The sequence below is a fragment of the Leptinotarsa decemlineata genome, unplaced genomic scaffold (assembly GCF_025532065.1).
Source record: "Leptinotarsa decemlineata unplaced genomic scaffold, Ldec_3_MD MMD2_tig00026361_RagTag_RagTag, whole genome shotgun sequence".
NCBI lineage: Eukaryota > Metazoa > Arthropoda > Insecta > Coleoptera > Chrysomelidae > Leptinotarsa > Leptinotarsa decemlineata.
This window is the reverse complement of record NW_027412704.1, coordinates 7,342,969-7,487,147: the sequence shown is the minus strand read 5'-3', so window position 1 is coordinate 7,487,147 and position 144,179 is coordinate 7,342,969. Positions and strand designations below refer to the sequence as shown.

The 144,179-nt window shown below is 34.6% G+C and overlaps 1 protein-coding gene across 2 annotated transcripts; it reads left to right on the top strand.

Annotated features, from left to right (window-relative positions):
- Positions 1-31,045: 31,045 nt before the first annotated feature.
- Cx (cephalothorax) lies at positions 31,046-138,864 on the top strand. Of its 2 annotated transcripts, none has more exons than XM_023162696.2 (3): positions 31,046-32,063; positions 130,992-131,331; positions 134,871-138,864. In XM_023162696.2, exons 1-2 carry the CDS (start codon positions 31,367-31,369, stop codon positions 131,294-131,296), a joined length of 1,002 nt encoding a protein of 333 aa, XP_023018464.1. In that variant the 5' UTR covers positions 31,046-31,366; the 3' UTR covers positions 131,297-131,331; positions 134,871-138,864. The 2 variants fall into 2 exon arrangements, with proteins under 2 accessions (XP_023018464.1, XP_023018463.1); XM_023162695.2 differs by having other exon boundaries at positions 31,047-32,063; positions 130,992-131,204.
- The last annotated feature ends 5,315 nt before the right edge of the window (positions 138,865-144,179 follow it).

Genomic DNA, 144,179 nt, shown 5'->3' with positions numbered 1-144,179 from the left:
AACAAAATATCACATTTTCACAATAAATGCTGAAAATGTTGTCCATTACATTCTAAACACTTCAAAATGTTTTTTTGTACGCGACTTGTGGTTGCTATGGAAAAAAGTCAGGTGGCGTGAGATCGGGTGATCTCGGTGGCCAATCCTACGGCCCTAAACGCCTAAACCAACGATCGTCGAAGAGTTCGTCAAGTTTCCTAGAAACTTCCTGGGTGGAATGAGCTGGCGCTCCGTCCGTGGAATGAGCTGGCGCTCCGTCCAGTTGAAATCACGAATTCCTATATTCCTCTAAAGGCAAATTTTCAAGAAAATCGGTTACAGTCGTCCTTTATATTTGGAGATATCTCTCTGCATGCAGTGTGTCTTCATAAATGAAAAAGCTAATTTTATTGTTTTTCAGAATACAGAAAACATTCAGGTCAAATTTTTCTTGAAAACCCATTTCTTTTGTAACATGAGGATTATGATCAGCCCAAAAATGTTTATTTCTTCTATTGAAAATACCATTCCTCGTAAATTTTGATTCGTCGCTCCAAATTATTTTTGACAAAATTTCCCGATCTTCCTGTGTATGAATCAAAAGGGATTCACAAAAATGCATTCTACGTTCGAAGTCTTCTGCTTTTAGAGCTTGAACTTTGGTAAATTTATACGGATGCTTTTCGTGATTTTTCAAAATTCGTTGTACTGAAGCATGTGATACACCTGAATCTTTTTCTGCACTGCGAATGGAAGCTTCTGGATATGCATAAAAATATGGCAAAACGTTAACAGTATTGTCCTCATTTGAAGTAACAGGTTTTGGTAATGTTGAAGGCGCTTTTAACATGGAGCCATAGTTAGGGGAATTATTTTGTAATCTTACAAACTTCCTCTCGTTCAGTGGTGTTAATTCAGGATACATTTGGTTGAATTTTCTACAAGTTCTGGCAATGATTTGATCACACTGTCCGTGTATAATAAATAATTTCATAAGAACTTCATTTATCAATTACTTATAAAAGTCACCAAACTGTCATAAGCTTGATAGATCCACGGCTAACTAGAAATCAAATTCTTTAAAAATTATTTTTTGTACAACTGTTTTTGAAAATTGCTTCGATAGAAACACTTCAATCAGAACACCTACCAAAAAATCATTTAGAAAAGTTCACACATGCAGTTCGTGCTATTGGTAATATTAAATCCCTGTGAAGTTACTGACTATGACGAAGTAGTATTCAGTCCAACTGTAGAAAGTCCTTCATGACTAACCAATAATCCTCCTTAAAATAACGTGAGTTGGCGTATGTAGTTGTAACATATGCCCTGTAATCCAAAGATTGTGTGTTCAAATCCCATGGACCCTAAATTTTTTTTTATTATCAGCAGTAGAGTTATACAAAAATATTTGTGTGATACATTTGTTAAAAGTGATTTTATTTTGCTCGTGAGTTTGCTCCACTTGCTGACGCTCGTTTTGCAATAATCCCCACTCACAAAATAAAATACCACTTTCAACACTTGTAGGTAAAACTATTTTTCCACAAAAATGGCTTTATTAAGAAAACTTGACGATTTAGGTATGGGGACATGTATATCATCTTGAAGCATTTTTCACCATCTTTCAATTTATCGAGTAATATACAGGGGGTTTCATTTGAAAAAAATGAACTTTCGACTACTTTTATGATATGATATGTATGATATGTAATCGATTTCTTGGTCTTGCTTGGTCTTGCTAGGAATTTTTGATGAAAGTGGCAACGCCGCAATGCTAAAAATATTTTAGATCGATAGAACAGGTAAGGAAATGTGAGAGGTTAAATTTTCAGAAAAATCATGGTTTGCGTTTTCCAAAAACGTCTAACCTACCATCGACCGTGAGTCACGCTGTATAGTGATTCGATCAAAAAGGGACTCGTTTCTTTTATTACTCTACTATTCAGGGAATAGACATCAAAGCAACTGGAATTTTTCAACTCATTGTTGGCATTGAAGAGTTCAGAGGTGGTCACCGGTTTGATGAAGAAAGATCCTGCTGGAGAAGGTTTGAGACTAGCTTCTAAAGATGATGGGCAAGCAATATTATTATTAGAAGGAAGTTGACTGATTATAGTTTAAGCTTTAGTGGTAAAAAACATATTGAATTCATGAAGTGTAATATCACCATAGGTTTTACGAGAGTAAATTTATTTTTTCAAGTTGATGAGTTTCCAGCTATATCTGACTTTATTATCTGAGACACTAAACAAACCTTTTCGATTCCAATTTATCTTCACGATATACATATTTAAGAACTTGTCAACTTGTCTATGATTAGAATAGTTAGCCAAGTCATAGATTGTTTTTATGGAATGAACTTGTGTCTCTTATTTTTTCTATGTCATCGTTGAACATGGGAGGATAGTGAGATAATGCACATACTGTGGATGACTGATGAGGGGTGGTCGTGGCAAAAGTTTATTTTGGTAACATATCATTAGAATTTCGTATAACTGTGAAAAAGTTACATATTTTCTGAAAATCATTAACTTGCAGCCATATTTCTAGATCCGAAACTTCGACATGACCTACCAAACAATTCTCATTCTCTTATCTCGCATGTCATTGACACTTATATACCCACTAAAATATGTCATATTGCTCAATTTCTCCAAATAAATCACTTGTGATAGGCAAGATGCCATAAATATCTCGGTCGTCTATTTTTAGTAGCGCATGATTAAGCATTTGAAATTATCAAGAATTGAAGTGTTGAAAGAGTTTATTTGGGCGTACATCTAAATATTATGATGAATACGAAGCTTCAACACACCGGATATTGATTGACAGAACTGTTGTGTTGGTATTATGACTGGATAATAATCCGATGCGGAACAGTATTTGGGAATTTATAATCAAACTTCAACGAATTATATGTATTTACAGTCAATTCTATCAATAAGATACTCAAATATCCGAAATTGAAAGACAAATCTGCCGAAATCACTTTCCCTCACACCAGAACTACGTTAATACATTTATCGAGGCACAATCTTCCACAATCTTCCACCAAATCTGCATACTTGAATATCTCTAAGGGCGTTTCCCAAGGCTCTGTTTTGGGGCCAATTTTATTTTTATTCTACACGAATGACATGAATAATATCGAATCTTCTGCCAGCTTTATTAGGTTCTTTTCATTTTTTACCCATATACCAATTTTTAGCTCTCTAGTTCAAAAATTTGACATTTGCCGATTTCTCAAATTTAGCCAAACCTCAACAAAGTTAGTGCTTTATGCCTAACTTATCTTTCCAACGCATTTTTATTACCAATTGCAATTCTAAATGCAACTTATTTCGCAAAAATTTAAAACACCAGAAAAAATTATGCCAAAAATGATGCAAAGTTGATACAGTTTTTAAAAACAGATAAATATTTCACTTTATTTCTACTTTTTGCAAAATAGCTTGATATATAAGCATAATTAAAAAACAATATCAATGAAAATTCAATAATTCATTCTTTACTGCACTTTTCAAACAGTTAAACTTTGATTTACTAATTACGAAAAATCAAATCGAAACATATGCCTAAACCATGTAATTACCAATAGGAATACAAAATAAAAAGTCACATTTCGGTGTGCCTTCCACCACGTTCAATGCAATCAATTGTCCTTTTTAAAACATCTTCAACTGCATTCTTTATACTACGGGGTTTCGTGCTTACAACACATTCTCGAATAAGTGCCTCTAAATGGTTTATATTTCGAAATGGTCTTTGCTTATACACCTTTTGTTTTGAGTAACCCCACAAGAAGGAATCTTGTAGGGTTATATCAGGAGATCTAGGCGGCCAAAAGTGTTCCATATTGCGACTGATTACTTTGCCCCTAAATATTTCCAAAAGACGCTCTTTAACCACCCTTGTAGTATGAATAAGTGCACCATCACACTGATACTACACAACATTTCTTACTTGAAGGGACATATTATCCAAAACTTCAGGTAGTTCGGTATTCACAAAGTGTAGGGAGTCCGCAGAATTTAAATTATGTCTAAAAAAGTATCGTTTGATATGCCATACCATACATTCGGTTTAAACGAATATTGATCTCGACAATCGATTGCGAAATGTGGGTTTTCTTTTGCCCACCACCTGCAGTTTTGCGAGCTCACAACGCCATTTGAAGAGAAGGTCCTTCATCTGTCCATAAAATTTGATAAGGAAAATTATAATTTTCTTCTTTTTCCCCTTGAAATCAAAAAGAAAAATACAAGCGCATATCGAAGTCCCTTTCTTTTAATGTATTGATAAATTTCGGTTTATAAGGCGTAAATTTATTTTTGTGTAAAATACGTCGTACACTTTCTCGGTTAACATCTGTTCTATCTGCAATATCTTGAATACTTGTTTTTTATGTTCTACGACATCTAAACATATTTCAAATTCCACTTCTTCAGTATGTCTAGAAGGCTTATGTGCTTTTCTAAAATTACTCTCAACCGAGCCAGTAGATTTAAACTTAGCTATTATCCTACTAACTGTTGACTGATGAATATTTCTTGCAGGATGTCTGGCATTGAAAATATCAGCTACTTGTCGGTGACCGGTATTCTCGCCGCATATTAAAACGATTTCAATTTCCTCTTGAAGATTCAGCATTTTTAACAACACACTAGACAACGAATAAACTGTTTTAAATCTGAAACTGATAAACACTATTTTGAGTTATTCAACAAATGTCATATGACAATAAAATATTTTGCTTATTCAGTTCAGTTCAATTGTTTCCACAGTACCCTCAGTTTAATTTCGTTGTAATTTTTCGTAATTAGTAAATCAAAGTTTAACTGTTTGAAAAGTGCAGTAAAGAATAAATTATTGACTTTTTATTGATATTGTTTTTTAATTATGCTTATGTATCAAGCTATTTCGCAAAAAGTAGAAATAAAGTAAAATATTTATCTGTTTTCAAAAACTGTATCAACTTTGCATCATTTTTGGCATAATTTTTTCTGGTATTTTAAATTTTTGCGAAATAAGTTGTATTTAGAATTGCAGTTGGTATTAAAAATGCGTTGGAAAGATAAGTTAGGCATATATATATATATATATATATATATATATATATATATATATATATATATATATATATATATATATATTATATAAGGTTGATGCAGGTTGATGCAGTCAAGCTGCTGGAAACTAGTTCCATGAAAATCAAAAAATAAATAGATAGAACTTTTTGATCATTCCCATATTGATTTCAATTTAAGAGCCACCGGTAAACAGCTGTTTCAGCCTATTGGTGGTTCCACCTATGTTTCGCTTGCGTTCACGCAGCTATTTTTATCAAGTACTTTCTAGGTTTTTTTCTCATTTTGTCTTCAATCGAGGACCGCCTGCCCGGTACTGACGATGCCCAACAGGCTGAAACAGCTGTCTACCGGTGGCTCTCAAATTGAAATCAATATGTGAATGATCAAAAAGTTCTATCTATTTATATATATATATATATATATATATATATATATATATATATATATATAGCTATGATTTACTCTTAGAAGAGTTCAACTATACATCACTTAAAAAACGCCGCCCAAATTAAAGACTTGATTTTCATGTATAAAATCATACATAATCGACTTTTCTAATTTACTTTTATCATTGAATTTTAACTTTTCTCGTGTAACTTCCAGGTCACATATAACTTTTCACATCGACTTACCTAACTCACAACACCACTTTCAATGTCCTTTGACAGTGTGTCTATGTGTAGAAGCTACAATAGTCTACAAAATATCGATATATTCTTCTTATCCTTATCTCAGTTCAGGAAAGCAATATATAATGCACTACATAACTGATGTAATATTACATGGTATGTAATGCTAATATAGATTCCGTTTTATGTTTTAATTTTTGTTTTTCAGGACTAATATAAGATTTTCATTTTGTATTAGGTATTCCTGTAATTGGGTCTCATGACTTGTATGTATTTTCTCAATAAATAAATGAATAAATAAATTGTATCTCTATAATTTGATTACTTTTTTGGAAGGGAGGAGTTATTCAAAATCAAAATCTGTCAAAAAGGAGGCTAAGGAAATTCATTGTGATAGATATTCCTAACGGAGACATCATTTGTTTAGGATTTAATTCAATAAAAATTATTCATCCCGTAAACTCCATGATGTAAATAAAGAATCATTTTCAATAATCACAAACTGTATACTGGACAAACGCAAATATGGGAGGTAATTTAAATTCAGTCAGTACCATCTAGTGGACTGATCAGGTGGTACTTACAAAATCACGGTAGATGTCTCTGTTTCTCTCATTGGAGGATACCTTAAAATGTAGTAGAAGTTTATACAAAGACCGTTATTAGATATATAGAATCGAATTGTTTCAAATAATTCCAACTGAGAAATTAATGATCCCTCCTATACCTAGATAGTGAAATAATTTGGTGCACTTTCACTAGTTCGGACTGCCATTGTCTACTATATAAAATGATTTGAAATCCCTGAAACAACTAAAAAAGAAGAATTGAAAATGAATAGCTGAAAATAACAATTATATTAACCAAAATAAACCTGAAATGAAATAATAGTGAAATAAAATACAAGTGAAAATAGAACAATTGAATAAATAAAACGCGGACTGCGATTCCAAGAATTGCATTTACCGGATACCCTGTGAGTGCGGAAAATCCTATATTGGTGAAACTAAGAGGCCATTGAATGTTCGCATTGCCGAGCACAAGAAACACACACAGCGAGGGGAAACCAGCAAATCAGGAATAGCAGACCATGTTTGGACCCATCAACACATCATCGAGTGGTCCCAAGCTGAGATCTTGCACAGAGAGGAACTTTGGTTTATGAGAAAATTCAATGAAGCCGCATACATGTTGTCCTACAACGTATTCAGCTAAGTCAGCGTAGAAATACACAATATATGGAAACCCATCATCAAGCGAAAAATGGCCAACTCCCGCCAAAACGGTCATCTCTCACGGAACCAGTGAAGCGTAAAATGGAAAGCGGGGATAAGTGAAAGTACTCGAACGACCTATAAATAGTCATCTCTCGGAGGAGTCAGTCCAGTCATCACCCGAAGATGATTGTAGATACTAACAATCGAAACAGGTTGAACTAACGTGACTTGGAATCTCTCCACTTTTTATTTTTATTTTATTTTTTCATTTCTTCATTTTTATTTATTTAATTGTTCTATTTTCACTTGTGTTTTATTTCACTATTATTTCATTTCAGGTTTATTTTGGTTAATATAATTGTTATTTTCAGCTATTGATTTTCTGTTCTTCTTTTTTAGTTGTTTCAGGGATTTCAAATCATTTTATATAGTTGTAGACAATGGAAGTCCGAACTAGTGAAATTCATCATGAAACATTGTCAATCACCTTCAAACAAATTTTAGTGCACTTTGAAATATGGAATCAATTTATGAAAAATTTTCAGAATGGATAACTGAAATTTGTGAATCACAAGTACACAATAACGTGGCAGAAGTGATTCCTTCAGAAAAGAAAATACAAATAATATAAATACTATAAATACAATATATAAACGAAATGTGTTCGGGAAATAAATGGATCATATGTAGTATCTCAGTATATACAGAGAAATTCAAATTGCAAAACAGCTAATATTAGAACATTCGATTTGCATGCAAATATAATTACAGTTTCTATTTATTCTTTTTATCAAATTCATTTTTTTCAATAAGAATAATTTTTGGTGAAGGAGCAATCTCTATCGGGCAGGTAGAAATTGATTGATCTTCATAATCTTCTATCACGTTCAAAAATGAAAGTTTCCATTTCAAATCGAACAACTCTTTAAACTAGTTATAATGACCATTGCTTCGAAATTCAAACAAGCAGAATTATCGTGGGGGTTGTCAATGTTCTAGAATTGTTGCTAATCTGAATGAAGGGTACGTTCAAAACTGAACCATATCTAGCGAATAAATAATGCTATATCATTATATTTTGAGGTTACCTTCAGAAGAAAGAAAAGATCCATATTGCGAAGTATCATTTTCCGTTGATCCTGTCGATCAAGATTTTAGACTCGAGTGAATCCAATTACAATCATTTGAAAAATATTTCAAAAGATAAATTTTGTGTACAACGTAGACAACCGGTCAACTCACTTTTTTCATGACGGTTTGAATAGTTACGATAATATGAAATATCACATGACGTATTTGTTGAACAACTGAAAACAATAGAATTTGGGAAATTTTAATTTCAGTTTGAAGAATGAGAAGACCAAAAATCTTTATGTTTTAGTTGATATAATAAATGTCAGATTTTTGGTTAGTATGATAAATTTATAAGGAAACATTTTCATTTTTTTGTTTCCGGATATTTGGTGGTCTCTGAGCAATACCAAAAATATATCAGGTTGTATCCTGTCTTGGTATTACTGAATAACAAAGTTTTCGTTGAAGAATGGAAATTTTTCAATGACATGAGTTATATTTTCACAAAGAGAAAAATATCTTGTGTATATTTTATCCATGTTATTAGACTAGATTGGTATGTTTGGAATAAAAATATTAAGTAAAATCAAATAAAATCTCATTGAATTAAAACCAATGTAGTTTCCTTACTTTTTGGCAACTCCATCTTGTGACCTTCAAAGATACATTTTGCGAAATGGGATGTCACATTAGGATGAGATCTTCCAGACAAGGACATCCCATAGACGTGATTTGAATACGCTTGTTAAATATCAGTCATCTTCTGTCGGCTCTTCTGTAATTTTATGCAATAATGCTGGGAACTTTAACTCGTTTGAAGGAGGACAAATGGGTTTAGATATTCTTGGAAGAAATCATTTCAACAATTATTCGCAAAACTGCCGCATTCTTGCACAATGCCAAATATTTCAAGGACCAATTTTGAACAGGCAATACTCATCAGTATCCGTCCAACTGATTGATGTGATATATTTTGTTGTACAGGTAACTTTCGTGTCAGTAGATTATGTCTAATTTTTGCGATAAGGATGGCTAAAATAAGTTTATGGCATTGAATTAGAGATTCATAGAAGCGGAAAGAGTCAGTTGGTTGAAACTGACGTCTCGTGGAAGACGCCAGTTTTCATTTTTGATTAATTTCATCAGAAACTAATACTTAGATAAAATTATGAGCAACGGATTATTCAAAAAACGACATTCACCTAAACAAAAGATGTATAGATATTTATACGCGACGAAGAGAGTATAGAAAAGTATACAGGGTGTTAATTAAGTATGTACCATAAATTTAACAGACCATTCTTTAGGTAATTTTAAGAGGAAATGTTCAAATGAACATGGGTCCGCAAATCCTTCGTTCTCAAGATACAGGGTGTTAAAATAAAAGTAAAAAAAAAGTTATTCGTAAATATCTTAAATATGCTTTACCTAATTTTGTCCAGTGGCGTCTCGAGCGGGATTTGAACGAATATTTTTGACTTAAAAATATACGCCACTGACTCTTGTGCCATTTTTATTATTTCTTTGGATTGAGCAATTAAACATTTTTTTCGTATCTTGCTTAGTTTTTCAGAAAAAAAAGTCGACCTAATTGCATATCCCTGGACCTCACAAGGAATAATATGGGAAATTAAATCTTTCTTTGGGATATTATTATTTTTACAATTTTTTATTACTGATTATGTAACAATAACAACAAATATTAAATAACATTAACATCTAGACTAACGAATTGCACTAAATAAAGTGTTGGAAATGGCTTCCTTCGGCTTCAATACAACCGTCTAGCCGCCGCATCATTGAATTTCGCACTCTTTTGAAAATACCTGGCGTATTTTTTATTATGTCACATGAATTAATGATTTTTTTCCGTGAATCCTCTTCACTTTGAATAGAAGTTTTGTATACCAAAGCTTTAAGGTGTCCCCAGAGAAAATAATCTAAAGGATTCATTACGGGCGAGCGAGGTGGCCATGGGTGTGGGCCTGCTTACCAATTCAGCGAGTATGGTAATTTTCATCCAAAAATTGCCCTGTCACTACAATAAAGTGTGGTGGAGCACCATCGTGCATGTACCACATACGGAATCTTTCCATGACTGGAATTTCTTCTAAAAGTCCAGGTAAAACAAATTCTAAAAACCTTCGGTATTCTTCTCCATTAAGTCTAGGTGGAAGGAAGTAAGGCCCAATGAGATGGTCACCGACAATTCTAACCCAAATAGATATTAAAAATAAAACTGTTCTTGAAAATTATTTTCTATCAAGGTGTGTGGATTGTTTTCGGCCCAAATGTGATTGATGTGGTAGTTAATAATTGAATTGCGAGAAAAACAAGCTTCATCTGTAAACAACATTCGACTTAGGAAACCTGGAATTCTTCTTATTTTACCGCGTAACGAATTAGAAAAAGCTAGTCTTACAGGCAAATCTCTGGGCAATAGAGCTTGCACAAGTTGCATGTGATAGGGATATAGCTGCTGGGCTCTAAAAATCTGCCACACTGTGACATGGGTAATATTCAGTACTTCAGCTATTTTTCGAGTACTGGTAAGAGCATTTACTTCAATCTCATTCAAAACAGCTTCTTCAATTTGACCTGTTCGTGCCGTTGCAGGTCTCCGAATGACAACCGTCGATCTTTTAAAGCTGCCTGTTTCAGAAAGTCGTGCATGGAGACGTACAAAAGTTCTTCTATTAGGCATTACACGCTGAGGAAATCTTTCATGGTAAATCCGTCTTGCAGCATTCGATTTTCCGTGAGCCATTCCATAACAGAAATGCATATCTGCCATTTCACTGTTAGTAAATTGAACCATGTTTTAGAAAAATGGTTCGAAAAATAACCACTTAACACACTTTTTATAACAATTATAAATCAAAATCTTATAAGGTTGACAACTACTGTCAAGTTGTTCATTAAATGCTGCAATCGTTGATTATTATTCATGGTATTTTCAGAAGAGTGCGAAATTCAATGATGCGGCGGTTAGACGGATGTATTGAAGCCGAAGGAGGCTATTTCCAACACTTAATTTAGTGCAATTCGTTAGTCTAGATGTTAATGTTATTTGATATGTGTTGTTATTGTTACATAATTAGTAATGAAAAATTGTAAAATAATAATTTCCAAAAGAAACATTTAATTCCCTATATTATTTCTTGTGAGGTCCAGGGATATGCAATTAGGGCGACTTTTTTTCTTAAAAACTGAGCAAGAAAAAAAAATTGTTTTTCTGATTGATCAATCCAAAGAAATAATAAAAATGGCATAAAAGTCAGTGGCGTACATTTTTAAGTAAAAATATTCGTTCAAATCCCGCTCGAGACGCCACTGGACTCAATGAATTGAATCACGTTCGGGCTAAATTAGCTCCTTAATGTTATGAATACCATTGCCAAATTACAACTTTTTTTTTTATTTTAACACCCTGTATCATGGGAACGAAGGATTTGCGGACCCATGTTTATATGAACATTTCGTCTTAAAATTACCTAAAAAATCGTCTGTTTAATTTATGGTAACACCCTGCATATTCATTTGTTGAATATATTTCCATAACTTTTCTGAGTGTCCAATCTTCCATCAACGGAGACCGGAAAAGAATCTGTGCAAGTGTAAAAAGAGGCAAACTGAGAAGTGAATTCCGAAAAGATACTGAGTGGAATAAAACTCCAATTATTCATTTCTTGTATTCATAAATTTGGGTAATAAAGTAAGATCAAATGTACGAGGAATGTAACATATAGTTGGGGCAACAAAATAATACACATGAGTCATCAAAAAACTACCCATACATACTTTTATATAGTTTGCTTTTCTTCTACAAGTGAAAAAAAGGACTAAACTATTACACAATGAAATCAGTAACTCATTCTTACTCCACAAATTTCACTTCATATATGCCTAAAGCATGAGTTCCTGTAATGTAGCTCAGCAGTAGCAAGAAAGAAGGAAGTTTCTTTTGTAGAATATCAGTATTGCCTCTGGAAATTTAATAACTTTTCTCTCGTATGCTCGACATAGAACACATATTACATTGATTTGATACTTTACCAGCCATTTAATTTATTTTTTTGCAGATACCACAACTAGAAATGAACAAGATATCGGTAAAGAAAAGGAATGAATAATCGTCACGAAGAATCAAAGGTCACGACTTACATAGAAGTTGGTATCTGATTATCCGAAGGTAAGGACAACGCGAATTTATCGATTTGAAATACCTGATTGTTATTTTGTTTTAGATTTCCGCTTCCTTGTGAAATTCAATAACATGAAGTTTCACGGCCTAAGTCAGGATTGAAGAGACCGTTTTGTCTGCAGCTTCGACAGACATCATCAGTGTGATATGGGATGACTGCGAGGATGAACGTTATAGCTCAAAGTCTTACAACGACTGACGTACTGCTGAATAATTTTGAAATATTTTATGATCAGTGAAAATAAATAAATCAAATCTTTTCTATGAGATTCATTTTGCAGTAGTACAATAAACAATACACGAATCTATACATTGATTAGAGTGACTGAATCCGTAACAACCCCCTGAATGTTGAAAAGAACTCATCCAAAGAAAAAATTATATTTCAAATTCCGCCGTAATTCAAAAAAAATTGAATATATACCTATGTCGTTTGCAATAATTTGTCTGGGTCCTCAATTAGAAGTAGTCAGCTTCGGTTATGTTAGGAGGAGATTTTCCTTATATTTAGATAAAGCCATGATTATTTGGCCTCCATGAATCATTAAATACTGGAAAAGAAGATACTTTGTTTGGTTCTCCAAATAGTTTGAGTTAATAAATAGATATCACTCGCAGTCAAATGAGAATTTCCAATATCAGTCCAAAATATATCAAAATAACTGAGAATCTTTTTAAAAAATTTTACAAAATTTTTCATATGTCTACTGAAGTTGGTAGAAAAATTCATTTGGTAAATGAAATTGCCTAAACCGTGTCAATGGATATAGGTCCAGCAAAAATAAAAAATAAATTTTTTTGTTTTTGTTTATATATTTATTCACCATTTGCGATACATGTGTTACTTCAAAAATTAATAATCAGATAATAATAATAACCAGTACCGTACTTTGTGGGACTCCACATTCTATTTGTTTCTGATTGCTAATCGTATTTGCAATTCGCACAACTTGCATTCTATTTCGAAGATAGCTTTCAAAAAGCTTTTGGCAGTTCCCATTATTTTCTAAAGTTTGCAAGAGTAGTTGATGATCGACAGTATCGAAAATCTTCGTTGGGTCTTTAAATAGATATAAAGAGGGTTTACCTTCCTGATATGAAATAACAATCACATGTTAAATAGTGCGTCACTCAATGCCATATACAAAGATATATACCACTCTTTGTTAAAATTGGTATAACCACTCTACCATAATTGTTTATATGCCACTGTATTATCTATGTGAGGACTCTCAGGACTATCGTACTTGAAGTAAATATAAACTACAACATCCATTTACCATTATCATTGTCGCAGAATCATTCAGGATCGATGGGTGTCTGGTTCTATAATGCTCTTGACGACAATATCAAATTTGCCCCTAGCTAAGCTGAAAAATCATCTTGTGCTACAAGCGCACTAATCCTTTGATGAATTTCTACAGAAATTAACTTCTCACAGATTGGTAAAAAAAATGAAAAAAGAAACAGCAGCTTTCAACATGTTTTCAAGTATAATGTTGCTACTAATTGTAATTTGTGCATACTTTTCTGTTCACAAGTACTTTCTTCTGTATACAAATACTGCTTCATTGACTCCGATAGTTCTAGTTCACAGTTGGTGCCTGAGGGAGCAGATGTCTGTCAACCCCAGCAAAACTGTGATAATCCCCTTCACCAGGAGGATAAAATTGGACAATCTAACGTCACATTCCCTCAGTGGTGAGGTCACTCCATATGGAACGAAGGTGAAATATCTTGGCATTTTCCTTGATGAAAAAACTCACCTTGAACCTGGAATGCTCACTTGAAAAAAGTTTTACACAAAACCAGACTGTCCCTATGGACATATCGAAGGATTTGTGGTAAAACTTGGGGTTTAGGTCTCAAACAAATCCATTGGATTCATGTGACGATTGTCAGACCAATGATCCCTCATAGTGTAATTGCCTGGTGGCCGGATGCTTTACAGGAACGGTCCAAGCGAAGCTCTCTGGCTTACGATATAACGCCACTTTCCCTCAATGGTGAGGTAATTCCATTGGGAAAGGAGGTGAAATATCTTGGCATTGTCCTTGATGAAAAACTCACTTGGAACGCTCACTTGGAAAAAGTTTTACATAAAGCCAGAATGTCCTTAAGGACATGTCGAAGGATTTGTAGTAAAATTAGGGGTTAAGGTCCCAAACAAATCCACTGGATTTATGTGATGATTGTCAGACCAATGATCATTTATGGTGGCGAAGCTCTCAGGCTTACAGAGACAAGCTTGTCTGGCCATCAGTGGTGCAATCAGTACCATACTGTTAGCGGTTATGGAGATCCTTCTAGATCTACCTCCTCTCCACATTTTTCTGAAGAGAGAAGCGATGTACTGCATATAGACTTGTGCACATTGCCAATTGCACAAATCAATTTAATGCAGAGTGTAACAGACTTTTGGTTGACACTGGAAGTCACAGCATTCTGGAATTGACCTCTGACTGTATGCCTCCAACTGTCAACTACGAACTGCCTTATGAAGTATTGTCCCCGAGTAGAAAGGACTGGCCTGGAAGCCAATGAGGTTACGGACTCCCTTGAAAAGGGATGCCAAGCGATGCCAATGACAGAACCTGTCATTGGCATCGTTTTAGGCTTTGCCAAACAAAGATTGAATACCTGGATGGCAAGATTTATGGACTTGTGGCAGAATCTTCCAGGATTGGCTCCATCCAAGGTGTTTTTTTACCCTTCGAAGCTTGATTCCAAACAGTTGTTGGACTACAGTAGGGATGAACTACGATGTCTAACAAACCTTCTTACAGGTCACTGTCATTTGAATCTTCATATACATAGACTCGGACTGTCGGAAGACAGTGTGTGTCGCCTGTGTTTGCAGAATGATGAAACAGCAGAGCACATACTTTGTGCCTGCCCCGCTGGGGACCGAAACAGGTTTTTGAACTTCTCTCTACTCTACTCTCTCTACTCTACTACATATAAACCTATGACCTGAATGACCACTCACCATACAAACTAATCGGCTTCGTTAAGAAGCTGGGTATATTTGGCCGAGTGTGAATAGGTGTGAGCCATAATAAACCCTTGCGGGTTTACCCGCAAGGGTTTATTGTGGCTCACAATCACTTGGTTATTTTCTTAAACAAACCTTTGATTTCGAAAATGCAGAGGCAATTTTGAAAAAGCAGACACAACTCAAAAACTGCAATAAGTATTAATAAAATTACTAGATTCGAAATTACATTAAAATTTCAATATTCAGTATTTACAGATTATTCAAAAATACTAACTAGGGCGGTAAGGATGCTCAATCATGTTGAATAAAATTTTTAAGTAGGTCTTGACAAACAAAATGCATGCTATGGTAGTGTCAAGTTGTTGATTCACTTGTCAAATTTTTTACAGTTATTGTTGCAATAATGTTGTCTCTTCAGGAAAGAATAGAAATAGTTTCAATATGTGGTGAGAATACACCATACCGGCAAGTAGCTAACATTTTTAATGAACGGCATCTAGGAAAAAATGTTCAACATACTACTATGTCAAGGATTCATGCCGTTCATTGAAAATGTCAGCTTCTTGACGGTATGGTGTATTCTCACCACATATTAAAACTATTTCTATTCTTTCCTGAAGAGACAACATTATTGCAACAATAACTGTTGAAAATTTGACAAGTAAATCAACAACTTGACACTATCATAGCATGCATTTTGTTTGTCAAGACCTACTTAAAAATTTTATTCAACGTGATTAAGCATCCTTACCGCCCTAGTTAGTGTTTATAAATAATCTGTAAATACTGAATATTGAAATTTTAATGTAATTTCAACTGTAGTCATTTTATTAATACTCATTGCAGTTTTTGAGTTGTGTCTGCTTTTTCAAAATTGAAGGTACTGACGTTTGTTTGAGAAAATAGAAGAAGAAGAAAATAGAAATAGAAGAAATAAGTAAAAATGTATCAGTTAAGTCAAACTCCATGATGAGTTTGTTATGTGCATATGAATTGATGACAATTTACCGAACTTGTTTTTTAAAATAAAGGGGATATCTGTCAAAAATAAGCAGAACGTTAACTCCATCCTAGTTGCATAAAATTTGGCATATGGATATGAAATTGCCGCAGACACAACTTTTTCAAGTAACTTTTTGTTAAATTCGATCTAGAAATGCACTTTTTCAATTTTTTTTAAGTTGAATTTGACAAACACTGAACGTCAGTGGGTCGCAGTTGGCCGCATTGTTTTAAGTTAAATTTGAAGCACAAACAAGTGCCGAAGTTAATATTCATTGAAACTTTTCGAAAAAAAAGTTTCTCATATGGTGCGCACTTTAATGGTGACACTGTATACTTGTGTACTTAAGTACTTAACAATTAAAAGGTTACATAAAATTTTTGATTGATTATACAGTATTAATTATTACTATTTAATAATTATAATTGAGGTGATTGAAAACGACTACACAATTACTATGAATACTAAATTGAAATTGTATCGTTAGATAATTTTAAAAAATGTAGTCATCAAAATAAGTGTGTGCAAAAGCCATTTATATGGTCAAAGTGAATTATAAATCCTAATTTGAACTGTTCTATAATGTTTAAATCTTAATTAAAAAGGTGTAATGGAAGCAAATTAATCATCTTTACACAACGTAGCTTTCATAATCAATGTACATGGAACATATAACCATAAAAATTTGAGGAAATATATGTTTTTGAATAGTAGATAGAACACGTGTAATTTTTTTTATTCCAATGACATAACTCACAAAGTGGTGACATAACAATTCCTATGAATACTAAATTGAAATTGTATCTTTAGATAATTAAAAAAAAAAATGTATTCATTAGAATAAGTGTGTGCGAAAGCCATTTAAGTATATGCTCAAAGCAAATTATGAATCATAATGTGAACTGTTCTATAATGTTGAAGTCTTAATTAACAAGGTGTAATGAACGGTGATCCTATTAATATTAATACTACTCATGACAACCAGAAAATGGGAGCAAATTAATCATATTTACACAATGCACCTTTCATAATCAATGTACATGCAACATATAGCCATAAAAATTTTGGGGAAATATATGTTTTTGAATAGTAAATAGAACACGTGTAAGTAATTTTTTTATTCAAATGACATAACAAACAAAGTGGATCAGTCGGGTAACCTACACAGGAATTTAATTGATTGACTAATTTTTGAAGTTGAAAATAACCCTGACACAAGGATTTTTTTAATTTATAGACAGAATCCCCTAAGATTTGACATGGTTCACGAAATGATACAAACACCATTCAATAATCGCATCTCTGTAAATACCTATTATTCCATAAGAGAAATCCATTAAATGAAATAATGATGCACAGAATTTTGGGTTACTTTTTGTCACAATATTACCTACATCAGCGATGAATTGACACAGTGGTTCAGTACCAGGATCTCGACCCAAGAGTCCTGAGTTCGAATCCGTCTTCGACTAGATATTTTTCTCGTGAAAATTCATTTATTTGGAGGTGGATTAATTCTGCAAAGGTAAAACACCACAACTTCCAGACCAGAAAAAAAATATTGACATGTCAATAATTATTCTTAACCTTGTCAACGGCGTTATGGTAGTTTTACTGTCAAATTAGCATTTACAGTATGATGTCATAAGATGGACCGTCGTATATCGTAGAAAATATGTTCATTGAAAACTGACAAAAGATGAATATTAACAATTGGAATAACATTATTTCCTTGCCTATATAAAGAAAATTATTCTAGGTCATTTCCCAATTTTTTTTATACTCTCAGAATTAACGACTTCAGAGAAATATCACACGCACTTCTTTATAAAAAAATCTTGAGGTTTTTTGTCACAGCAACAGAAAAGATGATGGGAACTTTTTTGACATCATCTCTTGTCTGAGAGAAATGCCAAGAAATGTTCAAAAACCGAAACACGCTATCTAGTTCTATCGACAAACTTGGGCACTCTAAGCATTATTAAACTATACAGCTAATCAAAATTTTGATCATCAATTTTGTGAAAGGAACATTGTATTTGTATGCAAAGTATTTTGTCTAATAAACGCAGACCATAATATACCGCTAAATAATTTATTTTATGATGAAAGGGTGTGCTTGAAAACATGATAAATATGAAATATAAAACGTGTCTCAAACTAATCCTAGATTTGAATTTGCCTCCTTTTGTGTGAGGCAGAGTTCTGTGAATCTAAAAAGTAGATGACAGTTTAAGGTTGGCTGCCATCAGAACCACACCGTCAGCGGCCATGGAGATCCTTCTAGACCTACCTCCACTCCACATTTTTCTGGAGAGAGAAGCTAGATAGACTACATATAGAATTGTGCACATTGCCAATTGTACAAGTCAATTTATTGTAGAGTGCAAGTGACTATTGGTTGACACTGGAAGTCACAGCATTCTGGAAATGACCTCTGACTTCATGCCTCCAACTGTCAACTACAAACTGCCTTATAAAGTTATCGATGGTCATCGTCGTTCATGTCAGGCTGGAGCCTTGCTCCCTTACCCTTTGGGCTGATTTTCGTCAGAGGGACGAATGGATCATGACTGATTTGTGAAAGCATGAAAGTCCTCAGACATCCATACCGCCCTTCGCGGTGTACCCCTACCTGGCTGGGGTGAGATGGATGAAGATATTATTCATCTGTTAACATAGGACATAGGGGCATCATTCGACAGAGTATCGGGGCCTTCTATATCGAGAGGGGTCGTCTACAGCGTAATCTATAGCTTCCCTGACTAACGAATTGTCGTGAGTTTCAGCGCAATCTAAAACTCGCCGATTCCTCGACTGGCGGATGGCTTCATTCCGCACGCACCACGGAGCATTCACAATCATCCGTAGAATTTTATTTTGTAAGGTCTCCAGGATGGAGATGTTAGTCGGAGCTGTTTGTCCCCAAACGCCTGAAGCGTACATGATGACAGACTTGAACATCGTGTTATAGATCGTGATTTTATTCTTTAGGCTCAACTTGGACTTTCTGGTAATCAAAGGATACAGGCTTACCACCCGACCCTGGATCTTTGCCTTCACGCTTAACAGGTGCGGGTTCCAGGTGAGCCTACGGTCTATTAGAAGACCGAGGTACTTGACCCGTGTCTGCCAGTAAATCTCCCTTCCAGAGATTCTCACTTTCATAGCCTGAAGAGATATACCTTCACATGCTCGGACCTCGGAAGGTCGCTGGTGTAATCGGAGTGAAGCGTGGGAGAGAGAACGGCCCCCTGTGGCACTCCAGCAAGGATCTCTCTGTTATCACTCAGAGAGCCCTCTACTCCAACATGAAATGTTCTGTCTTTCAGGAAAGACCCAATCCCCCGGATCAGGCCCCGAGGCAGGTCGAACGCGATTAGTATGTGTAGAAGGCCTTCATGCCAAACCCGGTTGGAGGCCTTCGAAATGTCTAATACGACTAGATGGACTTTTTTATTCCTATTTAGCTCTGCGATGGTATTTTCGACCAGTCTCAGAGCCTGCAACTCAATAGAATGCTCTCTCCTGAAACCGAATTGCTCGTCAGTCAGAACATTTCGGTCCTCAATTTCTTCGTTGAGCCTTTGAAGTACGACTCTTTCAGCCAGCTCAGCCGCCGACGAGAGCAGACTAATCGGGTGATAATTCTGCGGGAAAAGCCGGTTCTGCCCCTGTTTTGGGAGCATGACGACGACCGCACGTTTCCACCTTCTGGGGAAGTATCTTACAACCAGTGAGCTGTTTATGATAGACAGTAGGCTCTCAACGCAGTTTTCCGGGAACTTCTTCAATAACTTGTTTATTATTGAGTCAGCTCCCGGAGCTTTCTTGGCTTTTGCAGCCTTGATATAGCCCTTCAATTCTTCCACAGAAGCCGGACAAATGATTATAGAGTTGTGTTCCTGAGTAGAGAAGACTGGATCCTCCGGGAGAAGAAAATATTGAGGGCAGACAGTTGTTGGTTCACAGATGGATCAAAAACATCTTCCGGTTCCGGTTATATCAACCTGCCTAGGAACCTGTGAGACTGTATTTCAAGTGGAAAATTACGCTATTGACATCGCTTCGGGCTTTGCCAAACAAAGATTGAACACCTGAATGGCAAGAAGATTTATGGACTTCTGGCAGAATCTTCTGGGCTTGGCTCACTTCAAGACGTTCGATTCACCCTTCGAAGCTTGATACCAAACAGTTGTTAGACTACAGAAGCGATGAACTACGATGTCAAACAGGCCTCCTTACAGGTCACTGTCATTTGAATTCATATGCAGACACTCGGACTGTTGGAAGACAGTATGTGCCTCCTGGAAAATGGAAAATGATGAAACAGCAGAGCACGTACTTTGTGCCTGCCCCGCTGGGGACCAAATGAGGTTTTTAGAGTACGGCTTCATTGAGAAGCTGGGTTTATTTGGTCGAGTGTGAATAGGTGTGAGCCACAATAAACCTTTGCGCGTTGCGGTGGAGAGCCGATTAGATTAGTCCACTCACTTTGGACCTAACATAACCTAACCTAAGGTTGGTAGAAATGAAGCAGTATATTAGAGAACTACGCTTTTTTATTGTTGAACATGAACAATGAAGACTTTAGGTAAATTTCGTTCAAAATATGGGGAGGGTAATTGAAAACGCCGGACTTGAAGATGCTAAAATCACTCTTATCGTCCGTATTCAAATAACACTTCATTGTTATATTTTCACTAAACAGATTTACAAAAACGTAACAAGTGTTTCGCTACACTACAGCTCCTTCGGGCGTGTAAAGACAGGCCATTATATAACTAATAGTCCGGTAACAAACTGTTCAAGTACATATTGAAGCAGTGCCTGTAAAAGTTTGTGGAATTCCAGGAATATCAATTTGGTGTTCTGAATAAGAATTACAAATTTCATTCAGTTTTATAAAGTATATTCTCTGAAAATTTACTTCTCCATGCTAGGGAAGTTCAATTGATTCATGAAATGGAGCCCAGTGGTCATGTACAGTGAAGATGAATCGTTAAATGGAATATAGAACAAACCAAATCGTCACATGTGGTGGAGTTCAATTCAAACTGTAACTCCATTGAACTTTTTCAACTAAAATTACTTTTTTAATCCTTTTCTGCCAGTCTTCTTCGGTAATATTAGATACTTCTTCTTTAACTAGCTCTATCACCTTCTTATCAAATTTTGGAAAATTATTTTTACGCCTGATGCTTTGATTCAATTTTCCTTGAATCATCTCGATGGGATTGAAAACACAAAAATAGGGGGGAAGTCTCAATATGGAATGTCTATACTTTTCAGCAATACTTTTTCATGTCTGTGAAACTTCAAGTAGTTGGTTTTTGGTATAGTTATTTTCAAAATACAAATTGTTGTCCATTAAAAATCTTGGTATTTCATTTTTCCTCGAATTTTTATTCGGTACTTTGATGAGCTGTCGCGAATGATAGGAAGCGCTTTCAAGAACTATTACACTATTCGCAACCAAATTTGGGATCAATGTGTTTTCAAACCATCTCTCAAAAATAATAGCTTCCATGTTCTTACGATAGTCAACATTGCAATGAATTCGGAACCCATCCTCTACTTTCTCCGCAATGCACAACGATTAGTTTGCAGGCATGTTAGGCGTACACATTCCCGAACCATCAGTCCACCCTTTCGTAACTGTGTCGTGAGTGTCATACCAAGTTTCGTCCAAATAGAAAATTTGCCGTTGTTCTTGTCTATATTCAGTTATTTGTTCTAAGTATTTGTCACGCAATTCCACTATTTTTCTGTTTTCCATAACTGCTTGACGTTTGTTTAGTATTTTAAATCTAAATCCTTTATCCAATTTTGAATAATTTTGTCAGAGCAGCTCACGTTATGGCCGGAAGTATTCAATTTCTTCCTTATGATTTCAATTTTAGGAATGTCATTGCTTTTGTAACAGTCGTATAATTTTTTTTTATGATTTTATTAGATGAACATCTAAAGGTTTTGGTAATCCCGCATCAAATCGCGGGATTTGTTTTTGACTATTTTACGTACAGTTGAGAAAGGAATTTGGGTCAAATTTGATGTTGCTTGTAATAGTTTTTTTCCCTCGAAACCAAAATTGATATGTAGATTCTTATATACATTGAAACGTACTCTCTGTGTTTCAATATTCAAATGCATCCGAATCTTATTCACTGGAATATCTTTTTTGCATTGTTCACCAGCGCTATTGGAACCACTACACAGGAAAAAGTCTGCGTTGTTATCACACTCGTTATTACTATTATCACTTGTCCAAGGACGCCACACACAAACAAATAACAAAAATTTTAAGTGATTGTAACTTCACCAATATCGAATTTCAACACTCAAATCGCAGTCAGTTTCTGAACTGAACATTGACAACACGACTCTTCTAACCACCCTCACATTCTATTGGTCACCGTAACATGACTTCAAATTTAATTTTATGACTCTACAGCCAATCATAAAACTCGGTTAGTAAAAATTATCCAATACGAACCGCCAATCCTTCAATCCGCGTGGACTAATCCGTAGCGGCATTATTTCTTTGTATTGGTTTTTTTGGCTTTTAGTTCGCCGATAGCTTCAAGATTACTAAATCGATTACTTAGACTATACCTACTGAATGTCACCATTGGATTTTAATCTATAGGCAGCTTCGGGCCATGAGAATGAGGCTCGTGAAAAGTGACCGATCCTGTAATATCGCCATATGATAACCAAGTTTTTACTGTCAACAGTAGATGGCATTGTTTCAGATGGCATCAACGTGGACGAAATATAGTTCCGAAAAATTCATTCCACATGCCATACATTTCCTGAAGGAACTCAGTTACTGTAAGAGAAAATTTAACACCACTGGAAACATTTACTGGAGTTTATTTGAAGTCGAAGTAAGCCTACGAACAGTCGTGAATTGAAGAAAGAATTTTAAAGCTGAACCACTAAAATTCAACCATACTCAGGAAAAATAGTCTCGGAAAATTTTGATAGATTGCATAATAAGTGAGAGCAAAGTGATCGAAGTCTATTGTCGATATGCTAATATTACTAACCTATGTACTTTGTGATTCAATAAAAAGGCAACTAATCTAATTCAAATAATGCGCACCTCCAAAATATTCAACCTCATTCTTATTTTGTCAGACATTCGAGTAATATGTAAATCTTGAATCATCATTTCGCTACCAAGCACAACAATTTTTTGTTAACACAAAAATTAGCTAATAATTTCTGGTAATATACCTCGGCTCAAGTTTTCTCAAGAACTTATTTAAATATTTATATAATGAAATCCACAACGAAATCAATTTTACCGATTCGATGAAAAAATTTAAATGAGCTGAAGAGTTTCAGATTCATTAAATCAATAAATGGGTAAGTGAATAGATAAGCAGATAGAAAAGCGTAACAAAATTGCATCATTATAATAAATTTTTCAAATAGAGCAATGACATAAAGGGTAATTTACATTTGTCGGTATTTCAATAATAAATGAAGAATGGGTTTGTAGTTACTGTTAATGACAGAAAGTATCTTATCCATTAGGTATCCAAATTCTCATAGAACGCCATGAAGATCATTATAATGGAATATATTTCTAATGGTAACAGACAGTTGAACTAAACTGATTTGAATTTCCAATAAATAATTGATTTCATTGTTTTTTCTTTGCATAGAACACATGATATATACCTTCATAAAACGAAATACAAAAATTACCATCAGGGTCTGTAGGTAGTAAAAACTTTATGGATACAGAACATGACATAAAAAATAGATATACAGAATTCTAAAACATTAACTAGATAATACATAACATTAAAATGAACAATTCAAAAATAATTTTACGAAACGCTCAAAGGTGCGAACTGGTTTCCTCCTTTTCATAAAAGAGGATCACTCACAAGCCATTTTGGTGAAATTGGTGACACTTGTGAATCATTGTATTCGTGCCACGTGCCATTATAAGAATGTCTGTGATTCGAAAGTGCATATAGATTATAGCGACAAGGAGTCACATTATCTGCTGCATAATTGTTCATATCTAATCCATCTAATAGAGGAAATTCGATGGCAACATTTAACTTGCCTCTAAATATTTCTGTTAGAGAAAATCTTTCAAATAATTTGAATAACTAAAATATGGGGAAACTTAGGGATCGATAGAGACTTTGTGCATTTTCTTATTTCTTTGCAACTTTAACTTGCGGTTTTTCATATCCATCCAAAGTTTTCTCTCTTGTGAAGAAATCATAGCTTTGTTGAAGTTTCCCAATATGTGAAATTTCTGAGTATATTAATAGCTAATAACTACGCTGAAAAAGAACAATGCACTACTGTTTTTATAGTTTACTGTGTCGCGTTATGGTTTATAGTAAGTTAATGCTAAATACATCACCAAACCATTGGTATATATTATAAATTGGTCTATAATATCCGGCATATTCCCTCCGCTCTCAAAATTCTGTAATCAAACCACTGCACAAAAATTGAAACGAAGTTAATGTTCCAATTTTGCAAAAATTTCAGAAATGTTACTGAAAATGTATCTAACGAAATTTTTTACAAAATATGGAATAATATCGGAAAAACAATTTGGCTTTGGAGAAAATATGTCGGCCCAGACGCCATATTATACGTTACATCCTGGGGCCTGTACTTTTCATTATTTATTTCAATGATTTGCTACTGGATCTAGAGGGAGATGTGATAAGTTTTGCTGATGACACAGCAGTTATATATGTAGACGACGATTGGCGATCTTAGAAAAAAAAGCTAAAAAAGTTTCAAAAATAATATAGGAGTGGTTTGAAAATCGGCTCTTAACAATGAACATCGACAAAACACACAGCATAATTTCCAACTCATACGTAAAGAACTTACTAGAATATGACAGTCTTCAAATAGATGGCAACCATATAAAATATTTGGGAGTATGCATAGACTGTAATCTGAAATGGGACATCCATAAACCCTTCGTCTTGAAAAAACTACGAAGTGCATTATCAAAATTCAAATATTTAACGAATATTGATTGGCTATGAATATTATATGATGCCCTAGTAAACTCCACACGAATTATGGAAAATTAGCCTGGGAAACGGCAACAAATAATTATACTAAACATCTGGAAAAAATAGAAAAGTGGATCATTGAGATAATATTTAGGAAACCATATACTTACCTCACTGATGAATTATAGCGCGAAATAAAATTATTTGATCTTCTACATTTATATTCTCTATCAGCTGTAATGGGACAGCATCACAGCATCACTGATAGCCATAAATCCAACTACAGTACACATCACAAAAGCAATTTCTCTGTTATACTTAGGCCAGAAAAAAGCACCCTTTAAAGAAGTTATGTCTACTTGGGACCTGAATTATATAGCTTGATCCCTCAAGAAATGAAAAAAAAAAATACAATTCCCATAATTCAATCAAATCAAAAATTAGGGAATGGATAAACTCCCAATGACGCCTTTCCATCCATCAATTCATTGATTTAAAAAAGTCTATAACAGTATGTTATAATGACAAACAAGTTGAAATTGACAACCATAATTTACATAGAAATTGTTGCTGTATAAACTACTTTTTATAATTTTCCCACGATATTTTATATCTTCTATCAACAACATAATTTTTAAATTTTATATTTGCAAGACTGTTGTTATATTTATATTTACAACACTAATTTTTATATTTTATACATTTTACAATTCATATTTTATTTTTATATTTTTTTCAATTTATCTGATATAATATCGAGATTGTGGATCTACCTAGACAATTTTCACTGTAGTCAAGGTTCGCCTTTTGGTATTTTTTCTACTTTGACCAGATCCGCAATTAGGCTAATTATACGCATCGCTTTTACTTTTGTCTGCTTTTATAAAAAATATTTTATAATCTCATACCAATTCAATTGTATTTTTTAAGGTATATTTGAGGTATTTCAATATTATTATTTCTTTCATCTGTGGATTCATCTGGTCATATTTATGGACTGTATAAGTAAATATAAGGCAAAACTTACGTCATATGAGTGTAATTTTGTATAGAGTAACTCTTTGATATATTTTGCTTTTTTCTTTCTTCGGAAGTTCTTCATATTTTTGTGCAAAGACAAAGAAGTAAAAAACTTTATTTTCTCGTACCATTCTGATTTGCATACAAATGGTTGAACTTTCTGAAGAATTGCAAATATTACAAAAAATAAATAATTTTTATTGTTCAATTTTCAATTGCTATTCATTTCAATTCCATTGATTCTTTCAGAGATTTCAAATCATTTTATATCATATTGGACAATGGAAGTCTGAAATAATGAAATTCAATATTTTTATTCGCTGTTCAGGTTTCTAAACCTTTGTTTGTTATACATAAATTGTTCATGTGAAATCATTTTTATTAAATTAGTATAAATCAGGTCTGAATCAAAATATTCAACGCTACATGTTGCATGAAAACCACAGAGAGCTCTCAATTAATTTTTTTCCTATTGAACTGAATTCTCATTTCTCACGATAATCTTTCTTAATGACCATATAATGGACAGGTGAAAATCGAAGCGAGTTTTAAAAGGCTTACCCGCTTCTTTCAGTCTAAATGACAAATTTCCGTTACTACTAACTGAATTATTGGAAATCTTTGGCATTAGACATATTTTGCATTATTCGTGAGAAAACTAAACTTATTACATTACCACATGTCTCGTATTAAGTGACATCTTAATTTATCTTTGCAACATATAGTTGTACAATAAACAATGCTTGCAATGCTTACAAAAGCAAAAGTTCAAAAAACATCAATCTGATTCTGTAGATGAAACAAAGCGAAAAAATAAGATAGAAGTTGAAGGCTGATTACCTATTATAATTGTTTGAATGAGTAAGACAAGACTAAATAAATATTACTGGAATTGTTTCCCAACACCAAACCGTTATTTCAACACCTCGACACGTGTTTCGATCACCAAGTGTTCATCTTCAAGAGGAAGATGATCAGTTTGATCTTCCTCTTGAAGATGAATAATTGATGATCGAAACACGTGTCGAGGTATTGAAATAACGATTTGGTGTTGGGAAAAAACTGCAGTGCTATTCATTACTACACCAAAGGTTCCAAACAGTGCATCACGAATAAGACAAAATATTTAAATTGAATGTTTTGGGCCGTATGTATATTTTTTGTACTGGACAAATATTATTCTAGGTCACAAGTTGAATTTCGTGTTTACAGATATAAAACAAAATATGAGCGGAAGCTCAATGGGCTTGAAATGACGTGAAGAAAAATCAGTGTTCACAGTTATTTTGCGGGTTTTTTGTCCGTGGTCTACAGGTTTTAGGCCTGACGTTTCATCTACTACGGCGGTAGACGTATCAAAGACGTTGATATAACGGTCGAAGTGATTGGATTGTTTTGAATACAGAAACTACAATTCTGAATTTTGTCTTAGTTTTTATACTACCATATAGATGGCTACGGCTCCTTTTCTCTCATTTGGATTGAATGGCTTCGTTTGTGTACAATTGGGGACAGGTAGCCGCTACTTTTCCTGATGATTCAAACGTAGGAACTCATGAACTTTCGTTCAAAGAAAACAATTATATCTTTACGACTTGTGGAAAACTGGCACTAAGAATTTTCCTGCACGGCAAAATTAACTGATAGAATATACATTCCTTTTTTTAAACCATACATGCGCACCCAAAACTTACTTATATAATATAAAATTTTAAAAGTGCGAAGTGCGAAGAACTTTCTTTCTTCTTTGCAGGAAACAAAGAAACTAAAGTACTTTCTTACAGTCTCTCTACGCAAGCAGATGAAATCATACCTATTTGAGAAGACCTCAAAAGTTTTAAAATTTTCAGTTTTTCGTATCTCAAAATTCCCAAAAAAATACACATCGTCAAAAAAGAGATTCAGTTCCTTCAATAATCCATGGTGGATAAGAAGATAGATGTAACTGGGGATTTATTTATTGGAAAAATTTGAATGCATATCGATGGTTATTAAAGTTTGGGTACGGGTTGCATGGAAAATTCATCAAATAATGCTTTGATATTTCATCAAGCATAATTCATTCATTTTCATATATTTTTACTAAAAAAAAAACATGTCTGGTTTCAAACTTGATTCTTGTTATGATCCTTGAGAAAAATGTTTTGTGGAGAAGTCGGAATTTGTCATTGTTACGTTCGATTTTCAGTTTTCACAAATTTCATTCAAACCGATATTTCTTTCGAGGTTGCAATTGAGCAGGACAAAAATTTTGTTGGAATCTATCTGTACTGTTAAAATTTTTTGTAAAATTATAAAAGTATTACAAAACAAATGGGCAGTTGAACTGAAAATCTGTGTGTTGCCAATAATACAATCTTCAATACGATTTGAGTAATTTACGACACAATATTTGGGATCCTACCACCTAAACTGAGTCGTAATTTTACAATCATCAAAAAATAACACTAAACTTTTTGTAATTTTATCAAATTCTTTGTAATTTTCTGAAACAAAATTGAACTGACCTGGGTAGTAAATTTACAATGCATTAGTATATTGAAACTGAAAATACATACTTTGAGAAAGGAAGTTTTTGGCCTTCTACTTTTCCATCTTGATACAAATGTAGACTTTTTTTTCAATTTGTGTCTGGAAGTTATTTCTTTGCATGATCTATACATCTTTGTACAGAGTTATTTTTTTGAAATTTATAGCATCCGCCCTTCCTTTGGAAGATTCACAGATTTTTAAACAAGTAGGATAAGTAGAAGGCCAAAAACTTTCCTTCCCAAAAATTAATCTTTCCTACAATATACCTATACCCTATAAATTTATACATACTTTGTAATATGACAATACAAACTTCCAGTAAAAGTTTAATAGAAATTAAAAAATGCTTTGCACTTTTTCTGAATAGGGTTAGAATAAATCGTGCTGTAGTGAATTTACAGAACGTTATTTTATAATAAAAAAATGTTTTGTGTTAATTCTTCCAAATTTTCTTTTGAGAAATATCTATAAAAATTTCAAACAGTGTGATAAGAATAATATTTCTACTACTGAATGTGAAATTGGGATTGCTTTGCATGTAGCAAATTGAGCACAGGGCCAATATTTTTCTTTATATGCCTTCTTAAACCCATCACAAATATGTATGCTTCTTCGAGGTTCTACTGATTGATATTTTTCCGAAGGAAAGAAATATGTTCAATAATATACTTTGGAAGACTTTTTTGTTGAGGAATCCAGAAGTTGGCAGTAAGAAACATGTTTGGTAATTTATTGAATATATTATATTTAGAAATTTTAAATTCGGATTTAAAGCAAATTATTTTTATAGTCCTTCCATGGAGTAGGTATCAAAAATTGAAATAGAATTTTCACTTTCGACAACCAATCCATGACCATTCTCAATTTTCGAACTGATTTGAAGTCAATGGAATATATCTTGAGTTATATATGATTTCTATTTTTATTTGAAAAAGATCGATTCCGAAAAGAATTGCATTTCATACCTGTTCATATTATTCGAGAAATCTAAATAAAACAAAAAAATATACATGATTCTTCTAGGTTCTACTGATTGATATTTTTCCGAAGAAAAGAAATATGTTCAATAATATAATTTGGAAGACTTTTTTGTTGAGGATTCCAGAAGTTGGCAGTGAGACACTTGTTTGGTAACATATTGAATACCTATATTATAGATTTTTTTAGAAATTTTGAATTCGGATTTGAAGCAAATAATTTCTATTGTTGTTTTTACTTTATTTTTGAAATAAATGTATATAGAAGAAAAAAAAAAAATTTTATAGTCCTTCCATGAAGTATGAAAAATCGAAAATGAATTTTCACTTTCGACAACCAATCCATGGTCATTCTCAATTTTCGAATTGATTTGAAGTCAATGGAAGATATCTTGAGTTATATATGATTTCTATTTTAATTTGAAAATGATTGATTTTGAGAAAATTGGCATTTCATACTTCTTCATAATATTCGAGAAATCTAGTTCACGATTACTTATATAATAATTTTATAAGGTTTTTTCTTCACAGAAAGTTAATTACTCCAGAAAAATTATAATTTTTCATAGAAAATAGTGATTAACATAGTAAGTTAAGAGCAAGGTCAACGGCAATATGATCCGCTGCTGAACTTCTATATAATCTAGCTATTCCTTCATTTCTCTTTTCCCATTTCTCAGATAATTTTTGAGCAAACATACCCATCAAATAATCTGAATGTATTCAGAATCTCTGAAATTCAGCCCTTCACACACTCGTTATCGTTTTCTGTCACTATTTCCAGTATCCTAATGGTAACAACCTATAGTTACATAATACGGAAGCCACACCAGCAGACATTCATCAATAAATATATTTCCTCATCTAACGGAAAAACCCAGACTTGTTGCCTTTTCTCAAAATGCATTCACTCTCATCGAAAACCCGGAACCGCCACAAACACCACACATTTCCTCGCTACCAGCTCATCATAACCAACCCTTCTGATCCTCGATCGCTCATGCTCGCGGTGATTCATTAAGTCCAGCTACCGGAATTCAGTAGAAACACACCGCTCAGCTGAGCATCAAATCTTAAACAATTCACAAATTATCAATTTGAATTTGTGAGTCACGCCCCTTTCCCCTCCGAAACTCCACCCCAAACCTGCGCCGGCAAACATCTAACACGCCGTGTATTCTGCCGACATCGGCATACCCCCTCTACAGCACCTTGCTCGCTCTGACTCGCAGTAGTCTGCGCTCCGTCTCCGTCTGCATCTCTCCTACGCCCCGCGCGTAACGTTTGTCAGTATCGCATCTCGTATACTAAACCCAATCAACGTGTGGTATTGGCCAGTTGCGGCGCCGCTACGTTTTGACGCGAATGTCATTCACTATCATACAAGTCCCCACGTGAAACGGTCCACCGGACAAACCCGTTTAGTCAGTCGCGATGTTATTCTATGGTACCTGAGTCGGGATCATAAACTTCTGATGACAGTTTTATTTCTTCGAGCACGCGCCAGCGTTTAGTGTTGTGTTTATTGGTCTATAAAGTGCCCAGAGATATTTATGACTCTAGCTCTGACCGCGGAACCGCGCTATGTAATTTATTGTTGAACGTTTTCTGATTACCAAAACTAAAATGAGTTCGTACCAGTTCGTAAACTCCTTGGCGCAGTGCTATGGGCAGCAAGGGCGGCCAGGGGGCGACCAGCCTCACCAGGCTGCAAGTCCTGGAGGAGATTACTACAACCCCAACGCTGCTGCCTCTGGTTATCCACCAACTTGCTACTCGCCGCCCCAAGTAGGCCCACAGTACCCTCCACATCCTTATGCAGCACCTGCTCCTGGGCATAGTTTGCAGCCCATGGGGGACTACACCCAGCTCCAGCCCCAGCGCATTGCTACCAATCCTTCTCACATGCACCACGCTAGCCCAGGTGGTCAAAGCCCCGGAATGCTCAATGCCACAGCGAGTTGCAAGTATGCTGATTCAACTTCGTCTACTGGAGTAGCCTCTCCTCAAGACCTGAGCACTAATGGTCCTCCTACCAGGGCTACTCCTCCGCTATCCAGTGCCCAAGCGAGCAATAATGCCAACGCGACGATTACGTCTAAAAGCTCCGGACTAACTTCTCCCTTGTCAGTGAGTACTTCACCCTCTGGAAAACAAGTCTCAGGCTCCACAGTCTCACAGAACTTGTCCTCTCCAGCCTCAAGCACCAGCTCTACATCCAGCAACGAGAAACCCGGGGGGAACAACAACAACTCCAAAAGCGGATCTTCGTCGAATCCTCCCCAGATCTACCCCTGGATGAAAAGGGTGCACCTGGGCCAAAGTAAGTACTTACTGACTTATTAATGCGACTGTTTAATTTATAAAGCGAATGACATTGGCCATTTGTTGAAGACAAATCACTAGGTAAAGGTTACTGCTGGAAATGTTATTATAAAACCATTAATCAAAGTAATTGATACTTCGCTAGACGGTAATTGATACGTGCCTTGTTTTTCGTGCTATCGACTTGTAATTAAGTTTTTTTGTGAAGGGATTGAAGAGGAATATTTTAGCGTTATCGCTGTTTTATTCATGCTTAATGGAATTCTGTGGTTTTATTTGGTCTTTAGGGAGGACTGATATTTTTTTGTTTCCATTGATTATTTTTATTAAATACCTGAAAGAGAATGGAGAATGGAGAATGACTACAAACAACGACAGCGGATTCTACTATTTGTCCAGTATTTATGAAACAGTTTTTTTTCTTCAAGGTCAACCTGAATTAATGTATTAGAATTTCCATGATTTCCATCTGTATTATGGATAATTAGAAACACAATACTTTTATTGTTGTAGAAAGATATAAAAAGTAAACACTTAACTACTTTTTAATACCCTTTTATGGTATTTATATGGTATTTTTATGGTATTTCTCAAAATTTGTTTAATAGATATAAAAATCGAGTAAAAATCTCCTTTATTGCACGTATTCAATTCGAAATAAAAGCACGATATCAATTTTCTGTTTAAGATGATAACAATTAATTTATATTTGAAATGAAAAGTTTAAGAAGAATTAAAAAAATCTGTGATATGATCACCAATAAATAACTTCAAGTGGATCTTGATCAAATGAAAAAGTTGTATGAATCCTTAAGAAACAAATAACAGAAGTTGAATATGCAGTGGTTCAATATGTAGGTATACAGTAATAGGTACTTAGATGAACTGGAAATATTTTGTGAAATTTTTCTGAAACGAAAAAAGTTTTATACTTTTCAATTAGCATTTTTATTAATTTAAAAAAATTTCATGTATTGTTGAAGAAAACCGAAATCAAATGATCACTTCACTAAATCAAGCATATTGAAAATTCCATTATTTATTTTCTTCTATTTTTCGAAAGTATTCGAGTGGTATACAGGGTTTATTATCAATAGTATTCCGGCTTATTTAATTCATTCATAATTCATAACATCAACAAAATGTTTAGCTATTTTATTCGTAAATGAAAACATTCCTGAAATATATGGAAACTGATGAACTGAAACAAGATAATCAAAACTGAGAAGTTGGGAATATGTGAAATTAGAACTGCTACAAAAATATATTGGTCAAACTGAACAATACATTGAAACTCGTTCCAACATGCAGAAGCAGCTAGTGCCGCTCTTTATAATTTGGAGAACGGTAATTGAACATGAATTCACTACTCAATATACTGTTTGAGATTGTATATGACAATATATTTCTGGATCCAAGTTAGAAAGCTTGAAAATAGCGTAGTTTGGTATAAGAACTATAAACAGCGGTAAATGTCTCAAACAACTATTTTATCACACTTTTTGGCATATGGCTAAAAAAGTTCACAATTGAAAACGATATACTTTTTCATTTTCAAGTATGTCTCCATCTGAAGGTTCTACATTTTTCGTATTTGATCGTATACGATTTTGGAGACAAAAATCTGTAACTCGTTTTCCAACCAAATAATATGTATGTTATCACGCATACCTACTTATTTATTCCATTGTCATGGGTAGTTAAATTACAATAAGTTCATCTACTCTTTCTCTGTAATTATTTTTCAATGTTAATGAACTCAGAACCAAAGTCGAATACCATGCAAAACTTATATATTCGTTTTCTGTCATTCTATGATCCTTCTGAGGATCCTCCGCATAAACATGTTCGGTTAATGGACAAGAATTAACATTTCGTCTGCAGTCGCTTTTGTGCGAAGTAATACGACTCCTAAGAGATCTAGTTGTTTGCCCCATATATGTTTCAGAACAATCCATACAAAAAATTGTGTATACTGAATTTTTCTTCATTCAAAATTGGAGTTTTGTGCTTACTGTATAATTTATATATAATGGTTGAATGTCCTCTTAACACAATAATTAATTTTTGGATTGACTCGTGAACATATGGAAGCGGTTGATATAGAAAAGAAGGTATAAAGTTATCATGTCCAACTTTTTCAGTATTTTGAAGGATTATTTTCACAAATCAATGAGTAACTCATTGATTTTTTAGAGTGACTAGATTAATATTTCACAAAATATTAAAATATATTTGAATCAATACCAGTCTCTGAAACAATCTAAAACATATTAATAAAAAATAATCACCAATAATTCTCCATTGCTTAATTTAAGGTATTACTTACTGCTTTATCAAATTAATATAATTACAGGGATATATTTCATGTATTCCTGTTTTACTGAACCACAATTTTACAATAAGAAATGTATTGTTATAAAATTAACTTGTTACTTAATACCATTATCTACTATTACTGTAACTACCCATGTAATTTTCAACAAGTTTATTGTGTTTCCTTTCAAATGCAAATAATTCAATCTTCTATGCATCCATTTAGATCGAATACAAGTAGTAACAAATGCTTCCAATTACGTCGTGATATCTTCAACAATTGAAAACAATTCATAAATCACGCACAGTTTGTTTTGAGTGTACAGCTATAATAATTATCATAAGTCTGCAGATCCGACGTAAATCAAACGTATGTGTCATTAGGTTATAGGGCTGGTAGACTCGGTAGTAGGTAATAAATCAGGCGGTACATTCGACCTTTAGGGCCTTAGATCAAAGCGACCACTTCACTCCGTTTTCAGTTTATATATTAACGAAGGAGCATCGAATGAGTCACGTGGTTTTTCTCAGCGGAACGTGTGTTCATTTTTTGAAAATAATAAAAACAAAATATGAACATTTTGTCGACTACAAAAAGGACCACAATTTGAAGATATTCACTTGTTCATGGCTGCATTTATCATATTCTAACACTTAATTCAACTTGTTCCCTTAAAAAAAATGTACTCTTACTCTTGTGAAGAAAGTTATTACTATTATTATTATTTATTGTAACAACAATAGTTGAATCTATAACAGATGTTTCTCTATATGCCCGTCATCATGGTACTAGCCAAAAAAAAATTTTTTTGTAATTTTTGTATCACCAGAAAAAAATATTTCTCTTTTATAGTACTCATTAATAATTCACTTCATAAATAGCTATTAAATGAATAAATTGCTCTTGTTATCATGTTTCAATTGTATTTGACAGGTAGGTAGTGAGTCTTTAATATCAAGGTTGCGTCATCAGAGTCCTAAGCTCCGTCAAGAGTTCCCCAGGGCGCCATCCTGGCCCTACTTTTGTTTCTCTTACTGATAAATGATCTAATTGATTTTCGTAGATGTACAAGTTCAATGTATTAAAATTGTAAGTTTAACTAGTATTAGAAATATGAAACTTCTAAATTTGAACTTGTAACAATTAGTAGTTGGTATCCAGGGAAAGAGAGGATTAATCAACTTTTTTGTCAACAAGGGACTCTTAGCCAAGCCTCGAAGAGAGAAGCCACGCTTTTTGATGCTCCATAATTTATTGAATTAATTGTGATATTTATAGAAGATATTTTATGAAATTAGGTCTAGATATCAATAATTAATAGATAACCAGATACATATGAATAAATGTAGCTAAATACTGCACTTCCACTCACATAGACCTTGTTGAATCCAAGGAACTTGGGATTTATAATATAAATTTTTTTTTTTCAATATTCTTGCTTTTTGACTGCAGCTTAGTTAGGTTCAAACTCTCCTGTATATCTCCATTGTGATGTATGTATAAAAGAGTAAACATATTAGTACGCTGGAAAGCATCCAATGAATAAGTATGCCGTCTTCAGTAGATTTTCTTCATTTTTGTGTAAAGCCACTTGAGGTGTAGATTGAAATTACTCATTGCCACGATTATCCCATTTTTTCCATATTCCCGTTTGTCACACATTGAATTCAATTTATGAAACCTTTACAGATTCTGCTATATTTCAAATTACCAGAAATTTATTTCATTATTCAACATTATCTTCTCATTCATTACAGCGAACTTACGTTTTTAGACCTTTGAAAAAATTGTTTTTCTCTACAAATAGGCCTCCACAATTTTTATCACTTTTTAGTTAAAAAAATATGCAACATGCGATTTGTGACTAAATTATAGAAGTTTGAAATGAAGGAATGAAATCGTGTTTCGTTTGAAAGTTTAGCAATGCATTGGAATAAAAAAAACTAATATACAGGGTACTTAGTATGAACGTGCCGTATCACAGTTGTTTTTTTTCAAATAGAAGGACATATATCGTTTGCAAATTTTTTCTCATCTGTTTACTGTGAAGAAAAAGCATCATACAATGTAAACCTGAATGATTCTAGTATGACAAATGACTCATTTCAAATACATACAATAACTGAACTTGACTATAATGAAGCTGTCAAAAAACTTAAACCCAAAAAAGCTGCGGGAATTGATGGCATCCCTCCTTATATATTGAAGAGCTGTTATGAATGGTTAAGAGGTCCATTACTTCATATTTACAATTTAATAGCTGAGCCAAATATTTTTCCTGAATTTTGGAAAACATTTATTACCATACCTATATTCAAATCGGGGAATGAAATAGAAATTGAAAATTATAGAGGTGTCTCAATTATGTGTGCTCCGTCTAGGTTATTGGAGCAAATTATATATTCAAAACTATATAAATTCGCAAATAAATACATAGCACCTGAACAACATGGCTTTATGACTAATTTATTTATTTTTAGCAACCATGCTTTTGAAACTTCACAAAATAAATCTCAATTGGACATAGTATTCACAGACTTCCGTAAAGCCTTTGATCAAGTAAATCATGATGTGCTTTTGCTAAAAATTAGTAAATTTGGGTTGTCGAGGAATTTTCTTGAATTGATTAAAAATTACTTGAGAAATAGATATTTCATTGTTAAACTTAATGGGAACACTTCGGGAAAATTTTATGCTAATTCCGGTGTTCCTCAGGGATCAAATCTAGGACCTCTTCTATTCTTATTATTCATTAATGATTTACCCTCGGTCTTACATCATTCACATTGTCTGATGTTTGCAGATGATCTCAAAATTTTTAAAGGTATCCAGACTGTTAGAGACTGCGTATCATTGCAAAAAGACATCAACAACATTGTGAATTGGAGTTATACTAATAAGTTATTTTTCAATATAAAAAAATGTTATACGTTAACAATATCCCGTTTGAAAGATGTGATCAAATTTGAATATCATATGGATGGAGAGGTCCTGGGTGAAAAAACCGAGGTGAAAGACTTAGGCATTACTTATAATAGTAGGTACTTTTTCCTTCACAAAGCATATAATGGTATTAGTAAAATCTGCAAATCGTATGTTGGGATATTTAATGAGACAAACGCGTGAATTTAATAATATAAATACAATTAAATTACTCTTCTATACTATAGTTAGACCAAAACTGGAGTTTGCTCCAATAATTTGGACAGGAGAATACAAAACTACTTTAAAAGAAATTGAAAAGGTTCAAAACAAATTTCTTCGATATCTCTATTTTAAAAAATATCATAAACGGCCCGATTACAATTTAATACGAACATCACGGCTAAGGAGCGAATTCAAAATATTATCATTAGAACAAAGACGCAATTTGTCAGCCCAGATATTCATATATAAAATAATTAATAATCGAATTGATTCCCCCGAAATCCTACACTTGATTCCGTTTCATGTCCCTTCACGCCTTTCTCGACATACAATTATGTTCAATATTTCTGTGTCAATATCTAGCACTAGATCACCTCTCGCAACCATGTTGATATTAGCTAATGAATTCAATGAAATAACGGATATTGATTGGTCTTCACCATATTCCAAATTCCGTAACACAATACTGAATAATATACTGAATATATCTTCGTGATAATTAAATCTACCTAAATCTGTACCCCAACAGTTCTCATAGTAGGTACGTAATAAAAATATATTTCTTTTGTAAGTTGAATTTACATTGTATATATTGTTAATAATAGGAATCCATGTAATAAAACTTAACAAGTTTGTATGGATCAAATAAATAAATAAATATTGTTTTCCTTGTTCGGATTCTGTCAGAAAAGTACAAAAATCTAACAATGGATCTGTTCAACCGTCCCCATTTTCAATAAAAACTCATTTGGAAAGCTTTTTTCGTTATGTAAATATTTTGAGAACATATTTTTCTCATTATCGAATGTATTTCTCTTTTACGTCCGCTCTATATAATATGTCTGAATCCTGGAAATATATTTAGTGTTTATATTACTTATTGACGCTAATTTCTCTTGTATTTTATCTCTTTATCAACCGTAGTCTCACTGATCACCAATCCCAGAATTCACTTCTTGTGCAACCAGTACATACACTCCTTTACTCGTCTGTCAGAGGTAGAAAAATTGCATGAGTGATGATATTGCACCACTGCAATGTACACAGGCTACCTGATGATCAGTATTTGAAGAACAATCCAGTGAAAAAATTGCTGAGAATGGTGGTTATATGACTGGTTATATGTTGTTCGATAATCATTATCATTTCAGTAGAAATAAACACTATCTAAAAAAGATTATATTCTAGTTGCGTTTCAAATATGTGTCAAGTACTCCGTACGGAAAATGTAATGCATATGATAAATTCCTAGTCCTATAATTCTTTGGATGAACCTTGATTGGGATTGAACTAATTTGCCCATTTAGCGAACACACGTCAGTATCTATGATCTTTTACCTTCAGTTCCTGGGCCCAAGTCACGCAACATTCGCTAAGTTCTGGTCTGCGAAAGGCCGAGTTATTGTGAGTGACATTAAATCGAATGCTTCGGATTCTCCTGTACACTCTCACATACAGCGGCGATGTTTTAGGCAGATCTGGCGTCTCGTCGACCTATATAGGTGTTGATCGATAGTTTACTGAACCAGTGGACTCAAATTTATCCACCACATTGATAATAGTCCTCTCGGTTGTACTAGAACTACTTCTACTGCTATATGACTTGTCGATAATGCGCAAAGTATATTTGGAATCTGCCTTATAACTTTGCTAATATAACTACTATCCGGTTGAACCAACGGGCCTCAAGTGAATCGAAAAAAAATATGATTTCAGTCCACTCAGTCTTCCAGTTGCATTTCCAGTGTGGTGTCTACATTACACCCGATATTCCCCAACATCAAACAGTTTTGTATGAATTCTGGAATCCTGATTGCTTGTTTCTCTGATTTTAAGCCAAAAGGAAATGACAGTTTATTTTTCTTGTTATATTTTGACGAACAAATTTTTTAATTTGCTAGTTTTGCCACAACAATATATACTGAACTTGAGTTTACTCGGGTAACTCGGTTGGAAAAAGTATGTCCAGGGTTCGACCAGTACAAAGTCATGTCAGGTGGTATTAAATGAAATGTTATTCTTGATAACTATGTACAAATAAATAACGAAGATCATATGTACCTACAAAAATTTGTCAAATATATTTACAGGTATTGTCTCGGGTATTGTAGTAGGTATTCTTGAACCAATGTCGTCTTGATTTCAAACAGGTTGGAGCCTGGCTCCCTTACCCTTAGTACTTATGCTCGTTCAGAAGGACGAGCGGGTCATAACTGATCATGGGTGGCGGCATGAATGTCTTCAGACATCAGTACCGCCCTTCACTATGGACCCCTACCTGGCTGGGGTGTTTGGATGAAAATATTGTTCTTCTTTTAACGGGGGATATGAGGGTCTCATTCGACAGAATGTCTGGGCCTTCTATATCGGGAGGGGTCATCAACAGAATCTATAGCTTCCCTGACTAACGAATTATCGTCGGTTTTTGCGCAATCAAAGACTTGCCGATTCCTCGACTGAATGGACTGCTGAATGGAAGGCAGCTGCAAATCTCTGCGGATGGCTTCGTTCCGTACGAACCACGCAGCATTCACAATTATACTTATCAACTTATTTTGCAATCTCTCCAGAATGGAGGTATTAGATGGAGTCGCTTGTCCCCAGACGCCTGAAGCATGAAGCATACTTGAAGGTACGGTCTATTAGAAAACCGAGGTACTTTACCCGCGCTAGCCAGTCGATCTCCCTTTCAGAGATCGTCACTTTTCTGGCCGGAGAAGATGTCGTTCTTTCCATGGTTATCGTCTGAGTCTTGTCCGGGTTCATTTGGATCTTCCATTCGAGGTACCATCGCTCGAGGTCGTCCAATGCACGTTGCATGTAGACCGAGCTCTCGACCCATAGAAGATGAGAGGAGAGCCGTGTCATCGGCGTCTGGAGATATCTTCACACTCTCGGACCTTGGGCGGTCGCTGGTGTGAAGGGAGTACAGCGTGGGAGAGAGCACGGCCCTCTGTGGCTCTCCAGCGAGGATCTCCCTGTTGTCAGACAGAGAAAGAAACTAGAGAGTCGTATTTAACATATATCAGATCGGTGGTTGACCAGACGTATATTTGTCGGTCTTTACTTAGATAGCCAGGCCAGCCACAACAGGCGGTTCAGCTTTACCTCCACGGGCCTTGACCTCACCATGCTTCAAAGGTGCATGTATACGGAATTGCCAACCCATCAGACGGTTGCTGGCTCAGTCAAAGTCCACTTGGTGATAGAGCCACTAGGAGACGCTTCCACCGAGCTTTGCATGCTGAAGACGACATGCAACGGTATGAATCTACCCTTCGAGAGCATATTCAACTCTGCTGCATTCGGTAACAGTTGGTGTTCCTAGTGGCAGGCTTAACTTCCTTGAGACACGAGGCCCGTTCTCACTGTCGAGTGATATCGAGACTCTGATTATCCTAAAATGGCGAGTCTTTTAGTAACTCCATCGGTGGCTAATATCTAAACTATCAATGCGATATGGGAACGGAGAAAATCGTTCGCAACTCAGTACTCGTTTGGCTTATTAACGAGAGGATGTTTTTTGCTGATATTGCAACTTTGATCCGGTCACTGTACTGAGGTAAAATGCTCTGCAATCTGTGCAAAGTTTGCGTATTTGTAGATTGTTTTATATTTCTATATCCTGTCATCGTATCAATTTTGATGTCTATGAACTTAGAATATTGAAAGATGGAATTCTGAATACTACATGTATTTGTTTTACAATATTGAAGTTTAGGTTGGAACATCTTTCAATTCATGTATTCCCTTAAATGATTATTTGATTATTTTCCATATTTGACAGCTAAATATTCCATTACAAGTTGTTGTATGATAAATCGACATTTGCAGTTAAATTTTCACGACCGCAATATATTTTTTGCAGTTGGAAAAAATGCAATAGAATTTTTTACTGCATTTTGTAATAAATGATGGAATTCCAGATCAGCATGGGTTTCGTGATGTATCGGAGAAGTAGGAAATTGTGTTACATTCATAGTAAAATTGTCAGTCATCCTGCAAGAAGTTATATACTTTCACCCATGCTACGTAAGCTATGGGAGCAGAGGAAAGTTAGGTCTTTGAATTGAGCAATGCGAAGAGGATTTCAGATTCGTTAATTTTTTTCTTCGAATAGTATCCATTTTTTTATCGAAAAAAGTATTGTTTTTCTCTGCTCCCAGCAAATTTACATTGCAAATCTTATCTGACCGTATTCGAAAATCAACGAACCCAAGACAAAATATAAATTATTGAAAATAAAAATTATATAGGGTAAAAATAATATTTTTCTGAACAATTCATAGATTGTCGAAAAACTCACCAATTCAAGACACTCCCTGTATATGGAGCCTTTCTTGTCTGTTCAAACTGGTGAATAAGACAATCAACAGAGCCAATGGAGTCGTACAAGTAATTATAATGTTGCCAGGACAAGGGGCAATGCCTTTGATTTGTTTTGTTTTATCTTATATAGAAGGCTCGATGCAGGCTACAAGGTAGTGTCAGGATTCGCAGGGGCGTCGATCATTTTTTATACTGAAACATGCCTCGGGATCCCGCACTCTATTATTATCGCATTCGTTTAGCTCCGTCTTTAATTGTGTGTATACTTTTACATCTTAATCGTAGATAGTGTGAATCGGATAATTTTCCTGCAGAGGCTGTTACTGCGATGGTTTCCTACACTTTGATTAATATTGTTCTTAAGAAATCTTCTTTCTTTTGCTCTTATAGAGCAGGGATATTGAAAGAGAGGTTCCGTTTTGATTACAATTTTGCCGTAGACACCAAGTTGAAGCTGTCTAGAAACTTCTTTGATAGATCGTGAATTTCCATCATTTATTGAATGGTTCCGGGATCAGAATTTGATATTCACCAGTATCAACTTCTCTTTATATTGAAAGTTTAGTAACTTGGAATAAAAATGTACTAATGGATTGGATATGAAAATATAATTCCAAAGGAAATTCATGTCCTTCCTTTCTTCCTTCCTTCGAAAGACCAAATAAACGTAAACACCAGGCATACGTGAAATATTTCTCATCTTCCGAATAGGGATTAATAAAATAAAAGTGTTTTTCACTCATAAACTACCCAAGAAAAAATCATTCGTATCAGAGTAACTCGATGTCATCAAACTACTTCGTAAGTGTACATTAGTACATGTTTTCAATAATTTTATCAGAATGTGAACAAGGGTTTTTTTTTCTGAAAGATGGTGTTTTCATATATACATTTGACATTATATAAAAATCCCATGTTTCAGAAACAAAAATTATCGTAGTTCAAATGCTGCCAAAAATCATTTCTGCCAGCTCCTTTCTACGAATTACCTTCAGAAATCTTCGGGAGATATATGATGTGAGCTAAAGAAATGGGTCTCACCTTCTAATGTAAAATCCCAAGCAGGGATCAAAAGTCCATTGAAGCACTGGTTGGTCATTCAAACGATAACTGTTCACCACGATTGTTTTATTCAAATACAAAACAAGCTTATACTGATTCTTTCTTCTCTTCTCATGTATCAAATATCTTCAGGCAATTAACAATTTTAATACTGAAATCGAAATCAACATCTAGGAAATCTCTATCTGTAGATTAGGGAGGGTGAGTGTAGGCCAACAGCACTTAGGCCACGTGTGACCCATTGTACATCCTTCCGAAGAGTTGTCCTCTTAGGTCATCGTCGATTCTGTCCTTTTCAGGAAGGTGGACAGGTCACTGTCCACTCCTTTATATCGACAGGTGTAGGCCAAGACTCGCCGAACACACACTCTCTTATTGACGATAACTCCGGACACTCACACTCGCCTGACAGTTTCATCTTCCTGTTCACACATTCTGCAGAGTGGTGTGTCCACTAGCTCCATATTACGGAGGTGTTTCCTTAGATGACAGTGGCCAGTCAGAAATCCTACTCTAGATCCTACGTAGATTTTTACTGGTTATCGGCGCCAGCTTTCCAGGGTCGCCCAAGGTGATCCTGGCAAGACTGCATCCATTGATTCCATCCCATTTTTTTAGGGATTGAACATGGGTGTGACATTTGGCTAGTTCCACAATTGAAGTCATAAGGCCATTGGTATCACTGGATCCTAAAATCCTCAGTCCAGCCGCGGTCTTGGCTAAAGAATCGACAATGCGATTACCTTCACTCCTGTCGTGCCCTTTAACCCACTTCAGGATAATGTTATTATCTACCAAGGCTTTGGCTAAATCTTGATGGCACGTTGTCTGTTCAAGGCAATAGGGCTAGTCTACTGTCAGTGCAGATTGCTAAGTTTCTGACAGAAATTTCTTTTCTGGTTATTTCTTTCGTGGCAATTGAGATACCAGCCCGTTCTGTTTGAACCACGATGGGATTTTTTCCAATTCCCCACTTAATCCTTAGGCTTAATGGAGAACATTCTACATCCTTAGCCTTCTTTGGTTTTTAAGCCGTCTGTATATATGCGTATTGCATTTGTATCATCTGACTCCGTGTTCAGTTCTATTTGTATTTTGTAGGGTTTATTAAACATAAACCTGGGTTAAATTGCATCACTGGTTGCCTGCAGCAGATGTTGCGCAGTAAGCGCGTCTCGCCATAGGCTTAGCCTCAATTGATCCATTCCTACTTCGAAGTTTACACCAGTCATGCGCAATGGTAACAAGACCATTAACACAACCTCCTTAACGTACAGGTCCAGATCCAGGATATGCTTTTGAGGGAAAAGCTTCATAAGGGGTCTTCAATGAAGTTATAATTAGTGCTTGATGAAGCATTAAAAATTTCTCAGTTGTGTAAAAATGTTTAATTTGAAATAGTGTTCCTTGGTTTTTCATATGAGAAAAAACAGGTGAATAGCAATAAATTCTACTTGGTCAATGGTATACCGATTCGAAATTTTCTCCAGGCCTTCTTGTGCACTAGCAGCTGATGATCTGGAATGAATAAACGGAAAGAAATCTGCTGTTATCGACAAAGTAATGCAGTTATTGGAATTCTAGTCTCAAGCAATAGTTCTTTGATGGATGATAAAAAAATTGTCGGTATTAGTACGGGTTTTTTGAAGGGTTGCTGACTGGAGAGCCTCGAATAATACGAACAAAATCAATCTGACAAGCGATAACATTGAAGTTCAATTAGTACCTGCTGAAATCAGAAATGGAATCAAGCGCATTAGCCCGAAGCACTCAGGAAACCATATTAATGATGCTTGAGATGATAACAGATGTTTCGAAAGTGTTGAGGCGTCATCAGTGATTATTTCTATAATGGAGACCTTCTTGGTCATCTTCTTAAGAGATGTTCTATTGCTACCGATCGTCGTCTTGTTGGTAGATTTCCATTTCGTCAACAATAGATACAAGTTTGTTTTTCGAGAGAAAGCAGCTTCTACATTCAATTATATTATTTTATCTGGAGTATATTTCCTCACAGAGTCGTAGAACTTACATGACAATAATTCAGAAAATATATTTATCTAATGGTTGGTTTTCAAGGTGGTCTATTTTAGTATCATTTCGTTATGCAAAACTGCTCCATCATATTCAAATTTTATACATCTTTTGAATTCCTTATGAAATCTCTTTCAATTGTTTCATGGATGAGGTTCCAAATTTAGAAAGCCGGAAAATATAAGAATACAAAAATTTGATAGGAGGAATTCTATATACAATATGCAAGTATTTTTTAAGGTTAAACCAGATACAAGCAAAAAATTATTAGTGAATTTTTGTCTTTTTTTGGAATACAGCTCTAACTTATCAATACCAGATGCGCAACTTTTGCTTCCTCTAATTAGAAGACGCAAACGCACTGACTAGAATTTTACTCATCGGTTTCATTTCCAATTTTTATTGAAGAAAAGTATACCTACTTCTATTTGACACAATTCAAAGCTTTAAGAAACAATAGTGTTAGTTGAAAAAAAAATAGGAGAGATTAGTTTTTGTAGCTTTCCTATGAATGAAAGGTGTTTCAACTTCACAATGAATGTATATAGTACAAACTTAATGAGAAAAACCGATTTTTATGTAATTAAATAATAATAATGATAACTATATTCACAGTGAAAATATATGAATAATACAAATATATTATGTAGTTAACAAAGTCATTTGGGATAAAGGCAAAGCACTTCATATAATGTATTTATATATGTTTGTGAAAGTGATTGTTTCGAAAAGCTTTTTTTCTTCCTGTTTGTATCTGAAAGAAACATTTGTGTACACTCTACAAATGAAGGGGCTTCCAACGGGAACTTTGACAATTGATATAAACCATTATGTCGGCCATTAGTTGTCATTATATTTAGTCTATATTGCCAAATCGCTATTTTGGATATAGCATTCAACAGCACATGCAAATATTAAATTTTCTGATTGATTCGGCTGTTACTTGAAATTAGTATGGATGAAGATCCATAGTAATTTCATAAACGGTTTTTCTTACAAAATAAGTTCAATAATGGTGATCTATTCAAATCTGTCCAGTTGATCATTGATTAGAATGTTTGAATTTTTAATTTCATCAATATACATTGCTTCCAAATGATTCAGTTTCAAACCTTTATTTTCCATGTATAAAATTTGAACTTCTTCCTCAAAGATATGATTTCCATCTAAAAGATGATTTGAATATGCTGAACTTGTTTTCTTATTTACTTAGCTCCTGTTCCTGGATTCAATTCCTAAATTTTCTGCCAGTTTGACCAATATATACCTTAAGACACGTACTACACTTCAATTTATATACCCCTGATTTCGCTGATTTGGACGTTTTATCTTTATTATTTTTAACTAATTTTCCCAATGAATTACTTGTTCTATATGCAAGACATTTTGAAGGGTTTGTTTCTCAAATTTTTGCAATTATAAGCGCTTGAGATTTTCAGGAATATGCAAATGGGCATATTCACCTGTATTCTGGGAGTGCTAGTGAAACAAAAAACAGCCACACTTGAAATTAAACTTAATTTTTCAACGACAAATTCCACAACACCAACAAACTATGTATTTCAAGGCCCTTTGCTGTAATTTCAATGATTACAATCAGTCTGGTTCATGATAAAATGTATGAAAAATGATCGTTTCAAAAATTAGTGCTGACCGACATTATCTGCCCAGATAAAAAATAACAGGTATCCTGTCTGCGCAGTACAATTCCAGTCCAAGCTGAATTCTGATTCAAATTATGATATTAAAGATAATTTTCACGTCGCATGAATATTCCTGAGCGAACGTAGTTATCAGAGAAGAAGAGTTATAATCGCTGCCGCCTTCTGGTTGGTGTTGGTAAACAGTTGGGCGGTCAAGTTAGCAGACTTGAAAATCCACTCCATACTAATTAAGATGTTAAATGCAAATTTTCAATGTGTAGTCTGCGTGCAATCTCTCACAAAGTTCAGTTTTGTGACAGGAAAATTACCTTTGACTATAATTATGCTGAAATATCGCTTGCTGAATTTTATTCGATGTTGACGGGAGTATCTGCCTAAGGACATTGTTAAGAATTGGTGTAATACCATCATGAAAACAGTAATTCATGATTATAATGGGGACAATGACAAAGATGCAATTCACGAAAAAATTCTAAGAGCTGCAGAGATATTATTTTCTGAGAAAAATGGAAGTGGGAAGTTCACAAAGTTTCCGTTTTTCCATTAAATTATTTTTAAAATAGCTACTATTTTACTCGATCACACTGTATTTATTCTTCAAGCTACAGACTCATAATAGTTTCGACATTAGCAACAATTTTTATCCTGTTGAATTGAATCAGAAAGAGGAGGTTTTATCATTGTCGAAAAGATGATCTATATGTTTTCTCTCCTTCTTGGCTTTTTCTTGTGATTTTGTGGTGACGAACCTCAACTATATTTTCCAAGTTTGCTTCAAAGTTGACTCTTTAACTTGAATTTTTCTAAATGCGTTTCGCAATGCAAATGATGCCTGTCTTCACAAAATTCTCGATAAAATCTAAAAATAATTATCCAGCCTCCTTTGATGGTGCATTGATAAAGAAAATTCGAACTGAAACAAAATTTTGGTGTAGATACAAAAGAAACGGGGACATTCACGCTTTTCACGAATTCAAACGTCTTCGGGCGGAAATCAAAGCAGCCATTAGAATAGCTTGTAAAAAATTCATTCAGAAAACTGAGAGCGAGATTATCCATAACTCCAATAAGTTTTGGTCATTCATTAACAAGTCAAAATATACGAATGGAATCGGAGATGAAATGTTACATGAAGGCAAGCTACTCGATGATTCCTCAGATATTCTTGATCGTTTTGCAGATTTCTCAAGTGATTCTTATATACTGTCAATATCAAGTGACCATGCGAACAACAGTAGTGATATTCCCAGCTTAGCAGTCAAAAACATTAGTATTGAAGATGTTTATCAAACCCTACAAAAATTAAAGCCTAAATTTACTGCGTTTATTATTGAAGATTGTGCCTCAGCTCTGGTTGAACTACTAACAACTCTAATTAACATATGACTGAAAACATCAACTGTACTATCAATATGGAAAATGTCGAAAGTCTGTCGAATTTTCAAAAAAGGTGATAAAAGTGAGATAAAAAATTACAGACTAATCTCTATCATATGCAACGTTTGTAAAGTATTTGAGATGCTTATTGAGAAGACAATCTATTGTCATGTCAGTAACAGTATTGGCTCCAATCAAGACGGTTTCATGAAAAAACGTTCAACCACCACCAATCTTGTAGCAAACTCAATGTATTGCAGAGGGTATTGATTGTCAATCTCAGAATACACTGATTTTTCTAAAGCGTTCGACAGACTTGACCATAGTATCTTGCTCAACAAGCTTTCGACTTTTGGGTTATCCAAATAATTAATTACCCTTTTCAAATCGTATTTATACAACCGTAAGCAGTACGTGCAACTCAATGGCCTCAAGTCTATCAAATATATAGCCACATCTGGTGTACCACAAGGATCAAATATAGGACTCCTACTGTTCAATATGTTCATTAATGATATCGGAGCTGAGATTGATGTCAATTTCCTTTTATACGCAGATGACTTGAAAGTCTATCACAATATAACATGTTCGAATGATTGCGAACGTCTCGCCCTGAATTCAAATCGCATTGCCACATGGTGTCGAAAGAATAATCTATCTGTCAACATATCCAAATGTAATGTAATGTCCTACTCACTAAAAACAAACCTGAATTTTCACAACTACGTCATAAACAATCAAGTTCTGGAGCGTCCTGGCACACTCACTGATCTAGGTGTTACTTTTGATTCATCCCTCTTATTCAATAAACATATTGACACTACTCTAACAGCAGCTTATCGCAGGTATGGATTCTCAGTTAGAAATACAAAAGACTTCGAAAAAACTTCAATATTGAAATTACTTTATTTCACTTTTGTTCGATCTAGGCTGGAATATGTGTCTGTCGTGTGGAGTCCTCACTATCGGGTTCATATAAATAAACTAGAAGCCCTACAGAGGCGCTTCCTAAAATATATGTCTTTTAAATTTCAAGGCACGTATCCTTCTGTAGGAATACCCTATTATGAATTGCTTGTAACTAACAATTTTTGTAGTCTCATTTCTTTTTTCATTCAAGGTCATAAACAATATCATCACCTGGTCTCAACTGTTGAATTTTTGAGTTCCTAGACGGTCATCTAGGAATAGTGTCACATTTTGTCTCATCACTCCGCGTACAAATATAATGAAAAACTCTCCAATTTATACAATGTGTGATACCTCTAATTCTGTTCGTCATGTCCTATATATATATACAAATCAAAAGAAATTTCTTAGCTGACTGACAGCTCTGTTTTTAATTTTTTTTATATAGATTCACAAATTATATTATGTAAGTACATATTTGTAAATGCCACTGATACTCCCTATTCTGTAATTGGGTTCATCCTGTAGAATAGTGTATGAAATAAATAAATTATTATAAAATAACCATTTCCAAAATATTCACACTATTTTACCCATTATTTTCTTTCAAGTTGTCAGTAGTTTACTAATTTCATGTTACCTAATCTGTTTTTAATTATACTGATTTAATTTTTTTGACATCTTAGTCAGTTCTAGGAATTAGTAAGAGACCCATAGATTCGAGTACTTCTTTCTCAATTCGACAATGTAAAAGCAACAAATGGTTATAAATAACGATTCCACTTTTTACATATAATAGTAAGGCAAATTGTGACCATTACAATAATTTCACAGCCATAACGAGTAATAAACAAGACTTATGAATCATTATCTTCGAAAGATAAATATTAAGATTGTTAGAACAACATTGACGGTTCGTTGATAAAATTGTATAATTATAGAAAAACATATGAAGTACAGTTTGAGGTTACCAAAATATACCCAATGATAATAGCCCAACACGTGGAAAATAACATGTATAATAAACACACGTTGGATTTGATTCGGAAAATACCAATATATTCATAAGGATTCATCTAGTACCTGCAAGATGGGAGTATCTGAATGTATTCATTTTAGTAATGAGCTAAGAAAAAAATCTTCACTGCTTTCTACTCCTCCATCTTTGAACTATAAGTTTTTTTTTTTTTTAAACTAACTCTCCTAAAAATAACAACCCCCTGCGAATTCAAGTGATGAGAAATTTCAGTCACACATTCACCTACTGTTTTTTATAAAAAATAAAAATTAAATGACATTCAGTGGCCTACATGGCCTACATGTTGAAAGAAGACGTTTTGACGTTTCAACAATTTTGAAAAGTTACTCCATTTCACTAGTCTAGTTCCGAAACAATCTATGTTTTTACTGGGTAAATAATTCAATCATTTGAGAAATACTATGAATTTTGCACTGTTATAGTACCTGTGACAAATAAAAAGGAAGGGTTTCCTGAACTGTACTGAGAAGAAGTATAGAAGCCATAGAAATTTCATCAATTTTTTTTGTTAAAATATTGCAATTCTTCCGCTACGTCCGCTGTCAACAAGGTTAACGGTAAGAAAAAATTGACTCAATTATTTCTAAAAAATTGCAAAAGCAAACTCTGAACCTGGTCTATCCAGTTTCAGAGAATGATGGTAAACATTATGTGGCTCTAACTGACTTTGGTGATCCTACGTATAGTATTGCCCGTTTTCTTTGATAAACGAAGAAAAGAACGTAGCCTACAGGACAAAAAATAATTTGGGTGAATTTATTAAAAGCGACGAAGAATAAACTCCAGTTTCGGATAGATCGGGAGTATATAAGTTGACTTGACCTGAATTTTATATTGGTCAAACCGGAAGAACTTTCTCCAAAAGAGTAAAAGAACATATAAGTAGTTTTGCAAATCGCAAACCATCTGTTGACAGAGGGGCTGAAGTTCAATCACGATTATGACGTTTTGCATTTGGAAAAGAAATATTAGAAACTCCTCCTTTTTGAATGCTTAGAAATCAAATCGAATAGATTTGAATTTCATGCAATGATTGATTGCAATTGTTAATAAGTATAGATCCTAGTAGGTAGAATGGGATATCATGTAAAACTTGTATTCATTATTCTCCAGTTGTTGTTCCTAGGAAGGTAAATGTTTTAAAAATTTCTGATATGGAAATTGGCCAGGTAGTAGTTGTTATTAGGATCCAGATTCCTATAAAAGCATGACACAGAATTTGAACAGACCATATTGTGACGCCTGAAGATGATATTGTATAGCGAAACACATTTCTAGTGGAAATCTAACATTAATGTGTTTTTTAATATGATTTGATAAAACTATGTCAAAACTAATATTAAAGTAATATCAAAAACGATTTTCAATTCCTGCTATAATAAATAAAACGAGCGGTCATTTCATATTTCTCTAGGATCGGAACTCAACTGTGTTCGGGATGATTCTGGTTGATAAATGAGCTGTTACAGAACTGCGTAAAATGAGCTTCTTGTTCAATAGTAACATAATATAGAGCGATTCCTGTTCAGATGGTTTCAACATTTTTCAATAGATATTATTTAATTTTTCAAAAAGTGACTTATTATTTTTCAATCATAATGTGACTCAAAGTTTGCATTAATTGAAATGTTTTTTTAAAACTACGTGTATATTTTCCTTCCTGTCAGATCTATAATAATAATGATATCGTCCGAAAAGAGGGGGAAAAACGGATAAAATATCGAGATTTTCTCTTCGAACTCTGCAGACTCTATCCAGACCACTGTGTCGAGATGGAGTCCTTGGTGGAATTATGCCCTATTTACTCTCGAATCTCAAAATCATACCGGCTTGCCGCACTAAGGCAGAAATCTTTATCGGGCAGATGCAGAAGGCTGTCATTCTTGACTCAGACAGCTTGGTCAGGGCACATGATTATCCGACCCAATGATCACTTACTCCACGGTGTGTGGAGTGGTCGTTGGTTGATAATGCTGGCGCGCCCTCCGGAATATATGGGGGTTTTGGGGGATAGGGCCTACGGAAATATAATAATAATAATAATATTGATAATGTTCATTTTCGAATATATTGATGCAAATTACATAGAGGGAAACAAAAATAAACAAGGTAATCGCAGTATCCATAGTGATCTGTAGCTTATTCGACACAAAATATATTATAAATTATTTAGGGAATATGAAAAATAGAAAAACAAGAAGAATAGTAAGTACATAAGGGATTTTCATTGATAAATTGAGATTTTTGAATAATTTTTTTATTTTCATTTATCATTTCTATTATCGGATAAATCAGTAAATACCATGGTTGATTGTAAGATTTTTTTCCCTCTCTTTCTCTCGCCCCTACAGTAATATTCGAAACGTAACTCTCCCGTTCTATCTCCACTATCTTATACCTCCTCTTCAACTTCCGTTCGCCTCGTCCAATCACGCTTTTCGTAACGCTGTCGTCACGCATCCACCACCTTACTCCCCAGTCAAGCGCGCGTAAAGAAGTTTTACTTCAAAAAGATTTTGGATTGTTCCACAATCACTGTTAATATACTTCTAGAACTTTCCTCTTGAAAATTATTGGGTTTTTTGTAGAAATTTTTTAATATTGGCACAATTTGTTATTGGTACTATATTTGTAACGCTCCAGCTGTCAAACTGAAAATGACATTGTCTTTCTGTGAGTTCTGAATGAAAATTTAAATATCTCATCAAAAAGGTGGGTATTCTACAGCAATTCATTACGATGTCGTTATGTGTTCTTATTAAAGCGACACCCAGAAAACGATATTGTTTTTGAATAATTTGCTGTAGAAGACCCATGTTTTTGATATATACATTTTCATTCGGAAATCACAGAAGGTTAATATCTTTCAATTTAACAGCTGGAGCCTCACAAATATAGTTTAACAAATAGTGACAATATACAAAAATTTCTACAGAAAGAAAGTTATTACTTCCAATTTTCATATTTTTCAGATTATAGAAGGTAAAAGCCAAAAAGGGTAGATAAAAAAAATTGGATGGTTTTGAAACATTCAGTTTTCGATTTCAAACAATATTATTTCATACTGAAGCATATGCTTGCGATGGAAAAAATGCGTTTAATGAACTGTATCGAGGAGAACACTCGCCTTTAGAATCCTTTTTATCCAGCAGCGCTCCTTTTTCAATAAATCTTCTTCAAACTAAAGCACTCATTGTATTTCAAATTGAAATGGGGTGAAAATTTCATTGGCTCTTCACACGTCGTAAAGTTTAGAGACTGTATCGCCCCAGTTAAAATTACCCTCAAACAAAGGGATGCATCCACTCGGGGGTTATTTACAAACCGCAAGATCTGTGGTATCTTTTCAGGTAATAACGTGCTAGACGCCTCGTGATATCTATTAAAAAAAGGCTTTTGATTTACCGCTGTTGTATTTCCTGGTTGAATGACTGTTATATGAACGTCTCTAACCCACTTCAAATCAAAATAAAAACCCTCAATGGGATTGTGAAGAAAAGAATGAAATTTATGGCTTAATTGACATTTCTCGTATTGAGTTTCCAGAAGTCAACCAAGCGGATAGAACGAGGTAAAAGTACAGGGAATTCAGAAGCTATGTAAAGTCTTTGAATCATTATATTAGTTGTTCATTTCAATAGTACAAGTTAGGTTTTCCTGTAATAGATATTTTCACACAAATTACAAATTTATTGAGGCGAATGTCGAGTCACTTCTACTAATGTCTGCAAAAAGATAAAATTATCTTTCAATCATTCACTTCAATGAAGGTTTGGTTTCCTCATTCTGCGTGAGCAGATATAATTTGATGTTCAGTAAATATAACTCTTTTTCACTATCAGATCAATATTGAATCATAACTGAAGAATAATATGAAACCCTGAATGAATCTGTTTAATAATAGAGTAGTTCAATCATACTGGTTTTTTGTGAGCTTTTGAAAAAATCGATTTTTGAAAAAAGGATGTTCCAGAAAAATGAATATATTTTTGATGTAGTCAACAGGTTCCTAATTTCTGTTGTGCCTAATGTATTATTTCAGGCCCCTCCTACTCTAGTGTAATATGACAGTGAATAGTATAATATTGTAAATTTTCAGAGTAGGAGCTGTTGAAATTTACAATATTATATTATTCATTGTCACTAGTATGTTTTCAAACCGAAAATCGGCTTTCGTAATTTAAAAGAAATTTCATTACATTCTACTGGAGTAGAGATAAATAACGTGAAATAGTGCGTTAGATACAACAGGAACCAAGTAAAGAAAAATTAGTCTATACAAAAACAACGAACTCCTTATTGAATTAAATTCAATTTGATTTCGCTCAAGCAAGTGAATTTCTTACGCATCACTTTTTGAACCTAATGGTTAGATTAGGTTAGGCTAGGTTAGGTTAGGTTAGGTTGGTTGGGTTAGGTTAGGTTAAGTTGTTAGGTTAAGTTGTCTGGGGAGGCTAGTGCCTATGAAATGAATGAAATTATCAAGATGGAAATGACCACAGAGTAAAAAATTAAGAAAGATTCCAAACCAAGTTACATCACGACGTTTCGATTATTAGTATCTACAATCGTCTTCGGGTGGTGACTTCATCACCATCTTTTATCTTGATTATTTATTTTGTTTCATTGTATTTTCTTTTCACGTTTTATTGCTCAATCAAACTGATATTTCAGATATTCATTTTCATCTTATTGGTTTATATATTTCGAATCATATTAGAATCATATATTATATAACAAGTAAAATGGGTTAGTACTTCTCATACCTATATAGGGTATTCGAAACAAATACGTCCACATTCTTTTTTAAATAGAAAACTTTAAGAATTATCCGAATCACTCCCACTCGTTAAGAGACTTTTGTGGTTTCCAAAATATGTATTCAATGATGATTCTGTGAGAATTTTCACCTAAACTGACTTGAATATTTTTTAATTTTTTGTTGAAAGGAGTTTGCATCGCTATTGCTTTTGTTACTTGTTCCTTATGAATTTCATTCCGTAACATCGATGTGTACCATTGAGGACAGTTTTCCATGTGAAAGAAAATCTCTTTCAGTTACTTTATTGTGTAGCAATCCTCTGAATGATATCTGATTCAAATCCATAACGAATATTTTCAGTAAAAAGTGGTTAGGAAAAAGTTTTTTGTATAATTCTATGTTCATTATACAAGTAGATGTTTCTAAAGCATTGATTTTTTTGTAATTCAATGTTTACATGAAAGTTTTTGTTTCGTGAAGGCTTCTTTCCCCAGTTTGTGTTTAAAAGTTTCTTCTTCGCATGACATGAACATCTTTGTAAAGTGTTTATTTTGATATTAATTACTTTCTTTCTTTTTTTGAAAGATTCCCACATGTTTTGTATAAAGATGGAATAGTAGAAAGCCAAACCCTCTCTTTCCCAGACAATCTCTCCTAAAAATATTTCCGTTTCAATTTATATAAATAATAGTTATAATGCACGGAAACAATAAGAAAATGGTATTATCTAAAAATAATAATTAGCTATAAATATGTATGAACATATAAGAAAATGTCAGTTTTTTTTATCTATATGTAGGAAAATTGATATATGGTAATATGCTATTTAGATAGTTCGATCCAAAGTAGAAAAAACATTGCTTAAATTTAGTGGTTATAGATTTTTTGCTAATTTAGCTTCGACACAGTTGGAAATAATCACTAATCAAATAACCATTTCTTGTTTAATAATCACTGAACACTGAGATTTTTTTTCAATATTTTTGAACTATTGAGATTACTATCTACATTATTATCAACATGAAAATGAGTAGAGAAATTGTCCGTTGTCAGTTTTAGAAATTACACGAATATTTGAAAATAAAATTTATTGCCTTCTTTGAGGTCCATAGAAAATATTTTTTGTGTTGTTTTCAAAATTGATGTGGCCAATACATGGGTTTGGAAACATTATTGTTTTTGAAAAATGTTCTCATTATCGTTTTAAGTTCATTATAATATTTTAAAGTTGAAGATAGCGACACTTTACTGTAGCACATGGGAATTTGTAGAAGAGAACATTAAAAAAAATTTAAATAATTACTTCTTTCAATGGAATTTTAAAAAATCATCAGTTTGCTTCGGTTAGTGCATAATAATTTTACAAAATAATATATTTTCAGATATTCGAAATATAGAATAATGGCTCATGTTCATATGTATACAAAAACACTTTTCATGAAACTGACATCTTTTTTTTTCTGCCTGATTCTTGTACAGTCAAAAACTCTTCATTTGCAAATGAATTCACAATAAATTATCCTTCACAGTCCTTTTTCTCAAATCGAAAGGACAACCGAACAACTGGTCACTAAAATTGCACAATCCAATAACTCAATCCTGCAACAAAGAAACGGAAACAAATTTGACATTTCCAAAAGTGTACTTATTAAAATTAGTCACATAAAAATGCATCTGGAACACTAGAAACACATGTCCGACTGGAGCGTATAGAAGAGAACCTTCACGCGGTGTTGCCAGATGATATTTCCTGACTTCTTCAGACAATTTCATGAAAATTCTTTTTAATTAGGCGTTTATGGGGAAAGATTAAGGAAGAACAATTGATTCGGTGATGATGAAATGAAAATTACATTTGCAGTAGTTCGGACTCGCTCTATAAGTTAATCTGCAACAACATGAAAAAATTCTGTCACCATTCAGTCATTTTTCACGTCTTTCGTTTTTTATTCGACTTTTGGAGTTTGTCACAGAACTCAATCATCCCTAAATATTTATAAATTTTTTCGGTTTCCCATTTTTTCCATGCTTTTGACCTTTTGACCTTTGCCTTTAGTTCAGAGATCATTTAGACAGGAATTTTACATATAGAGTATTGGAAAAATTGGAAGAAGTCTATTCAAAATCATCAGTGAATGATCCTTGGTGTCTTTCTTCTATTACTCTTCAGATTTCTCATAACATGCATTGAAATTCCCTATTTCTTCACAAAGTTCTTCAAACCTAAAGAAAATTGTCTGCATCTGGCAACGCTGCTGTAGACAAGCACTCTCCCGATTCTGGCGGGCCTTTCCCGAAGGTTCTCGGCGATATTTATGGCCGTGGGGTCACAAGCCATTGCTCTTGCCCGCATTATTACCCGGCAGGGTTTATATTCGATTGTGCAGACGTTGGCAAAATATATACACCTGTTGGATCCAAGTTGTTGCTTCAGGGAGTCTCGTGTATAGAGACATCAAATACAGATAAATTTCTCGACGTTGTAATGGGTCTTTGGAGATGCTGTAAAGAGGAGCAGAAGTAGGCTGGGACAGACAAAATAAATGTTTCTTTGGACGGTCACTCGGAGTGCATAGACAGGTTTTCAATTTGTTTTAGAATGGAAGAGAGGGAACCCAGATCTAGGGAATTATTTGTCAAGATAAGTTGACAATTTATCGTTCACTTTTTTGTCGTTTCAGTTGTCATAAACGTACAGAAATAACAAATTTTTTGGGCATATACATGCAATGAAAATAATCAAAATAAAAAGCTGTCCCATTGAAGTTATTTGGCCAAGTTGTTGCCTATTGCTTTTTAATTTCTGTTGTTTGCATAACCTATATATGTAGAATGATAACAATTACACAACTTTCTCAAATATTTTCATTTTTATTTTTAATATTATCATGGATTATCATGATTCAACCATATATTTAGAACCTACAAAAAAATGAAATCATTATTCAGATATCTAAACTGAAAAATAATTGTTCTTCAGGTCCAGACAAACTCTCAGTTAAAACCATAAAATACATTCATGAATTTATCCTATCCCCACTAGTACACATAATTAATCTATGCTTATCAACTGGAAAAATTCCACAGAAATGGAAAGAGTCTCTCATCACTCCAATTTTCAAATCAGGTGACCGTCGTGAACCAAGTAATTATAGACCAATATCTGTTATAATTAGCAAAAATATTTGAACAGGTGGTAAAAAAAAGACTGTTGGATTTTTTTCACAAACATAATGTCATCACTGATAGGCAATATGGTTTTGTGCAGAACTCAAACACGGAGAATGCTGTAGTGGATTTCCTGGAGGAGACAGTCGGGGCCTTGGACAAATCGATAAAATGCGTTGCAGTATTCCTCGACCTTGCCAAGACCTTCGACACAGTTTCTCACGAAATTTCACTCAATAAGCTGCACCATTACGGTATACGTGGTCTGTCGGCTGACCTTATGAGTGATTACCTAACAAGTAGAGTACAACAGGTAAAAATTGGACAAGAAATAAGTAACGTTTCAAAAGTAAAAATCGGTGTACCACAGGGGATAGTATTAGGACCGATACTGTTCCTTGTGTACATGAATGATATTACAAGAATTAATGGATTCAAAGGACACTATTTTTGTTATGCAGATGATACAGCTCTGATCTTCACAGGAGAAACTTGGGTAAAAGAAACTACTGAGACTGACTTGCAAAAAATACACGACTGGCTAAACTTAAACAAACTCACCCTGAATATTGAAAAAACAAAATTTCTCACATTTACGCCAACAGTCACTACCCAACCAAAAAATATTCTGATACAATTACACATCACAAACTGTCATAAGATCGATTGCACATGTTCCATAGTAAAAAAAGTGGAAAAAATCAAATATTTAGGAGTAGTCTTAGATCAATGCACGCGCTGGTCAGATCACATCACAAATGTTAATAACCGTTTAAGAGTCTTGATGCATAGTTTTTATATCCTGAGAGACGTACTTACCAGAAGAAATCTCCTTTTACTTTACAATTCCCTAGCTGAATCTGTAATGACCTACTGTATTACAGCATGGGGTGGGGCCTTCAATACTACACTTGATTCTCTACAAAAAACACAAAATATTCTTCTAAGAATTATTCTGAAAAAAAATAAACGCTATTCCACTGACATGCTATACCAAGAATCACAGGTCTTGAATATAAAACTGTTATTTACTCACCAGTGTTTAAAAAGAATGTACATCAGACACGAAACATCTAACCAGAGAAAAACTGGAATAACCAGATCCACTAGTAATTTCAATCTCAGAATACAACTTTTCAGAAAATCTTTAACGCAAAGATCTTTCTTTTTCTTCGGCCCTAAATTCTTCAACTGCATTCCGATTGAATTAAAATGTATTCGAAAACTAGAACAATTCAAAAAAGAAACAAAGAAACATATTCTACAATTTTCAAACAAATTTTATAATATAATGAATAATAATTTAAGATGAACCTTACCTTTAAAAACTATCTGTTCTCCTCTGTAACTGACCCTGCTTGAAACGGTTTGGAATCCTCACCATTTGAAACATATTATATAATTATTTGTTATTTTTTAAAAAAAGAAAAAAATTCATTGAATCTATCATGTTAATTTTTCTACTAAATTTTTTCTCTACTCACTGCTTAGTCATAATCATAAAATGTACACTTTTTTAGAAAGTCTATAGATCTAGTACATGGCAGAACAGATAAACATATCTAGGCCAAGTTACTGGATCTGAGACTTTTGAAAAACACAATATGTTACATGTAAAAATGTTACATGTAAATAGTAGTATTGATTTTCATCAAGTAATGGGCCAGTCCATTCATAATATATGTAGAACAGAATTTTTCATACAATACTCATTGGAAAATCGAAAAAGTATTATGAGAAAGAAGTTTTTTCAATAGATTCATTTCAAGTTTCTATAATATTCTGAAGAAAGTTTTTCCTTTTCCTCAACAGCGTAAAAGTTGTATTGAAGTCACTGACTGCATGCAAAATTAAAATGTAACACTGCCCTTCCCTTCATCGGATCAGAACCTGTCATTGGCATCGCTTTAAGCTTTGGCAAACAAAGAATGAACACCTGGATGGCAAAAAGATTTAAAGACTTCTGGCAAAACTTCTAGGATTGGCTCACTCCAAAGCGTTTCTTTACTCTTCGCAGCTTAGAACCAAAAAGTTGTTGGACTACAGTAGGGATGATCTACGATGTCTAACAGGTCTTCTAACAGGTCCCTGTCGTCTGAATCATCATATGTAGGAACTCAGCCTGTCGTAAGGACAGTATGTGTCGCCAGAGCATATACTTTGTGCCTGCCCCTCTGCGGACCGAATCAGGTTTTCAGATATGGGTTTATTTGGTCGAGTTTGAATAGCTATGAACCACAATGAACTCTTGCAGGTTGTGGTGGAAGGGCGAATAGATCCACCTAATCACCTTTTGACCTAACCTAACCCTAACCCTTCCCAACTATTTAAAAGAAAATCTTGTTGACGTCGCGTCGGTAGATCAACACACCTTTATAGGTTTTGTTGTTAACTCACTTCTTGTATTTTCTAGACCTTCACCAAGGTTCTCCATTATATTTTTAATATTTTCAAGTTGTGGATGGTAGAAAAGTCGTAGTGAATTTTGACCCCCCAGTCTCCTATAGTTGCTTTATTTCGAACGTTTGTTTTCAATTTCGTGCTATATAAAACAGATGGCGCTCAACAAATGCTGTGTAAGTTCAAAGAAACTCTTATGCAGCTCTGTGACATAACGAGTTTCCATGGTATTTTGCCTTTCAAACAATTTATTTGTCCATTGCCTTTCAAACAATTTGCCTATTGCTTGAATTGAAAGGGGTATATTTTCAGAATCATACATTTATGGGAAAGGAAGGTTTTAGAAGCAAATTGTTTAAAATGCAATAGCGCATAGCGACACTTCATGTCAGAGAGCTGTAATAGAGTATAGCAACTCTTCATGTCAGAAAGTTGCATAAGAGTTGCTGTAAACTTGTAGAATTGGGTGTTTTTTCGTACAATGTTATCCAGATTTGGTATTGGAGAGCTGATAAGACAAGTGTCTTACGGCGAAACATGGATGTTTACCAGTGAGGATGATAGTGTTCCTTGGAAGTGAAATTGTACCTTTTTTATTTACTATATTGTACAGCAATCCTGTGAATGATATCTGATTCAATTCCATAACGAACGATCGAAATACGAAATGAATAGAAACAAGTTTTTTTTTGTATAATTGAGAGTCCATAAAAAAGTATTTGTTTCGAAAGTTTTTTTTTCGTGTAATTCGGTTTAAACTCTGTTTAAAATCTGTTTTTCCGTTAATCAGCTCCAATGTTTATATTATGAAAGTAGTAGATGTTTCGAAAAGGCTTTCTTTTCCAGTGTGTGTCTGAAAGCAACTTATTCACAGGATCTACACATCTTTGTATAGAGTTAGTATTTTGACATTGATTGCTTCCTTCCTTTCTTTGAAATATTCCCACATTTTTTATATAAACATGTAGAAGAAGAAAGGCAAAACCTTTCTTGTCTATTGCCTTCCAAATAATCTCTGTTTAATTATATTGAACGATTCCTTTGTTTGATTGGTTATATTGTCCTCTACAAGTTTATAGAGACACTTCTGACATAATAAGTTACTATACTCTATTGCAGCTCTCCGACATAACGAGTGTGTATTGCCTTTCAGATGATGCCTTTGCCCATTGCTTTCAAACATTTTTCCTGTTCAATTGGATATATGATGCTCTACATGTTCAGAAAGATTCTTCTACAGCTCTCTGACATGAAGAGTTGCTATGCTCTATCGCTCTTTGAACAATTTGCCTTTTAATCAAACTCTCTGTGCATTGCCCTTCGAACAGTGTTTCTCATTTCAATTGGTTATATCGTACTCTACAAGTTTATAGGAACTCTTCTACCGCTCTATCGCCTTTAAAGTTGCTATGCTTTATTGCCTTTTGAACAATTTCTCTGTTCAATTGGTTATATTGTCTCAAAAGCTTGGAACACTGCTTCGAACCAGAAAACTGTAGGTACACACCTCAGCAACTTCTGATGCTTTATACAGCTCAGATCAGATCTTCTTTGAAGTATTGTTCTCATGTATAGAGCTCCGCCTCCAAACATACCCTGAAGCTGCTGGGTTCCATCCAGAATAGAGCAATCCGCGCCTGATTGGAGACATGAACATCACCTGCAGCTTCGATAGTATGGAACAATGAAGAAATATTGGAGATATAGATACATTCACGGGAAGTGTTCAAGTGACTTGGCCCATGTAATTCCACCAAGAGCGGTACATATGATAAATACGCGACGGGCTGTGGCTGCTCATCGTTTCGAGGTTCAACTCAGTACACCTCAAACTTCACAGTTTGAGACCTCTTTCATTTGAAGAACTGCGTTTATGTGGAATAAACTCCCTGAGAACGTTTTTCCTGATGGATTTAATCTCCAGCGATTCAAATCAAGTGTGAATTGCTTCTCCAGCAGAGGCACCGCGCCTTGAAGATTTTCCTGTAGTACTTGTGTTTTGTCCTTGAAAAAAGGTTTACGTTTTGAAAACTAGCATCCTGTTTTCCTTCAACGTGATATTTCCAACGCGTGAGAATTAGTTTGGACAGATATTTTAACGAGGCAATTAATAAGCTCTTATATTTGGGTACCTGACGATGATTTATACAGGTCGAGATCAAGAGTAATGCGCTCTAGTTTATGTAATAAAATAGTTTACATGTATAAATCACTCAGCAATCACAGTTTCATTTATATAAATTTCTTTCCTGCTTTATAACAACTTTCAAAACGTAAAAATAATTTGTTTAAATCGGAGCGTTGCATAGCTTTCAAACACACTTGAAAGATATATGGAGGGATTGTGTCTACGAGACAAGACTAGAAGTGCGGTTCGCTTTCTAAAATTGTATCATAACGTTGCTGAAAATGTATAAATATTTGTTGGAGCTTTTTCATAATCATATGGTGTCTGTCTGTCAGCTGATGAAACATGCTGCCTTGCTGAGAACACTTGCTTCGCTAATGGTATTATGATTGCTGGTTAGTGGGTTATCAAATCGGAGAAATTGAATATAGGGTGGGCGATGACGATTCCAGTTAATTCGTGTCTGGCAGATTTTTATTAATCGAAGTCAGGTTTATCATCATATTTACGCAGAGACATTTACATTTACAGGATATTCTTAACGAGACAAGTGTTCTCTTATAAAACAATGCTTTCCAATTCTGTTTGAAAAAAAACTGTTTTAAATTATGTTTTTCCGTTAACCAGCTGTCGCACCCCTACGAGCGACCACCTTCAGAAGTTGAAACTTGTGTGAGCTAAGGATTACCGAGGTCTTAGCTTTTAACGTGTGACTCCAATTGTTTGATAACATTTCATTATCAACATCAGAGAGAAGCTGCAAAATTATTATTTACGATAATTACAAAATATATGTGGACGATATTGTTACTTCTATTCCAAAAAATAAAGAAACTGAAATATTAGACACTTTTCATAGTTTTCATCCAAAACTAAAATTTACTCTAGAAATGGAAGAAAACAATTCGTTAGCCTTTTTAGATATTAAAATAATCAAAGTTCCAAACCGAATTTTAAAGATAGACTGGTATCATATACCAACTTCTTCTGAGAGATTTTTAAATTAATTTTCAAAAAATAATTTTCAAAGTGAAATCAACATTATAAAGAGTTTGAAATCAAGAGCAATTGCCATTTCCAATTCTGAATTCCATAACAGAAATCTCCAATTAATTGAGAATTACCTAGTAAAAATTAATTTTCCGTGAGGCCTTATTAGAAAAAAAATTAAAGAAAGAAGGTTCTCCCCCAAAATACACGGGTGAAAGCTAAAAATCACAAAATCCTATTTGTATGGAAGTACCGAATAAATGAAAGTAGCTTTTTCAAATGAAAATACAGCTGGAAAGCATTTTTTCTCGAAACGAAAACCTTGAACACCACAGAAAATACAATCCAATATTGTAAACGAATTGAACTGTGATAGGTGTCACTAATGATATGTTGGTCAAATCAGAAAGTATCTTAAAACACGATTTTCAGAACACTAAGAAACTGAATATGAAAAACCCCACAACTCTCGTTGAACATGAAAAAGAATATGGACACATTTTTTATTTTGATCATACAACTATTCTAGATGTTCAATCATATTTATCAAAGAGACTTTTCGGTGAGTAATTTAATTAAGAATTCATTATTTCTTGTGAGATTGAAACGATAATAATCGTATAAGTTTTGTGGAAGATATATTTATGAAAATTCATTGTTATAGAGCCCTGAAGAAGAAGTAAATTAAATTCGAAACGCCGGCAAGAATACAATTGTTTTTTTTAACAAAACATTGATACTGTTACCCAACCAACCCCTTTTTCAGAAAAACTATTAGCTCACTGAACTAGTTAACTGATAATTACAAAGTTATCATATGGTTATCTCTTCAACGCCGATCGAGATTTTATCAATTATCTAACAAGTAAAAATGCTTCGAAAGTTGATCCTAATAAAACAATGATAATGCATTTTGGAACGCAGAAGAACCATAAATTTGCAGAAAACAACTATCACCTAGAACTATGTCATACTAACTTGACTCCTGTCAATTCAACTAAAAACTTAGGGGTAATGATTGGCACTGAGATGATATTCACTGACCATATTGAAAATTCAATGAAAAAACCTATATGTCATAGAAACTCTCATACTGCAATCGTTTCTATTATGAGTCAATCTTTAAAAAATGCTACGTGATAGTTTGGTGCTGAGCTACTTCAATTACTGTGACTTCATATATGGGACATACTTATAAAATATAAAAGGTTCAAAATTCTTGTTGCCATCTAATTTATAGAATTCCTAAGTATGATTCCATTCCAGAAACCAATTTGAAAAACCGTATGATTCATCATTTGGGTTGTTTTGTTCATAAAGTGATTACTCTTCCCCACCCCCGCTTTTTCAATACAAAAACTAACTATGCCACAACATCGCACTGCACAGTTTCAGAGATAATTTATTTTCTGTGCTTTGGAACTCTACAATTCATTGCCGGAACAATTGAAGAGATTCAATATCAGGAAATTGGAATACAAACATAAAAATTATGTCTATGACAGTCAGTAATCACAGTGTTTGCTTATTGATTAAATCAATGGCGAATAAAGCAATCAATTTGATTCACCAAATGATACTTTTATTTTGTCTGTCTCTTGCCATGGTACCATATTATGTATGTTCGCGTTCGTTATAAAGTGGTGCTTGTTGGTTGATTTTGAGTAGTTCTGATGAGCTAGACCACGACAATCAGTACCAAAATCTTCTGTAATTTTCTTATTTCTCATTTCTCCCTGTATTTTTTTTGTATTTTTGATAAAGACACTTTATTATTATCTATTATTAGCAAAACATTGACATTTGATCGAACTTGGGGAGCTTTTTTGTCCATTGGGATGATTGGACTTTGGTTTCGATGTAACCAGTAGTGACCCTTTTGAGCAAATCTAGATCGCCGTTGATATCATTCAAGAATTCCTGAGCAATGCTCATTCGATGGTTCTTTGGTCAAAATTCAGAAATTTTTGAACGAATTTTGCTGCCACACGCTTGTTGCGTGTGGAAACTGAAATTGTGAACATATGCTCGAGATGAGAGTACCAACATGAAAAAATGAAATAATCACTAACTGATTGTGCGTATTCCGCAAAATTTGAACATTTACCTAATTTTTGAAACAGCCCACGTGTACAGTTTGGAATCGGTGAAAATTTAGAGGTTCTTGACCCTTCCATGAATCAAATCAACCGTAATAGTATGTCATTTCCCACATTTCATGTGCTGATGATACTAAAGATTTTACTGAATATCTTTCAGTTCTATAAAATGTGTGAAAAATGTTTCATTTATTTTTTTGACGTCAATTCTTAAATGAAAATCTCAAAAATCATGTGAGTTCAGTAAGACTGAATAATCCCCTTCCTATCACCCTATCATTTTGGAAGGAAAATGAAACTTGCCACGCTTTAATGGTTTTAAAATAATGTTTAAATGGTTTCGAAAGCATCTGTTAAACTCCCTCTCCCCTACACGTTCAAACCCCATTGACTTGTAAACCATGCCGTTGATCGTTTGTGGAATTATGCAATTCTTGTGATATCGATCAATACCATGTTTTTTCCGCAAGATTTTCCAGTTATTGATTGAAAAAAGTGAATATATTTTTTTCTAACTACCTACCTTTGAACGGTATCTATAATATATTATACCAGTGTATAGGTGAATGTGCAGGAAACTATTCTTTATGAGTCCTTACATCGTTGTGATATTACTTTTTCAAATATTAGAGCCAAACAATGCAATGCAGGCAACCCCACTTTGATAATGATAATAATGTTACCGAACAAAAAAAAACACTTTATGAAAATTGAATCCCCTCCTAGAAAAGACATACGAGCTCACATAGTTTATTCAACATCTTGAATACCAAATAATATAGAATACATAATTACAAAGTAAAATCTTCAAGGTAACATACACGTTCCATTTGAAAACAATGAGCAAAAATTGTTGTCAATCTCTAAATCCTCTAGTCTATGTCGAATTACAATTTGACAATATAAAAACTTCATTATAAAACTTCTCCCCAGAAGTTTTCGTATAAATTTATGTTGGCAATAATGCAATTAGTTTTCATGTTATTCATGACATAACTATTTAAATGTGTTTCATTTGAAACAATTCAAAAAATTGTTGTCGACTTCTGATTCACACAGTAAGTCAGATATGTAATGTAATTGGCCGAAAATTGATGAAAATACATAAGGTATTCAAGTAACTGTATGAAAGGTATTTTTCGGGTTTTCTGGTCCTGGTCTGCAGGTTTTTATGCCTAGGCATAGAAACCTACAGACCACGGTTAGAAAACCCGAAAAATAGCTTTCCTGCAGTTATCTCCGGCCGTGAAAGTTTATATTTAATCAACAAACAATTGTGCGATTTTCACTCAATAGTTCACAGTAAAGACAAAGCAGTGTCGGATAGATCAGGATTATATAAGTTGACTTGTGATTATTGCTGAAAACTTAACATTGGCCAAACAGGAAGAATATTTTTACAAAGAACAAAATAACATAAGAAAAACTTTTGAATAGATCGGCTTTTTAACAATACTTCTGGCGTATTACCGTTTGCTGAATACCCATACAATCCCATATGTTTCCGATCTTATTTCAAAAAGGCAAGCAATATATGAAATTTCATTGAAAAAAACTAACTTTAATCCGTGGCGGTTCTGGGCACCATGTTCATTTTTCAATACTTTCAAAACACACAACCCTTAGATATCTAAAACGTGCAGGCGAAATATTTTTTGATAACTTCACTTCATCACATCAAACATCTAATTGAAACTCAACAAAATCTGTGAAAGAATCATAATCTGTATTCGATAATAATGTTAATAAAGTGCAAATATGTTCTTGCCCTGTTAGGTCACTTTTAAGCAAATATCGGACAATAACAAAAAAAAACTATCAATTGAGGATGCTGTAGCAAGTGCTATATCAATAATAGATAAGGATATAGACGAAAATGCGGACGAAAATTAAGTATGTTCATGCTTTCTGCTTGACCTGGCAGGGCAAACTTGAACCCAGGGGGCACGGTTTATGATTCATTTAAAGGCTTTGTGAGGGGCCCAAGTCAGAAAGTTGAGGTAAAGAGTGAGTTGAGTAATGAAAAACGGTCACTTGAAGAGTACTGGGGATAATCCTTTTTCTAATCTATATCAACTGAGTGATAGGCTTTTATTGAGACATGTTTGTCGATTTTTTCATTTAGCACTAGTTGTAAATTTCATATAATTTCTGTTTGTGAAAGTTTCATTTCTACCTCATCATTTCATTACGAACCTATATGAGAAGATGATGATGTGAATGACGAATTTTCATATGTATTGAAAACAGTGTGTTTAGATGATTTTCATTGTCAAAAAATTTATTATCGATGTTGCTACAAAAATGTTGAAAAAATGAGTGCCAACCTATTGATAATATACTATTTTCGCATCAACAAAAACTACTTTATCGTGATCTCTGAACGCCAGGTATCAACAAGTTAGAATATAATTTTAGAACTTGTTTTTTATTCCATTTGTCTAGTTGATAGACAGAGTAAGCGTTATACCATACAAAATTAAGGTTGACGTATATGATGAACGAGAAGAAGTTTCAGTTTCGCTAACTAAACCAGTATATATGGTTACAATATGGAAATGATGTTTCTTTTCAGAAACACTATCAGCTTCTCCATCGCATGTTATCTCTATTCCTTTCCAAGAGTTGCTTCATGACTATGCCTATGAGATTAACTTGGGGAAGTTCAAGCTGACTAAGAATTTTTCCTTATGGATCAAGAAAGTAACACTGGATAACCTATGCTGCAATGAGTTGATATGCTGTGATCTGTTGAATTTGTCATCGATTACAACACCCAGCCAAGTACCATTATCACCCTTAGAGATATTGAAGTAGTAAAATGAATAATTGTTGATTTCTAAGTTTAGCCTAAGTCTGTTTACCGTGAACCAGTATACTGCCTTGAAGATGATTACTTGTTGATCGTTTTGGTGTTGATGTTAATTATCAACTGCCAAACTTTCCTTAAGGCTGTGTTTTTTCGGGACTCAATTTCAAATGTGATTTCTGAGGCAGGGCAGTGTTCACAGTAAAGCTTCCCAATAGTTTCTACTCTTGGTTTTGTGTTTCAGAAAACTTCTATCCATGAAGTTTTATTTTGACCGAATAGTTCTGGTTGTATTTTCCTTCGTGTTTGTACTTTTTATGAACCACCTTTATTAATACATATTACTCAGCAACACAGAAACATCTCAGCGTAAACACCGAATTCTTGTTGTTACCTGAATATTTCACAAAAACAAAACTCGTGAACTCACCTGCTATAAATCAGAGTGGTACGTTAGCTATTTATTTCAACTAATTTATTACTCTTACCGTTAGAGACGTGGGAGGAGAATGTACTTCGATAATTTAAATTTTCATTAAAATAGACCAGAGTACTAATTCTGAATTAGAAAAAAAAATTGCAGGAATGGTTACACGACAAGTTTAACTAATTGAAATCATATTTCTTGCTGACTGAAAGGAAGCCTTTAATGTTATTAAAAATCAGGGCAGAGCGATAAAATTGACGTGAAGTGATATTCCGTACTTTTGACGAACGTTTTCATTTCAAACAGCTTGATGGAAAATTAAAGTGTGAACCTATCGGTATCTCTTTCAAAGAACTGTTATAATAGTTATTAAATAGTATTTTCCTTTTTTTTAACTCTGTTTCATTCCATTTCTCAATATTTCCTTCTTCATTTTTCCTCTTTTCAATCTGTTTTCGTCTACTCCCCCCTCCTTTTCTTCCTATGTTGTTCTTCTTTATGTTTTTCTAATTTCACTACTATTTTTTTTCCAGTTTTTTTCACCTATTCCTCTTTCTTTGGAACTCTACCTACGAATTCAGGTCATTCATATAATACTAACATTTAGTATCGATGGAAACTTATCCGTTTCTGGAGAAAATTAGTTATTCTATAGTAAATTTTTGTTCAACTGCCTTATTTTTCCAAAATTGTACCAATAATATGCAAGAAAGAAAGAAAACCACTTTCTTTCTGATGTAATCACCGAGTTCTGATATCACCTAGAAACTTGGCTCATTTTGAAGGCTTCTCACTGAATGCGCCTATCTACTCCATTGAACTATCGCTATAAAAGCCAGTCATACTCAACAATATCTTGAGTCATCTTAGTATTAATTGTTGGCGTGATTAATTCTTACACAAAATCTAGTGCAAATCAACTGAGTTTAACCAAGGAGTTTCACTCTACAATTATCACCACCAGCACCTACAAAAAAACATATTGCGGCTTGTTGTTCACTTCTATCTGAGTTTTTTGAGCTCTACGAACTTATAGTTACAGTTCAAAAGGGTGGAATCATCTGTTGATAAGGTACACATATGGGGCGGATATTATATATACAGACTAAGGTGAGAATAGGCCCCAAGACTGACCCTTGAGGCAATACAGTTTGTACAACAGCAATCTCTAATGTTCCTTCATTATTTGGGGTAGTCATCTTATGATGTATTGGAAGACACAATCGAAGGCGTTAGATTGACTGTTGAGGAAGTAAGTCATGATATGGGAATGAGACTTATTTGATAATGACAGTGTTTTATTTTTTTTCATAACTCATTCTATGTTGGAGTCTCTACAATTTCATACTTATATTCGGTTTTGAATACTGATGAAAAACAAATTATTACTTTGTTATTATCTTTATTTTGAGGTGTTTTTCAAATTTTTTGGTAACAAGTAAAAATAAAAGTCTAGAGATTTTAATATCTGATGCATCATTGAGCTTTGAAAGTATGACACATTTGGTTATGAAATATCTTCAATATGTACATGGTGGTTGGTAAGTGACTGTCAGAATTTAATAATTCCGCCATTTTACTTTTCTCCTATTTGACCCGTCAATTTTTTCATGTCGAAAATATTGACAATATACTATAATCCATATCCTATTATGAAATTACCTATCTCAATAATCTGCTAATATCCAAAATGAAAGGTCCTTCATTAAGGGCTTACTACTGTTAAATTTAAATAAAACAAAGTGTTCGAAAGACCTATTGATTCCATTATGTGTGAAATCTTTAAATTTTTCATAACTCTGGCGTAGGATTCAGGCTGAATTTGACCGATGACACGGGTTATGTTGGCTTTGACGACCGCTGTAGTTAGTGGCTCATTCGCATACATCAGCGACTTGAGAAAACCCCACAAAAGAAAGTCTAACAGGATCAAATCGCGACATCTTGGTGGCCAATTCACACCACTTCCACGTGAGATGACAATGCCCTCAAATCGGTCGGGCAGAATATCCAATTTGGCATGAGCTGTGTGACACGTAGCGCCGTCCTGTTGAAGCCACATGTCGTTGGTATCCAGATCATCCAATTCAGGCAAAAAAAAATTGATTATTCATCCACCTATATTGCTCGCCGTTAACAGTGGTGGTCTGGCCAACGTCGTTCTCAAAGAAATATGGACCGGTGACGCCGTCAGCTCCAAATCCACATCAAACAGTGACTTTTTCGGAATGCATTGGACGTTCTTGGATCTCATGTGATTTGATATCGTCCCGAATTTGAAAATTTTGTTTGTTCTCGTACCCATTCATCCAGCCATGGGGCTGATCGCTGACGATGATTTTTCGATAGGAATTAGGGTCAGTTGCCAACTGCTCCAATTCCCTTTCAGTTGAGTTTTGTATGGGTGCAGGCCCAAGTCGCGATGCTAAATTCGGCAAGTTATGGTATGTGAAAGGCCGAGTACTTGTGAACTACGCGAAGTCATCTGCACACTCTCACAGATATCCTTCTGCACACTCTCACAGACAGCGGCGATGTTTTTGGCGGATCTTGCGTTCCGTCGACGTAGTAGTGCTGGTCGATCGTTTACTGAATCAGTGGACTCAAATTCATCCACCACATTTCGAATAGACATCTCAGTAGGACGATTAAGGCGTAAAATGGGCGAGGCGAGCGGTACGTTGTCCGAACATAACACCCATTTTGATAGACAATTTTATCGTTTGCATGTGTTGTTGAATGCTATATCCGTCCATGACAAATGACAACTAATTTGACAGATGTGGCTTCAAGAAGATGGCGTAAAAGTCTATGAGAAATTTTTGGTTACGTTTGTTAACCTACATATTTGAATGATCGGTTTCTATCATTATCTGAACAAATGAGCATTTCATATATGAAATATTAATTATTCAAGAGTGGAATTTCGGAAGCTCGAAAAAACAAATTCGAATAGAATTTTTGTAAATATTCCTACCGCAGAACCATGCCTTTTGGAATACCCTGTATATTAGACCTTCTGTTTCACTGTTTCACTCCTACTAGCTTCATTTTCAAAACATATAAACAGCGTCTTGAACAATTAACTCTTACGCAATCATATGAAAAATTTATACCACCGTTGAAATCAACTGCAGATCCCCTTTCAATCCCCAAATTTTCTCGTCGATTATCGCAATCAATCCTCGACGAGTTCAGTCTTCGGGCGAGATCAAGAACCTTAATTGAACACGGATAAAGCCGCTCAAAAATGTCCATCGACCGATAGACGGCCCAGACCTACCGGGCAGACAACACAAAATAAATCATCAATCACCCGTGCCTCGGAACAGTTGAAACAAAGCCCCGTATAAAAGCAGCGGGAAATACAAACTAAGATTCTAACGAGACTATACTTAGCGAAAGACGCATTGTATCGGGCTTTTTATTTCGTATAAAAACTATAACTACAGATTTCATAAGCGAATGATGGATTGATCGTTGTTGCAGATGTTTAGTCGGTATTGTTTCGTTCAATAAAAGTGATTTTAAGTTGGAATTAATGAATATAAATTGAAAAGCGACCTTGGGAGATGCTCGTTTTCTCTATAGAATTCACAAGCACGGCAAGATGGAGGCAGCGGTCGGTAGCTGATGAATCAACAATGATGAAGTATTCAACACTGACAAGGATCTCATCAAGTCGAATAATCTTTCGGTAATTTTTTTTCGGTTGTCCTAAACGCCTGATATTCTCTTTTGAGCGGATTCGGCCACCCATATAGAATTTCTACTGAGTCATGTTTGTACAATTTGTACGGGTTACTATTGTTCAATACACTTTCTAACTACTGGATTTCCCGTATCTGTTTCTCAAATGAACTCAATCAATCATCAGCCAGAACTGTGTATTTTTCCTTGATAGGGTCCCACTTGAGATATGGAATTGCCTTTTGCAGCTTTTGTAGTTGGCAACTACTAAATTCAGTATTCGTTCTGCAAAAAAGGGCTGTCAGATACATATGTAGGGCAAAATCAGAAGACCACTGCAAATCACTTTTCAACAGTCAGGAAATTCTCACTGTACCTTGTTTATTCCTTTTAGAAACTGTTTGCCTAATTCACAAAGGATACTCCAACTTAGCAGCAAATAATGACAGACGATACCACACGAGAGGAAGTTGGAATTTACCCTTGCCAATCCCAAAATCAGAAATTACAAAATTTTGTTTGATATATGAGAGCTAGCAGCGGCGGCCCATCAGAGGAGGCAAGGGAGGCTTAGCCTCCTCATAAAATTTGAGGCTATTCATCGCATATTCATTACTGAACCAAAGGTTCCAAACAGTGCATCATAAGCTATTCATCGCAATGAATTAATAGATATTGACAAATAATTATGATTATTTTTCTCTAAAAATGCTTGAGTATCATTACTTTTCCATTAATTTTCAATATAAATACATAATATGCCCGAAAAAACACCATCACTCACTACGTAGTACGTACCTCACTGTATCCTGCATCAACAAAACTCAAACGCACCGCCCATGAACGAATAACGAATAAACTATCAACCCGAAATAATAAATGCCATACGATGCAAGGGAGCCAAGCCTCCGACCGCTTTAAAAATCACAGGCTCCACGAGACCGATCCAACCAACGACATACGTCCCGATTTGTAATTTCAGTTGCAAAAATTATAGCGTCAGAGAAGGCTAGCCTCCAGTTGGTCTCCGTTAGTGTTTGACTGCGTTTGTTTTTTCTTTAATTATTCGGACGGTATACCGTGACGGACCGGGACTAAAAAATATTCCGGTAAATCCTTTTAGTGTTTCTTGATAATATTTGTTATTTGTGTATAAAACAGGCAGTATTATATTATAGCAGTGCTTTTTGGTAATATTTTTTATGTGTTTTCAAACTGTTTTATTTCAATTTCAAGGGTTTTCAGGTTTTCACTTTTCGGTAAGTTTTTTTTTTTTTTTATTTATTATGGATAAGTTGGACGAAATATAGTCGATTGGTTGCTGACAAATAATTTCAAGTCTTTATCTTATGATAAAGAATTTTACGTTATTAAAACCCTGGGAAGGCCTCAATCAAATATGATGGGTTCCGAGTTCTTTGAAATTATGTGGAAAAAACTTGAGGACTGCAATGTTGATTCTTATATGATCAGAAATGATTATTGAATAACGAAATTAGTTAGCTCCCTAACCATATTATCAAAGGAAAGCTGTTGAAAGATAGGTTGCACTATATCATTTACTTGAACTATAATCATCGACCTATAGTGCTCACCGTTGACAGTGATGGCCTGGGTACCGTCGTTCTCAAAGATATATGGACCAATGACGCCGCCAGCCCAAAATTCACACCAAACAATTACTTTTTCGCGATGCATTGAATGTTCTTGGATCTCATCTTCCTCCAAGTATATGGGTCATCTTTATTTTAAGTTCTTTTAGTAGTCGTTGAATGAAGTTTATAAACATAAAACTTCCGTTTTTTTTTCTATCAATGAGACAGATCCACACTTCAAGAGATCAGGACCCACGGAAGATATTTGGAAAGGTTAATCATCTCTATTCAAACTGAAACTAACAAACCCTACTGGCCCGTTGCCAGGACAAATGGGCCGTTTAACGCGGTTTGTATCGAGTCGAATTCAGATATCTTTCTAAATCTCAGAGTTGTTCTTGACATATGTGTGATTAACCCCACCTTGGAAAATAGTAATCTTATAATTCCAGATTGCTTCGAGTTCAGTCAAAAACTAGCTTAACGTTGATAGACCGTGTTTCGAAAAAAAAATAGTTTCCATCTAATAACTGATTTGTTTCTTCAAAAAATGACTTGTTTGCTGTACTAGTTTCTTAATGTTTTTAATTTAATAAAAACTAAGTTCTTTGAGTTGGACTGTGCTTAGGAGAAGTCAGAAATACAGTCTGAAGACTGTATCAAGGAGAGATACATTAATTTTACCAAAATATGTTTTTTTGATTAATTTCAGAAAATTTTCTCGTCAACTTGCTCGAACATGTTACCAATATTAATAAATTACAACTTTCCTCATTTGGAACTTCAAAAATGGCTTCATCATTATCGCTTTATGATTATTATTTTTGTTTCACTAGTTTATTGTGCTTGCTTAGGCTGCCTTGATTTAACTATGACAAAACTAATCCCCGACACACTCGGCAAACTCTGGTTGAGTTTTTACTTTTTTGTCAATTTTTTCATCTCTACTATATCTTTAGCTCTGTCTGTTGAACTTGAGGTAACTCATCGAATTTTGATAATTCATCTGTCAGTCGGTAAGCCCTTATATTCATTCATCGCTGATTCGTATGTAATCGAGTGTGTTCATGCAGGTTATGGCGATATTTTTGACATTGAAAGAAGTTGTTGATCAGTAGGCGTATTTCAATTTTCTGCAATTTCATAACAAATGTTTGCATAATTTTTTTTACTCCTGTTTGAAATCCAATGATTTGAGATTATCCACTCAAACGTTTCAATAAATAATTTCATATTCAAATGAATCTTCTAAACAATTGAAACAACCTTTGTAAGAGGCAAATGAATCGCTACGATTGATGTGAGGAAATTTGAAGAAAAATATATGAAAAGTGCATTTTTGATAATATGAAAACGTTTTTTTTACATCACATAATAAACTCCATCCTGATTCATTTATGAAGTCTAGTATTAGTTACCAGGTATGACAGTGTTGCCTACAATAAGTAACAAACTTGATTGGTTCGTTTTCTTTTTCCAACTAATCAAAAATCCACTCAAATGGAACGGAAAAAGGTCGATGAAAATTGATCGAGTTTATTTCAAGTTGCAGAAACATTTTAAAAAAACTCTGGATATTGTTTTCAGGATATTTTGAATTTTTCAAGAATTTATTGTCAATTTTCCTGAGAATATGTAAAACCTGAAGGTGAGTTCAGTTTAGCTGATGAAGATGTCTTTTCTGTCGTTGTTGTTAGCTTGTAACACAGTTGTTAGGTGTTTCATTTCGTCGTCGACGTACCTTTCTTCACACGGCAAAACCCGGAAATCAACCAAAACATTGACGCCAGCCATTAGGGCATAAATTCCTACATTTATGATTCATTTCCTTCTTTCAACTCACCAGTACTTCTGACCCATATTTCGAACTTTGGTGGTTTTCATTTCATTCTTGCTCTCTTTAGTATTGTGTATTCGAACGCCTGAAGATGCTATTGAATGGCGAAACACGTGTCGCGGTTTTGTGAACTTACAAGTGGAAATTTCACATCAAAGAATGTTTTTTAGACACCCTATTATTAGATTCATCGAACAACCAAGTTATCGGTTTCTTGGTGATTTGTTTCCTTCCTCCATTTGCTGGTTATTGTCGATTTTGAAACCCCTAATTCATTTTCTGTTGAAACAATCTTAGCGTCAACATCGGAGAAAACGTTTTGTCCTGCTTTCGTCCACGAAAAAACAAGAAACGTTCTTTTATTTATCGCCAGGCGCATTAAAGCCGGACCGCGACATGATAACAAATAGGACTCAACACAACCAAAACATGCAATACTGCTTTGGAACTAAATATTTTATATATGCGCCACGGCCGTTTTCACAGAGATCATATTTTATGCTTGTTTGTCAAGATGTTTAGCAGTTCTTGTAGAAAATTAATTTGGTTCTTTATGGCATGCCGACCGTACGGAATAACAATGGAGAGAAGGATTTCAACACAAAACGGTATTTAGCACCTGAGTTGTACGGGAAATGTGTTCAACAATAGTCTCGAGGAGTTTGCGACAATTAATTTCAACAACAAAAATTGTACATTTTTTTTATAATGACGATGAAGTATATTTAGAGATATACCGAAATGATGTTTTTGCTAGAGATTGTAACCACAACATGCTAAAGAATGCAGTGAAAGTCAAATGTTATAAATGTCGGTTTCACTATACAATAGCTTTCTCAAGCCTCTTCATTAAAACGCCCTAACATCACCCAGATCTTACACTTAGAAGTAGAACACAGGTTCTACATCCAGACAATGGATCTGGAGATAACCTCGGAAATTAGAGCCCAAATAAATCCACTGGATAAGAGTGATGTTGTATATATAACCAGTGGCCAAATAATTATCTATTACCTAGTAACTAACAGCTGCATACTAATCAGCTTAGACCAAACTTTCTAGTGTACATAGACAGGCTTGCCTAGCTATCTTCTGTGCCATCAGCTCCACACCATCCGCGACCATGAAGATCCTTCCAGATCTACCTCCTCTCCACATCTTTCTGAAGAGAGAGGCATATTTCCAATTGCATAATAAACAGGAATATTTGTGTAACAGACTACTGGGCAGTACTGAAAGTCCAGCTACAATCTGCCTTACATGGTGCCAATTCCGCAGGACAAGAATCTCCGAAAAGAGGAACAACTAAGCAAATATCTATTCACAGATCAATAAAATCTAGTTCTGGAGCCTGTGTAATCAGTTGCTTGGAAATTACGACTTTGAATCTCGAAATTTCAACTTGAAACTCGAAATTTCGACTTTAAACTCAAAATTTCGACTTCAATCTTGTAATTTCAAAATTACGACTTCAAACTCGAAATTTCGACTTTAATCTCGAAATTTCGACTTTGAACTCGAAATTTCGACTTCAATCTCGTAATTTCGACTTCAATCTCGTAATTTCAAAATTACGACTTGAAACTCGAAATTTCGACTTTAATCTCATAATTTCGAAATTACGACTTCAAACTCGAAATTTCGACTTTAATCTCGTAATTTCGAAATTACGACTTCAAATTCGAAATTACGAGTTCAAAGTCGAAATTTCGAGATTAAAGTCGAAATTTCGAGATTAAAGTCGAAATTTCGAGTTTGAAGTCGTGATTTTGAAATTACGAGATTGAAGTCGAAATTTAGAGTTCAAAGTCGAAATTTCGAGATTAAAATCAAAATTTCGAGATCAAAGTCGAAATTTCGAGATTCAAAGTCGTAATTTCCAAGAAACAAAAAATAAAAATATGTGACCCTTCTGCGCTTCCGTACTAAACAAACACTGAATACCTGGATTGTAAGTAGGTTTTTGGCAAACGAATGATGGACTACAATATGGAGGATCTCCGTTGTCTAGAAGTCCTTCTTACTTTTATCTGAATCATCATGTGGAGAGACTTGGACAGTCCGTAAATTGTACCTACTTGGCGAATTAGGTTTTCAATGTTTGTCAATTGTTTTCCCTGGTTATCTGACTTCAAAGATCATATACCGAGTAAACTTATCGACTTCAGTTTGAATTGGTGTCAGACACAATGATACCCCATGAAATTGCAGCGTGAGATCGAATAGACCTATTCACTTTGGAACTGATCCTCCTAGTGGTGTTTATAATTTCTTGTATTTACCAAAAATTATACCAAGTGGAACATCTAGTGGAGAGTTCGTTTGGGAGGAAGAAAAGCAACTTCTGAATTGAAAACATCGCCCACAGAATGACTAAATGGTGGCAAAGTTAATGACCAAAATGTATGAAAACTATCAAGAGAACTATCTCGACCTTTTGTGAAAAAATTTTACCACTTTTAAACATTTTTCAGACTCAGAGTTGTAACGTTATAATTACTGCAGATTTACCAGTCTAGTGAAGTGGAGATTGGAGTGGTGTTCTTTGGACTGACTTGCCAGTTTCAGATTGTATTAGGTGTCAAGCAAGGTTCTTGAAATTGAATTCCTTCCATTTTGTACAAAGCAATAAAACACTATTCAAATGTATATGGAGTATAATTAAAATTAATATGCAATTCTGTGACAATTGATTGTATATATACACAATTGAATTTATACAGAGATACCTGTTAGGGTAGTTCTTACAATGGTTGACTGCACCCTGGTTTGGTGTAGGTTGTCTCAGGTATCTGTCAGAGTTCAATGAGTAGGGCTTCTATATTCACCCTTGTATTCCTTGGAAACGGAGCGTGGATTTGGGGACTAGTCGATTGGTTGGGGATCACAGTAGGGCTTCTATATTAACCGTTGTATGCCTTGGTAACTACACCTTGAAGGTCAACAATTCAGGTATGGTTCACCATGGTAGTGGTATCATGAAAACGATATGAACCAATGACACATTGAACCAGATAGATGTACACTACACTTGAATCTTGGATGTCTAACGTACTAATTAGTCTTTCGGCAAATATACAATTGATGAATATATACAAATGAATTCTAACATCAAAATTCTTGAACAACAGTTCTACAACAATGTTGTAGAGGTGTAGATTTGTTTGATGGTTCGGCTATCTTCCGCAAGATGCTCTGGTATGTACGAAATCAATATTATTGATTTATTGAATTTTTATTAATTAATAAATTTATTAATTAACATTAATATGAGCCCACTAGATAGTGGGCTCATACTAATGTTAAATTAATAACCACCGTATGGCACTGTCAACATTTCAAGTGTTTTTGAGAACTTAATTTTTATGTTACACAAAATTTGAATCAAATTTTTTGATCAATTTTTTTCGATAGCTGAAAACACTTATATATTTCTAACTTTTATGCCTCTCACCTACAAACTAAACATGCTCAACAGTTGAAACTGTCAACAAATGTTCAAGACGAGTGTATCAACATAAAAAAATGGTATTCGATTGTATGTAGCCTGCAAAGTTTAAACATTCACCTTATTTTTTGAACAGTCCACACGTATAATTGTGAGAATAGGTTGAAGCTATGAACAACAATGAGTGGGTAAGTAGAAAACATAGTTTCAACGAACTAGGTTGACAAAGTAGTTCGCAGACTAGACAAATCCAAACCTATAAATATAATTGACAAATAACGCATAAAAATAAACCCGAAAAAAATTAATGTGGGACTGGTAGGAAGCTATTAAAACGTTCCTCGTCACTCGTGATGCAATAAATAATTTTATGCAACCTTAAATTTATTTTTGGCTTTAACAAGCTACTCAGAATACCTCAGATTCTTTTAGGAATACTTCTGCGGCAATAATTCCCACACGTCAAGTCTGCCTTCCTAGATTTATATACCGACGTCGCATAATTAGATATTGATTAATTTTTATAAACGCTTTACGAACACCATGTTAAAGTCGGCGTCGAATACAATCGGACACGACGACATGCTCCCCGCACCATCGGGTATTAGGAAAAGCTTTTTATAAGCCACTTTTCAAGAGTGTATAGGTTAGCTTGCCTATCGTACATTCAGTTATTTATAATCTGGAATATTTAACTACAACTGTTTGTAATTTACGAGGTCGCGCCAAGATTTATGGCTCGGGATTCTTATACGATTCGGATTAAAACAGTCTCGAATTTTTATATAACCAAACAACAGGTATGTGAATAAATTATTGCCTCTGGTAGCGTTTGCTTTTTGAAGAAATTTATGCATATTTATACTTTATTAGGAGAAGCGACAGAGATGGTTATCTCTTGATTTATTATTTGTCACTCGAGAAAAATACATCACTTAAAATGTTACGAAATTTTCAGATATTTCTGGAGATCCGTGGAATTGGAATTCATTGAACGGTTTTATAAGTATGGCGGCGTATTGCCTTGAATGCGAACATTTCAAATACCTGGAGGTTGGAGTCATTACAAAATGGCTACCGTTGTCTCATTAATTAACAGGGCCAAACAGCAATGTTTTGAACAGTTAGCTTTTTACTTCAAATTACTGCAAAAAAAAGACACCTGCCAAGAAATGGTTCAGAACCCAAATGAAATCAACAAGTGAGGCAAAGAAAACTCACTTAGATGAAATGGGAGAAGCTGAAGCAAAAACAAATGAGCACCGTGAGGTTATTTTTTATCACATATATGACAAAAGTCATGTAAGAAAGAATAAAAGAGTACATTAAGATTTCATAGGCTTGGAAAAGGTTTTTGATTGAAAAAGACATTCTCCAACAATACTAAGAGTAGATTCATACAGGTCGTATAACAAGACACAAACCTTGGTAGGAGAAACTCAGGGTAATTTTGGGAGTAGGACAGGGATCCAAATTAATAGATCCTTACATTTTATGATTCCCAATTGAAGTGGGAAAGGGGTCGAAGACAAAAATATAAGGTGCATAATGTTTTAGGACCCAAATTAAATCAACAAGTTAGGCAATTGAGGGCTGAAAGACTTATATGAAATGAAAGTAGCTAAAACAAAGACAAATGAGCACCTTTGAAAGAATTTATGAAAAATGGTAGTCAATAAATCAAAAAGAATAAACCTAATTAAGAAAAGAGAAATTTTCTATGTTTTTTACCACTTTTATTTGAAACTGACCTTACTACAGTTTTGTCCTGTACGGGCATTTTCAAACTAATACTGTTTATTGTTTGAAAATGTCCGTATAGGACGATACTGCAGTAACGTTAGTTATAAATAAAAGTGGTAAAAAACATAGAAATTTTCATTTCTCTTTTCTTCATTATGATTTTCTACCACGCAGTATAACGGCTACATCCATCAATTTATAAACCTGATTATTACACTGGCAAAATTTCCTGAAAGGATTTTGAAAAAAATACAGAAGAGTTATCAAAATCATTGGATAGATCTTGATTTGGTTTCAAACTTAACAAAGGCAATTTTGATCACATATATAAAAAAGCATTTAAGAAAGAATTGAAGAGTACATTTTTTATCAGAAAAGACATCCTCCAACAACAAACACTAAGAGTAGATTCAAACCTTCGTAAGAGAAACTCAGGTAATTTGGGAGTAGGACAGGCATGAAAACTAATAGATCCTTACATTTTATGATTCCTAGACGAAGTGGGAAAGGGGTCCAAGAAAGTATTATAAAGTGGCATTATGTTTATTTTAAGACACAAATGAAATCAACAAGTGAGGCAATCAAGAGCTAAAAGAAAACTTACTTAGATGAAATGGAAGCAGCTGTAGCAAAGACAAATGAGTACCGTAAAAAAAATTTATAAGATTTTGTAGTCACTAATTCCAAAAGAATTTACCCATCATTATACTGGCGGAATTTCTTGAAATAATCTTGAAGAAAATACAGAAGAGTTAACAAAATCATTGGATGGATCTTGATTTGGTTTCAAACTGAACAGAGCCGATTTTGATCACTTATAAAGAAAAAGCTTGTGAGAAAGAATCGAAGAGTACATTAAGGTTTTGTAGGTTTGGAAACGACTATTTGTCAAAAAAGACATCGTCCAACAACATTAAGAGTAGATTTAAACATACGTAAGAGAAACTCAGATAATTTTGGAATAGGAAAGAGATGCAAACTAATAGATCCTTACATGGAGTGGGAAAGGGGTCCAAGAAAGAAATATAAGGTGGCATAATAGACATGGCACGATAGAAATTTCGGCACTCTGCTATGCTGACAACTTAATGGAAACTGGACATGGAGCAACCTCAAATGAAAACCTGAAAGAATGTGGAACAGCTCTGAAATAATCAAATATGAATGTTGGAAAAAAACAGAGGAAGGGGAACAAGTATCAGATAAAATTAAACAATGAAAAATTTCATACATTGTAAACATTCAAACAACTATATGTGGCCTCCATACCGGAAGATAAATTGAGATGAAGAGAAACGACAGTAGTAAGTTATAAAGAGTTTGTGTGAATTGAAAATAAATCACCCTCCTTCTACAAGGATATTTTTCGATATGATAACAGAGACTCAATACTTGATGATAATGAAAATCGCCGAAGTATTATTCTTATATTCAAATACTATTGAGAGAATAATATTTCTGAATGGAAATAAAATAAGGATTGAGCATGTTGATGCAATAATATTCCTTGGCATGACGAACAAATGAAACAGAGTTTGAAGTGGGCGAGCAAAATATATATCAGAGAATTAGAAGAGATTTATTACCTTCCAAATAAGTCGTTAACCCTGCAGGCCATTAACACGCAACAAGCTATTGATGAAATCTCAGTAAAGACATCAGATTGTCTAGAAGCAAGGGATCTTATACAAACCTGGAAAGTAGAATATACATTTTCAAATTTGAACTATACATGTTTTATATTGAAAGACGCATTTTATATGTTGATATGATACATTTATTTTCCAAATGGATTCGTTCTCCAGCGATTCAAATCCAATTTGGTGAACTTGGAAGTTTTTATACCTGAATGAAGTTCCCTATGATTGTTTCAGAGTATGGAAGGTGATAATTCATTGAAAAATCCATAGAAAATTAACTGGTTTTCTCCATAACAATTGAGTTTCGTTCTCTTAATGCAGATTTCCCTATTGTAGTTTTTTCTAACTATTGAAATTCCAGTTACTTCCAAACATAAAAATAAATAAATGCATAAAAAAGGCTGTCAATGATTTTGGGGAAAAATAATCCGTTTCAATAATTCCTTTTCTCAATTCGATGACAAAAACGATTCGATTTTCACTGTTACAAATAACACCCTACAATATTATATTAACTTTCCAGAGCCTCAAGATTTGATGGAAGCACTATTTCTACACCACTATTTTTTGAGGCGTGTGTCGCCACCGAAGTAACACAATCAGGTGATGACTAAAACTAAACAATTTGAGAATTTGAAAAATTTCGCACAGAATACATAAACGTGCCAACTGTTTTCTCATCGTGGCCAACTGATATATTATTCAAAGTATTTGTAAATGAAGAAGCAACGCTGAATAGTTTGGTGAGTCAGTCATGGTTCGCCTTGTTTTCACGTGTATATATCTGGCAAAAATTGTTCCACTCAAACAGTCCAAATAAATAGGGTAACAAGGAAAATGTTACTGTTATTTTGAGAATACATGATAAGAGCGTTTGGCATATCATAAAATTTTCAAAATATATTTGACATGCCACTGAAGGTTGAATATAGCAATACTGTATTTGGATTTAGGTTCTACTCACCCTCTGCTTCAAAGTTGATCTAGTACCGGGGGTTGCTCTCACCCTGGGTCCACCTCTTTGCGGAGGTGAAAAACAGATATGAGATTGGATAAATTGACTATTTCCAAGCAACTTTGTTTCGTAACATTCATTCTGCGAGTGAATATCTACGTTTCAGACGGTTTTTCGAGAATTATTTAAAATGAGTCTATGTTGTCGGTAGACCAAATGAAAGGAGAGTAATAGTTTCTTAATAGTTAGTTCTTATTCGTCAAACGTCATCATTGGAATAAAATTCTATTCAATAATTTCAAAGCACGGTCTTCTAGAACAAATTCACATTTTAGGTTCTTCGCTGATCAATCAATCAATCAATCAAACATTTATTGAATCAGTTTTCATTTACAATCACATTAGGCAAACATCATCATAAAATACTGGCTGATACAACAGGTCAAGCTATTATTATAAAAAATTCAAATACAAAGCATAACTTAAATAAAAATAAAATTACTAAGCTACAATTAAATTATGATTCAAGGAAAAACTCATCCACAGAGTAGTATGCTTTCTGCAATAGAAACACCTTGAGCTGCCTTTTAAAGACATTGATGTTTGAGGACTTAATGTCCTCACTAAGCTTATTATATAGTTTGATCCCACAGCACATAGAGTGATTATTCGATACTGTCAATCTACTATAAAGCTGATAAAGTGGAGGGTTATATCTGGTGAAATGTTCATGGATTTGATCATTTCTAGGAATAATTGTTTGGAATAGGAATAATCAAGTTTGCACTTGAAGATGCCCCAGCCAGAATTCTGATTACCTTTTTCTGAATAACAAACACTTCATCAACTTTAGCTGATAAGCTTCACTGTTCAGGACCATAGGAAATCACTGACTGAATTAAACTGTGGTATAAAAGTATGAGAACATCAAAGGAGACTGTTTGTTTCAACCTACGAAGTAAATATATATCTATAGGAACAATAATTTCATATTTGTGGTATGGTAAATACTAAACGGTAATTAATTTTCTCTAGTTATTTGATTTTTTCTTGGACGATAATGAATTAACCCAATTGTGATTATCACTAGCCCACAAATAAGAAAAAAAATTACGACTAATATTATAATAGCTATACATGAGATTTTAAAGCAACCTGACGGCGACTTCAACATCAAAAATTTTCCATCACCTAAATATTTTGAGTTGTAGTTATTTTTATTTTAAACAAAAATGTTTACATATTATAGGGAAATATAAGATCAAAATAAGAAAAAAACAATATATTTGGAGGATAGCAGACTTTATTTACAATACACATGAAAAAACATTCAAATGAAGTCTTTTGTGCATAACCTTTTTGAAAATGTTGACTTTCGTTTATATGTTTCATCGTTTCCCTCATAAGGAACCAACAATAATCTCCCATCATTGCTGCATCCCATCTGCCTTGGTAAGGTTGCTCCATTTTCAGTATGTCTTGATGGAAACTTTCCCCTTGTTCGTCGCTGACAGCATCCAAATTTTCTGAGAAAAAATACAAATGGGAGTGCAAGAAATGTATTTTGAGAGACATGTGACATCTCATTCTGCAGTAGTTTTCAAGTAGTTCTTCTACAAGTGTTTCGTAATTTTCTACTTTCTTGTTCCCTAAAAACTCCGAAACAATTATTTTGAAAGAACTCCACGCAGCTAATTCAACATTACTTGATTTTTGATCAAACTGTTTATTGGCTCTGTGTTGCCCTACTGTTCCAAAGGCAAAGAAAACATCAAAACTTCGTAAATCCGCCCGGAACAACTAGTAATAGTCCTATGGCTTTTACGTCACCACATATTTTCCTTTATACTTATTTCATTCAGAATAAGTGACATACTTTCGGTGTTTCCTTCATGGCAACTCTATGTGCAAGAGGAATAGAGAGTCTTTTGTTATCATTGTGGAGCAGGACGGACTTTAAACTTGTTTTAGGCGCCATTCGTCCGGGTTATGTACAAATCCTAATTTTTTCATCACACAATTTGGATTTACACAAACACACATTTATCCTGCATAGTGAAAAACGAGGATAGCTCATGGTTACGGTTCCTAAATATTGTAACTTTGGTTTTAGGGGTTAGTAAATTCCATTGTTGTAATCTAGACCCATTTAGGGACCAAAAATTAACAAAAATTAATGCCACTGGCATTACAGTCGTAAATTGGCTGTAAACTAGTGTAATGTTTCATGTCTCACTCTGAAATCCACCAGCGATCATTATTTATCAACAAGGAGTCATTTAAATTACGATTTTTCCAAATCAATTACGAAGTTATGTGAGAAATGAAATAGTAAATTTATTAAAAAAAAACAATAGGTACTTCTTCGCTAGAGTAGATATGTATGAAAATAACTCTCAACTGATGTGGAAAACATTAAAAAAGCTTATAAACATGAATTGCCAAAACTTTCGGAGCTGTATGGAATTTAACTTTACAAACCAGATGTATATTGTTAATAATGAAACTGAAATAGTAAATGAATTCAACTACTACTTCATTACTAGTATTCAGCAAATTTTTCATAGTATAGATAATGTTCAAGATTGAAAATTCAATAATTATAATCTATATCCTAATTTTTCCAAGTTTTACATATTAACAATGAATGAATTACGCCTAATTGTTAACTCCTCAGACAACAAAAACAATGCTCATCAGATCTTAAATTCCAAAATGCTCAAAGTCATTTTTGAAACATGTGGACATAAAATTTTAAAACTTGTAAATACTTCTCTTCAAACTTCTGAAATTCCAAATCTTTTAAGAGTTATTACTATAGTTCCCATTCAAAAGGTAAACGATACAATCAAGGCCAGTGAATATATACCTATAAATACATTACCACCAATAGAAAAATTCTTGAACTAGCTGTTTATAAGCAGGTACTCGATCCTGTTGAAAAAAATGAAATTTTAATAAATAATCAATCTGGATTTCGTAAAAAGTATTCATGTGAATCCCCATTACAGCTTACTTTATCTAAATTCAAAAAAGAAGTTGACCACGATAAATTTGTAGTAGCTGTTTTTCTTGATCTGAAGAGGGCGTTTGAAACAATTGATTGTAATATTTTTCTAATAAAATTAAGAGGTTATGGCATTGATGGTGATGTTCACCAATTGTTATCTGACTAATTATCCCATAGAAAGCAAAAAGTCAAAGTTCAAGATAATATCTCACAGGAATTGGATATAGGTGTGCCTCAGGGTAGCGGTTTAGGACCTTTGCTTTTCATCTTATACTTAGATGACATAAACTTGTTTATAAATGTTGATTTTATAACTTTATTTGCAGATGATACACTATTGGCATGCTACGATACAAGCTTAGATAAAGCTATTGATGAAATGAATGCCGCATTAAAGGATGTAAATGAGTAGGTACCTACCTCATGGCAAATAAATTAAAACTGAATGAGATGAAAACTAAAGGAATGATTAAAACAACAAAATATAAATGGAACAACCTTGATTTAAATTAAATAAATCTACAAATCGATAATGAAAACATCGAAATTGTGTCATGTATCGAATATCTTGTATTCCAGTTAGATAATTTATTACTTTTTGCAAGAATTTCTAGTAATTTATCCACTCAGTTTAAAATTACTGTGTACAAGGCGATTATCCAACCACATTTTGATCACTGTGTTTAATGTAAATCAAACATCTCAATTACAAATTCGCGGTGGTATGCGAAATAGATTCACTGAAATCGGAATTATGTTACAAACTTTGTGGTGGCTACCAGTTTCTGTACGGTTGTATTACTTAACTATGACATTTATATATAAAATTCTGAATAACTTATCACCTTCATATTTTTGTGAATTTGTTAGTTTAAATTCAGAAGTGGGAGAAGTGCCATGAATTCTTTATTTTTCAAAGGATTTGATGCATACAATAAATTAGCAAATGAAATTAAATCTAGTCCATCATTAAGTAGTTTTGAAAAACTGTTATTGAAATCCATCAATAATGCTAGAAAGAATAATACTTGGTAAGATAATATCAATAAATATAGTATTTTTATGTTGTTTTCTGCTTTTTATCATTGTATTGTAGCTGCACCTATACTGCAATGTATTTTTGATAGCATGTGTCGCTATTTTTCAAACTAAAAATTTTTATTTTCAATTTTGAATTATATCTACATTTGAAGTTTTTTTTATATAATTATTTTCAATTCCTATGTTAGTAATATGTTTTATATAATATTGTGTATTAGGAATACCTATTTTAATAAATATATACTTCTATTCTAACTATGGCGAAAGGGATCAATTCAGAGTAAGATCCAAATGTCAAATATTGCTCAAAGCCTGCCTCGTCTTTCCGGTTATCATTTCGGAGACTCCCCGGGGAACAACCGAAGTCGGGAATAAATACAATATTATTAAAGAGATTCAAATGATTTTTTGATGCATTACTAGTCGCCCATTATAAAATCCGCCTGGGGTGAATGACAATTCCGCGAAGAATTTCATCCTGAAGGTTGGCACGAGCTAATGTAATGTTTGTATAGTGTTGGGATCGAATAAGAAATGCTCCGATAATTTTTCTATCCATTTATATCTGTCTGTCTATTTCCTTTCTGATGGGTCCTCCCTCACCCCTGAGTTGGGAACGATCATCGCTCTCGGAGGGTGAATTGTTAAAAGCTCGGTAATTTTTAGTATTTGAATGTCGTTAATCAAAATCCTTTGGCAATTCTGTTTTCGTTGGCTGTTATTGTACGAGCAACGTGCGTCGGTGAATTGAGGTCGGAGATGGTTTTTAGGGTTGTGATAGTCCGGATAAATTATTCAACTTCGGAGAATATACTCCCCATCTAAAGATTCTTAGCCGTTCGAAAGTTTGAAAATTTCCACTCTGCATTTTCTTCTTAACATGAATTCAAGGTTCAAAAAGGATTCAACACAGGAATACTTGAAATAAACAGGATTTCACGGTGTCCTTTGCAAGATTACAGGCGTCTTTCAATTGAAATTCATTAGTTCCGACTGCCATTGTCTAATATTTAGTGCCCGACTGAAAGTTCAGATTAGGTCGAGATTCGGCAAAAAACGGGTTTCGGTTTAGTTTCGGTTTCGGCGGTAAACCTGCCGAAACTACGACCAAACCGATAATACATTCGGGAGTTCTCGCGCTGTGATCGGTCATGTTCGACGCGTTGAATTTCTGTTGAAAAAATGATCTGTTTTTCCGTTAACCAGCACCCCTATGAACGACAACCCTCAAAAGTCGAAACTGTCGCATCCCCACGAATGACAAGAAACACGAGCTAAGGACTAACGAGGTCTTACCTTTTAACGTGTGATTCCTAACACGAGTTGGACGATAGCTTTGTGATTTACTTTGTTTATTACATAAATATTAAGTATCTATTGTGATATTAGATAACAACTTTAATAAGTAATTTTTTTGAAAAACCATTAATGATATTCAAAAGAAGAATATTCACCTACTCAAATAACCTCACCGTTACGTTAGTCCTTAGCTCGCACAAGTTTCTCAACTTCTGAGAGTTGTCGTTCGTATGGGGGCGACAGCTGATTAACGGAAAAACAGATTTTAAACAGATTTCAAGTACATATTTTCAAGCTGCAATTAATATTTTTTGTTGTTGTTATGTTGATTATCAATAAGTAGAAATGTCGAAGACAGCATAACGTTGTGTTTTAAAGATAAAAAAATAAAGACTGACTGATTATAATAACGTTTTCCTTATTCTTCTTCGAACATAATCCTTGTAGGGAAGTTTCGGTTTTGGCCGAAACTGAGACCGTTTCCGAAATCCGGTTTCGGTCATAAAACAGTTTCGGTCGGACACATCGATATTATTTAAAATGATTTTAAATCCCTGAGAGAACAAATAAAAAAAGAAGTTAAAAAAATAGCTGAATATAACAATTATATTGACCAAAAAAAAATCTGAAATGAAATAACAGTGAAATGAAATACAAGTAGAAATAGAACAATTGAATAAAAATTAAAAATAAAAATGAAAAAAGATTCAAAGTCAAGTTACTTCACGACGTTTCGATTGTTAGTATCCACAATTGTCTTCGGGACTGGACTAATTCCTCCGAGAGATGACTATTTATGGGTCATTCGAGTGAGTATGATCTCAGCTTGGGACCACTCGATGTTGTGTTGATGAGTCCAAACATGCTATGCTTTTCCTGATTTCACCGATATATTTTTTTCTGCACTCAGAGGGTATTCAGTAAATGCAATTCTTGGAATCGCAGTCCGCGTTTGGTGGCCTGGTTTTCGTGAGGCTGTTACGAATAGTATATTCGGATCTGAAGCAGGTTCTGATGTTGTACTTGGACCCAATTCTTCGTATTCTTTCTGATAATCCTGTGTTGTAGGGAAGTGCAAGCACTGGTTGTGACGGTTGCTCTTCCTTGCGAGGCTCCTTCTGTCTTTTAGCCAAAGTCTGTTCCACCATCGCGTTGGAGTAGCCATTCCGTTGAAGATCATTGTTGATGATGTCTAGTTCCCTTTCGAGACCTTCCTTCGTATTACAGAGCCCGAAAGTACGGTCTAATAGAGTCTTGATGATTCCTCTTTTCGTCGATTGATAGTGGTTGGATTCGTGGTTCAGATACTGTCCCGTGAGTGGGTTTTTGGTATACAGATATTTCCCACTTAGTGTCACTTCATTGTGAAAGTGATGGAAAGTCTCACCATGTTGATGTGTTTCAGGAAGGTGTCTAGTTCAGTATTTTCATGGTTCCATACTAGGAAGATGTCGTCAATGTATCTCAACCAGACGCGAGGTTTCTTGTGGGCTTCTTCAATGGCCAGAGTTTCAAACCACTCCAAATATATGACTGCTGAAAGTGGTTATCCCATTGGCAATCCCTAATCTTGTGTAAAGAATTCGTCCCTCAGTTGGAAATAACAGTTTCGTACATATCATCCTATTAATTCGTTCTATCTTCCAGATTCCCGTCTTCGGATAGCTTCCTCTGTATGATTTGGGGTGCTTCTTCGACCAGAACGTTGGTGTAAAGGCTTTCCACGTTGAAACTGATTAGTTGATCATACTGTGTTCAATTGTTTTATTTTTACTTGTATTTTTTGCTTAATATGATTGTTATTTTCAGCTATTACTTTTTTATTCTTTTTTTTTTATTTTAGTTCTTTCTCTCAGGGATTTCAAATCAAACAATGGAAGTCCGAACAAATGAATTATGTGCACTTATTTCCATTTTCAATACAAAATTCTCTGATAAATTTTTTTCGCTAGCAGAAAATCGCCGAACACGCAAAACACTTTCAACTTTGTGAACTTATGTTCGAGACATGTGTACCAACACAAAAAAATAATAAAAAACACTAATCGAAAGTACGCATCCCGTGAAATTTTAACATTCACCTCATTTTTTAACAGATTTCGTATTAACCTTTCAAGGATAGTTTACATATATTGCAGAAATTCAAAGCTATTCAGATGGATGCAATATCAGTCTTCATCAAATCATTACGTTAATTACCTCAATGCACATTATAATTGACATGTCACCATAAAACTCAAATTAATATCTCGGGAGTTATCATGGCATAATTGAAACTAACGCTAGAAAATACATTTAAGTGGCCTCACAAACTGATGCGGAACAAGTAATGGAGAATCGATGTAATTGCCTTTATTTTGTATTGTATTATCTTTAGATAGATAGGTACTTACTTTTTTCAATGAATTTTATCAAAGAAACAAAATACGACAGAAAAAAGTAGTATATGCGTTCTGCTTCCCGTGCGAAGCCGGGTATAATTGGTACCTTGTTCGCTGCTAACTAATAATATTTTTCTGTTTTTCATTCAAATTATACCCCGATGAGGAAATCGTGCTTGCATCCTCATTTCTCATACATTTGCATCATTCAACAATGTATCACCCCATAAATAGAAGCGAAAAAATCGTTGCGGACATTAATTAATGACTTCTATAGTAATAAAGCAAGGTAAGATACCACATTAATCATATTCCAACATTTCTCTAGCACACAATTTGCCTATTTGCCTATTAAACGGCAGTTGGACTGAATGGTTTTTTATAAATACAGGTTTCCTGACTATATGTGGCCGATATCATTATATAACCCATTTTATGTAGTTTTTCGTTTTGTTTGGAACTTCATATCTAATGGTTATTAAATCATATTTAATTATAGAAATTAACACTTGTAAATAACTGAAATTAAAAATGTCGTAATTGATATGGTGTTGCAAAATAGTTATTCAAAGAATACCGCGTGCAGTTGTTTTTCATTCATTTCAATGAATGATCTCATTGAATAACTCTTTTTGAATATATTACATGCACCAGGCTGAAATGAATCATTATATCATTGAAGAACTGCTTTCTTGTCTTGGACACCGACGGATAAAAACTGTAATGAAATTACAGAAAAAATCAGTTTACCTGCAAAAAAATAGTAAATTAGTCTTTACCACACTGTATAGGTGATATTTTTGTTTACATTCTGTTATAGATAATGTTACTGTTTTATAAAAGCTTCATCAGTTAGTGTTACATCAAACTATCCTACAATGTCTTTTATACAACAGTCAGTAACGTTATAGGTAATGTAACTATTATATAAAATTTTCATTAATTACTGGTACATCAAACTATTCTAAAATGTCTTTTATATAACAGTAAGTAACGTTATATGTAATGTAACTATTACATAAAAGCTTCATCAGTTACTGGTACATTAAACTATTCTAAAATGACTTTTAAATAACAGTGGGTAACGTTATAGGTACTCTTACTGTTCTATAAAAGCTTCATCAGTTAATGGTACATCAAACTATTCTACAATGTCTTTTATATAACAATAAGAAACGTTATAGGTAATAAAACTATTATATAAAAGCTTCATCAGTTACTGTTACATCAAACTATCCTATAATGACTTTTAAATAACACTGGGTAACGTTAAAGGTAATGTTACTGTTCTATAAAAGCTTCATCAGTAACTGGTACATCAAACTATTCTACAATGTCTGTCATATAACAGTAGGTAACTTTATAGTTGATTGTGTGAAATCTATTTTCCGGGTTTTTTGGCCGTGAAAGTTTATATTCTGTTATAAGTAAAGTAACTGTAATTTAAGAGTTTCAACAGTTACTGGTACATCAAATCACGCTACAATATTTTTATATAACAGTAGGTAATTTTATAGTTGATTGTGTGCAAGCAATTTTACGGATTCTTTGATCGTGAAAGTTCACATTCTGTTATAGGTAATGTTATTGTTATTTGAAAGCTTCTTCAGTTACTGTTACATCAAACTATCCGAGAATGTCTTTTATATAACAGAAAGTAACGGTATAGGTGATGTTACTGTTATATAAAAAACATTGTAGAATAGTTTGATGTACCTACCAGTAACTGATGAAGCTGCCGTGTAGCGAAACGCCATTTGAATTAAATTTATTGTGAAAATTCTTTATTTATTATCATGGACCCACTCAATTGGTCATAAATGATAACTTTATGTGTTCTTTGTGGGTACTTTTTCTTTAATAGATATAGATTTTGATTATAGATTGGGCCACAATGTAAATAACTAAAATAGAAAAAGCAATTTCAATTCATAAAGTCGACACTATATCTGTTCATGATTGGCAAGCCAGTCCAATTTTTTCCAAAGGTAACCATTATCCGGCCAAACCGTCGAAAATCAACAATGCGTCCCACATCAATTTATCAAAGCATGACAATTCAATTGCGGGTATTCCACCCGCTTACATATTTTCGTTATCACCACTTTTTTTCACGTTTAGATGAATACACGGCCGGCTCATTGATATGAAGTTGTTTGTTCCCGCGCCTGTCTTTCACTTGTCACTCCGTCTTGACATCAGCCCTGATGACCTTTCGAAAGAACCACAATAATGAGGTCGCCTTCAAGCAGTCACAAACACTCTCATGCATCATGGTTAATTCTGGCTGACTAGGGATTGGTCCCGAGATATTTTGTTTGTTTTTGTATGTTGTTATCAAATAAGTTCGTTGAATATTCTGGTTCATTTGACTTTATTTGTATAGAGTCGGTGTCCTGGGATTTTTAATGTCATAATGTGTATTTCTTTTCCGAATTTATCGATGATGAAATATATATTGTTTTGACAAACAAAAAATATCCACTGCGGTCATAGAAACAGAACAGGCGTTGATAGAAGTCTTTATCAAACAATTGATCAATATGTTAGAAAAATGTCATCAGTTGTTGCTTCAGGAACCTTCCAGAAGATTTTTTTTTGTTTGTCTGATGAGCCAAAGCTTATATTGTTTATTAGCTTTATTAGGGTGATTTTCACGTTCAACATGAAAATTGTAATGGAAAACGTTATACACGTGTAGAAATTATTGGTCACAAAGATAAGTTACTGCGTAAATTCAAAGCATTTTTCACAAAGAGAAACGGTGTATTTATTTATTTATTTGTTTACGACATTGCCTATTTTTACAAATTCACACATATGTACTATAACTATCAGCTGAATGTAAGAAATAAATATAAAAAAGGGACGCAAAAATACGCCATTCAATTACAATATTTTCAAAGTTTTTTGAGTGATACCTGACAAAGAATTAGAAAGTTTTAAATCCAAGTCTCAAAATTCTATCTATAGTCATTCTGGCCCTTGTTGGTATGATAAAAAGATACAGTTAAAGTAAACGATATAGTGCAACCTACCTTCCAACAGCTTCCCTTTGATAATATAGTTAGGGGGCTAACTAATTTCGTTATTTAGTAATCATTTCTAATTATATAAGAATCACAATAACTATTTGTTATATTTATATAATGATATATATATATATATATATATATATATATATATATATATATATATATATAAATATATAAATATTTATTTATATATATATATATATATATATATATATATATATTGATATATATAATATTTTGTTTATATAGGTGAGTGGGTGAGTCTTCTTCGGTAATTAGCTCTATTACCTTCCTATCAAATTTTGGAAAATTATTTTACGCCTAATGCTTTGTTTCAATTATCCCCAAATCAACTCGATGTGATTGAAAACACAAAAATAGGGGGGAAGTTTCAGTATGGTGTGTCCATACTTTTCAGCAATACTCTCAAGGGCATACACTTTTTCAAATTCAAATGTTTTTCTCTGTAAAACTTCAGGTAATTGGTTTTTGGTATAGTTATTAATCTACAAAATACAAATTGTTATCCATTAAAAAACTTTGTATTTCATCTTTCCTCGAATTTTTATTCGGTACTTTGATGAGCTCTCGAAAATGATAGGAAGCGTTGTCAAGAAATATTTAACTTGTCGCATCCAAATTTGGGATCAATCTGTTTTCAAACCATTTCTCGAAAAAATTAGCTTTCATATTCTTATGGTAGTCAACATTGCAGTCCTCAAGTTTGTTTCCACATAATTTCAAAGAATTCGGAACCCGTCTTTTACTTCCTCCGTAATGCACAATGATTAGTCGCGATCCTTCGTTTACAGTCATGTTAGGCCTACACATTCTCGAACCATCAGTCCACTCTTTCGTAACTGTCTCGTGTGTGTTATACCAAGTTTCGTCCAAATAGAAAATTTGCCGTTGTTCTTGTCTATATTCAGTTACGAAATTTCAATATTCTTCTGCTTTTGATAACTGCTTGACGTTTGTTTCTATAGTTTCTTCATCCAATTCTGGAGAGTTTTGCCACAGCAGCTCACGTCATGGCCGGAAGTATTCAATTTCTTCCTTATAATTTCAGTTGTAGGATTCTCATTGCTTTTGTAAAAGACGTATATTGTTTTCTTCAATGATTTTATTAGATGAACAGCTGAAGGTTTTGGTTATCCTATATCACATCGCGTCTTGGGTTCATAAGGTTTGTTTTTGACTATTTTACGTACAGTTGAGAAATGAATTTCGGTCAAATCTGAGGTTGCTTGTAATAGTTTGTTTCCCTCGAAACCAAAGTTGAGATGTAGAATCTTATATACAATGAAACATACTTTCTGGGTTTCAATATTCAAATGCATCCGAATCTTATCTACTGGTATCTCTTTTTCGCATTGTTCATCATCGTTATTGGAATCACTACACTGGAAAAAGTCTGCGTTGTTATCACATTCTCTATTACTAATAGTACTTGTCCAAGGACGCCACATTTTAAACAGATAACAAACATTTTAGTGGTGCACATTAAGTGCACCAATATCGAATTTCAACACTCAAATTGCGATCAGTTCCTGAACTGAACATTGATGACACGACAGCGATAACCATCTCCGCATTCCCAGATTTCAATTCGTCACCGTTACATGACTTCAAATTAAATTTTATGACTCTTCAGCCAATTATAAAACTCGGTTAGTAAAAATTATCCAATACGAACCGCCAATTCTACAGTCCACGTGGACTAGCTCGCAGCCGGTTCATTTCTATGTATTGGTTTCTTTGGCCTTTGAAAGTGCCGTCAAGTTCGACTGTGCACATCGTTTACTTCAACTATACTTCCTCTTCTTTTCTTCTTCTCTTAGGATTCACATTTGTAGTTATAAATTTAACTAGTCTCGGGGAATATATCTGTTAAAATCTGTTTTTCCATTAACCAGCTGTCGCCCCCGTATGAACGATAGCTCGGAAAAGTCGAAACTTGGGCGAGCTAAGGTTCAACGAGGTCTTATCTTCTAACGATTGATTCCTAAAACATGTTGAACGTTAGGAAGTGAAATACGATCGTCCGACCTTGCGGTTCGAACCACCGATTCACATAGCGGTGGATTGAGTGAGTGAAACAAATCACCCATGTCAACCCATCAGTCTACCGTCCCATCATTGATTATTTTGTGAACTAGTGTAATATCTGATTCTGATTTTCTATGAGCCAGAGTTTTCAAGATGAGAATGTCCAATATAATTTTATAATTATATTTATTCACAATATGATATCCCAGTTTTTATGCAGAGTACCTCAAAAACTTGTTTTCAATACTTTCAGGCATACCAATATCCACATTATATGAAGCGCACCAAATTGTGGAGTTGAATTCGATTATTGATCTAACAATTGAGCAATATATCATTTTCAGGGAAGAGAGTGGTATCTGATAAATTGTTTAAGGCTTTCGTAGCCAATATTTTCAGTGTCTCTATTTTCATTCGGGTTTGAAGGCCGTTGTAGTTTGGATGCAGTTTCAAAGTACGACGGCCTTCAAACGCGAAAGAAAATAGTAACACTGAAGAGAGGGGTAATTCCTCCGCAGGTCTAAGGGTTAACTCAACATTTTTCAGAAACATTGGCAAACGTTTCTCTGGAAATGGATCGACATTCTTGAATTATATTTTGCTTTGGTTGCTCTATTGAGTCAGATTGCGTCTTAAAAACAACAGATTTCAGGTGGCCTCACAAGAAAAAATTTAATAGGACCTCTTCTTCCAATCCATTAGCATAATTATCATTCAACCATTATGTAACTGGAAATACTGAAACTATTGAAAATGTAATACATTTTCTTCTGAAGATAAATTGCCGTGTGTGTCTCTCTGATTCTCTAATTCATGAACTATCCGAGGTTCGACAGATCTTTCTAGCATATAAGCATACATTTGGCCCATTTATATTTCCTTCTATAAATGATGGACCAATAATTGCATCTCCCAATATAACAGCCCAAACAATAACTTTTTCGGGCTATTGCGTATACTAAATAGTCATGGGTTATCGTCGCTCCAGTAACGATAGTTTTGTTTGCGTGTCCATTCAAATGAAAAGTGCACTAGTCTCTAAAGCAAATATTTTTGATGAGCCGAGGTTCTGCGATATTTCTAGCTGTCATGATTTCACAAATTTCAATTCTTCTGTCAGGGTCACCGTCACCAAGTTCTTGAAGAATTCACATTTCATATAGATGAAATACATGTAACTTAAGAGTTTTTCTAACAGATTCGCGGGATAACTCGGTAGCTGTAGGTGCCTGACGAGTCGATAAAGCTTGATTAATTCCAAACTATCCGAGTACTTCAATTTACGTTGTTTCATCCAGTAATCTTGGTTGATCCCTTCTTTTATTTGTGACGATACCAAATTCTTGAAATTTTGCTCACGTTTCTCTCCGGATGCCTCTGGTTGAATATTTTAGTTGTTCTTTACAGTTATCTTGTACACCAATGTTGCAGATAAAAATTCTGTTTCTCGTGTACAATTTATCGAAATAAATATCAAATCAAATCAAATTGAACATCGTTTCCCGTCTCAAAGTAAAAAATGCAATACAAAAATACCTCTCAAAAATGAATATTCATTTCAATCACCCCTTTTTTCTAACTTTTACTTATCAACTGCGTCCAATTTTCCAAGGTACAAATAAACAAAATAAGTATAGGCGTAATATTTTGAAGAGTTTTGATATCAATGCTACCATTGTAACGAGAAAGTTTTTAAACATTTCTTAAATTATTATGAAAAAATTTAAATTTTATTTTGAATAAATAGTCTTTTATTTAATAAACCAAAACTTATAAGGGCGGACGTAGCTTTGTAGGGTACCACTGAAGAGCATTTTTCGAGAACTTTCGGATTAGGTATCACAAATAGGGGGTTGCAATTTAAGACTATACAGTTGGGATGGCTGGGGGCCAAGTTAGCATTTTGTTTCCTCCTTTCTATTTTGAAAGTGGTTTTTAGCAAATCCTCATACAGGGTGTTTATTAAACATGTGGCAAAAATTCAAGAGACTATTCCTTGGACTATTTTAAGGATATTTTATCCTTTGCTGACGTTTGATAGGGCACTTTGTTTCGAAGATACGGAGGTTTATGATTTAAAAGAATACTACGAAGATGTATTTTAATTCTTAGTATTTCAGGTATCTATAATGGTTTATATATTGTTCTATGTATTCGTATATCTACATTTTTTAACCCTGTGATGATTGTTAACTGTATATCATGATTTTCATATTTTTTTTAAAAAACTTCAACATTGTTGACTTCATAAAGTTTCACTAGCTTTGTCAATAAGGATTTCTTGGACAATAAAGCATGATTGATTGATTGATTGACTTGTGTCTGACTCTCAATACAGTTCATGTAATCAATATTGGAAATTTTTAAAATACATTATTACTGGTTATTTTCCTAAAGTGTCGTATTGTGCAAAGTAAATACAAACTGTTTCTGTGATCTTTTTGTGTCCTATTTTGTTACATAATTACATATACATATATTCAGTATCTACTTGAAATAGTATATCATTTTATAGTTTATAGTTTTATATGACTAAGTAAAGATAGCTATTATGTGTAATTTTGTTTTTTTGTTTTTTTTATTTAATTATTTTAACCAAGCTTTATGAATAACATATGAATCTTCAGACAATAAAGCATATTTTGACTTTGACTTTGTACCAACGGAATTGTTAGATTTTTTATTACTTGGTGGGTCCAGTGTAGTACGCTATACTTCTATTTCGGCTATGTTAATAATTTTAAAATAACCAAAATTGTTATTGTCGAAATTCTTTTCCGCTCCGTATCTTCGAAACAAAGCGCCCTATCAAAAATTATCAAAGGACAAAACATTCATAGAATAAATAGTCCGAGGAATAGTCCCTTAATTTTCTGCCCTGTATTTTGTTTGGTTGCTCAGATATAGCCACTGTTAAGTTTTCAAATTGTCACCTTATATGTGGAAAAATTGCAATTTCAACGATATTACATAGTTACGTATCGAATTATTCTTCTCATTTTGTAGTCTATAAATGATGAAAATATAAAAGATATTCGCACAGTCCGGTGTCTTCTAAAGGAAAGCAAAAAGAACATCTTGCCAATCACACCGTCAGATATATGATATGTGAGTTCTGGGATCGAGATGAGTCGCGACAGCGTCTGGAGTTATCCTGGAATGGGAAACATGGGGAATCTGTCAGATGTTGTTATTTTACGGAGAATGCTAGAAGTGACAGTCAAACGGTGAATGCTTCGAACCCAGGGGAGGGACAATGGCACTCTTGTTCGAATTATTTTCAGATCAGGGTCGTGCTTAGTGCCGCTGCATTCGTTATATAAACGTGGGAATGACGCCATGTTGCTCTTCGTGTGTTTTTTATGGTCTCGAATGCTTGATGTGTATTTACTCAAAAATATCTCAGACGAATGTTGTTCTTGACGTCAATTCACTGACAACACAGTTTTGTTACAGTTTCTGCTAGCTTAACGTTGAGATAGATATCTCCGATGAAAAAAGAGCATAAAATTCTGGAAGAGGACCATATTACCCTAAAATTATGGCCTAGGAATAAATATAAATATATTTTAAAATACCAAAAAACACGCTTTTGAAGAACATCGAACTAAAACTATCAAAAATTATCAAAGGACAAAATATTCATAGAATAAATAGTCCGAGGAATAGTCCCTTAATTTTCTGCCCTGTATTTTGTTTGGTTGCTCAGATATAGCCAGTGTTGAGTTTTCAAATTGTCACCCTATAAATTAAGCGACAGGCGCTTGATATACAAAAAATATGGCACAAAGCGCCCACGCATTTTTCACGATAATACTAGTATTTTTCGTTCGTTATTGTTTAAAGCTTATTAAAAAAAATTTTTACTTTTCAGTTCGATGTTCGTCAAAAGCGTGTTTTTTAATTTTCTTCAACTACATTTATTTTTAATTTTTCAGTTTCGTATGCTATAAAAGCGTGTTTTTTAGTATTTTTAAACTATATTTATTTCATCTAAACTTTGGGATCAATCAGTCGTATATTGTTTAGAAAATTGACCATTGATATTTTCCGATTCCGGAGAGGAAGCCTGTAAATCAGATACCAAGCCCAATACCAAAATGATTTTTTCAAATAAAGAAATACATGTAATGTGAGTTCATCTGCCCGCGAGTAGATCAAGCAATAATGTCGATAATTCTGTCAAATACAGATCCCGAGCATTCAAACGGGAATACATATAAATGAAAAGGAGAGTTACAAACAAACATACATACACCCTGGTGAAGCTAATAAAAGCGTGTTAAAATTAAAAATGCAAAGTGGTTCTGCTAGCGAGGATACATTTATTTTCAGAATGATCCCAAATAAACTCAAAGTTGCTTCCATTGATTGACGAGTATACTAAAAAAGGCATTTGTGACAAAGCCGTATTGATTTGGAAGTTGCAAGTGAACATGTCATTGTATATAGCGGAAAAATCAAGCACACATGACTCTTCTGACAACACATTTCAAAAATCAATAAGATGTGCTCTTTGACAATCGAATGAATGAAAACTGATAGCTGTGTCTGAGGGTCAAAGTTTATAATAAACTTGATGGTGAAAACCGCATATCGATATCTATAATCGTTTCCGAGTTACGTCATGTTTTTCAAAAATGTACTGTAATTTTTTTGTTTCTACGAAAACATTTCCAAAGCACTTTTTTACGTAGATTTCAATGGTATAAAAAAATTATATTTTCAAATGAGATAACTATAGTTATTGATGGGAAAAAAATTAATGAGACCCTGTACCTTCCTACATATTTCAATAGAGCTTGGAATTAGCTTTCCAAAAATATAGTACACTTGCTTGATGTTTGCTTGAGTCATCTTTGAAATACAGAGCTCTTAAGTTTTTTTCGTGTAGACTGAAACACACACTTTGATCATCAAGTAGGCTTTGGACAATGCGGCGATAAAATAGAAAGAAATTTCATCAGTTCGGACTTCCATTGTCTAATATAATATAAAATGATTTTAAATTCCTGAAAGAATCTGTGAAAAATTAAAAAGAATAACCGAAAAATAAAAATTTTAATAAACAAATAACTGAAATTGCAAAGAAATAACATACAAGCAACAACCAAAAAAAAATGAAAAAAATTTAGATATTAATAAAAGCTGAAAATTAAAAAATATTATCAACAAAAAATTAAAAATAAAAATTGAAAGATTCCAATCCAAGTTACGTCACGACGTTTCGATTGTTAGTATGCACAATCGTCTTCGGGAGATAACTGGACTTATCTGTTCGAGATCTGACTATTTATAGGTCATTCGAGTGCTTTCACCTATCCCCTCTTTCCTCTCTCCGCTTCATTGGTTTTAGCGGTAGATGACCGTTTGGCTGGAGTTGGTCTCTTAGTCGATTGATGGTAGTTGGATTTCTGGTTCAGATACTGTCCTGTGTGAGCGGGTTTTCGATATACAGATGTTTCCCATTTAGTGTCGGTCCTCTTCACCAATACGTCTAAGAAAGGCAATTCGTTGAAAAGGAAAGTGTGTAGTTCTGCATTTCCATAGTTCCATATTATGAAGGTGTCGTCTATGTATCTCAACCAGACTCGGGGCTTCTTGTGGGCTTCTTCAATGGCTAGAGTTTCAAACCACTCCATATATATATATTAGCTATAACCGGTGAAAGATATCAAAAGTTGAGAATGCTTTTGAGAGCAGTAATTGAAACACATAGTTTCAATAAAACATATAATAATTCATACTATATTTACTACTGATGAATGAAACTCCAACATTATAATAATAATGACAAAGCAAAACTTTGCACCACTGCCGTTTCCAAGTCGTATCTAGAATTGGTCGGCAATCAAAAATAAGATCTTTCAACGTTCCCCAGAGTGAAAGTCCGTAGGCGATAAGTCCAGTGACCTGGCTGGACAATGGTTCAGTCCTTGGTTGACTGTCTAATTATTACAAAAATTCACAGCCATACAATTGATGACATTAACAGTGTTGTGAGGAGAAACCCCGTTTTGTTGAAAATATATTTTCATTCGTTGCAATTCATCAACAAATATATTTAAAATATGTTTTTCCGTTAACCAACTGTCGTACCTCTACGAACGACAACCCTCAGAAGTCGAAACTTGTGCGAGGTCTTACGTATTAACGAGGTCTTACGTATTAACGAGTGATTCTCAACACGGGTTGGACGATTGCAAATGAAATTCGTTCGTTTAGCCTGCGACTTGAACCACGACTCACACATCGGTCTATCAAGTGAGTGAAAAAAGCACCCAAGTTGAACCGCTCGGATACCGACCGACAAGAGGTTGAATATTTTGCCTTGAAATTTTTGAAAACTTCTGAGATGTTAGAGTGCCATTATAAATGAACAGGCCGACAATTCAACCCCTATAAACACCTGTCCACACACTAAATCCAAATTTTCCTTGACTTCTCTGCTCCACAATAGAATGAGGATTTTGTTGTACCCAAGTATAAAAATTCTGTAACTCAGAAAAGATGATAGATATTGATATGCGGTTTTCACCATTAAATCTGTCATAAAATTTGGCCCTCAGACACAGGCATAAGTTTTCATTTATCCAGTTCGAAAACAGGAGTTTCCTTTCAAAAGTGTCCAATTTGGCCCACTCTGTACAGTACATTGTACATATTATCCCTATTAAATTAATTACCTTGAATACAGTTTTCAAGTGATAAGTTTAATGAAAATCACATAGAAGATAATCTGAGAATGGTGAACAAGTTGACATTGGAAATGTGATTTTGAGCCCTTCAGCACAAGGGATGATTGAGAGATTGGACCCTTTTCCTACGAAAGGTTTCACTCAGCGAATGAAGCATACCCTTATGAAGGGTTAAAAAGTGAGGAATGAGAAAATTCGAGAACTCTCTTCCTCTCGAATTCAAAATCGACGTGTTCCAGCATTGTTTCATTGAATTTCATTAAAATTGTAGTTGTATACTTTTCGTTGGGCCACTCTTTATTTCCACCGACGCGACGCCCATCTTTAGTTATAGTAAATTGCGTGATTCACTATTATATATCACCCTTCAGTTGAAAGAAATGGGAAATGAATAATGAAACAACTTCTGACTAGGATAATTGTCAAAGTTTTGTGCGTAAGCCCTGATTTATTGTGAAAAATAACAAAGACATACTATTCCACGTGGATCTTGAACACGACAAATTTAATACAAATCAAGGATCAAGCTATTCCGTGAAATTGGGTTGACATATCGTAGGTGCAACTGAGTAAAGATTGAAAGATTTTGGGAATAATTGAAATACGACCAATTTAACATTATATTTCCACTTGAACTTTTGCTAATAGACATTCTGTCGATCATTTCGTTTTTTGAATATCTCACCACAATAAACATAAACATTATAAGCATCATTTGATAGACATTTGATAGTGAAGATTGGAAAACATTCTTTTACTGTGTCACTTGTAAAAAAGTATTAAAGAAAAATCACATGTCCTTATTTCTGTTCATCCTGTAATTTTTGTAACCTCGTATTGATACTTCATTGTGAGAATCTATAAATGCGAAAGTCACTAACTTAACACTCACTCATTCTTTTCAGTTTCTCCGTATTGGTTAGTCTTAGGAAGCTAAAATTTGGTGTATTGGTGCTTCTTAGGTATCAGATGTGCTTTTAGAAAGTATTTTCAAATATTTTCCACTGGAGCGCCCCTCATGGGGGGGGGATAATGGAGGGGCGTTTACATATGAAAATTACCATTTCATCACTGTTCCTCCGTAGAGAGCCTGAAATATTGTATGTTGTAGTAGTGTAATAAAAATGGATTTCTAAATATTCCAACTGGGGCACCAGCCGCGGGGAAGAGGGCACGTCAATAAAACAAAATGATCTTTTTATAACTATTTTTCCATGCCCTAAAATTTACGGTGGTTGAATTTATATTTAGTATCAGCATTGCTCCCGTGCGGAGCCGGGGCGGATTGCTAGGTTCATATAAAAGATTGGCTAACAAATTATTTAATGTTTCCATGAACAGAAGCAGACAAACTATATAGTGCTTTGAATATAAAGATCAATAGAATTATAATCCACTTTAACTGGTAGATAAACTCTGAATAGGTTAATCATCAATAATTAAGCGTACTATAACAAATTCTCATACGAAACGTACATGTAATCAATTCTCCCTAGAACCAGTGCCAACATGAATTAAACTTTTCCGATTAATCACCAACTTCATCATCAGGAAACAACATTAACTGAGGTGAATTATTTAATCACAACTAATTATTGGACGTTACTGAAATTTACACTGAATTAATTTCTAGACATTATTAAAGAAGTTTTAAATCTGTTTTTCACAGTCTCACAAACGTTTTGATAGTTCCAAATTTTTCGAAGTTGGTAAAATAATTTCCTATATTCGGTTAAATTCTTGGTGCAATCAGATATATATCAATATAAGACAAGATCAAACAAAATATTTATACTTTCGAAAAGAGTATGATGAAGAGCATAATGTTTATCATCAGAGAAACTTCTCAATTCCTTTTTTTGATGAAATCTACATCAAAATACACCTACCGGCAAAGTTTGCAAACTTTTCAGTTCACGTTGATAAATTTCTGCAAACATTCATTTTTCACAAAGAAAAATACTCTATCTATCAGTAACTTGACGTATTTAATAATGTTACCTATCGAAATAAGTGCTTTGACATGTCGAGGAAGTTCAGAAATAAAGTATAGTTTTCTGTCTCACTGAAATAAAATAGTGGGATCAGCTAAAAAACGCCTGTTTATATAAGAGTATGTACTTAATTATCAATTAATCCAAAACATTTTTATCGAATTTGTGACAAAAGTGATTGAATCATTTTGTTGGTGAAAGACTTCCTGACTTACATTGGTTAAAATCACATTTGAAATCTCTCATATCTCGAATCAGTTAATTCCAACATTCACTAAAAAAAACATATTTGGAACCCCAGTTTTATCAGTCAAAAGCAATCCCTCACTCGTAAGCAGCAAGTTTTACTTTAACGCCTGAGAATTGGACGACCCATCAACATCTCCTAAAACAAGAAGAGCCGCCCATTTGCGATATATGTAGTTCTCCAGTGAGTGTTAAACATGTCGTGTCTGTCTGTCCATGCTACCAAGAAGCGAGAAAATCGTCTGGTCTGCCAAGTGAAATCAGGAATGTATTATACTTTATATTTCTTGGTTTGATGAATGAACAAATTGAATTAAATAACTCCCCATCATTGAATATTTTTGAAATGTGGAAACAGGTACATAAGTTCAGGTCATTACAAACTTAAGTACACAATTAACATTGATTGGCTAGGTAAAACCCGGGTACTTGAAATTCAGGTATACTCCCGAAGAAGACATCGTATGGCGAAACGTGTTGCGTTTCTGTAAAACTATTTAATGAAAATCTCACAATGAAGTGTTTTTTGAATGCTGGCATTATAAATAAAATTCAATGTACCTTTTTGACGATAATAACCTTGTCTGTTGATGCGGTTGAAAAAATCATTTGCACAGATGTTTTGTGAAATGTTTTGATTTGAAACCAAACATTTGTTATTTTTCAAACTATCTTTATTGCATTATAATGAACTATCTATGTTTCATTTTCAATTAGCACAACATATTCTGATATTTCGAAAGAAAAAGTCCCGTTACGTCGAATGGGGGTTAATGAAACACTCGGTGCGGGTAATTTCATAGTTTCCCATTTGAATAAACTGATATAAAATGAAAAACAATATCTAATAACCTCCTCATGCATGTCCTTTTCTGTGAACGTAATTAATTAATGGATCCGTCACTGGAAATGAACACGAAACCCCTCTGCCCGTACATCGGGCAAGGTGAAGAAACTTAGCAAACATGAGTTTATCAACATGAAAATCAAGTTTTGCTATATGGAGGAAGTATGATCAGAATAGAAATGTAATTATTGCGGATCGACGGAAGTAGCAGGTGCTACTTCGATACGTCTTAATTATCAATAGCGAATAGACAAGAACTAATAATACCTAATAATAACTCTTGGGAAAACAATGTTTTGCCCTGCAAGGAAAACAAACTCGAAACAAAACGAATCTTTCTGGATAATTCACAATTTTTTACAATAGATACTTGAATTCATGTTAAATCATTTTGTAATATGTAATAAGTAAGAGACTATCCAGTCTCTTATTTTTGCTTAGACAGCTCAGGTACTGCCTCAATTCGAGCATGTTAAAAAATGTTTATTTTGGATTATTTCATTCTGTGATCAGCTATGGTGCGATTCTGTGGGGTAATGCTGTTGATTCCTCTAAAATATTCAGGTTACAAAAACGCGCAATAAGACTATTAGCTGGGGCCAGGTATAGAGACCACTGTCAACCACTGTTTAAAACAATGAGGATTCTACCACTCCCTTGTGTGTATATATACCAAAATTTACTAGAAATCCATTCAGAAAGGCAGAATATACAAAAAGTTTCTGGCCTGCATCATTACACTACCCAGGCTGCTACGGCTGATGATTTAGTATTGCCACGTTACAGGTTGTCCAAATCTGAGAAAAATTCATTAGATTTTAAACTATATAATAAATTGCCCTGCGAATTTAGATCCATGAACGAGAAATTGTTCAAAATTAATGTAAAAAATTATCTTCTCGAACATTGTTTTTATTCTAGAGACGAGTTTATTCAGACAAAAATTCAATTTTGACGTGTATTACCCAATTTATGTGATTGTGATATATTTTATATTGTATACCTGAAGGCTTTTAGATAATGTTATTATATATTCATTCAATATGATATATTAATTGTGATTGACTTGCTACAAACCATATCATGTATGAGTTACATAGTTAAATAAATATCCATCTATCTATGGCTCCAACATACTATAATCGTCAACGTGTTACCTCAGGCCTAGTACTAGAGTGCCACCAAGATTTATCCAAAGCCTCGGTAGATAATAACATTATCCTGAGGTCGGTTAAAAGGCACGATAAGAGTAAAGGTAATCGAATTGCCGATCCTTTAGCCAAGGAAGCGGCTGGACTAAGAATTTTAAGACCCATTGCTACTTACGGCATGATTACTTCGACAATTGCGGAACTAGCCAAACGTCACACCCATGCTGAATCCCTAAAGAGGCGGGATGGGAACAAAGGATGCAATCTTGCAACGATCACCCTGGACGACCCTGGGAAGCTGGCGCCGAAGAAATATCTGGCGATGACCAGAAAAAATCTACGCTTAACAGTAGGATTTCTGACTGGTCACTGTCAACAGGATGTATAAACAGGAAGATGAGACTGCCAGACATGTCCTATGCGAATGTCTGCAGTTATCGTCAATAAGAGAGTGTGTGTTCGGCGAGTCTTGGCCTACACCTGCCAATATAAAGGAAGTGTCTCCTAATCCTGGAAAGGACAGGAAGGGCGATGACCTAGGAGGACAACTCCTTGGGAGGATGTACAATGGGTCACATGTGGCCTAAGTACTGTAGGCCTACACCCACCCTATCTACTCTACAGATACTGTAATCGTCTCATATCTAGGGCGATTTTAAACCCAGCGGGTGGTAATGTTCATAGTATAGGTTGTTTGTGTTTGGTGTGAGAGTACGAACTTTTTGTGTTTGTTGAATAGGCCAAAATATTGTTGAGCAATTCTTGCCAGAACGTTGTCAAAGTTTGGAATCGTTTTGAAGATTTTTGGCTATTTTACTGATGGAAAGAGTTTCCAGATCATCAACGCAAATTCACCAGCAGATACGTGAAAATACTGAAGTGGGTGAAGATAGTGAAAGATAGATTCAGTCCAAACTCTGCAGAAACCAAATCTGATTGGAATTCTAAACAACTAGCTATTCCGAGCAGTATCCTGAATATTACGAATGAAGTAAAGTATGAAAAAAAATAGACTTTGATAAAACAAGCGTGTACAAGTTGTTGAGATATAGGATTTGAATACAATAAGAAAAATAACAGAAACATATATGACAATGTGAAAAAAGTGCTATTTCACATAAAAGTTTGAAGTTCGAAAAATATAATCAGTTTACATGAATCAGTTTTTCCTTTATAAATACATGGATGAATCTTTTTGAAAGGTAGCCTAAAAAGACCTTAGCTGGTGATTTTAGATTATAAACTAAGGTTTCATGAACATGTAACCTACAAATTCAAAATTGCTTATTCATCATTGAAACTCATATGTTCCCATAGACAATATTTGGATGTGGATGTCAAGGAAATGTTATACGAGTCATTAGTTTTATTTCATTTCAACCACTCTGACGCTGTTTATCATTCATGTTTAGACAAGAACGACAGGTGTCGCATACAAAAAGTCCAAAACTCATACGTCAGGTTAATATTTGGCATCAGAAGAAGGTCAAGAGTTTCACACAAATTACCAGATTTGAAGTGGTTGAATATGTTTAATCGCAGACGTTTTCATGCAACATGCATATTCTTTGAAATAATCAAATATAGGAATCCTTCCTTATTGAACAGATGTCCATAACCTGAATTTGTGTAAAAACATAGTATTAAATATTACTGTACATAAAAGTGAAATATTGAAACGATCTTTTTCCTATAATATCTCCTCCACAATAAATCATCTCCATAAATGGAAAAACAATTTTTAACATGTCAGAAATTGTTTTTAAAAGTATGATATACAGCATTAACGTAAACAGACTAACGGAAAATCAGATTTTAAACAGAAACAGAAACAGAATCCTGAAAAAGGTTTTAGCTATTCATATATCTTTATATCTATATATTACTTTCTCTCTTCTTTTTTTCCTTTTTTTTCCTTTCTTCTTTCATTCTCTTCAAGCATTAATGGTATATTTTATTTTAATACATTTTCGGCATTGGTGCAACAGCAGATGCGAATGCAAATTCGCTATCTGAACCAAAAGCCATTTGTACATCAAATACAAAGTGTTTTTATTTTTCTCTCTCTTGCATTTTTTTGTAATCTTGCTGTAATCTTGTTATTTTGATGGGCAATAAATTTATTATTATTACTATTATTAAACGCTAGCATACTACATATCTGATTGATCGAAGGGGTTTTCTGGCCGTCGTCTGCAGGTTTTTAGGGATAAAAACCACAAAATAGTCATCATACATATATCTGATTGTTTATTACGTCCTGAAAATCCATTATATGAAAATTAAGTTTAACTGAACGTGCATGATTTACTTAAATCTTAAACGGGAACTAATTATTCATTATGCAACAGAATGAGGAACATTAATGGCGATAACTGAAAAATAAATAATACACAGAGAAAACTTCAAAACAAACTTTTATCAATCTAAGATTCAATCAAACGCATCAAGTTATTATATTACACAATTTATATGAAAAATACTGAAGATAAAGAAAAATACAATATGTATTTTAATCTTAACACAAGCAGTTGAAAAAATAATGTTTTTTATAAGCGATAAGCTTTTATACTATATAAATTGTGTAATGTAATGAATTGATTTGTTTGATCCATTGATAAATTTTAGATCAAGCTTTTTTTCAAAATGTTGTTTTACCATTGAACATGAACAGCAAGAGCCAAATTACCATCTAGAGAAAATCAAACTTGGTCATCAACAGCCAACAGCAGTGACTTCAGTTCACTCTTCAGAAAGAGCAGTCGACCTTTACAGTCACGTGTATCCTGATTCAGGAGACAATTGGAATACATTGTGATCAGTTCGATTTCGGAACAAATGAAATTTACATTTTTATGTACATTTCCGTTTATTCAAAATTGCCCCATCGGTGGGTGTCCTTGGAACGAACCAAATGAATAACTATTCAATGAAACAACTTAAATATCGGATCACTTTGGCAGTATTTGAATAAAAGAGTTGTAAATCTAAGCTTGAGTTGAAGTAATTTGCATGCACGAAGCAAGGTCGAACTCTTGCAAATATTTCTGACAGACAAAGAGTTACCTTTAATTTACGGTATATAATTGTTTCTTTAATGATGCATGAAGAATCGTGTGAAAAAGTAAAATTGTTTATGTTTACATTGTAACAGGCGCCTTCATTGAGACTATGATATGCGTTTAATAGTAATAATAATAATCAACGTCTTTATTATTTGCACTCATTAGACACTCATTAGACACTAAATATAATTCAATATAAATGAAAATGAAAGGCGGAGTTCACTTTTTGTAGAGAAGGATCTCAAAAAAAACTATTCCTCCACTCAACCTTCATAAAGACTCTGTAATGATTTTACATCAATTGCCTCAATGCCTCATCATTTTACTCAATTGCCTCTAACCCCAAATTGAATAATATATCACTCATTATAATGCTCTCTTCAGCTCTTTTTATGTTCTCATTTTTTTTTTGAATTTTTAACTTATCCTTATGCAGGATTTCATGTCCGGACTTTGTCCTAATAGTTGTCTCCATTATTTGTTCATATGTTTCCAAGTAAACATTTAGTTAAAATTACGTCAATGTGATCTTGAATTTATATAGATTAGCGACCTTTCCAAAAGACCTTTTGAACGGGACGTTAAAGAATTGAGGACTACCACATTTGAATCATAAGTTTGCGGACAACTCATAAATTAATTGTCAGAAATTCTTGAAAATCAAATGATTATTCACCTTTCTAGGACTATTATACAGGCTGATTCACGGTGGATGGCACATTAGACGTTTCTGGTGAACCAGACAACGGATCACTTTGAAAATTTAATGGAGGGCATATTCGGACATTCTCTAGCCAACTAAAATATTTTCGACAATGCGGTGTTGCCGCTTCTATTAGAAAGCAGTAGCAACTTTGATTTTTCAAATGGAACACTCTGTATATAATATTATTTTTGGAATTTCCAACAATTGCCCGACAACTTTTCTTGACATTTCCCTATACCTATCTGTTACCGTTTTCGAAATAAAAATTAATTTCAATTTTTTTCTTCGAAAATCATGACTTCTGAAAATGCCGATATCTTTTAGTTAAGAAGTACTATGATATCGAAATTTGGTTTGGAGTTAGGTGATACTTGGACACTTCCCACTCGTCAGCCTAATCCCCGTTACTTCAATACAGGGTGGTAAAAAAATACAGTTTTTTCGTTTGCTTGAAAAAGTTGCTGAAATTTGATTATTTCAAATGGAACACCCTGTATATTATTAAAAATTCGGAAAGCTGCTGAAATTTGCTTTCTTTCTATATGACAAAATTATCAGCAGAACATGTAGAAAGTTCAATGAAATGTATCCGAATCTACCGCCAATGAATCTCAAGAAATTTATACGAATTCAGAACAATTTCAATGCATTTGGATCAACTTTGAAAGCACCAAGAAACTTGCCTCGACCCGTAACTTTCGAAGACAACCAGATTAATGTCTTAGCATATTTTCACGCATTTCCCGAGTCATCGATAAGAAGTGCTGAAGAAGATTTGGGTATAAAATATTCATCGGTTCAAAGAATCTTGCGAAGACATAAAATGCATGATTATAAATTCACCAAAATTCAAGCAATGAAGCCTCAAGATCCTCAACAGAGAGGAGAATTTTGTGAAATGTTGTTGACACGCATTCAAGAAGATCCACTTTTTTTAAATAAAATTATTTGGACTGATGAATCGAAATTTTCGAGAGAAGGGATTTTCAATAGAAAAAATCGTCATTATTGGTCCAGTGAAAATCCTCACGTCACAAAAGAAGCCGGATTTCAAGAAAAATTTAGTTTTAATGTCTTCTGCATGTTGATGGACAACAAATTGATGTGATATACGAGGAGTCATTAACATCCAGAAGCTACCTGAATATTTTGGAGAATACTGTAGACAGTTTCGTGGATAATCTGCCACTCGAAGATTATCGAAACTGTTGGTACCAACTAAACGGAGCTCCTGCACATTGCACAAGAGAAGTGAGCGCAGAACTGGATAGACTATTTGACGATCGGTGGATGAGGCGCTTGGGACCATGGAATTGGCCAGCGAGATCACCCGATCTTAATCCATTAGATTTTTATTTGTGGGGAATGTTTAAAGAAAAAGTTTACAAAATACCCGTGCGTTCGAGAGATGAATTGTTAGAAAGGATTGCCCAAACATTTGAAGATTTGGATCCCAATGAAATCAGATCTGCCACCACGAAAGCAGTCAACACCCGCATTTTAAAGTGCTTGGAAGTGAACGGCCAGCGATTCGAACATATTTTGAAATATTCCACATGATTGTTTCACTTTTTTATAATTATTCATATCAATATTTCCAATTTCAAGTTTCTTGGTGCTTTTTTAAAGTTTATCCAAACATATTGAAATTGTTCTGAATTCGTATAAATTTCTTGAGGTTCATTGGCGGTAGATTCGGATACATTTCATTGAACTTTCTACATGTTCTGCTGATAATTTTGTCACACTGTCCAAAAATAATAAACAAATTCATAAGAACTTCGTTTGAATAGTTTTGTTCCATCGTTTTGAAGGTATTTGAAACTTCTGAAGTGACGAAAATGTCGATATTATTAGGAGAATGTCACAACGCTACTGTCAAATAGTAATCATGGCCTGCTTACCAAATACCGAATGGAAATACCATTCTCAAGGGACATTTTCACAAATAAATGTTCATAAGTCCGAAACTTGACTAGTTAGGTATAGGTATGATATACATAGAAAGAAAGCAAATTTCAGCAGCTTTTCGAATTTTCAATAATATACAGGGTGTTCCATTCAAAATAATCAAATTTCAGCAACTTTTTCAAGCAAACGAAAAATCTGTATTTTTTTTACCACCCTGTATTGAAGTAACGGAGATTAGGCTGACGTGTGGGAAGTGTCCAAGTATCACCTAACTCCAAACCAAATTTCGATATCATAGTACTTCTTAACTAAAAGATATCGGCATTTTTAGAAGTCATGATTTTTGAAGAAAAAAATTGAAATTAATTTTTATTTCGAAAACGGTAACAGATAGGTATAGGGAAATATCAAGAAAAGTTGTCGGACAATTGTTGGAGATTCCAAAATTAATATTATATACAGAGTGTTCCATTTGAAAAATCAAAGTTGCTACTGCTTTCTAATAGAAGCGGCAACACCGCATTGTCGAAAATATTTTAGTTGGCTAGAGAATGTCCGAATATGCCCTCCATTAAATTTTCAAAGTGATCCGTTGTCTGGTTCACCAGAAACGTCTAATGTGCCATCCACCGTGAATCAGCCTGCATACGTGTATATTCTTCATATAAATAATGTCTCTCAATCTCTCACAATTTCATTAACTGCTCCAACCTAATCAAAATAGAATAACTTCTATCAGTTCTTCAGCAATTCAGCAATCCCCTATAATGATTACATGTATATTGATATTACATTTTATTGTATTACATTGTTTTTGCGGAAAAAATCCCAAAAAGGATTTCAAATTGTTTTACTTTTCATTCAATTCGATAATTTATTGCATTCAATAACCATTGAAAAAATATTCTATTTGAAACATAATTGAAACATAAACATAATGTTATATTGTATTCATTTACAATGTCTCCAAAATAACGAGAAGATATATCCAAATTTATTTTGTGTGCAAAATTGAAACATATCAAGAATTTTCTCAAATCCACCCCTATTTGAAATACCAGCGTGGTTATTTGCTAAACAGTTACAAAAGTTAGTCACTTTTGTACTCTTAAATCTCGGCAAAAATATAAATCATAATATGATGAATGAGTTGAAATTCGGAAATGACCCAAAATTTTCCATTGGGGCTCAAATAATGACACGGAAAATGTTTGTTCATGGTCTTCCTCCAACGAAGTTTTTCTTGCGTCGTTTACTGATGGTTGAAGCAAATATCTAATGAATAATTCACATACCGAATAACCTAGTACTTGGTATTGTCTTCATGATAAATCAGAAGCTATCAGTTGGACTGGTACAATGTCGTTTATATGCCCTAATTAGATAAATGATTAATATTACTGGAGTTTTTTTCCCAACCTCAAACCGTTATATTAACACCGCGACACGTATTTTGATCACCAGATCATCTTCAAGAGGAAGATTCTTCCTTTTGAAGATGATCACTTGAAGATCAAGAGGAAGATCGGATCTTCCTCTTGAAGATGATCACTTGGTGATCGAATGACGTGTCGAGGTGTTAAAATAACGGGTTGGTGTTAGGAAAAACCCCAGTAATATTTATTACTACACCAAAAGTTTCAAACAATGCATCACAAGTACATATATAAATGATTGTTTCTGGTGAAACTGGTAGTTTTAGAAAAAACAATAACAATGGGAAAACAGGTCATTTATAAATATGTTGATTCTTGGCATGTCGTAGCCCATGTCTTCAAAAGGTTGCAAGCATAGGTGGAATTGGTTGCCTTTTTTAATGTCCTTCGTATACAAAGCCATCCTATACAAACTTTCGGGTATGAACCACATGTTAGTTTGTAAATCCGTAATTTGCTAACTTTGTGCATCTGTATCTGTAGAGTAGAGAGGGTGCGTGTAGGCCCACAACACTTAGGCTACATGTGACATATTGTACATCCTCCCGAGGAGTTGTCGTCCTAGGCCATCGTCCATCCTGTCCTTTCCAAGTAGGTGGACAAGTCACTAGGAGACATCACCTTTATATGGGAGGTGTAGGCCAAGACTCGTCGAACACACACTCCTTTATTGACGATAATTCCAGGCACTCGCATAAGACATGCCTGACAATTTCATCTTCCTGTTCACACCATCTGTATAGAGGTGTGTCCACTACCACCATAATATGGAGGTGTTTTCTCAGTTGACAATGGCCAGTCAGAATCTGGCCACTGCCAGATATTTCTTCGGCGCCAGCTTTCCAGGGTCGCCCAGGGTAATCCTGGCAAGACTGCATCCTTTGATTCCATCTCATTTCTTTAGGGATTGAGCATGGCTGTGACGTTTGGCTAGTGACGTTTGGCTAATCGAAGTCATCAGGCCGTAGATGTCACTGGATCCTAAAATTCTTAGTCCAGTCGTTTCCTTGGCTGAAGTGTCGGCAATGCGATCACCTTCACTCCTGTCGTGGCCTTTAACCCATCTCAGGATAATGTTATTATCTACCGATGCTTTGGCTAAATCTTGTTGGCACTCTAGTGCCACACGTTGTCTGTTCAAGGCTAATAGGGCTTGTCGACTATCAGTGCAGATTGTTATATGTAACTATGTCTGTGTTTGACATGTCATTCTTTATATATCTACCCAAAAAGTTACCTGTTGTCTTATATATTTTGTTGATTTTTTCTTTTCTTAGTAGTCTGATGATTTTCCGGTATATGCGTGTGTCTTTTCAAGCGTTACTGTTATTTTTGATATGACTTGTTTGAAAAGTTTTCTGTAGGGGATGTACTGAATCGTGTTTGGTTTGTTGTTGTTTACTACACTTTATGTTACCAAATCAAATTCCTTTTTGAAATTCCCTGTGGATATCGTGTTACTGATGAGCCTAAGGATCATACTGCTAATGTATGTTGATGAGGGAGATTAGAATAGTTATTGATAGTTGCGTGTGTATGGGTTGGTTTGTGGTAAATTGCGCAATAATGTTTGTTATCAAGTTTTGGAATCCTGAGGTCTGAAAGGTTCATCAGTTATTGGATCCTAGTTCTATTGTCAATGTTATGCTTTTGTGTATGGAGTTGATTTATTCAAAAAAATAACTGTATATCAGACTTCCATATTAACATATGTAATGCTGCCTATCATTTCATTGGTTTGAATCCTTCATTTAGTATAAAACCAAATTATGCTTTCCTTGGTATTTCTTTCAGTTTATCATGTGATCTCTTCATCAAATATCTCCTTCCTGAATCTGTATGAAGGCAATCAGGTTAATTTATCATTTTCGTCCAGGAACTTTCCCAAAATGCTTCCGATATGCCCACGTATTACCTCCTTCGTTTCAAAATCTTCACTTCCCGTTAGCTTCATATATAACAATTTTTGATCTTATCAAAAATATAAACTAACTAGCAAGTTGGTTTACATTGTATTGCTTATCAATACTGAATAAAACTGTGTCACAAGCTGGAAACGATAATCAAAAATTGTTCTATATTTTCCAGCGCCTTCTGCATGTAAGAGGATTTCATTTGAAAATACTTCATCTCCAAGAACAATGATGCATTTGAGAACAACAAATTCCTCTCACTTCCTCTTTTATTATTCTGTTGCATAAGATTATCAACAGTACGGCGGAACAATTACGCAAAAACGCGATACTTAGACCATTAATATAGCACACCTACGCGACAAAAAGAGTCAGATCGCCGTTTGCGATGACCCTCGGTCGGCAAACTGTTCTCTGTTTCAGCGGAGGCTGCGTCCGCTCCTGGAGCGACGTCTTTGCCGGATAATTTATCGGATCCGTTCCGAATTTATACATACGCTAGAGCCCGTGTCGTTATTCATAGTTAACAGGTGAAGTCAGCGAATTTGGGTCGCTTCAAAAAACTAATCATGTTCGTTATTTATATTAAATATATGTCAAACCGGGATTGGACGGCTTGCTTGGAGGATGTCTATTTTGATTACATTCAATCAATCTTTTTTTCGGATTCATTCCGATTTTTTTAATATATGACTTTCTAAAAATATAGGATACAAATATAGTGGTCACTGTTGGAAATGTTGTCTTTACGAAGATAATAAATCGTCGGACGAACTTTTCTGTCATAAAGATGCAAGAATCAAGTTGTCCTTGAAAATTGGATTAGATAATTTTGAAAACACTTGCTACATGAATAGCATTTAACAAGTGTTGTTCATGACGAAGAATTTCCAGAACGAGGTTTTAACGATAAAGGAGAAGGAGAATGTTTCCTACTTATTCATCAAACTCAAACAATTGTTCATGCAGTTGCAGTTTCGTGAGAATGTATCATCTTTCCCACCAACCGATTACCTGGAGTCTTTGAAGTCCACTAGATACTCGTTAGGACAACAAGAGGATTGTTCTGAATTCTTGGGGTTCTTGTTGAATAGTCTTCGTGAGCAAACACATAGCAGAATCAATACTTCTGACCGCTCTGGATTGAATGATATCGTCTTGTGTTTATGGATCTTTGGCTGGAAAAATCCTCACTTGTTTACTTTGTAGTAAACGTTCAAGAGGTAGCAAAAACGTATGTGATTTTCTCGAACTCCAACTAGCGTTTCCTAAAATGACTGAAAAGCAGTCCTTGCAGAGTTTATTGTCGAATCATCTGGAAATAGAACTTTTAACGGGTGATGATCAACTTCATTGCCAAACATGCGCCAAACTGACTGACTATTATAAGAAAACAAGTATATCTGAGGCACCAGTCAATCTAATAATGACACTGATAATCTTCAAACATGACTCAACCTCTGACGGATGAACCAAACATCTTACGAAAGTTCGAAATAGATGAACACTTCAATCTAGCAGACCACTCTTTCAAACTTCATCCAGTCATTGTTCACTGTAGTTCTTGTAGTTCTGGCGGTGAATCGGGTCATTATTACACATTGGTCAAAGACGAAACGGACTGGTTTAAGTTTGCCGATAGTCGTTCTGGCGATGTTTTGAATTTATTGGAGCCTCTGGAGACACCCTACATTTTGTTTTATTAAAGAGAGGACATTGACAGATCAAACTCTTCAGATGATGTGGCGCTACAGGTTTTTCCGGGTTTTCCTGCAGCTGAAAAAGCAAATGCGCCACTGGAATCAATGAAGTCGCTCCGGAGCGCCAATTAATTTTTGTTGTTTCATAATTTGATGATTTATATTACTTTCTTTGAATACTAGGAAATGTTTCAGAAACAGAAAATAAAAATGAGTAACTCGATTGTTTGAGTTGAATGCATTGTTTTTTCTGAAAAAAAAAAACGTATATGTACCATTTTCTCTGAAAGCACTAGCGACTGTCCCGGCGCACACACCAAAAGATTGATTCATACTACCTGGGCTGAAAAGTCTCGGGCCCGACACATAGATGGCACTAGTATCATTGCATTCACCGCTTTTTCAGTCAGTAGTAACCTTCAAAAGAAAGCTGTTGAAATTTCATGATATTTCACTCGTTAGTTTGTCAGTTGTTGTGCTAAGAGTAACACTACTTTTGTTATTTTCAAAACAATGGATCAAAAACAATTTCATGTTTTAATTTTACACTGTTATAAAGACTGCGCTTCATCAGAAATAACAATTAAACGTTGGTTTGCTGACTTCAAACGTGGTCGTAGAGACACCGATGATGAAGACCGCAGTGGACGTCCAAATGAAGCAGAGACACTAGAAAACACAAAATAATCCACAAAATCGTTTCGAATGATCGACACTTGAAGTTGCATGAGTTATCTGATATTGTAAAGATACCAAAATAACACGTTGGCTTTAAATTGCATGAGCATTTGACCATGAGAAAGCTCAGTTCAAAGTGGATATCGTCTATCAGATCAGTAATACGAAAAATTGAAATTGAAAAGGTTATATTTTCAGGAGTGACAAATAACTTTGTATTACTTCATCCTAATACAAAGAAATGTGAGATTCTGCCAAAGAAAGGAAGCAAGCAATCAATTAAAAAAATCTTCTGTATAATACCTCATGACACTGATAATTCAATCAATTACATCAAATTCATGTGAGATTCTGCTAATCTTTCATGAACAATAATTTTGTGATTTTCAACAAAGTATGCTTGACACAGATTAGTTTATTTATTATAGAACATAATTTGCTCACAAAATATTTTGGGTGAAGATAAGGTAACATCTAAGATAACTGTCCAAAACATTACCATGCAAGATATTTTTTTTTGTAGATATACCTGCGGCTACGAGTATATCTGATATTTTTATTTCATACTCTGGCAATAAAATAACAAACTTATAAAAAAGAAAATCGTAGGACGAAACTGCAGTAACGTCAGTTACAAATACAAGTGGTATAAAACCAGCTTTGATTCTCATTTTTCAATCAACATTCAAACAAAACAACACTCTGATATTTCTAAAATGGGTCTCTTATTGAAAAAAAATGGCTCGAATAAGTTTAGTCCCAGTAATGCCTCTACGAGTAGGAGCACATCACACAATACGGTTTGTTCTCTACCAAGTTTCTGAGATAACTTTGGTTCAAAAAACTTGATTTCTGCTTTTAAATTCATGTTCAATTGTGCGACTCCCTCAAAAAATCCAGCAATCCTCGTCATCGAGAAAAGCTCGGGTAAAAAGCGCGCTTCATTAGTCACGGCAGGTGATATCTATCTCCCGCATTATTTTCTTCCTGCAAATTCTTCAGATAGACTTGTCAGTCATATAAATATATGTGCATCAACTGCACAATGGAATAAACTAATACGCTCAGGTTAAGATATGGTATCTGATGGTCTCGAATGATGGATGTACGAGGATCACGAGAGCCTGAAACCCACCCACGTGGGAGATATTTCAGTCGAAGTGAAAACCTTATTGTGATTGAAATATTTGCTTGAAAGCTTTGCGATGCAGTGATTGGTTTTATTTACTTTGAAGTACGGAAAATATGCATGAGGAATCAATATTTGAAAAACACTAGACAATTACAGGTTGAGAGAATTGATGCGGGTGATCACCTCCAAACCTTGAAGTTTATATACCAAAATAATGTCTCCTATTTGCGCTTTAATGTTTTTTAAACGTGTGTCCTACCCAGGAAAGAGATATCAACCTGCATAAGAACCCATGCAACTGTATTACAGTACGCTATTGAATTGTGTGCGGAGAGACTGGAAGAATCCAACCTCGTTCACAAGTCATTAAACATATTTTCGAAAGTCAAGCGGCATTGGAAGCTCTTGGTTCCTACCGAGCAAAGTCTAAATTGGTAGCAAATTGCCAAAAACGATAGGAAGACTTAACCGATTGTCTCTGATCTGGATTCCTGGCCATATTGCCTGGAAGGCAATGAGGCTTATGACTCCCTTGCAAAGGAGGGTGCTGTAAGCAGCTTCATGGAACCAGAACCTGTCATTGGCACCGCTTCAGGCTTTTCTAAACGAAGATTGATCACCTGGATTGCAAGAGGATTTATGGACTGGCAGAATCTTCCAGGATTGGTTCACTCCAAGGAGTATATTCACCCTTCGAAGCTTGATACCAAACAGTTGTTGGACTACAGTAGGGATGAACTACGATGTCTAACAGGCCTTCTTTCAGGTCACATTTGAATCATCATATGCAGAGACTCAGACTGTCAGAAGACAGTATGTGTCGCCTCTGTTTGGAAAATGATGAAACAGCAGAGCATATACTTTTTGCGTGCCCCGCTGGGAATTTAATCAGGTTTTCAGGGTTCGGCAGAGCTGTACTCTTATCATCTGACCTGAAAGACCACTCACCATACAAACTAATCGGCTTCGTTGAGAAGCTGTGTTCATTTGGTGGAGTGTGAATAGGTGTGAGCCACAATAAACCCTTGCGTGTTGCGGTGGAGGGTCGAATAGACCCACTCACTTAGTCACGCCTCCTTGTTATTGAATGAATATTTTTTCAAATAATTCTTAAATTTCCTACAAGAAAAACAAATATTTTTTACTGGAGACGTAGTGCCAATTAGGCTCTATCTCCTGAGCTCCGATACAATAGAATGCGCATTGACAGCAATATACAGTCATCACTGGATGCGATAATATGCCGCATTTGAACAAACCGGTATGATCCTGGCAACTATTCTAACAGAGTGGTCGCAACTTACCTACACTGTAGGTATATGAACTGACACCCATCAGAAAACAACTACTCCCCTGGCCAATGTCACGAAGGGTGTTGGATTATATGCGACAGGTGTGGGTGCAGGATCCTTCACTTCAAGTTATTCCTGCATATGTTGGCGATACAACTGTCGGAATCAATTTTCAATTATTGGAACACATTTGCAGACGGGTTTCGGGCCGTTTGGCTACTCGTCAGTGGAAGGTTGTGTCTGTGTCTATCATCAACATGATTTCCCATAATTGAAAATCGAATTCTTTCAGAGTTTCATTTCACGAAAGAGGCTGAAGCGAACGACAAACAACATGTTTGTCATCGCCACATCTGCCCTTGAACGAGGTAACCAACCACACGATTCCTCGAATTGTTTTTTTAGATAATATGACCTATCATTTACATTATGGATGCCTGTATAAGAGTAATTTTCCTTAAAAGTTATGAAGGTGTTATGGCTATGATAATCTGCAGCTATTTGCAGCTTGAACCAGCATTCTTTTCTCCATATTCAGCAAACTGATATTCTAATGGGACTTTGACTTCCTTTCATGTTGTTGTGTACCACGTATTCAAATGGGGACCACAAACAGTGTTCATATAATTGAAATGAGATGAAACAAGAGACTCGTATTGTGTTATTTTTAATTTCTTTCAAAGATGTAGCTCCAGTGGAGAGTATTATCAATGTATCATTGTATTCACTGGCATCTCAAATCTCAAAAATTGATCTAGAATTACTCCAAGATGTTTAGCCTTCTCCTCAAACTCAAGCGATCCACCATAGATCCTGATATTAACATCTTTGAATACGGCAAGTCGATTCATCAATAATTTTTTATTTCTGTACGTTAAACTCCAAACAGTAATCTGTTGCAATCTCCACAAAACGGATCCTCTAATTTCGAAACGCAAAAACTATACTGAGTTGACCTCATCCTCAATAATTTTCAACTTGGGATATTTAATTTTTACCATTGACGTCCAGACTTAATCATCAGCACCAACTTTGATAGTGGCAGCTTGTGATAGTTTTTACTGTGAAGAAGTCATATCCTAACGAACGGTTATACTTGAGCTTCAATAATTTGTATTTTCGTTAACTATACTTTTGTAGTACTTATCAAGAATAAGAATCAGTTTGCTTTTGTTCATTCTGACCTTGCTAATTTTATAGCTCTTTTCACTTGATCCTGAATGTCAAGTTTCTTGATGTTTTTAAAAATACTTTTTACTATCGCAGTAGACTCATCGATCTCATTTCCGTTCACACCAACAATCTTTCTCACCAATGACATAATTTTTTTTTCGCTGTGTTTAGTACTTATTACTTTACTTCGGCAATTTCCTTCCAATCTGAGATACCAAATTAGAGAGTTTTGAAAGGAGTTTCTGAGTTGTAAACAAAGATTCTAATGTTTTACTAGTGAGTGAAACTCATCCTCGACTTTCTCATCATCAAGACTTTTTAGACGCTTTATTCAAAACAAGTACAACATTATCTGCTCTCGTCGGCATTTCCCTTCTGTTATTCTCCACTTTCATCGGTATTTCTTTGAAGAAATTGGCCTAATACTGGTGGTGCAATCCAAAAACACACATCAAAATTATATACAAACGTTTCGCAATCCATGGACACGGTCAAATGACAGCGCAGGCCGTATTTCACCTCGGGGCATAGGTGTTTTGTAGCGCGTCTTCCTTCAAGATCTCCCGACTGCCACGGAATAAATCAAATGTTGGCGTGGGGCCAGTGACGAACTCCTACAAAGATCCCATTTGTTTTACCCGATTCCTTGAATAAATATTGCCAAGTCTGCGACGCAAACATTAGGAAAAGGTAGTTGAAAAGAAGAAAAAGTTTGAGGTGAACAAGTGGGATTCTGAGCTAGAAGGTATTGCGTGTAGATCTTATCTACAGTAAACTACACCACTACTGAGAGATCTAATTGTATTTCTTTTGAAGTTATTTTTGAGGGAAAAATACAGATACTAAAGGAATATCTTTGAGGCGATGCAAGAGCGGTGCCTGTGCGGAAGTAGCGATTCACGTTAGATTTGAATCGCTGGAGATTGAACTCATCCAGAAAAACGTTCTCAGGAAGTTTATTCAACATATGCACCGCTTATTGTGGAATCAAAAGTGCCAAGTCACTTGAACATATCTGGTGCAAGTATCTATAAAAGTGAGACAAATCTCCAATCTTTCTTCGATGTTCCAGACTATCAAGGTGTCTCCAATCAGGCGGATGGCTCTCTTCTGGATAGAATCCAGCAGCTTCAGGGTATGCTTAAGGGTCGGAGTTCCATACATGTGAACGATACTCCAAAGAAAGTCTGATCTGAGCTTCACAAAGCATCAAAATTTGCTGGTTCGGAAGAGTGTTCCAAGTTTTCGAAAAGCAACCTTGGCAATTCTAGAGACATGATTGTCCATTTTAACCTCTAACAACAAGCCTTGGAGGAAAACCGCATCAGCCTGTCCTCTTCGATCGAATGATTCACATAAGTATTGTCTGAAAATGGGTGAATTATTAATTGCTGTTCTTGAATTCATGTAACCATGTTGAAATTTAGAAATGACATCTTGAGTTGCTAGACAAATGCGATTATACAATATGATCTCCAAGATCTTACCTACAGAGCATATATGGCTCATAAGCATATGTGGCTTATGATCAATGTCGAAGGACAGTTGTACGCGCATGGGGTCTTTCACCCTGTTTAATCACCTGGATCTACACTGCAATAATAAGACCGAAAGTTCTGCAAGCAACGGCTATCCAAAAATTATATCAAATACAGCGATTGGCTTGTTTGAATATCATAGGAGCTATGAGAACAATACCAACCGCGGCAATGGAATCAATTACTGGTCTGACCCCTCTGGATCTGTACGTTAAGGAGGTTGCGTTAATGGCCCTGTTACTATTGGGCATGGCTGGTGTAAACCTTGAAGTAGGAATGGGTCATCAACATCTGCAACATCTGCTGCAGGCAACCAGTAATGTAATTGAACCCAGGTTTGTGTTTAATAAACCCTACAAAATACAAGTAAAACAGAACAGAGTCAGATGCTATAAATGCAATACGCATATAAACTGACGACTCAAAAAACAAAAAAGGCTCAGGATGTGGAGTGTACTCCAGATCACTAAGCCTAAGGATCAAGCGGAAAATGGATAAAAATTCCAGCGTGGTTCAAACAGAACTGGCTGGTATCTCAATCGCCACAAAGAAATAACCAGGAAAGGCATTTCCGGCAAAAACATAACAATCTGCACTGATATCAGACAAGCCCTATTAGCCTTGAACAGACAACATGTTACCTCAGAGTTAGTACTAGAGTGCCACCAAGATTCAGCCAAAGCCTTAGTAGATAATAACATTATCCTGAGGTGGATTAAAGGGCATGACAGGAGTAGAGAAATCGCAGTGCCGACTCTTCAGTCAAGGAAGCGGCTAGACTAACAATTTCAGAACCCAGTGGCATCTACAGCCTGATGACTTTGACAATCGCGGAACTAGCCAAACGTCACACCCATGGTGTCATGAAATCAAAGGATGCAATTTTGCCAGGATCACCCTGGGCGACTCTGGGAAGCTGGCCCCGAAGAAATATCTGGAGATGACCAGGAAAAATCTACGCTTAACAATAGGATTTCTGACTGGCCACTGTCAACTAAGTAACACTCTAGTGGACACACCTGTATGCAGGATGTGCGAACAGGAAGATGAAACTGTCAGGCATGTCCTATGTGAGTGTCCAGAGTTATCGTCAATAAAAGAGTGTGTGTTAGGCAAGTCTTGCCTACACCTGCCGATATAAAGGAGATGTCTCCCAGGGACCTGACCACCTTCCTAGTAAGAACAAGATGGACGATGACCTAGAAGGACAACTCTTCGGGAGGATGTACAATGGGTTAAGGGCCTACACTCTACTCCACAGATACAGAGATACAGACGATCTTGAGATTTGTAAACAGGGCAAATTTTTCAAATTTTCCAGATATCAGGAAAGAACAATGTTCTGAGATTTAAATTGAAGATTATATGCAATGAACAATACTCTCAGACAATCTTTCATTATGAAGGAACCTGAAGTGAATTTATTTTCGAGTTTATAACCCGCATCTAAAATTCATTTTTCGGTTATTGGATCAAAGCTGATATCTACCGTGTTATAATTGATATTGAATTGAATGTTTTCCAACTCAGGTTCCATCGCTGTATAGACACTTTCAAAGTATTTCCCAAAGGTATTTACTAATTCCTGAGGGTGTTCAAATGATTCGTCACCGTAAAACATTTTTGCAGGAATTCCAGAGGTGGTTTTATTTTTGTTATGTGTAAAGGACCAGAATGACTTAGGTTCATTCTTCAACTGAAGATAATGGGCGCGGGCCTCTTTAATTTTTTCTTTAACGGTTTTTTTAATCCTTACAAACTGTTGGCAATAAGCAATATTTTCTGTATTTCTATATTTTTATGCAGTTTTGTTTTTTGTTTAATTAGTGTGATAATTTCACTTGGTTAGTACGTTCATACTATCTAATATATTCCAATTTGTGTTTAAGAATTCATTGTATAATGTCTGAGAGTTTTCTTTTTTGAATTTTAAAGTCTTTTTGCTACCGGTTCCAAAATTAGTGTATTTTATACATATTCTAATTAGAACAATGGATAGTGATGAATGATGTAGGTCTTCTTTTACAAGAGGTACATGATAACGACTTACAGTACACGTCATATTAGTCTTCAGCAAGTCCACGGAAGTCAAAGACTTAGGTGTGACTTTCGATCACAGGCTCACGTGGAACCTCCACATCCACAAAACAGCACATAAGGCCAGAATGGCCCTAGAAATCTGCACAAGAATGTGCGGGAAAAACTGGGGGTCAACCCAAAAATGACACTCTGAATAAATACAATGGTAGTGAGACCCATGATAACATACGGTGTGGTGACTTGGTGGACAAGAATAAAGCAATCGGGTTCGGCTAGGCTATTAGGCGGTATACAAAGGCTGGCGTGCCTAAGTGTCACGGGAGCCATGAGAACGACCCCAACTGCAGCACTTGAGGTCCTACTCGGACTTCCACCATTGCCCGTGGATAACACAGTTCCGCAGTACAAATTTCAAGAAGATTTCAAAATCATCATATCAAGAAGACAGTACTGGCAAAAACGGCCCACCGGTAAAAGCGGAAGAATACAGATGGCTCAAAGATCCAAGACGGAGTGGGAGCCGGTATATACAGAGGCAGAGCAAATACGAGAATCGCACTCAGCAACTTTGTTCCAGGCAGAAGTAGCGGCCATCGAACACTGTATAGGGGAAATAAATAGGCAGAAGGTCACAAATTAAACCATTGCCATTTTCTCCGACAGCCAGGTGGCGATTAGGACGCTCAGCTCCTTTCGAATCTTCTCAAGGTTGGTGGAAATGGGTCTGAGCACACTCAAGGAGCTAAGTACCCAAAATAGGGTCACTCTAGCTTGAGTACCCGGACATGAGGGTCATAAAGGCAATGAGAAGGCCGATATTCTAGCCCGTGAAGGCGAATCCAAGCTATGATCGGCCAAGAACCCTTCTGCGGGGTAGCGAAAGCATATATACAGATATCCATAAACTCATAGATGCTGAGTCGATAGATTGGTGGAATAAGCTCCCAGGAATGAGGCAAGTGGAAGAGTTCATAAAGAAACAATCGCCTAGATTCACGGAAGACCTGCAAACCACAACCGTGAGATTGTAAGGGTAGTGGTGGGTCTACTAACGGGACAAAGCCGACTCAGGAAACATTTGAGCAACATGGGTCTGACAGAAAAAACCCAATGCAGGTTCTGTCAAAAATAGGAAGAAACCGCACTGCATGTGTTTTGTGCATGCTGAGACATGCAAGGTACGGGAAAGAGAAACCAGAGGCTGCCAGCTATATGTAGGGGTCATTGTCAAGGCTATGGAGTCTCATCAAAGAGATCAAGCTAGACAATGAGCTCTAACAACCAAGAAGCATCACAATATATCTGAAAAGGTCGCAGTGAATCAGGGCAGAAGTCAGCTCCCCGAGAATCTAATCTACCAAGTCTAACGTTCTTTTGTAGTTATTGGGAATATTATTAAGTTCTCGTAGATCCAAAAGAATTAGAAAGCTAGTAATAGTGTAGGTTTGTCTATCTTCTAAATTGTTATCAATGAAATTGGCACCTAAGATTATGACCCTTTTTGACTGCACACTTCATGTGTTTCAAAAGATTCAACAAAATTATTGAATTCATCAAATGTTGAAGATGGAGGAATGTAAATAACTACAACATAGAAAAAACATAATGAGATGAATAGTAGTGACAGAGTAAGAGGTCGATGCCGGGAAAATTTTAATCAAGTTGAGGAGTGTTGAGAACCTCAGACCACCACCAGTTGAGAAATTTAAGCTTACGATCTTTTCTGTATTCATCATAATAGGTCGGGAATAGTTTGCTTTAATTCACATCAGGTTTCAGCGAATAATAAAGGATCTTAGGCCAACAAGACTTCAGTTAACGTTCAACTCACATTCCAAAAATCAAAAATGCAATGACCAACTGAAATTTATGAAGCCGTTTCACGATTCACTATTCGGAAGATTAATTTATATAAATATATTTCATTCTTGGCAAAGCTCGCAAGGAAGAAAAAATAATTGTCACACATGTTTTATTTTATCCAGCATATGCGTATAAAACTGTATTTTTGGCATGTTGTCACTTTTGAAATGAACTAACATTTGTGAGCGCTGTAAATCTTGGTATTCAAAAAAGTTAAAGGCTATTCTATATTTACGATCCGATTCGAAGGAGGTGTTGAGAATCGGTTCGGTTTTGAATTTGTATAAACAAACCTTCGGGCAATATTCGATGCATTATCAAAATGTACAGGGAATATCCAGAGATAGTTCTTGAAGGGAAGGAACTGGTGCATTTTTTTTTTCTATGGTATGGTAGAAATGGTTAGGTGAGAGCCACTCTGGAAACTCTTGGAAAAAAGTTCATCGACAGGTCTGTTTCATGGTATTCTTTCGAGTCTTCGTTCAACAAATGGTAACTACTGATCGAAGATGACAATGATAAAGGTGGTAAAAGTGTCTTTATTTTCTCACATACCTTTCTTCAACTCAAAATATTTCATGGGATAACTGATTATGAAGGAGTTTTCATCAATTAATCAATGTTGATATTTTAGTTTTGGGACTAGCATTTATTGATCATGCAGTTATTAAAAAGGGGGTCCAACACGAAAAGGAGTTGGATCCGTTACTTATATTATTGATGAGACTGATCAGAATTTTAAAAGAGTTTATAACCTACCTTGGTATTTATGTAATTACCAAAAGGTAGTTCGGCCCAGGCTACTCGATTATTGTCGGGGCTGGACGTGGGTAAGGAATATATGTTTTTTGTACAGTAGAAATAGATGGGAAAAAAAGTAAGCCCTGGGGTGCCAGTTGAACGGATTCAACAGGAAAGGGGTTAGAGAAATAACCAAACAGTCAAGCTTGAAATTTATATTAAATTGATATATAGAAAGAAATATTTACAAACTTCACTACCAACTATGTAATAACTCATAAATTGATTTTCATATGTTATTTGCAACGAACAAATGTAAAAAAATATCGAATCAAAAGATTCGAGTGTTGAACTGACAGAGATAGACCTTAACGTAAATTGAAAATGAGAGAACAAATGAGCAGTTAAAAGTAACTGCCTGAATCTCAATTTTTCCAGAATCTACTTTTCGATTAACTTCAATCAAACTCGATAATTATTACCCCCTTCAACAGCTGTCTTAGGTGCACAGATAAAAGGAAAATGCTTTGAACTATCCTCTAATTTTAGGAATGACCTGTAGATCTCAGTACTCAGACCGCTCCAAAATATATCAACAATACTAGGGCTTCTACTCACGTGTTATCATTTTTGATATTTTTCTTATATACTTGCTACGCCTCTCCGTTGGTACTTTCTAGAGTGTCTCCTTATACTTCAAAGAATGATATGTATGATGCAACTATACCTTTTCCGAAGAATTTATCCCATTACTAGATAAATATGCCTTGACAGCTTTTTTTTATCACCAAAAAAATGAATAAAAGGTCTGACAGTGCTCGACGTGAATCTTTCATAGGTGATCTTATTATTCTTGTCCAAAAAACCTGAAAACATGTGTTATGGAATTCTCTACCGATATTTCAAGAATAGGAAATGAAAATATTGAATTGATTAATTTGACTGACCTTAGATGTTTTAAGGTTTCGGACAGTCTCTAGCTAGAATTTTGATTTCGTGTTGGCTTTACGATAGACACTAATCTGAATCGTTTTCAAATCCTGACCGTGAAAATCTTATCGGTTTTATTTACTCCTGCTTACTAGATAACCCACTATCCCAGCAATATGGTGATAAAATAACAAACCTACAGGGCGGCTCTCTGATTCTTCTGAATTCAGAAATTTAAACCGTTACAAGTTTCGCTGACATGTCTCATTAGAAAACTATTGTGACGAATCGACAACCGTCGGTTGAACTCTAGTTCAGTACCGAAACGACTATAGAATTCTAGAACAATAGTTACCGATATATAAGGCCGGCTTCTCGTCCCAAAAGGACAGTGGAGTTCTATGCTCGATCGTAAAACTCACGTAATTGATAACCTACTAGTATTAAATCCATATAACTTTCAGTCAACCTCAACCTCCAAAAAACACTTGTTCAACTTTCATAACTCTCGTACAACTATTTTGTGGGATAGGACAGTTTGAGGGCAGGAACGTGTTGGATATCGTGCAAGACCGTTGTATCGCGTTATATCGCCCTTTAAGGCAACTATATTAAGAAATGAAATAAAATTTTATGAAAAAATTGGTTTTTTATGTTAGCTCACGAATCTTCCAGTCCAGCTGTTACTTATTGCTAATCGAGACTCTCTGCAACTTCAACATTTCGTCCCCTTCTCCAGAGATAATATTATTTACATGTGGCTGTATGACGTCAGCATATTTCCTATAGCTCACGAAAATTCGATATGAACAATTAGCAGCAGCTAATCAAACTACGTTGGTTATATTGGTTTAAAAAATGAATATTTTCTCATTTGGCTACGTGTAGGTCACACCCTGTATACATACTTACAATACGCAGTATGAACCAGGCCTGTTCCTGGCTTCCTCATTGCGCACGAATTTTCTAACGTTTAGAACTAGGGTTGCCACTTTTTTTTGCAATTCAAGTACATTGGTTATTAAACGTAATAAAAAAAGTACAAAGTAGTAAAGTTGCTAGTAATTCATTTTTATCAGTTCAGGTACAGGTGGCAACCCTGACGTTTAGAATACTTGATAGCCTCAGTCCTGCCTAAAGTGCAACTTTCATAACAAAATTGCATTTTTTCTGAATACTTTCTGTCTAACAAAGATCCTTGACTTGCGCAGCGTGTTGACCTCGCACAGATCATGTCTCATCCTTTGTAGTGTACATCTCATCAAATTGAAATACCTAAGTTATGCCTCCACTGAAATGTAGCATCATTGTTGATCATTTCATCATGAAATGCCCAATAAATCCATTAGTGTCGTAGATATGAAGGTCATAGACTATTAATTGGGTGTTTGAAATATATTCTTGTAATGTAACCCTCCTGCTTGATGGAATATAATTGGAAATTAAAAAAATTAAATTTTCTCATACTGACCGATATTTCATTTACAGGTACAGTCAATGCAAACGGAGAGACAAAACGACAAAGAACCTCCTACACCCGCTACCAAACCCTGGAGCTAGAGAAAGAGTTTCACTTCAACCGCTACTTGACGAGAAGAAGAAGAATCGAGATCGCCCACGCCCTCTGTCTGACGGAGCGGCAGATCAAAATCTGGTTCCAGAACAGGAGGATGAAGTGGAAAAAGGAACACAAGATGGCCAGTATGAATATCGTTCCGTATCACATGTCTCCCTATGGTCATCCTTATCAGTTTGACCTGCATCCTAGTCAGTTCGCTCATCTCGCAACTTAGGATGTTTTATTGAATGTGATTCGTTTGTTATATAGGTATTTTTGTTTTATTTTTTTGATTTTTGCTTGACGAAGGCGACAAGGGTGTGGTACAAATTTTTTCTTGTAGATTATATGTCTGCAATGGATTGGGCTATGAATATGGGTTTATCTTAGAGAAAGAAAGCCAAAAACTTTCTCTCCAAAAATATATATCTCCTAAAATATGCCTCTTTCAATTTAAAGTTTATCTTGTTATTGAAAATGATAAATTGAAATCTGAATCTTGCTAAGACTCATTGCACGTAGGCGTACAATTCTACATGTCGCAAATTTTTTGCGTCAAAACTATGTCTGTCTCAACATATACATTGTGGCGCTTTGAATGGATCTTTCCGCTTTTATTGGTATAACACATAGATGAAAACTACATGTATGATAGTACCTCGTTTTAATTTTTCCACATTTTTATTGTCAGTAGTTTTTTCAGAATCGAATAAAAACGTTGGTCATTCGACATGAACTTGGCAACAGCGTAAAACTTAATTATATTACCTAATCTAATTTTCCTCTTCTTCTTCCTGTATTTTTGGTCTTCTGACTGTGCGTGTGACATGGCCAACTTGTTTTTGGGGTCAATTGGATTAGTTTCGATATTGAGAAGCATTTCATATTACGAAAAAGACTTTATTTCGGAATTTTGTTAAAGAGGTATTTCATTGTATAGTACTAATTGAATAGATATAACGTTTTTTCATTCATATACTCGTTTCTGCGTTACAAAAGTCATACATTTTGTAACAGGGAGTGAAAAGGGAGGAGTAAGCCTTGATGGTAGTGACATCAATTTTTATTGTTGTTTTTATTTTTATCGTTGTTTTAATGAATTGATAAAATATACACTAATGCAATTTTCAAAAAAATGGCTGGAGATCAAAAGTATCTGAAGCAGCCCAGAAAACTTTTTCCAATAATTTTTTTCAATATTTTGGAATTTCTTTTAAAAAAAATGAAATTTCATCACAATAGAAGCGGAAATTGATCCCGACAACAAATTTCGAATAGCTTCATCCAAATAATTGATAAAATAAATAAAAAAATTACAAACTATACAGATCACATAAATCATTTGGGGAAATAACTGGGTTTTTGAAATTGAATAATTTCTGGAAATTATTATTCTGATATCGAATTCGATATATCATCATATAACAATCAGAAAAAAAAATTCAATAACATTTCAAAACAGAATGATTTTTGTAGTTGATTTTGAAATATCTGGAATGCAAAAAACACTTTTGAGTCCAAATAGGAACCAACTACTTTTTTATATAATTATTTTCATTTATATTTTTTTCTTTTGGTCGAACATATATAAAGAAAGTATCAAAAGTATCAGTTGAGAGAACAAAATATCAAATTTTTTCGTAGGATGATAAAAAGAGAATATTACACATATTAATATAAATCATATCCATTCCAAGTCTAGAGATTGTTTTCTTATATGGAGCATTATTTTGTAATGAAGAGAATCTACACAATCCTTACGTCAGTCATATACATTTCACTCTTTCAGTTAGATATTTTGTGTCATTTGGGGCTATAACTGAATTTTCAAAAATTTTCACTGGATCATGTCTCCGCAGCTGATTAAAAAAACTCTATACCACATCCTGTCTAGCATTCGTTTTCCGAAAATTTTATTCAGCATGAAATTTGAACAAATTCGGATGTATACAGGGAATTATACTTATGTCGCTGTTCAACTGTCTGTAAATAAGCTGCATCTGTCTATTTTCAGCTGTCCGCTATATTCACCATCTGAGTGTAAAAGCTGTAGTTCACTTCTTATTTTTTATTCATCGCTTGCTATGTTTCGGGAAGAAAATTGGTCAAGTTGTTTTCACGTTCTTAGTTTTCATTTGGAAACGCTTTGCTAAAATAGAAAGTCAAGTCAAATAACTGCATTGCCACCACTATGAAATGTATCTATGTAAATAAGCACCAAATGACATATGTTTGACATGCAGGACATTTTGCCATATCCATGGTTTCGACATAAAAGTTCCACCATCAATGGCAATGATGAAAGGCCCTTCAAAGAGTCCAAACTTTCATATCGACCAACATTCGCCTCCTGCCTCTCTCTACAGGCAATTTGATGATCCCAGAAAGTCGAAAATTCGTTCGGTGGCTAATGTCGCAGCTTGGCTATGCAACGGTCCTCCTTTGGGAGTCCAATTTATCATTGAGGTTTGGTACTATCCTGTATTATTGCTGATCTTTCATAACGATCATCTATGACTAACAGTAAGCCAGAGTAAATATTTTGCAGCAAGGCAAATCATCTCTTGATAAACTTTACTGTATTGAAATCTATTTTTGTCGTTTCTCGACCATGTAGCTTTTATAGGTTTTGAATCTCAAGCACCAAGACAAGACCTGGAAATCGTTATGGGTTGCTGAATATTAGAAATAACATTGATTATCTTGATATCATAATCAAAGTGTCTAAAAATGTTATTGAAATCAGATTCAGCAGCTCAAAAATCGCAATTTCATTGAAATTAACTTACTATCAATCGAGTCTTCTGTATGGTTCTCTCCACAAAAAATGTTTTACTGTTCTGTTTCGAAATTGCAATGCCCTTGGGTCAGTTGACTCAAATCTCAGTAATAGTTAATCATGTGACTCAAGGCCATGTATTGACGTCATATGAAGTGCACATAGCCCATAGTGAAGTGTAGTCATTCAAAGTCAAAAGTGTTGCGACGAAGGGTTCGAAACATGAAAGGCCCGATAACGTAATTCAAGGTCATCCAAGGCCGAAAACTTTCTTAAAGAAACCTAGTCAAGGTCTTTTGGCATGGTCCAAGGTCATTTCAAGGTCAAGTGGTGGGGGTAGGACTTCGGATCGGTATAAATCAATTACTGTTATGGTTCACATACACTCTAGAGGCAAATTAATACTCATGGGCAAATAGGAAAAACCTATTTGCCCATGCCCAAAACCTATTTGGAAATAGAAAGAAAATATGCAATGAGACCCTGAGATACCAATATTTACCGGAGCATTGAAAGAAGTGACGTCAGAAGGTTCTGATGTAGAAATAGGGAACTATATACCATTATGCTAAACGAAGAATCCGGAGAAAAGGTCTCAGTGTACAGTTTTGAAGAAAGTTATAGAACTGAAATTCGAAATATCACGCTCATATTCTCTAGATTCATCCCCATTAGATTTTTTCAAATATCCACACTCAAAACAATGGCTTGAGAGGCAACGCCTCAACTGGGAGATCATCTCCAGAACTTTCTCAAATCATACTCCTCCATTTATTCGAAACAGTTCGAAAAACGCTTCGAAAATTGTGGAGCTACCTTAATTTATTAGTTTTTCTATGTCCCCAACATTTTGATTGAACCATGTATGTTTCATTATCATCATAATTGAGGTATCATCATAGATTTTTGCAAAATGGAACCGTGAAACCAACATGCACCAATTTTCAATAACACAAACTACAAAAACCTTCCTTCCCATCCCTATGAATGCGCCCTGATTGCAGACTCTCACGCTGCTTTCGTGTTCCAGATTTCCACCTGGCGTCCCTCCAGGACGAAGGATATGCATTCCACCAGGCCATGGGGATGGGAGGTATGGGAGGCATGCAACGTAGCCTCTACGCTTGCGGAAGTCCCTACAGCTAGCCCTGGGCCACCTACAACGGAGACTGCGGCCCTTCCTAGGCCCGAATCGGATAATGCAGCAGTCTTCGGGTCATGGTAACACGATGGTTCATCTTGTGAGTCCGGGTGGCAGTTAAGAAATGAGGAATTCACTTAAGAGATAGAGGAAGGAATATTTTCTGGTCGGAACGTAATGATGAATTCATGTGTTGAAAATGTTTGTGTCATTAATGATTAAATCTGATATCGTTTGATGACAAAGTTAGTTTCACTTTGATTTGAAACTACTGAGGCATAGTATTTTTTCAGTGAACACTAAAATAGTGTCAATTATCTATAACTGACAGTTGACAGACCAAGCTTTCGACAGACTGAAGTGTTGAATACCTATAAAAGTCACTTCAAACTATAGGTTATCTATAGTCGTTAGTTCAAACCGTCGATTAGCTATATTCAACAGTACGAACTGCCAATCACACGTAGTCGACAGTTTAATCTGTCTATAATCAACTGTTCAAACTATAAATTATCTATAGTCGACAGTTCAAATTATCTATTGGCATTATTCAACAGTTTAAACTGTCAATCACCTATAATCAATGGTTGAAATTGTCGAATAGCCATATTCGATAGATTAAACTGTCGATTATAAGTAATCTTCAGATTATCTGTAGTCGACAGCTCATACTATAGAAGAGCGATTTTCGACAGATTGAAGTATTGATTACTTATGATCTGAATAGATTGATCTATCCATTGAAACTGTCGAATAGCCTTATTCAATTACTTATATCACACAGTTGAAACTGTGGTTTGATATTTCAAACCATAAATTATTGCCTGTCGACTTTGTTGAAACTGTCAACTTTGGCTAATAGATAATTTGAATAGTAGATTAAAGATAATCGACGGTTTGAACTTTCAATTGTGGGTAAATTTCAGACTATAGAATAAAAATAAAAATACTGTATAGCCGCTCTGAGTTTATATAAAACTTAACGTCTTGTGTGTGGATTTTGAAAAAACTGGTCAGTTCGATGGTCCTGCCTTTTACTATCAATATTCTTTTTTTAACTAGCAATATGATCATCACAAAAGGATATCTACTTGTTAATGCCTCAGGACCTATTAGAAATTATTGCTGAACTTGGAATTTATTTAACAGGGGATAATAGTTATAACATCCTTCTTTTCATAGACCAAAAATACGGGGAGAGTAATTTCTTTCATGTATAATTTTTCGAGTATCTCTATTATTTGAAATGAATCATGTATCATTACTCAGCTAAATACAAATAGAGCACATGGATTAAGACTATGATTTTTTTCATATTCGTAATTGTTTTAGAAATATTATATAAAAAATATCAGAACAAATTTTTAATATTGATCGTGATCCCAAAGGTAATGAAAAGTGGGATAGACTATCTCTCGAAATTTTCAAAACCATTAGATATGTAACTCCTCAGCTAGAGAATTGTTGTGTATTTTTTGTTATTCAAGTAAAATGCGGTTGTTTCTTCAATTATAACTTTTTCTTTTGCATCATTATATGGTTGCAACAAATTTCCTTGTTGAAGTAGAATTATTTGCTATCCACACTGAATAATACAATTTTCTGTAAGATTTTTGGAATTTCATGGATGAATTTCCAGATTATACCGAAAACTGTTATTTTTGTTTGTTTGGTTGCTCTCAAAGTATTACTCATAAAAATACTTGCTGATACTATTCAAAACTATCGCCGAAATTATCGGATTTTCATTTATAATAGACATTCATTCAATTTTTGAATAATATCACCTATCAATCGTCTCAACATTTTTTATTTTAAAAATTTAAACTCATGAATTTTTCTCAAGAAATATCATTTTGTTAGGAAACTTTGAACTACAAAGATGATTGTGATGTATTATGTAAATTAGATATTATTTTCACTGGAATTGGAATTTGTAATTCTGAGGTCAACAGTTATAAAATATACATATAACTTTCAATATGTTTGATACATGGTACTACCATGAGCTCATTGTATTTATTTGCTTTACATTACGGTTATTTTTCCGTATATAAATGAAGATTTCTGTTCTAACAATTTTGTAATAAACGTTGAACATATAAAGGTTAACTTTGAGAATGATACACAAGTAAACTTCCATTAATTTATTAATAAAACACAGTTATTTCAAATAATCTACTGATACCGAAAATTTCCAGCTGGTACATATTACAAGCGGATATCCAGCAAACATTTTTATTTGTCAAATTCAGATATCCTACTACCAGTCTGCATTTCTAATGACCCCACTGAAGTGGTTGAAATACTATAATTTACCTACCAATTTCTTATAACTAACGGGTTAGAAAAGACAGTTGGTCAGTTCTTAATTCTTTGGCAAATTCTCATCAAACGATTCAGTCTCTTCAACTTTTTACTCTGCTCGAATGCATCATTACTGAGATGTTTTACAAAAACCCTTGGGGATGTTCCCTAACAACTGCCACTAAGTTTCACGAAATGAAAGATGAAACATCGTGAAGTACCATGATTGAATAAAGTATATTGGTTTTGTGCCAATGAACATTGAAAAAGTTTTCTGAACTGCGTCAAATAGTGCGCAACAATTATGCAAGTTCGTTAAATTCACTGTGTATACGAAATAATGTCAATACAATAAAAATATTTGTTATTTTTCATAACTGATTCTGGTAAAAACTGCTGATTCTGATAGAGTATTAAGTAGCCTACGTCTAACGAAAAATATGTTTTTTCAAATTGTCCGTCAAAACAGGTCATTTCTCCAATGAAACTCTGATTGTTCAAGTTTTTGAAATGAAATACTTTACTGTAATGCACTGTTTGGAACCTTTTTTGTAGTAATGAATATTACTGGAGTTTAATCCCAATCACCAAATTGTTATTTTTTACACCTTAGTCTTCCTCTTGAAAATGATCACTTGGTGATTGAAACAGTGTCGAGGTGTTAAAAATGACGGTTTTGTCTTGGGACTAAACTCCAGTAATATTAGTCGTATATTGATACTCTATCTCATTCAAAATTCTGGGTTCACAATTTCCACTTCCAGAGTGTTGAATTCCAGTAATCTTTATCTGAGGTTATGAAATATATAATGAATCGTGCATCTGATCTTGGTGACTTGGTACATTAACTGTACACTGTACATAAACTGTACACTGTAATGCAGAACACTTTACTTTATTAATTGGTGCAATATATTGTTGAAATTTGTTTTCCCAAAAAGTTGTTTTGAACTACTTTGTTGTATATTTTTCTTTTGTGAAAAGACATCGTGCTCACTTTATTTAATAATGGTTTGAGAAAAACAAGTGTGATTATACAGTTAAGGCATAAGTGTACATAAATAGATCCTTCACTTTTCTGTAAATATTTTCATCAATTGTGGATAAATTATTAAATTAGTTATATACTGAGTGAATGCTGATTATATAAGTACATGTACATACAATTAAATATAGTATAGCCTTGACTCGTGATGTACAGAGTGTGTCAAACATACTGGGTCATGTTCATTGGTATGAAAATGTTGATCAATAATACTTGGCTCGCTCTGTATTTCATCATCTAGATATGGACCTATGTCCAATCAGAAAAAAAAGAAATTACCTCCTATCTTTAGAGAAGCCTCTATAATGTTTCAAATCAGTATTTGAAAATGATGAAATGCCGTACTGAGGATAATTTGTAAAATTGTACTATAGTGTTTATATCGTTAGTTGAATATTGTTTTAAATTTTGTTCCATTTATTTATGTACTTGAAATAACATGTGTGTGTGTGGAACAAGCAATTAGATTGTACATCTTGATATTAGTTACTGTTGTAATTGTCCATTCTGAATAAAACTATTAATAAAATATGTTTATTTTTTCACCTTGGTAGAAGTTATGATTCTGTTGAAAAACAGGAGATTCCATTTTCTGTACTGAAGTGAAACAGGAAATGCAATGTTTCTTAGTGCATTTCATTAGTTCCGACTTCCATTGTCTAATGTGATATAAATTGATTTGAAATCCCTGAAAGAATCTATAACAATGAAAAAGATCAGCTAAAAAATAACAATTATAGTAAGCAAAAAAACTGAAATAGCAATTAAATAAAATGCAGGCAACAATTAAAAATAGGACTGATAACAAGAAATGAAAATTAAAATATATTAACAGAAAATTTTAATTAAAAGATTCCAAGCCAAAATTCGATCGTTAGTATCCACAATTGTCTGCAGGAGAAGACTGAACGAAAGTTCAGATGAAAGTATTGAGCACCAACTATATTGCATAGAGAAACACAAAATGTTTGTAGAAGAAAGTGTATTATATTGAAGAAGTACAAAACAAGATTCTTGAGCTTGATGTGCTTTGTCGAAAATTAGAAGAAAAACAAATCTCTGACACATGAGCTGAGTTTCAAATACCTTTGAATAAAAGAATGCAAATTTTTATAGTGTTATTGCTGAGTTTACTACGAACGTTTCAACAGTAACGTAAATCATACTAAACGTGAAAGTTTTCTGAATATCTACAGTAACAGGATAATTACGAAATAAATCAGGCATGCCATGAAATAGTGTTAAGTAGCAAATTATCTGATGTCATTCTTCAATATAGACTATAGAAAATGCAGGAATTGAGGAAGTTCTTGTTTCTAGTTTTCTCACAGAAATCAAATAGTTAGGTTATAACTGAAAATCCTGGGCACCGAAATCTACTTTGACAAATCAATCTCTGATTTATGAAATAAAAAAAAAATATAACCACGTACCCTCCGAGCAAGAAGCGCTTACTGCACAACCTCTGCTGCAGGCAACCGGTGATGCAATTGATCCCAGGTTCATGTTTAATAAACCCTACAAAATAAAAATAAAACAGAACACAGCGTCAGATGCTAAAAATGCAATACGCATATATACAGACGGCTCAAAAATCAAAGAAAGCTCAGGATGTGGAGTCTACTCCAGATCACCAAGCCTATGGATCACGTGGAGAATGGGAAAGAATACCAACGTGGTCCAAACAGAACTGGCTGGTATCTCATTCGCCACAAAAGAAATAACCAGAAAAGGAACTTCTGGCAAAAACATAATAACCTGCACTGACAGCAGACAAGCACTATTAGCCTTGAACAGACAGCGTGTTACCTCAGGGCTAGTACTAGAGTACCACCAAGATTTAGCCAAAGCCTCGGTAGATAATAACATTATCCTGAGGTGGGTTAAAGGGCACGACAAGAGTAAAGGTAATCGCATTGCCGACTCTTCAGCCAAGGAAGCGGCTGGACTAAAAATTTTAGGACTCAGTGGCACCCACGGCCTGATGACTTCGACAATTGCGGAACTAGTCAAATGTTACACCCATGTTCCATCCTCAAAGAGATGGGATGAAATCAAAGGATGTAATCTTGCCAGGATCACCTTGGGCGACCCTGGGAAGCTGGCGCCGAAGAAATATCTGGCGATGACCAGGAAAAATCTATGCCTTACAGTAGGATTTCTGACTGGCCACTGTCAACCAAGAAAACACCTTCATAATATGGGGCTAGTGGACACAACTCTATGCAGGATGTGTGAACAGGAAGATGAGACTGTTAGGCATGTCCTGTGCGAGTGCCCGGAGTTATCGTCAATAACAGAGTGTGTGTTCGGCGAGTCTTGGCCTACACCTGCCGATATGAAGGAGATGTCTCCCAGCGACCTGTCCACCTTCCTGGAAAGGACAGGATGGACGATGACCTAGGAGGACAACTCCTCGGGAGGATGTACAATGGGTCACATGTCGCCTAAGTGCGTGAGCTTACACTCACCCTCCCTACTCTACAGATACAGATACTCCTGATTTGTTCTGTGTTATGGGACAATATTCTCAGGAACACATTTCTATTTCTAGATTTTTAGCTTCTTGTATTTATATATTATTTGAACGTATTTCATTGTTAGAAGAATTTTTATACTATTTTAATATTTTTTATATACCATTTTTACCTTTTTGGACTTGTATTTATATTAGGATTTCTTATTTTCAAATAAATAAATGAAAATAAAAAAAACATGAAATAAAAATAACAAATGATATCAACACAAGAACACTGGTAAAAGTTATAACAATTCGAAAAGGGAGATCAGTTAGGTACCAAGACATAACCTAAACAATAAATTATTTCAAGGACAGAATAACGAGGGTCACAATCATTCTTGAAAAAACAATGACAAGATTCTGCCCAACATGTGCAACGTAATTCACAGTTGGGAATTGGTAAAATACAATCGTACTAGAGATTTTTGGAATAAAAAGGTTTTGGCTTTCTACTTCCCCATCTTTCTACAAATAAATGTGAGAATCTGACGAAAAGAGAACAGAAGCTATCGATTCCAATCTATCAACTCTTTACAACGATGTGTAGATGATTTGTGTGGGGAAACTACTGATCATTGTCGAGCAGGGTGAGAACCAAATGACGTTAGTTTTTTGTACAGTGAATCGAAAGTTTTACAGTAGTCAACGAGCAGAATTTGAGGAAGACATGTTATATTATTCTGCAGAGCAGTAGGAGAGCTATGGTTGGAGTAATCGGTATTAGATCAGATAATTCTGACTTATCTAGGAATCTATGCGATGGTATTTCAAGCAAAAATTCACGCTATTGAATTGTGTGTGGAGAGAATGGAAGGAGCCAACCTCATATACAAGTCAATGAAAATATTCTCGGACAGATAAGCGGCGTTGGAAGCTCTTGGCTCCTACCGAGCAACGTCTAAATTGGTAGCAAACTGCCAAAAACGACTCTCCTCGATAGGAAGACTTAACAGATTGTCTCTGGTCTGAATTTCTGGCCATACTGGACTGGAAGGCAATGAGGCTGCTGACTCCCTTGCAAGGGAGAGTGCTTCAAGCAGCTTCATCGGACTAGAACCTGTCATTGGCATCTTTTCAGGCTTTGCCAAACAAAGATTGAACACCTGGATGGCAAAAAAAAGGTATGGACTTCTGGCAGAATCTTCCAGGATTGGCTCACTCCAAGGCATTAATTCACCCTTCGAAACTTGATACCAAACAGTTGTTGGACTACAGTAGGGATGAACTACGATGTCTAACAGGGCTTCTTACAGGTCACTGTCATTTGAATCATCATATGCAGAGACACGGCCTGTCGGAAGACAGTGAGTCTCGACTCTGTTTGGAAAATTATGAAACAGCAAACATACTTTATGCCTGCCCAGCTGGGGACCCTATCAGGTTTTTAGAGTTCCGCAGAGGTGTACTCTTACCATCTGACCCGAAAGACCACCCACCATACAAACAAATTGTCTTCCTTAAAAAGCTGGGTATATTTGTCGAGTGTGAGTAGGTGTAAGCCACAATATACCCTTGCAGGTTGCAGTGGAGGGTTGATAGACCCACTCACTTTGGACCTTACCTAAACTATATCATGCAGAGTAGTAGAAGTACTATGGTTGGTGAATTCTGTATTGGATCAGAGAATTCTGACCTATAAACCTGTCTAGGATTCTATGCGACTGTATTTCAAGCGAAAATTTACGCTACTGACTTGTGTTTGGAGAGAAGAATACAACGTTATGCACAAGTCAATAAAAATATTCCAGGACAGTCAAGCGGCGTTGGAAGCTCGTGGCCCCTACCAAGAAAGTTGCCAAAAACGACTCCCCTCGATAGGAAGACTAAACAGATTGTCTCTGGCCTGGAAGGCAATGAGACTGCTGACTTCCTCGTAAAGGAGGGTGCTGCAAGCAGCTTTATCGGACCAGAACCTGTCATTGGCATCGTTCAAGGCTTTGCCAAACAAATATTGAACATCTGGATGCCAAGAAGATTTATGGACTTCTATCAGAATCTAGGATTGGTTCACTCCAAGGCCTTTATTCACCCTTCGCAGCTTGATACCAAACAGTTGTTGGACTACAGTAGGGATGAACTACGATGTCCAACAGGCCTTCTTACAGGTCACTGTCATTTGAATAATCATGAGCAGAAACTCGGACTGCCGGAAGACTGTGTGTCGCCTTTGTTTGGAAAATGATGAAACACCAGAGCCCATACTTTGTGCTTGCCCCGCTGGGGACCGAATCAGGTTTTTAGAGTTCGGCAGAGCCGTACTCTTACCATCTGACCTGAAACACAACGCACCATACAAAGGAATCGACTTCGTTAAGAAACTGTGTTTATTTAGTCGAGTGTAAATAGGTGGGAGCCACAATGAACCCTTGCTGGTTGTGGTGGAGGGTCGAACAGACCCACTCACTTTGTACGTAACCTAACCTACATTCTGAAGAGCAGTAGGAGTGTTATGGTTGGAGTAATGGGTATTGGATCAGATAATTTTGACCTCAGTGTATTCCAGTTTTTTTTCAAGGTGAAATTTCAGATAGAAATACTTTTCTCTTCTGAGAGGCAGATCTCTATTATAATTCCAATTCATAAAATTTTTAGTTTTTCATATTTTTGGGAAACTTTATCTCAGAGTTTGCACAACTCGTGAATGTTGTATGCCCTCCATACTGTCAAGAGAAAGACCCAAAATCACATAAAAAACGTTGGCAATTAGTTGCCAACGTTTATTTCGCTGTATAATAATAATCAACTGCCTCGGTTTCCGAAAAAAGTTACTTTGTCAAACTCATTTTTATTTTTTTATTCGTCAGTTTTCAATATTCTGGTATTAACTTTATTCACTTGTGTTGAGAACAAGTAAACTCATGCATGCACTTCCAGTCGCGGTTTCTCAACAAAGTCAGAAGAATAAACAACAATATAGGGTACAGAATTAAAAATTGAAGTCTACACACAAAAGGACATAAATTGTATTCACTATTCCACATATTTCGTACTACAAATGTAAATTTAGTGCATTTCATGCTACATCGCATCAAACGGCCGGTGGTCAAACATCAAAATAAAGTCTTCTGTGTCATTCTTCGCTCGTCCAGAAAGACATTTATGTAGCAACGATGCCCACTGAGAAATTTACATAAACTCTTTTTGCATACAAACAGAGGATATATTCAGAAGAGTCTGCCGTTTTTTAAGTTCATTGTACAGGAAACTGAGTAGGTTCTTCGGATGTTTATTATACAGCGGAAAATAATAAAAATAGCAACGTCATAGTTCAGTTTTCAACTTGGAAGTGATTGTTTTGGTTCGATTGACATGGAGCTCAGACTAC

What these genes read in the sequence shown, in the direction of transcription:
- Cx (XM_023162695.2), top strand. Translation starts at nt 31,367, where the DNA reads ATGAGTTCGTACCAGTTCGTAAACTCCTTGGCGCAGTGCTATGGGCAG. An exon ending in AAGGGTGCACCTGGGCCAAA is followed by an intron (nt 32,064 to 130,991) that starts GTAAGTACTTAC and finishes TTTCATTTACAG; the next exon opens with GTACAGTCAATGCAAACGGA. An exon ending in AAAGGAACACAAGATGGCCA is followed by an intron (nt 131,205 to 134,870) that starts GTATGAATATCG and finishes TTCGTGTTCCAG; the next exon opens with ATTTCCACCTGGCGTCCCTC.